Source organism: Mastigoproctus giganteus, chromosome 6 (assembly GCF_048544385.1).
Source record: "Mastigoproctus giganteus isolate SK-2022 chromosome 6, ASM4854438v1, whole genome shotgun sequence".
Taxonomy (NCBI): domain Eukaryota; kingdom Metazoa; phylum Arthropoda; class Arachnida; order Uropygi; family Thelyphonidae; genus Mastigoproctus; species Mastigoproctus giganteus.
Window position 1 is genome coordinate 51,099,221 of NC_143580.1, and position 144,179 is coordinate 51,243,399.

The following is a 144,179-nucleotide window of genomic DNA, read 5'->3' on the forward strand; positions in this document are numbered from 1 at the left end:
AGATTGGTTCAACCTTCGTAATTCTATAGGCAAATCACAGAGAAATTGTAATTAGGGAAGTTTTCTCTACAGTACAGGCTGAATAATATTAATCAATCCATTAATAAAAGGATTGATATTATTAAAAATAAACTAATTATATCTAAATATACTAACACGCCACATCTTCGTTAATAGCTGTTTATCTTTTATGCGTAAAAGCCGCAGTACCCGAGTGGTCAGGCAGGAGGGTGAATAAGTACACGTGCCTTGAGTGCCCGGGATTCAAAGCTCTGACTGCTAAATACCGTGTTGTTTCTTGTATTTTTTCTATTTTGTGAACTCCTCTGACCGTGTGGTCGTCCTGGAGTATAGACAGAATTTTTTTTATTTATTTATACTATCCCTGCAATACAACAGATAAAACATCACCTTCCTTAAAAGTTGAATTTACGTTATGATCAGTTACAAACCCAACAAGATACTTCAGTTAAAGTTAAGCACATTCAAAAAACATTTCTACGACCTGCTTTCCAGATATGCGCTCATTGGCTAAATTGACCTGTTAACAAATCACTATGACACTTCAGTAAACGTCAATCAAAGAATATTACATTTGTACCAATCTTCTCTACACCAACCTTCTTTCTTCTGGTCCTGTCTTCGAATTCAGCAACCCAGTTTTTGTTAGCACTGTATGATGGGCAATTATCGTGTAATATTATCTGTGGATTTGCTCCCTTTACAGTCCTTTAATAAAAAAAAAATATTTTTATTTTTTGAATGTGACTCTCTTCTTTTTGAGATATTATTGCAACCCAATCCCATTTCCGTGGACATGACTCTTTTTAACCTAAAATATAATATTTAAGATATTACTTTAAAATTTGTATTATATATATATATATATATATAAATGATTATGCTTGTTTTATTTTTAAATAATTATTTTTTTTAACGGATGATTCTTTAGACAAATTTACTTAACAAAATTTAAAAAAAAAAAAAATGATTGACATTTTCATTCACATAACGAGAAGAAATATCTCGAAGTATCATCTTCTATGGGACCTCATTATTTATCCTCCGTACACTTACAGAACTAAACAAAAATACTTTTTATTTGCTGGGGGAAGAGAAAGACTTTTCTTTCCACAGACCCTAAATAGGCAAATATCGAAAAGCAGGTAGCCAATGTGTTTTTCCAGGGATCTCCTCTTACCACTCCCAAACTTTCATTAGAACTTGCTTACATTTGACTTTGTAATTATTATTATTATTATTATTAGCTATATGGTGCAAGGAAGCCTGGAACTTTTGCTGCACCAACCTGAGTAACCCAAAGATAGAGTCAGAAGTAGAAGGGAATCACCAAGAAAGAGAAGAGTGATGATATCCAGCTCAGACCCCTGAGTATACCAAGCCCATAAAGCCCCTGGGGTAGTTATCAAACTATCTTTAAAATGTATCTCAAATTAAGTAAAATAAAACAAGTAAAAAATAAATATTGTCTACAAATTAACTCTGCTGTGTAAAAACGTTTACTTTTACTAGTGATAGATATACAGTAAAATGTCTGAAACTTTTGCTTATAATCTCGTATACAATACAAGTTCTTTGAACAAAGTCCCCCTAGCGGTGATAGTAGTAGCTATGCTAATGAAGTTGATAACTTCTGTTTACCGTAAATACTGTATGAGCAGCATTATAAAAATAAATAAATAAATAATTACAACAAATATGACGAGATCTTTATTAATTCTTTTATGTTACCTTCTGCAGGAATCATGAACATTTTCCATGCACACTGCATTCATTATTTTTGCCGTTTTAGCAGCGTCACAGTCAAATATTTATTTTCGTACTTATAGCTTTATGGTCTGGTTTTGAAATAAATTTGCCAAAAAAGATGTCAACTATAGTTATTTAAGTAAAATAAAAATTTAATGAGATTTTATAATCTAAAGAAAAAAAAATACAAACAAAAAATGAACAGTTTCACTTCAAATGATTTAAAATTAAATATAAAGGAATGAGGTTTCAATAGACTTCCATGAATAAATTATGAACATTAAATATTATAAAACACGATAAAAACTTTAAATAAAATAAATGAATAGATTTTAAAATTTTATTATTATTCAAATATTCTGATATTTTTAGTTTTTTTCTTATTTTTCATAGTACACCAACTGATGATCAATGACCTAGGGATATGTAAAGAAATTACGTCACTTATGACGTCATTTCCTTGTTTTTATGCCGGAAAAAGAAGAATACATTTTCTGTTATTGGTAACTTGCACGTATTTCTTTTGTTCCCAAGATTTATTTCTTTAAAATTCAGCTCAATCTCTGTGTACGTGTTTTCTCAATTCATTTAACAATAAGTCTTTGTTTAGTTTCAGTTCAAATTTAGACATACGCAATGAGTAATCAAGAATGTGTTTAATGTCTCTCGTGTTGATTGATAACTCCGCTTCCATCTTTATTGCCTTCTATTTTGTAATCACTTCAAACATGGCATTTAAGTTGTCACAGAACCATCCCCTTCCGGAGATACACAAAAGAAATGTTCAAAGGAGGAATGAATTTGTGTGACAGTCTACCGTTACGAACTAGGTGACAACAATAGGTGTCATTATACTTTATCCACTCACGAGCATACGTGTACAACATATTAACTAGCGTGCACGCTGGATAAATTGCATCATCAGAAAAAAACGAAGAAAATAAAAAATGATAATAATAAAGGCAACTGAACGCATCACGCAGTAGAAAGTTTTTAAAGAAAACCACAGTTTCTTAGCCTACTTTCCAAAAATGGAAAGTTAGGGTCAGGGCTATCGTTAGTGGCGCCCTAGGCAAAACCTTGTAAAGGTGCCTAATTCATATCGTATATTAACACGCATATATATGCAGTAGCGCATCCAGCAGCGCCTATTTTAGGCGACGTCTGTGACAAGTGCCTCACGTTCGCACCGCTGGTTGAAGAGATGGAATGGGGAGAATTTAAGTTAAAAAAGGAAAATTAGTAGGTTTTTTCATTTATTATTTTATTATAATTTTTTTCACCTTGAAACAAGATTAAAATAAGTTGCATTATTTAGAGGATCGATTTTCTAAAATATTATTTATTAATGTTCTGTTTCTACACCGAGATGCTCAGACGCCCTCGTGGGTAGCACAGTTGGTACGATCACCGTTGTCCCCACACCAGGTGGAAAAGATCTAAGTTCAAGTCCTGCCGATGACGTGAAGAATTTTCATGGGCATTTTTTCACAATGTGGCTGAGCTAGTCAGTCTCTTTGTTTCGAAATTTTGAATACTTAATCGTGTCCTAAAAGGGACGGAGAAACTATTATAGCGACCAGTTAGCTCCTGCAACGAGACCTCAGGGCATAGGTTTCGCAAGGTAGTGTTGTTGCTGCCCAAGAAGTAGGAAATCTTAATACGATTTCTTACCAATGGGCACTTTCAATTTACTTAAAATATCTCACTAATGTTGAGATTTCGGATCAAACTTTCGGGATCCTTATGAAGATAAAATTTAGACAGTGACTGACCTCTTCCTATTTGCTAACAAACTGCCTTTCACACAAATATATCCCCCCCCTTAGGTAGCGCAGTTGGGGAATTTTTATGGGCCTTTTTCACAACGTGGCCGAGTTAGTCGGTCTCAGGCATGGGCAGCATGATTATTCGTCTAGCAAATAGTAAATTAATTCTTGTAGTAGGGATTTATTCGCTAATGCTCCTAAATCCCTACTACAACAACTTAGTTGCAAAGATAAAGAACATGTCTGAAGAAATATAGAATAATATCTCCAATAATTTTTATAATATATAATATAAGTTAGTTTAAACGCCTAGCCCAACCTAATTAACGTACATGTGCTTAGGAGTTTTGGATATCCTTAGTATTCGATAGTTTTTGAACCCTCCAGAAGTTAGTTTGGCATGATTGTTAAAGAGCACGGGGCGGCTGCTTGTGAAACTCGCAGGGGGACAACTACAAATTATATAATTATAATTTATGATAGATTTTAATTTAGAGGGTCGATATCGAATTATAAATTTAAGATTGATCCTGGTCTCTGTCTGCGTGAAAAGTTATAACAAATCTTCTGTTGGAAAATGCATCATGCCGGTTAAATAATAATCACAGAAAACGTGTTATATTTCAGTTTTCATTAAAATCCAAGAATTAAGTAAAGTATATTACAAAAATGTTGGCTACATACTACGATCTGAGATACATGTTGCTGTTTGTTTAATTAAATCACGGAGGATCCATGAAATATGTATTTCAATTCAGTTTTTGTTAAAAAATCCAGGAGGAAATAAGGTAAGAGGAGTTTATCACACACAGAACACACGAATGTTCAATATCTAGCAATCATATGGGTTGGAGCCACTCAACTGACGTATATTTTTGGGCATGTATGCCAGCAACTTTTTGTTGTTGTTGTAGAGCCTTGATAATCCCAGATAATCGGAAATCGGATTATATGGAATGATAAAATTAAAAAAAAAAAATCATCATTTTATTTATTAGAGTTGATAAGAAAAACATTTTTGAACTAATCAGAGAAAATAAAAACATACTAAAAATAAGCACAAAATATGGATGTTCGCTAGTTAAAATAGTTTTATTTTTTTATGAAAAAAATTAATAACTCTTTTCTGGTTCCTTTTCTTCCTTTTTGGCTATTTCTAAATATAGAATCAAGTTCTTATTGTATTGGTCGAAGCTGACTCCAAAAACAATTACAATTTCATGTTTCTTTTAATCAAATTTATAGATATTTGAAAATCCAGTCTATAGATATTTTTATTACCTCCATTTTTAATGGAATTTTTTTCGATTTTTCTAAAATATATTTTTTTTCCATTTGTTCCAGGAACGCTACATTCCTCAGCCTTACAATTTCGGCTTTGACATTAAAGATGGGTACGGCAACGTCCAGTCAAGAGAAGAACGTGGAGATTCCCAAGGAAACAAAGTAGGGTCATACAGCTACATGGATGCGTTGGGGATTTACAGGAATGTCGAATATGTGGCGGATCACAACGGGTTCCGGGCTGTTTTGAAGACCAACGAGCCCGGGACAGCTAATCAGAACCCTGCCGATGTTCAAATATACGCTGAGGACTCCCCCTCGCATACCTACGTAAAACCTGCCGTTAGACGGAATCAGAGAAGCAAAGCGGAGCTACCAATACTCGGACCCATTTACGAACAGTCCAGTAAGCATCCATCATTGACCAATTATGAGGACAGGGTCGATGGGGGGACGACCTTGGCGCCGAGGAAAGTTGCGGCTAATGTGGCCAAGGCGGCTTATGTCCCAAAATCGCCGTCCGCTTTCTCCCCTCAAAGGAAACCGAAATATAGTCCCACTAGAAAAGCACAAGCGAAATACGCAAAGGACGGATATACTCCCGAAGTGTATATTCCTAAAGGGGTAAATTACGGGAAGGGTCACAGCCCGACTGATCTACCCACATACAGGGATAAATAATGGTCGCGTGCTTGGGAAAAAACAGCATTTATAACTGTAAAAATGATGTATTCGACAAGGAAATATCGCTCACTAGTACTCCGGTGGAGAACTACTGATGATTTAGTCCCCTAAGAGGTATTCCACCAGTTTCGTATTAATGTTGTTTGATGACAGCCATTCTGATAGTTTTAAAAAAGATGGTTGCACAGAGCCAAGTTTTAGTTCACAAGAATTACACTAGCTCCATCTAACGGCCGTGTATGGATTGAAATAAGTCGAAATCCTTTAAACGCCAATTTATAATTAATTTTGCGTTATTCTTAAGCATATACTTAATTTTGACATTAGTATAAATTCGTGTACTCGAAATTTTATAATTTATTATTTTTATTGAGTATTTTAAAAATGAACATTAATAATACGCTAATTCAATTTTTAATTATTTTAGCATTATGGTAAATGGCTATAGATTTTAGATTTAAAAAAAGCATTAAAGAATGAGATATATATTTAAAAAAAAACATTACATAAATTGTTAATGGGCAATTAGCATTGAAATGATTACATTAAAAATTTTTTCATATCAACTGGCAGAAATATAAATCGAGCCGAGTGCTGCCATCTAGCGGATATTAATTCGTTCATTATTAATATTCTGTTGCGTTGTCTACTATTAATGTAATCAGTGTTGGCTCATGATCACCAAGGGGTTTTAATAGATTTTGTGAAGAGTTTTAATAAACCTTCTTCTGGAGGGAGTGCGGACGTGCAGTGTTTTATCTAATATGCGTATTTTATATTTAAAAGTATTAATGGTAATGAGGGTTGAGGAATAGCCGTTCTATCCCTGTGATACAACACTAACTGCGATTACCATATATGTTTGCATTATATAAAATGTGAATTGCCATAAAAGGACTAGTCTGGTGGGGTGGGGGATACTGATGAACTTTTCTTATCCCTATTCTGAGCTGTTTTTAGTTTTTCTTTGGTAGAAAACTCAAATCGTCTATTGTAACATCCGCAGGCTGGAATTCACGATGTGTAGAATCGTCTACCACTTCGGTTAAGGCTGGCAGTTATAAGAGAAGAAACATCTTCTCCTATGGATTCAGAAATGATGTCGTTTTTTTCTCAACCAGCGTCTGTAAACTAGTGCCATCTAGTGGCAATAACAGAGATGAGGAACATATTATAGTTGATCTGATAATTTTGTAAATCTACGTAAGGCGTTTAAGAAGTTACATCAGGTTACTCATAAGTTAAATTCATTTAGAAAATCAGTTTTTTCCTAAGGCTATTGAAACTAATATGTTATTTATAAAAATAAAATAAATAATAACAATAAATTAAAGTAAAAAATATACGGATTCCAAACTATGTAATATCTGATCAATATTACAGCGCCATCTATTGTCTTCTAATATAACTAACAGTGTATTTTAAATAAACTATTAAGGCAATTAAATATTGTAATCGCGTTGTTTTTCACCATAAGATAAATTTTCAATTTCAGATCATAATCAAACCCATGAAAACGAAAATAATAAAAAATATATATATATAAATATAGTGTCTATTTTGTTTTATTTTTTTTATTTTATTCCAATCGTTGCTTAAGCGAACAGAATATTTTTAAATACAGAATGGAAGTAATCTCAATCTCTGGCATTTGCGTGGACTAAAATCCGAAGTTCTCCATCTGAGTGAAAGAAATAAATTTGTGAATTTTGTTAATAAGGGGGCGGGGAATCACATATTTGTTATATTTCTGTGCCAGGTTCTAGATGAACTCCCTAAAATAATATCACGGTAAACTTCGAGAAACATCCACAAGTATACTCTTTCTTCTTCACACAATATCAAAAATATGCATCTGTGATACGCTATTGTTAAGTTTTGTTATTGATTAGTTTTTGAATTTTATAGCTGTAACTGTTAATTTATATTCAGTACTGTTTATGTTGTAAAATTTGTTCACTTTTATCACATTTAAGTTTTAATAACCAAAACTGAAAAATAAATAAAGGATCACAGAATTTTATTAACATTTTTCATAAATCACTGCATAATACTCCATTTTAATTCCATAAATGATTTATGCTACTCATTAAAAGTTTAAGCTTCTTTGTGTTAATTTTTAAATGGTCTGTGTCCATACATTTTTCATATTAAGTATTAATGGTCACTAGTTGAAAATACTCTACTGTATGTTTAAAGATGCGTATGTAAAATGTTCTGTAAACCTTCTAGAAATGTTCTGTAAGCCTTTTAAAAATACGGGTGACACATTTTTGTAAAAAAAAAAAAAAAAATCAACAGGGGCTACCACTCAGCATTTGCCATATCAAAAGTGTGGAGGTTTGGTAATTTGTTACCTTTTTGTCTTAACCACCAACATCCACTAAAATCTTTGTATAGTTTCCTCTCTATTTATAATGTTCTAGCTTATTTCTGTTACAGATATTTCAATAACTTCATGGTTTGTAGAAACTAACCCATTTGATGAAATAAAACATTTTAATTTCGACTTTGTAGTATTTATTTTCGAATAAGTGTCAACAAAAATTACTGGTTTAAAGTTTTTTCCAATAAATATTTTATTGGGGAAAAATTCTGTATTTGCTTGAACATAACGTTGGATTCTTGAAAACATTATTCATTAACAAACAGAAAATTATTTATTACTTATTTTATCTACAGACTGTTGATTAGTATGTTTTAAATTTCTTATTTTAAGAATTATAGAAAAGTCAATATAAACGTTATAGACTCTGCCAATATAGGGCTATGTCACAAATTCCCGATTCTATAAAATTTTCGAAATAATTTTATATTTGAATGCTGGGATTTTTATAAACATCTTAATGGTTCAATTAAATCACCAATATATTTACGTTACATGTTTGTTTAATTGTGTGTAAGAAAATAATGGTGTAATTGTAGTATCGGGGACATGGAAAAGTGGCCAAAATGTAGGGGGGGGGGAAACGTGACAGTCTTGCATGAAGAACAACAAATTTAAGAAGTTTATGGAACAGTGACGTCTTGAAGTCTTATCTATCTATCTCAAGATCACACACTCTCGTGGCTTGTCAATTGGTGTGTGACTCAATAAGGCAGTTATGTTTACAAGCAAATCTCCTGTTTATAATCTACTGTCTGGACACGGGCATGTTCTAAAATTACATCTGAACTGATTCAACTGTACGCAACGTCAAATAAGAAAAGAGGTCACCTGGTTTTAGTGCATAGTAGATACCTAATTTGACACGCAGTGAAAATTGGCTTTTTTTTTTTTTTGGTTGGTTTTGGGCTGGCTTTCGTCTGATGACCTACGCCCATAAATAAGTGGTGCACTACATCTCCGAACTTCCCTTACTGGTACTTTCCCCTCTGTCTTTTTTATCCCCTTCAAAACTCCTTTCAGACGTGTCGGACTCAATGAAGCTAAATGTGTGGAATGCTAAAGACCTTCAATATCCTGGAATGCCCCTGTTTTGATGCAAGACTTAATTGGATGTCAATGCTATGATGGGACAAACATGAGATATAGGCCACTGTCATCCGAGTGCCTCTAATATTTCTTTTCTTTTTTTTTTTTTTTCATACATCAACTTGTAATTGTCTGTAATGGTAAAATAATGCAAATCTGCTGTCTAAAAATAATTTACAACGCTGTACAATAACTGAGAATATTTTATTTTTTATATATATTACTATTTTATCAATATTTAACTATTAACATAAATATTAATTTTTATATTATTAATTTATTAAAATTATCAATTTATTTGTTTATTAATTATTAATAATTAGGTTTTATAAGTATTTATTTATTTATAAGTATTAATTTATTTATTTATAATTCTTATTTACATATTGATATTTTGTTATTATTATTTTATTTTATTATGTTTATGTGCCTAATTTCGACATCTAAACTGATTATCTGTTGCATAAATTAATTTACAACAAAAATTCGTAGCATATCACAGAAGCGCCATCTTACGGCGAGAGAAAAAAACAATAAAGGACTCAAAACCTACGTATTATTATGCTTAATCCATATTTGGAAATATGTCGATAATGTAGTCAATCGTTTCGTGGTATTTTCTTCCACGAGTATAATTTTGAGTGCTTTATTATTTTTAAACAACGCAGTTTACCCAAGCATCAAGGAATATTCTAGAAAGTTCTTTGAATCATTATGCATTAACTAGCTAATAAAATCAATTAATAAATGTAATTATTGCTCATGCAAATTAAAACATTTTTATTTAAAAAAAATAAACAACGAAATTTTAATTTTATTTTTAAATTTAAAATTATTGTCTTTAAGATTCTTGCAATTATTCAGATACTTTTTTTTTGTAAGTATAAAAATGGGCTGTAATTAAATGTTCTAAAGACAGGCCATAGTTAATAGCTTAATTGGTCACATTGACAATGACGTCATACACACGCCGACTTCAAAATTTTAAGTTCAAATCACTAACTTTAATAGAGAGTTTGTAAGTGACCTGGAAATGAAGTTATTATTATTATTATTATATTATATTACTTCTCCCTGATGGGGGGGAATAATATACTAATATTATTATAAAATAATAATAATAATAAATCACAATAATAATAATAAAAGAAAAAAAAACATCGCGAAAGTCACTTCAGCGGACCTACCTCCTCCAAGGTCGAAGTACCGGTTGAGGCAGATAGATTATTATTATTAGTAGTAGTAGTAGTAGTAGTAGAGGCATGTGATGCAAGAAGCAAGCTTGATCACATGATGATGTCATGACACATGTCATGATATGCTTCAGAAACTTATGTAGTTGACTTTTTACTTTTCAGTGACTGTGGTGATTATAAAATCAGAAAAAAATATATATATTTATATTTTAATTGCTATACTTAAATATGTGATTGCATTTATCGACTATTCGATTTTTTGTTTATTCGTCCGTTTATTAAAAAAAGGTAAAATGTAAACTGTACAGTTCTTATAACAATAAAAATACACCAATGTTACTCGCAGCCATTTCTTAAGACTGCCTCATTGGCACAATGCAGTTACCTCCTTCGCCTCTTTCCATGGGTCCATCTGACGATTTAAATAAACACGAGACACTACATCGATTATTTTGGCAAAACGATCAGAGTTATTATACAAGAGGTCATGTGATCATTGTCCATTTACCGTGGTGATCAATTACTGGTAACCGTAAGGATATTTTTCAGGTACCGATCGGTAAACTAGATTTGGCTCGGAATATTCGTGCAGACTCCCTTCGTCGTACTTTAATGGGGCAGGATGGGCACTTATTTGAACTTTAGCTGGATTCTGATTGCCTGTACCAGGTTCGTTGGTTTTGATTTGGGCTCGAAATCCGTTATGATCTGCAACGTACTCTACTTGACGATAGACCCCATGCATGTCTGTGTATCCGTAGGATCCCTTCTTGGTACCAATTTCGTCTCCTTCTTCTCTTCGCCAATGAGTATTTCCATGATGGTCCTTGATGTCGTATCCAAAAGCATATGGATGAGGCTTTTTCTGCAAATAAATGAACTAAATAAGTAATATGGAGACCATAGTCAAAAGTTAACACACAAAAGTGACCAGAAGTGAAGTTGGTCTATCCTGAGGGCAGGTAGAGCGGTTTAATTCTCATAAGTATAATATTCAAAATGTGGACATTATGACTAATGGGGGAATGTATTCAAGGATTTCAATTATTATTAAAATTACAACAGAATAATCATTAAAGTGTAGGAGTTTGCCAATCTCTTAGAATGATACTATAGACAACATAACCAAGCATTAGCAGCCCATGTGTCGTTAAACTCAACAACAACAACCAACCAGGCAACAAAAACATAAAACCCTTTCCAAAATCATCGAATCCCGTGTTTCCAGGAAGCGGATATTTTATTCGTTAGCCACTTGGAAGGTCCAAGATTCGAAACCGCGTGCGAATATTACCACGGGGAGCTGAGTCAACTTTTGAAGTCTTTTCAAGGGAAGTTGAGTCATTTGATCTTAAAGGAGTTGTTATAGTTCTCTCTCTTCCATTTCTCCTGGGATTTTTTGATCCTAGACAAACCTGCCTTAGAGTAATCAAAAACTCCAGTTCCACTATTCAAAAACTCGCTGGCTAAAGGAAAACTTCGTGCAATCCAGCCCTAAACCTCTTCTCTCCACTAATTTGAATTTGTGACCCCTTCTGAAAATCTTTATAACAAAAAAACTGTCATGTTAAGACTTAACTTATATGCCCATGTGTATCAAGTCAATAAATTGTGTGTTCTCTGGTTGATTTGATTGCCTGTTTTGCTGGAAGAAAAAATTACTGGGAAAAATACCTTGCTGTCCAAGTCTAGAATTGACTAACTCAGCCACAGAGTGAAAAAAAGAAGACGCCTATAAAAGCTGCTGGTATCACTGAGAGGATTCGAAGCCTGGCCTTTCCCACCCGGTGCGGAGAGGGCGATGATTATAACCACACCAGAACAGACTAATCCTTTATAACAGTGAAAATTTCACCTTCATTCATTTCACTGTCCCATCTCAAAGCCTTATCGACTTCAATCAGGTCCCCTCTAAGGTCTGATTGCCAAGATATGTAGCCCACATTATCGAAGCCCTTCCATTAATCGCAACTCTCTGCCTCCTGCCCTGTAGCCATCATGCAATCCATCTCATAATCTTTCCGGTGTTCCCAACCCGTTTCAGCTTATGCAGTAACCTCTGATGAGGTACTGAGTCAAATTCCTTCCTAAAAGGCAAGAGGGCATTTATCCTGTATTTAATTATTAAAATCCCTTATAAACATTAATAAAATGTTTTATTCCTATAAAAATAAAAATATATATTCAAAAAAATCTTTTAAAATCTTATAAAAAAACTCTTGTAAAAAAAAAACGACTTACGTATGTGTCTATATATCCTTTGCCTCCACCTGTTCCCTCAATAATTCCATATCCACCTCCATCCCCTCCAACAAAATGTGTACCTTCCGAAACATAGTGATCTTCAGCAGATATGGCAACCAGCACAACAAAAACAACAAATATCTAAATGGAAACAATAACAAAATAAATGTCAGACATACTAAACTGTAGATGCATAAACATACATAAACTGTAAATATCTCATGTTCAAATATGGCAGACACAAAAAGAATAAACAAAACATGTATTGTATAACAAGGTCCGTCCGTCCGTCCTCATGTAATAACTCGTTTACTAATGAATGGATTTTCATGAAACTTTGCATTATGCAGTAATCAGACGAATGGAAATCAGAAAATTATTATTTTTCGTTCGTCCGTCCGCATGTAATAACTTGACTCGTGGATGAATTTTCATGTTTAAATTCACAGTCGGATTCACAATCGAAGAAAATAGGCATCGTTACAGCAGTCTTTTTGTAATAATTTTTATCAAAAGATGAAAAACATCTTATGAAATTGCGCATGTCTGTGACGTCACGGCAGTAAATTTTTAAGTACTGTAGTTCGATTTTTTTGGATGTTTCACGAAACTGCTGTAAACTTCTGTGAACAACACGCGCAGGGAGAAAACTGTTATTCAGAACGAGTGATGGAATAAGTTTTTGCCAGTGGCTATTACAGAAATTTCAGGAGAACGAAAGGTGACCTTGAAAATAGATTACAGTGACCTACATTCTAGAAATCAGAACATGACCGCTGAAAGAATGGTCCATCATAATTCCATGTCTTCAATTATTGAGCAGGAAGATCGTCATCTGGTTTCTTTCATAGCGTAAAGATGCTCTAAATATTCTGCAATTTCCAAAGAAAAAGAAGTTTCCTTAAACCAAAAAGTTACATTTAAGGAAAGATAATAGTTTGTAGAAGTCTGAACGAAATAAGACTTACGTCTCTTCCCCTTCTGGAGACATTACGAGTTTTTTATGGTTGAGTTCATATCGGAGAGGAAAAGATGAGGTTATTACTGTGTTAAGCAGGCTAATCTGATATATGGATCGATTAAGAAGATTACAGACCAAGTAATGCATGTCTAAATGTACAAAAATTACTGAGTCGGAATGAACATAAAAGGAAGATAAAGATAGAACGAAAACGTGATAGCAAAAATTGCAGATTATATCTAGAGGTTTGTATGGGCCTTTTTCACAACGTGGTTGAATTAGTTGGTCTCAGGCGAAGGTAGTATGGTTTTTTATCCCCAAACTTAGGTTTTTTATCCAGTAAACAGAAAATCGACCACAGAACACACGCAATTTACAGACAATATACATTGAGCAATATGGACTTAGTTGCTGATACTCCAAAAGCCCAATAACAACAACAACGTGTTCAGACATGTTTCTCCTTACATTGATAATATCTATGCAAGTACTAGTACTTATAGAAGTGCAGGATGGGGATGATTGTCTTTAAGGACAAAGAATGCGCGAATTTGGGAAAATCTTTCGATAGGGATAAAGGTAATCTCCAGAGTTGAGATTTTGAGAGGCTCCACTAAAGAAGAAAGATTCCGGTTCTGGTTCACAATCGAAGAGTTAGTTTTAGTTAAAGAACAGAAGTCAAATGCAAAATGGAGAGGTCCTTGAAGCCATCGACGGGATTCGAACTCAGATCTTTTCCACCGATGGTGGACGGTGATTTAGGTTTTGGAGTGGTGATTCGGGATTTGGGTTACGATACTATTGGACATGAAGTTCTCCGAGCAGTGTAGATAGGCTGCAAGGAAAGCCCATGAGTTCGATGATCTATATTTACTTGTAGTGGTAGGACGTTCATAATCCCATACAAGACAATTGTAAGACTACACTTCGAATAATGTGTCCAAGTATTGATCCTGCACCTAAAAAAAAAAAGACATCGAGCTTCTTGAAAAGATCAAAAGATGGGCAACCCGATTGATGAGATCTACAGAAGGGTTCCCATATGAGGAAAGATTTCGAATATGTGGGCTAGAGATCTTGGCAACTGGACACCTAAGAGAAGACCTTGTGGAAGTCTATAAATCTTTCAGAAAGAACAATAAAATGAATTTTATAAATGATTCCAGAACCAGGAGACAAATTTAAATAGCGGTTTATATAAGATTGTAGGAAGTTATCTTAGCCAACAGGTTGTTAAGCTCTGTGAGAGCATTGGCTGACAGCTTGATGAGATTCAGATTTGAGATGGATAGTTACCTACCGGGAGAGAGAAACACAAAGGTTGTTTATTTTACTTTATTATTAATTTTTTTTTTAGCCAATGGGGCAAAATTCGACCATTTAATTCTTCTATCTTTCATTATTTATATTAATTTCATTCTTAATAATAAGAAGAACACTAAAATATCTTAAATTTTTTAGCTTCTTTAAAGTGCTATATTTAATTATTTAAAAAATTAAAAATAACATTAAGATTAAACGAAATTTATAAGAAAATTTGAGAAACTGCAATGAATATGCAAAATAAGCTGATTTAACAGCAGTATGACCAGTTGTGGATTAACATTTCAGTAAGGCAGAGCAGATAGAGGATATTCAAAAGTAATGATGAAAATTTTACATTTTGTAAGCAATTTAAATAATCTCTTACGATTATGGTTTCTTGTAGTACCAACCCAAAGTTTGTTGACACTCAGGTGTGATGCTGGACGATGCCCAAGAGATGCCTTTTTTCAGAACAGCATCCAGGGCAACCACTTGGGCCGGCTCTTCTTTCCATGGACTTTAAGCAGACGTTGAGTTATTTATAAAACAATTATCCAAATTTGATTAACATAATGCAGATCTTCCGGAACCTCGATTATCGGAATCAGTCATGGAATCGACAGGTAATTTTGGAGCAGTGTGGCATTAAGCGCAGGTTACTGCTACGGATAAAAGGATGGTTGAGAGAAGACAGACAGGCAGTGGTCATTAATGGACACTGCTCTTCATTGACGATTGTTATTAGTGAATCCCCCCAGGGTTCGGTGCTGGGACTCAAGTCTTTTCCACCCGGTGTGGGGAGGACAGCGATTCTACCAACTGTGCTAACCGCGAGGGATATTGATGAAGGTATATCAAGCTTAATGTCTAAGTTTGTAGATGATACAAAGGTTGGCAGGGGGTTAGTGACAGTAATCAAACTGCTGCAACAAGATCTAAACAAATTAGGCTGATGGGCTGAGAATTGGCAACTGAAACATTGATGGTACTGCATATGGGTAGCAGTAATCGCGTATTAACTGTGTGGTACTACGCACACAATGGTAATACTTCTGAGCAATGCAGGCTGCCAGGACAGCTCATGGAGTTTTGTCTATAATTTACAGGAACTTTGCTAGAAGGGGCATGGAAGTGATTATCCCTTTGTCTAAGACAATGGCCCCATCTTGAGTACTGCATACAGGTCTGGATGCCTCTTTTCAATCAATATAAAGCTCTTTAAATCAATAGAACACACACCCTGAGCATGCTCTCTATGCTAGAATATCCTCTAAATAAAGGTGACTGGATGCAAACCAAATTTTGTACATTTAATTTCTTTTTCTTTTTGTTTTTTAATTTATTACGACACTATCATTACATCATACCAATCATTCATCAATTACTTTCTTTATATAACTTCAACCTTAAACTTATTTTTAAACTTATTTTATTTTGAAAATAAATGTCTTCGACATTTATTTTCAACTTATCTTTTATTTTTATTCTGTTTTTGTCAGCGCTCTTTGTCTCTCTAAGAAGACCACAATGTTAATCAAAACGGCAGTTTATCCTTTTCATGGCCTCTAAAAGATCTAACCGGTTCTGATGGAACGGGTGCAGAGAAGCGCAACGAGATTGGTGAAGGGAATGAAAGAGTGGTCTGGTTTCAGTTCTGCAAATTGCAATGTTTTGACACTACGCACCTGCGAGGTGATCTGTTGAAGTTTTTAAGGATTGAGCAAGCTCAATGCTGATGGCATTCTTCCTCTTGTCCAGACTACACACATAAGGGGGCATAAATTCATATTGAGGAAGGATGATTACAGCATAGATATGAGAAGATTTACCTTTAGCCAGCAGGTGGTTGACTGTTGGGGCAAACTTCCATCTGGTGTCATTTAGCTATTATCATACAAATACTGTATATTGTTTACTGAACTTCGGTTAAAATATTTTACCAATAAAGGAATTTAACTTAGACCTAGTAGAAAGACTGTATTTACTAAGAAGACTGGATTAGTAAGAGGACTGAATTCTAATAATATCAGATGGTTTATTATCTTTTATGACCGGTGACAACTATTTATGAGACATACAGTAAGTCAGTTTTTAGCTTATACTGTTTATACCGTAAATTATATATAACGTGGTGACGTTTGTTGATGGCAGGAATTCTGTTTGGGCGAACTTTTCCCTTGAAGAAAAATATTGATACCTTGGGAATCTGGTTTAGACACATAATTTCGTGACAAGGTCCTCCCCCTTTTTTATATTCTAGTTCGGTTCATTTGAACGGTTTTGAGTAAACATTTTAAGTGAGGTGGCGTTAAACGAGGTCTATGTGCGGTGGCGTTAAACGAGGTCATGTGAGGTGGCGTTAAACGAGGTCTGCTGTTTATAATAAATTATTGCATTTAAAGAATGTCTACGAAACCTATATATAGGGTTGCCCATCAATCAAGGGATATAATTGAACACTATAGTAAAGTAGTGAACATAATAGTTTGAAGACCGATTACAGGATAGAAAAACCAAAATGTCAGACGTTAAAGTTAAAATAAACAATAAGAAAGCGTAAAACATCTTAAGCCTGCACTCTACACTTCGTTCCTTCAGAAACAAACATACTACCCGATTACCCGAATTGATCATATCCCTATTAATTAGGATAAACAAGGTTCTTCTTACCAGTAGTATCTACCGATAAGTGCAATATGATTAAGAGATACAGATAGACAAAGAGAAATACAGAAAATAAAACAAAAAACCGTAGAAAGATACGAGAGAGAAAGAGAGACTGACTCAGTGCACTCATTGGAACAGGAAATGTGTATCGTTGAACGTAAGAACGCAACGTTCTTAAGGGGTTGCCATTGAGAATTCTCGCATACATTAAGTTGATACAATCTACTTCTAAAAACACCTACCTCCAGCATCGCTATTTTGTGGATGTGTGCACTCCTCGGTCCTTACCTGTCACTGTGAACTGTCTCGACGGCCGACGCCCCATTATATATGTACACATATAGATCGCCTCGTACCGTAACAGCTTCCGCCAAAAGTGGGCCACATGCTTCTGCCTCCCAATGTACGCTCCCCAAGGTTTGTTTCTCCTTCGGTTACTCCTGGGTAGCTTCTCGTGGACGCCTGAGAGACGTAGGTGCTCCTCTACCTCGTGTCTGCCAGGTGTTCGTATGGGGGGTTCACGGTCGGCACTCTTTCTGACTGCGTCGGGTGGTTCGCCGCTAAAGACGCTTGTCTAATGAGGGTAGGTAGTCGAGGTGAACGATTGCAAGATGAAAGGAGTCACTGTCTCGCAGAGCTGTTAATGAACGGGCAGGTTAAGAAGGCGATAATAAAAGCATTTGTAGAAAGTTCCAACGGGACACTTTTCTGAAAACCCTTAAGAACTAGACGCCCCTCAGCTACAGCAGCCGAGCTGCTTCTATGTTTAGACGCTTGATGAAGCTTAATCATATCTTTGTGATGATTCCTTATTTGGGACAGGAATAACATTTTGGACTTTCTCTGTATGGTCTGGTTTGTCTACTCTTATGAGCAGTCATGGAGAATGATTGCTTCTTACTCTCTTTTTCTCTATCACTCGTACAATTTTTTAGACTTTGGAGTAAACTTTTCTATTTCGGGATGAGGGTGGAATATAACTCCTTCTATCTGGGACCGCCACTGGAAACAAATATAAGCAATTTTATCGGCTATTTCTCGAATTTCTGTCACAAAAATGAGATGGACTATTTAATTGGAGAATGGAATAAGATATTTAATATGTTATGCAGTTATTCTTTACAGATTATGAGTACCCTATGATCCGATATTTATTATAAAGAAGTGTGGCCATTCTTAGCATCTTCACTTGACTATTTCTTTTTTAAATTCTGGGTACTCGACTATTTCTATACACAGTCTACCTCGTCTAACACCAGAATAGATTTTCTTTGTATTCTTAAGTAAAATTATTGGTTTTATTTTATGGGTTGTTGCTTGGTCGGAGGATGACATCAATTTCTTCAATGATCTTTTCAACGAAAACCGTCTACCAGCAATAAATGGTGCTACTGACTCCACAGGTGAGGGTTATTGGAATTTTTCCTTTTAATTCCTGTAGCCACACACAGAGTTGGCGTTGAATTAAAATGAAGGAAGCATAAGTAAAGAATTCGTTGAGCAACCTCATTGAGATCACTTGGTATGCCATCTGTGTTTCTTGAATGGTGTTCTATTAAACGATATAAGAAATTTTAATTACAGTTCGAAGTCCTTCATAAATTTCTGAGATTATGATCAGATGGTTTACGTTGGAATCTAAGTGAGGAAAGTTGATATATATATTAATTGAGTAGTTTCCTGTATTGGGGACTTGTACTTGTTTTTAAAGCGTTCATTATTTTGCCCTTGCCTGAATGACTACAAATCGGATACGATGTCAGATTAATATCAAATGCATGGTTCAGAAACGAAGTGGGACTATTTGTGAAATAGATACAGACAGTGGTGAACACCTCAGTGATCAGGAAACGTGTTCATGTTGTCATTAAAATCGATAATTCTGTTACTCAATAGGATAACGGGTCGTTTCTGTTAAACTGCAAAAAAAATAATATCTTTTAAAAATATACAACAACACATGAGCATTCTGGGGGTGAGGGAAAGGTAAATAAAGCAGTTGAATCAGCTTCTTCCATTAGGGTTGATTGATTGTTTGAGGATTGATTAGGCGCAACGGCATCTGTGGCCATAGTGCGCCCTTCCATTAGGGGATTGTGTCCTATATCGGCATTGTTAGAATGTATTGAGGAGTGTGTTAAAAAGGGAAAGTCGAGGGAAGGGATATAGTGGGTGCATTACAGGTCACTTCAACACTTTTATTTCAATATTTCAACAGATAGGTTGAAAATTGGTTTGCATATCGTTGGTCAAACAACAAAGACAAGATTCAAGTTGAAATCAAAAAATATTTTCCAAGATTATTTTTCTGACTAATGTCCTTAAGTCTCGATATATGAGTGCTTTCTTTTATGCTCACCTTGACCACTTTTTTTTTTTTTTTCATTATTATTTTTTTTTTCGTCCAGCAAACAGCAAATCGACTACCGAACACGCGCAATTTACAGACATTATACACCGTAGCATAGATAAGGTGTCAATTGTTCAGTAGGTAGTAAAATTCCGAGCGTGATGGGTAAAAGGAAGGATTTATCGGACTTTGATAAAGGATAGATTGTGGGTGCTTGACGAGCTGGTGCCTCGATTTCCCAAACGGTTGAACTGGTGGTGTGTTCGAGAGCCGCCGTAGTTAAAGTGTACCAGGACTGGCGTCAAAATGGTCAAACAACGACCCGACAGCAAAACTGCAAAGGTCAGCTAAAGATTGATGTTAGAGGTGAGCGCCGGGTCCTCAACCAATCAGCATCCATTTACTGTCCAACTCCAAACTCACAGAACCAGACTCACGGTACCGAGTCTGGTTCTGCGAGTTGAGGAATATATGAACATATTTTTTGTGCTGACCCCAACCAATAAAGGGATTGTAATCTATATTACAGAATAATATAGGTGATGGTGTTTGGGGTCAGCACAAAAAAATATGTTCATATATCCTTGTAATATGGAAATATAGCTGTCAAAAAGTATGATCCATCTAGATACATCATCATCTTCCTCCCACCACAAACAACCATCCCAGAATCATTTAATTAATTTTCAGTTTGAATGTTCCATAACTGTTTTGCAATACTTGAGCGATCTAGTGTCCATACGTTAGTTGGCAAAGAAAGAGAGATATTTTCCACATGAAGGAGAAATCGAGCATTTTTGCCCTCATGGGTAGCACAGTTGGTATAACCACCATCCTCCCAACACTGGATGGAATAGACTTAAGTTTGAGTCCCATCGATGACAAGAGGAATTCTTATGGGCCTTTTTCACAAAGTGCCTAAGTTAGTTGATCTTAGGCGAAGGTAGCATGCTTTTTTTTGGTAACTCCGGTTTTTTGTCTACCAAACAGCAAATCGACCGAAGAACACACGCAATTTAGAGATATATTATATACGATGGCCTAAGTTGCTGATGCGCCTAAAAGTAGCTCGCGTGTGATATACGCCATTGATCAAAGTGCTTATCTTCCATTATAAATCACTTTTATGTTATTCAGTGAAAGGAGTCCGTATCAGAAGTAATAAATCAAATTCAGTACCTTGTTGACGTCGAGCTCAAATAGTTCTATTGTTACCGTTCTACTTTTAGATAAGAAGGAAAGTTGAGTTAATTTATTTACTATCTCAACTTCATGGGTCTACGGGAATGTGTACCCGTTCCGTTCGTTTCTGTGGAACTGCCTTCCTAAGAAAAGCCACTGTGTGGACTCAAATATTGCACTTGACTCACTGGTGACCCTAACTGGTGATGCAAAAAATGATCTCAAAACTGTCTTGTACTTTAATCTTTTTATGCACCCAGCTCCATTTAGACTGCATAGAAAATTTTTAATTCCCACATCTGAACCAGTTTGCAAAGAGTTGCCATAGTACTGCATTACTATCAAAGAGATGGCTTCCTCAAAGGAACCATGGATGATAGGTTTAAAATTGTTTACTTGAGTTTCTAACAAGTTTAAATTGTCCTTATGGGTAGCACAGTTAGTAGAATTTCCGTCCTTCCCACACCGGTTGGAAAAGACCTGAGTTCTAGTCCCGTTGATGACGTGAAGAATTTTCTTCTCCTGAAAGTAGTGGAAGCCAAGTCACCCGGAATTTTTGGAGCAGAAAGCAGATACCTCAATCTTTACTGATGACTGAAGGAGACCGCCCGGAATCCATTGATCAGAAGTTAAAATGAAATCTATACAATCTACTGCAAAATTACGCATGGTAAAAAGACTTGTAAAGAGAATTACTTCATCAAGAAATAATTATCGAAAAACCAACTCCAATTATTGGGCCACATTTTTCTTTAAAGTTGAATCCCTCCATTGTAATTTGCGTTGTAAACTGCATAAGGATTCTTGAAGCAGTCCAACAGGGTTCTCTTCTCCTCCATAAATTTTATTTTAAAGGTGGAGATAGACAGATAGAGAGTAAGCATATCGAATGGTCAAAGCTATATCAAAATACCTGCGAATTTAAAACAGAATCCTTATGAAAAGTAGTTTCGTTTAAGATCTTGGTCATATTAGTGAAAACAAATTCCCAATGAATTAATTAAATGATCGATAACTTTCTTCTTCTTCCCCATACCTGTAGGAGATTTTCTCCATTGTTCTTATCACTTATCGCTCCATTTAGTGAAAGCTAACAAACATTTTTTTAATCTTAGGATTTGTTTTGGGCTAATAAATGCGGTTGGAGATTACCAACCACGATCATTTTCCCTTTTTGAAAAAAAGTCTTCTCACCCATCTGTCTTACTAATTCAGGATTAACACATTCTTTTCAAGCAACAAGAGGAAATGCCGAAATGCTCACTTCTCCCGTAGAAAGACCCGAAGCAACCTAAGTACACACACCCCTTTCTTAGCCGAGTGTCTCACTAAGGTAAGAAAATTCCTTGTCTGATCTCTACTGAAAACCAATAATTGCTGTGTCGGTGCCAGTTGTATCTGAGGTACGTTCTTTCAGTTTATTAATTTCGACTTTTCTAATTCCTTCCCTTCCGCATTATTTACTTATTCATTTTTTATTTCTTTAATAGTTCTATTCATACCACTTGCGGTATGATACCCAGTAGACAATTCGAATAAATGCAGGTAAGAAAAATGAAATGCCCGAATAATCCGATTTTTTTTTCAAATCGATTAATTCGCGACACCCCCAAAGAAACTGAGTGACTGCCATTGTACCCAATTGCTTCATTCCTAACTTTGAAGGTCGTGGCAGACCACGGTGCCGGGATACAATTTGGAAACCGCTGTAGTCTACCCTCTCAATGATGCATTTAACATTGTTTATGTGTTGCACAAGTGAAAAATTAAGTTTACTCTGATTGTTTTTTAACATATTGACATAATTATTTCTTTTCTTCTAATTCCTTATATTCCTTCAACATACTCCTCCGTGATCATAGATTGGACTAACACCAAGCTGGAGGATATCATGAGAAAGACAAGGACAATGGTGAGCAAGAGCCGCCAACACCACCCGGTCAGCCAAGAGTGACTGACAATAGTTCGGAAAGAAGGAGGAACGAGGTCTGATAGACCTCATTGGGAAACAGAAGATAGCGACAGCTAACCTGAAGGATTGTTTCCAGAAAAACACAGCAGCACTCTACCAGGCCATAAGGAAGATAGACAAGCGGCATATCCCACTTAACCTAAGCGAGGAATTCCCTCCCACCCAGATGGCACAAACGAAGCTAGAAAGACGGGCAAATAAGACACTCCATGGTAGACCACTACAGTGACCTCCATCAAAACTAAATAGATAAAATGGCTTCCAATGCTTGGCTAACGAGCGGAACGCTCTTCCCCGAGAGTGAAAGATTGATGCTCAACACCCAAGACAGGGTAATCAACACCAGGAACTATAGAAAATACATCGCCAAGGGGCCCGGAGTGTCAGATGACACATGTCGACGGTGCTACCTGGCCTCAGAAACTATCCAACACGTCACTGCAGGATGCAAGATGAACACCCAGATGGAGTACATTCGTAGACTTGACCAGATAGGCAGGATAATACATCAGAAGCTAGCGATGAAATACCAGTTGATCAAAGAAAGTGCATTTATCCTTGGCTGAAGTGACAACAGAACCATCTGATCTTGACAGAGGTGGGAGCAGAGATGGGCAAAAGTTGCGGCCAATAGCTTTGGCAAGAGACCAGAATTTTCGGCTAACATTAGGGCAAGAAGCAAGTTTTCTACTCTTAGCCTGTTCAAAAATCTAGTTTGGACTGATTAATAACTGCTTTACAATTGTTGCGAGCTTTGGTGTAGGCAGAAAATTAAACTGAAGAATTGGAAACAAGCCAATTACGATATGTAACATCCTTCTCTTGAACAGCCTTAGCACATTTATTGGAAAACCAAGGTTTAGATATAGGACGAGATTTTAAAGTGGAGTGTGGGATAAAGGATTCCATTCCTACAAGAATAATTTCACTGACATGATCTGAGCAAACGTTGACATCAGAAGTTTTGAAACAGTAATCCGACCAAAGAAAAGAAGAAAAGAAATCTCGCAGGTCATCCCATTTTGCATTCTTGTAATGCAAACAGTACGAGGTTGGGAATAGCCATGAGATAAAGGCTCCATTGCAGAAGAGACAATCGCTGCCGTAGCCGAGTGGTTAGCGTACGGGTGCATAAGTACACGTGGTTTGAGTGACCGGGTTCAAACCTGTGACTGCTAAACACGGTGCTGTTTCTTGTATTTTGTCTATCTTGTAAACTCCTCTGACCATTTGGTCGTCCCCGAGTATAAACAGAAAATTTATTTATTTTATTATTATCAAGTTGTGATCTGAGGTGCCTAAAGGACCACTCACTTGGACCGTGTACTTAGAAGGGTTGTTTGTGAGAAAAATAAGAGTGTATGGTTAGGATTGTCCGGTATTCTTGTAGGTAAATGAACAATCTGTGCAAGGTGATTAGTAATTGCAAAAGCCTCAGCATCTCGATCAGCTGGGTCGGTGTGACTAGAAAACGGAAGCCAGTTGGAGTTGTGAACATTAAAACCACCAAAGAAAATTACCTCACTGTTAGGAAAGTTGGACTGGAGAAAGTCAAGTTGCAAAGAAAGGAAGTCAAAGAGCTCCAAGTGATTAGTGGAGTTGGGAGAACGATAGAGACAACAGATGAATTTGACACAACGAGGTAGAGAGATTTTAAGCCAGAGAAGATCGAAAAAAGAAGATTCCAAATTATCAAGTCTCTGACAGGGAATATCGGAACGGACATATGCACAAGTACCACCTTTGAGGCGAAAGGAATCATGCAGCAAATAGTTTGGGCAACTGATATGAGCAGTAGTTGAATCAAAGAGTCAAAGATTCAACTACTGCTCATCAATTTCTGAGATGCTGTCAGAAAAAGTACATGGAGTTTGGCAGACTGCAAGTGGAAATGTACGTCGTTGAGATTAGAATTGAGACCACGTATATTTGTGAAATGAGCTAGGATGTGTTTGGGAGGTTTAGATATTTTCGCAGATAGGTTTATTCTATTAGTTTGACAATTCATGGTGTATTCAGTAGTAAGAAAACGTAGATCATCTTCATTTAGATCATATAAATGAAGATGATAAACTTTACATCTTTTGAGTCTTAAAATTCTTATACTCTACAATCCATCATTGTCTGTGGTTCTGGCAAAATCAAATCTACCACATCTAGCAGGAAGTGGAATGATCAAGTTTGAAGAAAAGTTTGAGTATTAGAAGTCTTTGTCTATCTCGCTGCATCTAATAACCAATTAGAGGCATCAACAGTCCCAGAATAAAAATCACGTGTAATCTCCAGGGTAATTGCTTCAAACAGTTTTCTCTCAAATATATCAATTCACCTGGGTTTACAGAAGCTATCTGCCTCTTACCATTTCTAGGTTGAATTACAGAACCATTTATTTCACGAATCTTATATTTTAAAAATTGTTTAATGACGAGACATATTAAATAATGTTCTGATTTTTCTAAAATTAGCTCGCGTGCGACACACGCAGTTGGTTAAAGAGCTAATCTTCCATTATAAATCACTTTTATGTTGTACAATGGAAGGAGTCCTTATCGAAGGAAATAAATCAAACTCAGTACCTTGTCGAGGTCAAGAGATCTATTGTTAACATTCTACTTTTAGATAAGAGGGAAAGTTGCGTTTATTTATTTTCCATGTCACCTTCATGGGTCTACGTGAACGTGCCAGTGTACCCGTTTCTTCCCTCTTTGTGGAACTGCTTTCCTGAGAAGAGGTGCTGTGTGGACCCATATGTTGCACTTGACATACTGGTGACCCTACTTGTCACAGAGAATCACAGTGCGTGTACTTCACGGTATAATGAATTTTATAACCATTTTTAGGAGCAGGAGAGTGTACGAGAATCGCGAAAAGTTTTAAAACGACAAAAATGTGAATTTAAATTTTCTCAAACTTTGATTTTTATTTTGAGAAAGCTATTCATTTAGACTGCGATTTAGCAACATTTTAAATTATTGTAGAGTATTTCTTTATAAGATATCATATAAAATTTTACTCTATACATACTGTTGATGTTGTATACTCAAAAAGTTTTTATAACCTCTGCGGCATTGCTGGGTTTCAAATACCTCTTGTCCTGACTATTTTGTCTCTGACTTATTCCCATTTCTCACATCTTTTCCCACATGCACTGCCTATCAGAATGTCTTTCCCACCGAACTAGGATGTCTATGATAAAGATTAATAGAAGTTATTTATTTAATGTATATATTTGAATATATCTGAATGTTGGAGCTCTCATTCACGTCTTTATCGGACGCGATAGAGAGCTAGTACTTGTTTCAGTGCGTATGCATAAACAAGTTGATAGGAAAAAATATCCCTTTAATTATGTAATCACACGAAACAGGCCCCAGGTTTTAACTGCTGTATTTTATAGTTAAGAAAAAAAAATAAATAAAAATATATTATTGCATATGCAATTATTTAGATCTTTCTTAAAAATCTTTCTGTCAAATGTATCAGGAAGAAAAGTTGCATTTTTTTCGCTCTATGATTTTCTACTATATAGTGGACCAATTTTGTTGCGGCTTCACTTTTGGGTTGAATTCCCCCGAAATCAAAGACGAAACAGTTTTTAATAATTTCTTGTGGAGGTAAAAAAAGACAAACCAAACAGACAAAGCATCTATTTTATACCTTGACTATCTTTATTTCTAAAACTCACCCCACCCGGGATGAGTTTCACCCCCCGGGTGGCAGCTTCGATGAAGCCAGGGTTCGTCCCAGTCAGAGAACCTTTCCCACTCTACGACCTAGCCCATCTTCTCCTGGTGATGAACGGCCTATGAGAGATCCCGGTTCCCGGGGATTCCCGTTGGCACTGACAACTGATCGGATAGATCCCTTCACACCACTCTTCACAAAAGCACTAATTCCAGTCCATTCATAATGATAAAGTTGCTGTCTTCAAAGTAGGTTCCAGAACAATGAAATATTTAATTATCAGTTTATTTAAGAAAAAATACACCTTATTTCGGTCCGTCTATTATTAATGTTACATATATATAGCTTTCAGTTTATAGATTAGATGTAGTATTCAAATCTAAAAGATTATACAGTAGTCTCGATAATCCGGATTAAATGGGACAAGGTCGAATGCCAGTTCGGATTACTCAAAGTTCCGATGATACAGAATGATAAAATAAATTTATTTCATAATTTTATTGAAATTAGCTTAATCTCTTTAAGCTAATTATATTATTTTATTCTCTTTAAAGAGAATAAAATAATATAATTAGCATAAGCAATCGAACAGAAAAGAAAAGAAAAAAACTTATTTTAGCTCTACAAGAAGGTTATATAATTGAAAAAGTGTTTAGAAATTCTGAAACACATTTTTTCAAATTAACAGAGTTCATAATAAAAAGCACTTCTCCTCTACCACTATCTTGGGATGAAAATACTTTTAAACATACCGTATTAGCAAATGATGCAAGGGAGCAAGCTTATACACCATCCGTCAAAAAAAAAAAAATAAATAAAAAATAACCCAACTCATCTAACCTTCCCCCTCTATCAGTTCGTCCAGTTCCTCCTTAAATTTATTCAAACTTCCCCAGCACTAGATGAAAGTTTGCTTTAACAATCAACTACCCGCTGTCTGAAGACAAATTTCGGCACATCTATCCTGTAACCATCGTTCAACTTCAATTTCAATGTCTGAAATCTGAGCAAGAGGAAGAATGCCATCGGCATTGAGCTTACTCAATCCACTCAAAGCTTTGAACACTGCAAATATATCTCCTCACAAGTGTCAGGTTTCCAGATGCTGCAATTTGCCGAGCTAAAGCCATTCCTGGTAAGAGCAACCTTTCTAACTGATCTACATACTTCCAAAAATTAGGCCTCCACACCTATAACCAGTACTGAAGTAGTGGCCTAACCATTGCCTTTTACAACGGGATAATCACCTCCTTATCCCATGTTGGAAAATTTCTTGCATATCATTAACAAAACCAAATGAGCTGACCTGCCTGCACTACTCACAAAGCTTGCTATCTGACTGTAGCAGTGGAAAATTAACTGTGGCAGTCCATTACCTTTTGTACCATGCCCAAATCAATGTGTCATGAATAGATATAAAAGCAACTGTGTTAAAGTAGATTAACGAAATACAATAGTTGAGAAATCTTTTTGCTTAGAGACTTTCAGCTGGGAGTCAACGAATGCTGCGATATTAGCAACCGATCTCTCCGTGCCACTGCAGGAAAACACAAAAAGCATTGAAGAAAACCTCTGTCCCTGACGTAACCACCGAATGGAAACACCATAATGCTACTACAATCGGAAAAATTTATGACAGAAATTGAAGCAGAGACCCGTAGATGCTGAGAATCACAGTTCTTGGCAGATGTATAATAGAATGGTTTGAGAAACACAACTTCAATCAACTGCTATTACCCACTCAGCCCAATCAGAAAATGTAATGTGGACATGTCTATATGTAAGGGCAGCTCCCAGAACATCTGTTCAACTCAGCCTGGTGTCTCTGTGAAGAACAGAATCAACTGTAAAAGGGCCAGAAATGTGATTGGTGTAGGTTTGTGTGAGTAGGGTGTTTGTTCTGTTGTGGCCGTTTGGCTACCCAGAAGCATCAGTCACTGGGACAGATGATTCTGGGTACTCGTCCATACCACGGGAAGGTGGGCCAGTCCCAGTAGAGCACGTACTGTCTCAAAGGAGACTCTGAGTCACCTAGTGTTTCCAAAAGATAGCCCAGGATACTCTAGGGCCCATTCCAGAGGAAAGGGGGGGGGGAAACCGTGGAGTTGGTTATGAAACAAAAAAAAATAAATGAATAAAAATAAAAAAAAACAAGGAGTGCTGGTTAAAAAAATAACAAAAAACATGGTGCTGGTTATGGGAAGAAAAAGAGTGGTGCCAGTTAACAACACAAAAAGAAAAAGGAGAATAAAAACTTATATTCTCTCTGAAATAAAATAGCAAATAAAAAGCTTTCTAAGAATTATTAAGACATTTAAAATTTTTGAAATTTAAGAGCCAAACTTGAATTAAATTTAAATAACATTATTAGCTGTATATAAATGTTGTATATTAATTCATGAAAAAACTTTTTATTTATTATTATACCTCTTCGGTGGTTGAAGATAATTTTTTTGGAAAGGTGGGGTGCCGTTCACCCCACTGCTTTAAATATAAAGAAAAAGATTTTCTTTTATTTATTCCTATACTTCTTCGGGCGGTTGGAGGCCAAATTTTTGGCTTTGGAAGGTGGGGTTGTCCTCCCACCGCTTTAATTATTATAAAGATTGTGATTATTTATTTATTTATTTGTCCTTCTCTCCAATGGTTGGAGGGCCCTTGAATACTTAACTTAATAGATTCATATCCATTATGTAAACACAGTTCAAAAAATACTTCAGTCCACTATAAGCCATCTCTTAGAAATTGAAATCAACCTTTTGACATTGGAATGAATTACATTCACCCAAATGGTTCGAAAATTATTGTTTCTCATGGTGCATTGCCAGTCAATGATTTCCATTCTTATAAGAGATTTTTTGCGGTAGCCCAAAATGAGGCAAAATTAACCCCAGTGGGGGGGGGGGGGCGCTCACATCTGGTGAGTATGGGCCTGGCACATCCAGCATCCTGAGTTGGATATCATTATTCTTCTTTTTCTTGGTGATTCCCTTCTATTTCTGACTCTCTCTCTCTCTCTCTCTCTCTCTCTCTGGGTAACTCAGGATTTGTTTTTTGTTTTTTTTAGCTGGTGCAGCAAAAGCCTCAGGCTTCCTTACACCATATAGCTAACGATGATAATAATCACTCTTTGTTAGTTCAAGTTGCCCACAGATTTTTGTCATACTCCTTAAAATTGTTTGCCATGTATCGTATCTCCTGCATTGCACTGCAGACAAACATTAAGAATAATACAGGAACTCCCCGACTTACGTATGGGTGCATTCCGATGAACTCTACGTAAGTCGGAACTTCCCCCATGCCCGTGCAGTACTCGCAACTGTGCTCGTTGAATTGATTGAATCAAATCATAGCATGGATAACAAAGAAATATAATTAATATTTGTTGGGGTAAATAAAAAGGGTTCTTAGCCTTTTAAAATTTATTTTATTAATAAGGTTTCGAAGTAATTGATTTGTTTAAAAAATGCAAATAGTACTACTAATAGAGGGCAAATAATAAAAGTTACTTTAAAAAAATGCCATATTCACTTAAAATAAAAGCGGATTATAATAATAATATATATGTTAAGAGGATAATTATCGTATTATCCACATACCTCCAGATATTTTTGACAGATTGTAGCAGGAAAAGTTTTGTATAGATTAGTGGGAAAACTGTTAGATTGTATCCAATAAGTTTCTGGGAGATAAGGTCAGGGAATGATACGGCGACCTGTCTTAGAATAAATATTTCATAATTAGCAGCCATTACCGGCATCTTTAACTGTGCTACTCTGTCGGGATCATATTTTTTACAGAGTTAATTTCCTCTAATGTCACACGATGCTTTGCTTTAATGTATGCTTCAATGAAAAGAGGAAAAAATGAACAAAAATTCAACAGCTTATCTAATTTTCTATCTCTGCGCAGATATAAAAAACATTTTCCCATATAGTTTAAAAAAAAAAGGGACCTTGAACTTCAAGGAAAACCATAAAAAAATTCTGGTCAACTCATTCGTGTTTACTGAGGAAAACCAGCGACTTGTAAAATATGAAAATTCAGATAATTTAAGGATTTGTACCTGGTGTAATACGATTGAATGGCGTTAAAAGGATAACTTTCAATGTTGGGGACACTAGAAAATTCCAGTCTATTGAAAGAATGTGAAAAAATGTGGAGCTTACCTGTCCCCAATACCCCCAGACTTAATATCGATTGCGGTAGGAGCCACTTAGCACAGGTAAAAAATCGTTACAGCAGCAGAAAATTATAAATGAAATTTGATAAATGAATGTTAAAATTACTTTAATGATAAATGTGGGGCTTTTAAAAGTAAAATTCTTTAAAATAAGGCGATGTCTTCTTAAGAAATTTCTATCTATTTTTAAATTTCAATTAGTTAACCCTAAAAGCAAGTAATTGCTGATGACCCAATGCTGTTAAAAACTGAAATATTATTATATTATTTATCTCTGATTGGGGATTCCACCTCGTGACGGGTATTGATACCAAGTACACATGGTAGTTGTTATTATTATTATTATTATTATTGTTGTTGTTGCTCTTATATTATTTCTCCCTGATTGGGGGATTCCACTCCGTGACGGGTACTGCTACCAAGTACTAAGGTGACTGTAATGTCTGGTGTTACTGTTGGTCGAGGAAATCTCTGACTAACCTACAGGTGTTCAGGATTGCAACTTTCTGGAGTTCCTTGTAGGTGTTCTCTGGGAGACCAATTGCTGCTAGGCTGCTATGTAGAGTCTTTGGCACCATACCGGTGGTTGACACAATGATCGGGATGGTCGATACTTCTTGCATATGCCACATCTACTTCACTTTATGTCTCAGGTTCGTGTACTTCCTAATTTTTTCCTCATGGATTTTCTGGACATTGCTAGTGTTGGGCACCACTATGTCAATCAGGTAGGTAACCTTTTCCATTTTGTCCACAAGAGTTATGTCCGGTCTGTTGTGCGGGATGGTCTTATCCGTTATTATGGTGCGGTCACTGTACAGTTTGTAGGTTCGGGTCTCTAGTACTGCCTGGGGTTCGTACTTGTAGTATGGTACACTTTCTTTTGTCAACTGGTATTTCCTCGCTAGCTTCTGATGTATTATCCTGGCTACCTGGTTGTGTCTATGAGTGTACTCAGTCTGGGTGATCACTTTGCACCCCGCGGTAACGGTAATGTGCTGGATCGTTTCTGAGGCCAGGTGGCATCATCGACATGTGTCATCTGACATTCCTGGCTCCTTCGCGATATACTTTCTATAATTTCTAATGTTGATTACCTGGTCTTGGATGGCCAGGATGAATCCTTCAGTCTGGTGGAAGAGCGTCTCGCTTGTGAGCCATGCATTGGAAGCAATGTTATTGATGTGATCTTGATGGAGGTCATTGTAGTGTCTGCCATGGAGTGTCTTCTTTGCCCATCTTTCTATCTTCGTTTCTTGAACCGTTTGGGCGGGAGGGGTTTCCTCGCTTAGGTTGAGTAGGGTATACCACTTATCTATCTTCCTTATGGCCTGATGGAGTGGTGCTGTGTTGTTCTCGAAGTAATTCTTCAGGATAACTATCGCTGTTTTCTGTTGTTCTGTCAGGTCTATCAGGCCCCTTCCTCCCTCTTTCCGAGGAATTGTTATTCTCTCCACTGCTGACTTCGAGTGGTGTTGGCGACTCTTGGTCAACATTGTCCTTGTCTTTCGCATGATATCTTCTAGCTCGGTGTTAGTCCAATCTATGACCCCGAATGTGTATGTTATTACAGGTGCTGCGTAGGTGTTTATGGCTTTAACTGTGTTCCCTCCGTTCAATTTTTCTTTCAGCAGGCTTCTGAGTCTCTGATGATATTTTTCGGTCAGGCACTTCTTGATTTCCTTGTGTTCCAACTGCCCAGCCTGCATCATCCCTAGGTATTTGTAGGTCTCTCCTTCTGTCATAGCTTCGATCTCTTTACCAGTCAGCAGCTGGTAGTTTCGGCCAACTAAATTTCCCTGGTGCAGTGTGTGGGTCTCATTTTTCTAGACCAAATTCCATCCTGATGTCCTTGCTGAATTCTTCGGTGATCCGGTGTAGTTGGACTTGCTTCTCGGTTGCCGCGTAGAGCTTGATGTCATCCATGTACATCAGGTGGGTGAGGGTGTACAGGTTCTTTCTTCCTTCTTTGAGGTTATATCCATACTTGCTGCTGTTGAGCTTCGTGGATAGCGGGTTGAGTGCTAGACAGAACCATAGTGGGCTCAGAGCATCTCCCTGAAAGATTCCTCTTCTAATGGGGATTGGCCTGGTTGTGGTATTCTCGACCTTAATGGTGGTACTCCATTTCGCCATTGTTGCTCCTAAGAAGTTTGTCACTATCGGATTGACCTTGTAGATGTTCAGGGTCTCTATTAGCCAGCTATGAGGTACGGAGTCGAAGGCTTTGCGGTAATCGATGTTGGCCGTATATAGGTTGCGGTGCTTCTTGAAGGCTTGCTCCATAACTGCGGCATCTATGATTAATTGCTCCTTGCATCCATTCTGCTGTTCGGCCATTATGTTCTCACTCACTAAGTGTTCTGATATCTTCTTAGTTATGCAGCTGGTCAGGATCTTGTACATCGTTGAGAGGCATGTGATTGGCCTGTATTTCGCCGGGTTTCTTGTATCTTCACCTTTAGGCTTCAGATATGTGACTCCTTCAGTGAGAAACTTCGGGATTGTCTCCGGGTGACTTATCATTCGAGTGAACTGCTCTGCTAGGTGCTTGTGTGTGTGCAGGTGAGCTTCTTGTACCAGTAGTTGTTGATATTATCAATTCCCGGGGTTTGTCAGTTGTGGGTGTTCGTGATCGAATGTTTTACTTCTTCTTCTCGAATCTCCCACTCTCTCATCTCTTGTATGTCCTTGGTTTTTTTTCCGTTCTACTTCTATCCAGGGTGCTTTGCTGTTATGTCTTACTTCACTGCTCCAGATATTTCCCCAGAGCTCTTCGATCGTCTTCTTCTCGGATGGTCCGTTTCCTGCTTTCTCATCATCATCATCTTCTTCTTCTTCTTCTTCTTCTTCTTCTTCTTCTTCTTCTTCTTATTATTATTATTATTATTATTATTATTATTATTATTATTATTATTATTATTATTATTAGCCAAATGAAGCGAAGAAGCGCGAGGCTTATGCTGCACCAGCCAAAAAATATTTCCGAGTTACCTACCCTGCGAGAGAGAGAGTCAAAAGTAGAAGGGAATCACCAAGAAAGAGAAGAATTATTAATATTATTAACATATTTTTATTTCCCCATCAGTGGGCAACCCTGGAACGGGCTGGTTCGGCTAGAGGGGTGTACATAATAAATATTCAAATTATATAATAAATATATAAACACATTGAGTTTAAAAAATATATGAATACACAAAGCTGACACGATACAACATTGAAGTTTCAAAACTGTGAAGGTGGTGCAGCCAATAGTTCTACGTTGTACAGTTCTTTCAGTGTGTCCTGTTTGTAGAGCTTCGAGCTGCAGAAAGCTGAGGCATCGATTCCGAGGGAGTTATATGGTCCGACCGTATTTTCCGGAAACACTGATCCTAGGTATTGCAGGTTTTGTAGTGAAGATCGTGGACAAGGTGTTGCATGGGACCGAGTTCGTTGGATAGTCCGAGAGTTTGTCGTCACTTCCCAGATGTCGGGTGAATCCATTCGGCCACAAAGGAGTTGAGCCAATGTGTGCAGGTTCCTCTCCTTGATGATGGTTTCCCATGGTTTCAGGTCGAGGTTTGCATAGAGCACGCTCCGAGAGATGGAAAAAGGGTGGCCCATCACCCTGTTTAACCACCCCAGGAGCCAATACTCTATCCCAAGGAATTTCTTGAGTTAAGCAGGAGAGGCCCCCTAACCAAAGCACAGATGCATAGAGTGGTACGGGGATAAAATTTCTTTGGACGTAATCCAAGATGAACTCTCAAGGCCTAATACCACCAGCTCCTGTTGGATTGCCCAGAGAGCAGCAAGCGTTTTCTGCCTGGCCATTTTGAGGTGGTCTTTGAAGGTTAGTCTGTCATCCCACTTCAACCCCGATTTGGAGTTGAAGTGGGATGGCAGAGCTGGGATGACTGACTTAGACCTCCAGGGACTGTAGACACCCCGGAGGTCTAAGTCAGTCTAAGTCAGGCGTTAATTTCTCCTCAGATAATAGAGAGGTTATTGCATTTGGTAGTCCTTAAATCATTGGTCCATTTTCTGTTGACTTTAATCCATAAAAGAAAGTCATTGGAAATGGACTAAACATATTTAGGCATTGAAGGATTTATGCCTGAACACTTGTACCCATGATAGCGAATCGACCTTAAAAGCTACCTGTATCAAAGTCAATGACTTCGAGCGTCCCCAGAAGAGAACAATTGAAGTGAACCCAATAGACTACGTTTTACATTAAGTTGCTGTAGACTGGTTAAAAATTCAAAATAAATTCAAACTAAATTCCAGCTTGATTTTCCATCACATATATCGATGATATATGTGATAACCTCCCCAAGAAATGTAGTCTACATTTATCCTGATCAACGGTTCGATCCAGACTACTATAAACGGAGCCTGGAGCAAAAAAAAAAAAAAAAAAAAAAAAACATGCTCTCTTTGTATCACATTTAGACACGTTACGTGATGGAAGAGCAAGTTTATCCTCGAACTGTTTGGTGGATGGGAGGAGGAGGAAATATTATTCAGAACACGAATTCTCCACACATCACTCCTATATTTCTGCAAATCCCAAAATATAGCACACTAGTGTTTAATGCAATTCACGACATCAAAGTCGTAGAGTAAAATGATAATACCTTTAGGCATGCTAAGTCGTAATCTCGTTTTACTCTTAGTTTCCTGATCGCAAAACAAGATTTCCGTCACGGGAAACACGGTCGGTTTACAAAATAGTAATCTTTCCGGTTTCTTTTTAGCCTCAAAGGAGGTTGTTTTGTTTTCTGGATACGTTAAAAAAACCTATCATCTTCCTTCCCCTCTCTTCCCCCATTTCTCTCTCTCGATGTATTTGTAATTTTCATCCTCTTTCATACTTTTTGTAATTCTTGAACGTCTTTCTCGAGCGTTTCGCTCTATTTCCCCCAAGTTATTGCGCTGTTTTTTCCTTCTACAGAACGGAAATTTTAATAGGGGCGGTGTCATTATGGTAACAAACTCGTGGCACTTGTAACCTGCGTCAACAAACCTCAGAATAGAGACAATGGAGGGTCTGTCTGTCGTAGCAATTGGGAATTTAAAACATCAGTCCTCCTGTCGAAAGATGAAAGGATGTGGCACATTAACTCAGTGAACCAGATAAGTAGTCAGTGGAATGTGACCGAATGTCATATGAATGAATTATGAAAATTCTTTGAATTAAAGACATAGAAATGGAAAAAAAAAAGAGTACAAAACATTTGCTATAAAAGTTTAAACGTTGAAAGAGACAGTGAAGGTTAACAGGGGGAAAAATAGAGGAATCATGGGAAAAGAGGAATAGAGCATGTAAATAGTTAAAAAGATTCAGTTAGAAAAGGAGAGGGAGGTTATTATCCTACATGAATAGCATCGTCATCAATTCAACAGTGAACTACTGTACCTGGAAATAGCAACATTGGAAAGTCAATGCATGTAAACGCCCCCACAGCGTGAATCGCATGTTTATGCTATAGCGCTGGCTAGACATCGCGATATACCCATGTGCCATCTGGCTCGAAAGTGAATCTCAAAGAGATACAAAAAATAACTACTCTTTTTTAAGCGTCCTCCCAGTTGGCACAGTGGTTATAATGACAGTTCTCCTCACATTGGGTGGAAAGAGACCTGGTTCGAATCCTGGACTCGAGTTTTTTCATCTACCAAAGCCGGCAAACTGACCAGAGAACACACGTAATTTACAGACATATTACACACGGGTAGATGAGCTAATTCTGGGGTGGCCCTAATGTGGCAGTTTCTTTCTCTTTTTTTTACCCATTTTAAGCGAAGAAAATAAATAATTTTTATTTTAATATATACAAAAGTTAAGTAAGATTAAGTGAAACGCAAGGTAGTATCCAAAAATCCTTTGTATTTTAAAAATAATTTCGGTTTAAAATGATACCAAAACTTAAATGTTAAATAAATAAATAAATTTTGCGCCGTTCTGTTGAAATCAGACTTTTATGCCAGAAGTTAAATGTTACCAATTCCATCCACCCAAATTCTTCTCTTCCTCATTAGGTACCCTTGAAAAATCGCCACATTTTCTTTTCTTTCATTCTCGAAGAATTCTAGATAGATTTGTTTCGACGAAAAGAGGTCAAGTAGAATTTAAATGTTCTAGTTTTTATGTGTAAAAAATTAAATCAAATAATTCAAGATTATGTCCAAAAATCATTCGCATTTCAATTAGCCTTCTCAGCTGGACAACCTAAGAAATCCGTTTTATCTGCATCTCCATACTCGGGGAATATTACATGCTTCTTAATGTACTGATTTCTTGCAAGGACCCGCCCATGTTGGTTTGAATAGTATTATACATATACTAAGTTTATCCAAGCTTTTTGTACGTGTGTGTCTTAAACAACAAGGAAATTTTTCTATCTCCTTTTACTTGTTTATGCTTATATGCACTTCTTACCTTGTTAATCTCACTAGTGGGGGCTTGTCAGCTGGTTCTTGCGACATCGTTGACATATTAAATAGGTTGCTGAACAGATCACTCACCCAATCGGCTATCAGGTCACTGTGTTATTTTTATATTTTGCGATGGAACTTATAGACAGCTCTCCCAAAATCTTAGAAAGGTCAATGAAGGTCATTTTATTCGAAAAGCAATAGTAACAGCAATAGTTGAATACTTTATGTGATTTTGAAAAGACAAGTCCACGAAACGGAAGTTGGTTATAACAGAGGGTCAAATTTTTATATTCATATATCGAGGTATTCTATAATGCCTTTTTTCTTTTTGTTGTTCTTTCTTATAGAAGGTTGGCGCGAGACTATCTGGTGCCCTAGGTGAGAGCTTGGATATGCGGCCCTAGGTAAGTTTTGTTAAACACATGTATGAACGAAACGTTGCTGTTTTAACTTCAAGGAAACGTATTATAAAATGGAAAATGAAGCCCACTCAGCTCCACTTTTGGCTCCTAAAATGATGGATTATACTACAATAGACGGTATTAAATATTTCTTATGGTGTAATGGAGTTATTTCATCGCCACCACTAGCATGATAGTATAATACATTCATTTTAGGATCAGATCGAAGAATAAAGTCTGAAATTCTTTATAATATTTGTATAACAGCTAGCAAGATAATTCTTTGAATTTTAACCAATATTCATAAGCGAAAATAACACTTTTATCCGAGACGCTGACACACAGAAATTTCTTGATGTATGTATTAAAATCCTGTAGAACTATTCTGCCAGGAAAACTGGGGCTTAAAATTTTCGTTTCGCCAAAATTGTTGCAAGTCAAAACAAAGGAAATATCCTCTTAATACCCACACCTTAAATATTTATCTGAGTAAGATAATATACACTGCCTGCCAAATTATTAGAAAAGCTGTTAATTTCTTTGGTCCTCTGTTAGCAGCGATCCTCATTGGACCTTCCTTACCTAAGTCTTTCACAAGCATTCCCAATGACTAATGTATTTCTGTGAGAGAATATAAATAATAAAATGATTCAGGTTTCCATTTTCCATATTCGGCAAGTGTTGTTGTCAATTAGAAAAGAGGCTGATGTCTCTTTCTAAGTGATCCTACACGTTCCACTGAATTCACATCTGGAAACAGTGCTGATTATGACTTCGAATAGATACTGTATCTCCCATGCCGCATCTACTCGAAGCACTCTTGCGACCACCAAAAATTGAACGCTGGCACGTAAGGCCTGGACAAATGGCACAATGCATTTTGTATTCATTGCTTGTCGTGGCTTCGTCCACAGCAATCTGTCGGTAGCAAATAGTAATATGAGATCAATCAGACAACGTCAAACAGTGTCATATTGGTCTGATCTACTCAGATTCGGGATCATAAAGTATAGTACAGTTGTATATGTTTGCCTTCTATCTAAAACAGACGGTATCCATGATTTAAAAAAGGCAGATTTTGCCTAAAAGAAGTCATCGTTCCCAGTGGATACCTTCATCTAGTCTGCCTTGTTGCATATAACTACGAGTTTTTCCAAGTCGATAGCCACTGATATGAATCCTTGAAATGATCTCAGTGATACATGCATCACCTCTGGAGCTACCCATAGGGTTTCTCATTCACGAATAACGGGTAACAAGACTATACCGGTGGAGATATATGCTTATTTAAATAATTACTATGTGACGTGCTAAAACTACATAGAGTGAAGAATTGACGCAAATTGGGACGATAAATTCTCTAATATTTTGATGGGGGCAGTCCATTTATAGAATGTTACCTGTAATAAATTACAGCTTTTACATCGTTGTTGACGATTTTTCAGCCCTCACAACACACAAATCGGCTCGTGATTTTTTTCCCCAAAAATTCTTCAAACAACAAACAGTTTTTCTTTACAATGGTTTTGACTTCGTTTTTCCTATAATAATTATTTTTTTCTTAAAGGTGGCTGCTGTATATCATTACAATACTCAACGATTTCATGCATTATTCCAACAACCGAATTGCAAAAAGTAACACTATCCTTATATATTATACTTAATGTGGTGTTATGCTTCAATTTATGTTCAATCAAATTATAGGTTAGTGGTTTCTATAACATATAATTGAAAATAATTCGAGACAAATTGCTACCTTGTATATACAATAGTAACTGATATCAAGAAGATAAAGTTAATTGGTGCTCTCTATGACAATTTATGAACTGCATCCCGAAGTACCCAAAACATGACAAGTAGCAAATGAGGTCATTGGGTGAAAGCGAAAAAAGGAGTTGTTTTAGGCTAATTAAAATAACAAAAAACCAAATCAGGTCATTGTTCCTAAATGTATAACATAATTGCTTTTGAAAACAAAACGCGTAATGCACTCATTCTTACAAAATAAATAAAAAAAACCTTTAAGATCGACATCCTAATTAAAGTGAAAGCAATATCATTAAGGAACTATCAACGTTTATTAAGAGCTAATGATTTCACTAGTTGGCCCTTATCTTGAAACACAGTCTCTTAATCTGTGACTAACAGGTTTCTTTTTAAACGCTCATTAGAATATGGTGGACTAGGTCATCCACCTTAATTTATTAGTATGATGACAATAATATTAGGTTGAAAATTAAAATGTTACGGTCATGTTCATTAGTCCATTCTGTTTTAAAGACGAAAACAATTTAAATGAATAAAATTCCAAAAATATGTATTTTATTTACTCTGGAAGCAGAATAAAAACATACAGAAGAGGGAAGAAAAAATATTTTCCTTAAAAATGAAAATCCAGTTGAAACACAGATAATCGTCAAATTATAATGAGTTTTTTTTTCTTTTTGTTGCAGGGACTTTGGCCATACCCTGCCGTACATATTATGCCTATAAATTTTCTTCTGTTTTGTCGTCTATTTGCCTATTTATGTGGTCTATTTGCCTATTTTGTGGTCTATTTATCCAAAAAAACCCGAATTTTGGATAAATAACCATGCCGCCCTCGCCTAAGACCGACTAACTCAGCCACATTGGAAAAAAGGGCCATAACAATTCCTCGCGCCCCCTACAGGATTCGAACTTAGGTCTTTTTCATCCCGGGGGAAGGTGAAACTGTAGTACCCACGAGGATGTAAATTAGGCGGATGTTAAACCCCTACAGAAAGACTGAGTGAGGCCAATCTTATAATTAATAAAAGGGAGAATCATTTCAAACACAGGTTATTGCAAAATTTATATAGGGCATTACAAAAAAGAGACTTGAAGCCTTCGAGATGTGGTGCTGGCACAGGATAGAAAAAATTAAATGGACTGAAAAGTGTCAAATGTGGAAGTATTGAGACGTGTCCAAGAACAAAGGAAAATTTTAGGTAGAATAAGATCAACTAGACTAAAATAGGTGGGCCACGTGATTCAACATGGTGATTTGTTTCTGGATGCAATTGAGGGTATTAAAGGGCCAGCGCTCTAAGGGGTAGACCAAAAAAGACCTTCATTGAGACGCTGCTGGATGAAGCAGGACTTCAAAACTTTGAGGAAGTAAAATAAACAGCACACGAGAGATAAAGATGCCGACAGCTCATCATACGAACTCACCAGTCACAAGACTGAGTTACTGATGATGATGAAGAATACAATAAAAAATTGCCTTATTAGGGCAACCTAAGTCCGAACTTATAAGCCCATGCGTATTATGTTCATAAATTGCATGTGTTCTACGGTCCATTTGCCTCTTTTGCAGCGTCTCTGTAGCCAGGTGGGAAGGAGCAACAGTGCATAGCACACGCTTGTTGATTAGACCGGGGTTCGAGCCCGTCACCACCAAATACGGAGGATGCGGAAAGGTCATGGAATGACCACCGCATATTCCCGGAGCAATATGGCCTTAGTTGCTAATGCTCCTAAAAACCAAATAACAACAACAACAAATAACAGCCTCTTTTGCTGGACAAAAAAACCCAAATTTCCAGAGGTTGGGGGGAGGTGACCTTGCTGTCCACGCCTGAGGTCGATTAACACAGCCACGGAGTGAAAAATATACCATAAAAGTTCCTCGCGCCATTGACGAGATTGGAACACTGGGTTTTTTTCCACACGGAATGGAGATGATGGTAATTATAATCACTGTGTTACCGCGCAGATCACAACAATACAACAGAGCTTCCTGAGTTTGATGGTGGAACCAATAATTCCGAACACGGTCACAGCAGTGCCTCGAGTTTTTAATGGATAACGCTTTCGACTAATAGTAATGGTATCAGATTTAACACGATATTATTTTTTTTAGGTTGACTGCGTATAGTGTTTTAGCTGTTTCTAAAGAGCACGAGCCCGAGAGCTGTCACGGTCATTGGACCGTGACAGCTCTCGTATAATCATACAGTATCATCTGCAGAGAAATTGAACATTCTGAATATCTTTGAATAGCAAGAGTAGAAAAGAAAACTGAAATACTGTATAATATTGAACCGATGGCGTTCAAATAGATATGCTATACAGCGGAGTGCAAACTTAAAAGTTCATTAAATTTCTGGAGATTTTTCCAGAAATTTCAGCGATTTTATCCCTTGGTGCCGTTAGACACTTAACACACTTTGTACTTTTTCGTGTTGGAGAACTTTCTGGTGGCCCCACGATTCATTTGGACGGCCAGTTGAGCAACACTAGCACGGCGATCGCTTCTGAACAACCGTTTCAGCCGACGTTCACCTCTGGGATCAATGGCGCATGCGGCTCCACAATTGGTACGTCGGGTCGTCAGAACTATCCCATTCGTCCAGTCTTGATACACTTTCACCACTGCAGCACGTGAGCATTTCACAAATCCGCTGTTTCGGAAATGCTGGCACCCCTGCCCTGATAGCCGATGACATGCCTTTTTACAGGTCTGATGGGTCGCGTGCTTTGCCCATGACAGAGGCTGTTACTGTGTTCACGGATGCTGAACATCAAGCCTCACATGCTTACGGTGTGGGAACTTGACACGTGCGCTGTATGATTCGTTAGGCGTGTGTGATATCTGCATTGGAGGTGGTCATAATATTGCGACTGGACTCGGTATATTTAGATTTAAAAGCTGGGGGTGCTGCAGTTCCGTAGTGCCTACCAACGAGCCGACCCTGCATGACACTGATCACGATGTGTGCAAAACCGACCTGTTATTTAAAATCAATCATGTCGATTCAGCCATGCTATTGAAGTGCTGAAATGTCCGAGTTTAGCAAAACTAAATGATAGTAATTAGTATTTACAGAACTTGTAATGGAGATTTGTTGTAAGGTTTAATATTGTACAGCCTTTCGGGCAGTGGTGTGATCAGACATGCAAAAATCACTTATTTTCACCATTTTTTTTTTCGAATTTCGGAATCATTTTCATAACATAATTCGAAGACCTAAAACCTTGTTGTAGCTGCTCTTGCATCTTTCGGTTCGCAGTGTTCCACGCAGATAATATCAGTATATAACTCTCATTTGCTGGCGATTAATTCTTTATTGCAATGTTGAATGCGACATTAATAGAATCTAGGAAATATGTTCTTTATGGTCAACAGCTAGAGATTCACAAAGGTCCTGGCTGCTGACTAAAATTTCTTAGCTGCATAAATCAAAAATTTGAATGTTCTAACAGACGGATACTAGTAGCACACAAAGACACTATGCCTACATATTATACGTCCAAAGTTATTCAGACACATAGAGGAAGTTGCAAAAAAGGGCTTTTCATTCATAAACCTAATATATACACGCAGCACAGCCACCTTTGGCCTGTATGGCAGCTGAAACCTTTTAGGCATACTTTCTACCAATTTCCGGTAGGTTTCAGCTCAATCTGTTCCGTCCCTGCTATTAAGCAACTGTCAGAACAGGTTGGGAAAAAGGCCTTTTTGGCCACAGCCTAATTCGATGTCCCAATTCATCCCACAAGTTTTCAATATAGAGCTGACCTCTTTTGAGTCATCCACTCAAACCTGTCAAAATATCATTTTCTAGAAACCAGTGTTGTATGATTCTCAGCGTATGGAATGGAACGACGTTGTGCTGACAGGAACAGAAACCATTTCGTAGTATTGCTACAATGTAGGTAGCTCATAATTCTCTAGAATATCCAAGATAGTCATGGACTTCATCATTGCAGATACTACTGCCTGCCAGTAGACCAATCCTGAACCAGACAAAGCAGCTGCACACTATCAAAAAAAAAAAAAAAAGAAAAGTCACATTAAGGCCACCCAAGAACTAAGTTATGCACCCATATGTATTATATTCATAAACAGCTTGAGTTCTCCTGTCGGTTTGACTATTTTATGGATGAAAAGCCTAAATTCTGAGGGAAAAACTTTGCTATCTACGCCTGAGGCCGACTAACGCAGCTAGAGTAAAAAAAAAGTCCATAAAAGTCGTCTCGTTATTGACGGGATTCAAGCACAGGCCTTTTATTCTTGTATGTAGACGCATTTTGTAGAATTCTAGAAGCATATACACTGTGCTCGCAAATAAATCTGATGAATATGAAGTACTGATTAAGTCATCAAATGCAGATTTGTAGGGATATCGGAGTCACTCAGACATAAGGGATGCAGAATTTGAATATGCGGAGTACAATGTGTACAAAAAGGACAGATAGGACATTTGGAGGAAGCGTTATGCTCTTAGTTAAGAAGCATATTAAATCTAAAGCAGTGCATAGTCGACATGGGTGGCCAGTACGATGTTGAGTCAGTTTGGTGTGAAATAAACACTGGGAAAAAGAAAATGGGAGTAGCAGTGTACAATAGGCCTAATGATTTAATGAGATGAACGAACAACTATACCGAGAAATACAGTGGGTCAGTAAATCGTAATGTTTTATAATGGGGGATTTGAACTTTCCATATATTGACCGGAACATATTAAAAAGACAACAAGGAGAAGCAATTATCTTGATCTGGTTATCAGCAGTGATTTTTCATGCAATAAGAATCTACAGATAAGAGGCCCACCTGATGGCATGATCACAATTTACTGATGTTAGAGTTACTTAAAGACACAATTACTGTCACGATTAAAATGAAAGGTTCTTGCTTTCGTAAGGGTGAATGCAGTAGTCTCTGACAGTTTTTAAATTCTACACAGTCGGACGAACTGATGATACTAACAGCATATGGGAAGCATTTAGAGAAGCAATCTTAGACATTACTAGGTTTTTCATATCAACTGAAAAATAATGTTACAGGCTTAGAGACCTAAATGGATATTGCATGAACTGAGGAGATTAATTCCAAGAGGAGAAAAATGTATGAGATGAATCCAATAGTAGATATAAATTAGTCTGTAATCAAGTTACAAAGGTGGGTAGGCAAGCTGAGACGGTTTAGGAGAAGTCCCTGGCAAACAATGCAAAGAAACGTTTCAGACTTTATCTATATTAAGAGGAAAGGAGTTCAATTACACTGGGCAACTTGATGTCTACGGCTTAATTGTTGATGATGCTGCTCAGTGTGCTGAAAAACTGAATAGATATTTTGCTTATACATTCACAAATAAGCAATTCTTTCGAGTGGGATGACAGAAGTTTATTAATCTCTTAACAGGTAACTAAATGATTTTGTGCTAACTGAGAGGAAAGTGGAAGAGAAATGGTTGAAAGTAAACATAAAAAAGGCACTTGAGTTGGATGGAATATAGCTACTTATAATTAAGGGAGGCATCAAGGTTGGTAAGAAGGCATCAAAAAGTAAAAAGTAAATTGCAGCCATTATCAACCCACTGCAGGATGGAAGCCTCCTCAACAATTCATGCTGAGGGAAATGGACCATAATCTGCAACGCTGGTCCAGTGCGGTTTGGCAGATCGTATTCAGCAGTCAGGGGCTTAAACCCCGGTCTACTCAAAGAGCGTATGCTACTGCACTCCCGCTCCTGACCACTCGGCTACGGAACCCATAGCTATAATTATGAGAGCGCCTTTGGATTCCAGGGAGGTCCTTATGGACTGGAAATATGGGAATGTATCCCCAATTCACAAAGGGGGATCAAAAGGTGACATGAGTAATTACAGGCCTGTTTGCTTAACTTCTGTTTCAGGGAAAATAATGGCTAAGACGAAATGCAGGACCAGCTAGACAGGAATGCAATTATATTGGTGTCACACATGGATTTGATTATAGGGCTAAGTGCGGCAATTTGCTTTATGCCAGCAGGTGGTTGATTGTTGGAATAAACTTTCATTTGTCGCTGTCGAAGTAGTAGTTTGCATAAATTCATGGAAGAACTAGACAGATGGAGGGATGGACAAGTGATATGGAATTTTTTTTTTTTTTATTGATGCTTTCTAAGCTTGTTTCTTTTTGGCATCATTTGCCACTATTAATACAATACTAATACTTTTCCACCCAGTGTGGAGAGTACAGTGATTATAATCACACAGTTACTAGTGCAGACAGCTGAACCCTATCTACACGCCACTAAACTTCAGTCGAAGCTATAAGCACCCCAAGAAGCATTTTGCTGGGCAATCTACCATCGAAACACGTCCACCAGAACGAAACATTGTGAACCGAAATTCATCACTCTGTACCACCTTCTGTTACTGTTCTAGAGTCCATGAACTTTGAAAACGACCCCACTATAAACTCAGTTTTGCATCGATGGCTGCGAGATGGGGCTCATATACAGCTACACCTCAAATCCAAACTGATACAGCTCGTAGCCCCCTAGGTATAGTTTACATACTTATGGTTGCTGCTGCTGTGGCCTGAATTTCTCCATGATGTTTTTAAAAACGAGATTTACCAGGCTCCTTTTCTTGCGTGTTTTAAGCGCCAAAGCAGCTAAGGCTACGACGCGTCAGCATATTCTATCTGCTACAGTTCATTTACATGCTACTGTTCTATTCGACTTGCCTTTTTGCTGGACCAAGTTCCAAGTTGCTGGGAGAGAAACCACGAAATCCTCGTCCCTGATCAAGCAACTTTGCAACGTTGGCAAAAAATATGATAAAATTCTTCTCATTCAATTTAAACCTAGGTCTTTTCCAGGTGAGATGGAAAGGCGGAGCAATCTATGCTGGCAGCAAGAGCATGTGTGAGGAAAAAACTACCCTCTTTGTGACTCATTGAGCCATAAAAGTGTAGTTTCAGAGTTTTTGAGGCTGTTAAGGCTTCTTTTTTGATAAGGTATCGCACAAACCCAAATATTCTCTGACTATAAACCCGAAGCTCCCAAACTCCACTGTGACTGATATTATTAAAAAATGGAAGATATGAATAATCATTCGACAATAAACTTCATAACACCTATAGCCCTGAAACGGTGCCGTCTGGGTGGTGGTATGCACTAAGAATAAGTAACAATACTCTTCTCCTTTGGTGAAGCGTTATTTATTCGAAGTAGTGCAATATCGTGGCAACTCGTTGTGAAGGTATTCACAATATGAGATATAACTTAAACGATGCCGCCTTTCCAAAAATTTGCTTTTTCAGAGTTTAGCTGTGTACTAATATGATGCATTTGCCCTAACTTGTACGTAGTATATAGGAGGGGCATAAATTCAAATTGAAGAAGGATGGCTACAAGAGAGATGTGTGGATGTTCGCCTTCAGCCAACGGGTGGTGGATTGTTATTGTTATTATTATTAGTCATATGGTGCAAAGAAGCCTGAGGATTATGCTGCACCAGCCAATAAAAAAAAATCCCGCATTCCCTTGAGAGAGAAAATCACCAAAAAAAAAAAAAAAAAACGGAAAGAGAATAATGATATTCAGCTCAGGACCCTGGGTGTGCCAAGCCCATACTCACAAGATGTGAGCCCCTGGGGTTGTTGTTGTGGAAGTACGTAGTTTGAATAATGCGGGAACGGTTTTTTTTTTTTTTTGGCTGATGCTTTATAAGCTTGCTTTCTTCAATCATTTACCACTACTATACTGATTAATAAATATTATAAACAATAAGGTGTTCAGTATTGAACTATGTTGAGACCTACTGATAACATTAATTCAAGAACTGAAGACATCCTGATACGTGTTGGAGGACAGTGTACAATAGACGTTTGTAAACATCATTAAATATTATGGGTTTTCAAATGTATGATTTATTATTATTATTATTATTATTACTATTTTAAATCTAAAAAAAAAAATAATATTTTCTTTGATAGGTGGCGGTTGTAGCCTTCTTGTAAACAACAATGGACGACAGTAATTTTTACGGACCGGTGTTGCCACCAGGTATGCTTTCGTTTTTTGATTCTGTTTATTAGTTTTTACGAAAACAACTACAATATTTATAAGCGTTGTGTATTAAACACTCCTCTGCAATATACAGGTATATCAATATGAAAGTTAATGCAGAACTATAATCTTGTAATCCTTTAATACTTGTACGCCCTGTGTTGTGATTTAATTATGTGGTAACTACATAATTATCTGTACGACCATTATTTCAAATTTATTGAAATAGAAGGAGTGGTCGTACAGAAATAGCAGTTACGGACGAAAACATTAGCAATATATAACTCTTCAATAGTTTTACACTAAAGTAGGGTTGTTAATGACAGTAATGATAGCTTGCTACTGCAACAGGATTTAGAAAACTTGGAAGATGGACTGAGAAGTGGCAACTGGAGTTTAACATTGACAAATGCAAAGTACTGCATATGGATAGAAGTAACCCCAGAGGAACATACCAACTGTGTGGCATGTTCCTCTTAGGGTGGTAGAAAATGAAAAAGACCTGGGAGTAATTGTGCAGTCAGATATGAAGTTTTCTGAGCAATGCAGACAGGCTGCCAGAGCAGGTCATGGGTTTTTGTCAATGATATACAGGAATTTTTCTAGCAGGGAAAAGGTGATTGTCCCTCTGTATAAGGCAATGGTCAGGCCACGCCTTGAGTACTGCATACAGGTCTGGAGGCCTCATTTTAGAAAGGATGTAGATTTGCTTGAGCGTGTGCAGAGAAGGGCAACAAGATTGGTGAGGGAAATGAAGGGATCCTCTTACCAAGAGAGGCTTAAGTTCTGCAAATTGCAGCAGCTGGAGACTAAGCATCTGCGAGGTGATCTGATTGAAGGGTATGAGGCCTTGAATGGGTTGAGCACACTGAATTCTGATGGGATTCTTCCACTTGTTCAGATTACGAACCTAAGGGGGCATAAATTCAAATGGAGGAAAGACAGCTGTAGAATAGTTGTGCGGAAATTTGCCTTTAGCCAGCGGGTGGTTAATTGCTGGAACAAATTTCCATCTGTCACTGTGGAAGTTGATAGGTTAAATAAATTTAAGGAGGAACTGGACAAACGTTTAAGAGGGAATGGTTGTGTGAATTTTTTTTTTTTTTTTTTGGCTGAAGCTACATAAGCTCACTTTCTTGCATCACATGCCATGATTACTACTACTACTTATTAAGCCATTATAAATAGTCTGCTTGAGGTGACTCTTGGTGTCTCTGGTCATGTGTTTTTTTTTTTTTTTTTTTTTTTTAATGCCTCAACTACTCAGGCCACAAGACACTTCAATTTTTGCTTGCCAGTTTCTATGACACTTTCATTTATGTATTTTTTGTTGTGCATTGTATCTGAACAAATTTGTTCTAGCGGGGCAATTTGCATGTTGTTCTGATCGAAAAACAAGAAATAAGTCACTAGGGAAACACTTTTTCCACCACGTGAGATGGTTAGTTTCAGTCCCTATTGAAGAGATCAATAATAATATTCCTAGTGTTAAATGAATTTTAACCGAAATCTCTCCAAACCACTATGCCGCTCTAGTGGGCAGCTCTAGAGCAGCATAGTGGTTTGGAGAGATTATGCTCATGATAAAAGTGTGAGAATTTAGCTTGACATTCTTAGACTCAAACATAAATCATATGAGAGCTGTTTCAGTAATAGATTTTTGGGTTGGTTCTGATTATACCTGAACTTGTTATATTAATGAAGAGTGAGTCCATGCAACATCATGTGTTGATATTTTACTGTGGCCTTCAAAACTTTTGTCTAATTTCAGACAGCGATTAGCTTTAGCTGTGTGTTTTTTTCTTTTTTTTGGCTTTGTTTTGCTTTTCACCGTGTTGAACTTCCAAAACTCATTCAAAGTAGAAAAATACTGTAAAGTAAAAGAGTTTTGTTCTGCTTTACAAGTCTTTTGAAGTTTTTGTCTCTTTGGAAAAATTACTTCCCCTTTATTCACTTCACAGTAATCTGGTACATCTATTCATTGATGAGCCAGAAAGGTTCAGAAATATCAAAACATTACCGAAGGATATGCCATTGTGAATGTTCACATCAATCATTGGTTTTGGCCTGTGCACATGGTCAGTTTGTGGATGCCTAGAAAAATAATCAGTATACTCACGTTAGAATGAGTTGTTCTTGTGCTGGTTGTTGCAGTTTGATTGTGTACAAAGATGAATTGTCTTATGTCTAGGAAAGTCTTGTGAGGAAGATTTTTTCCCAGTGTTTTCAGGTAAAAAATTTTAAAAAAAAAGCAATAAAAATTCCCTCAATTGATAACATTGCTTTTTTTTTTTTTTTTTTTTTCTCCGTTTGCACTTTTTGCTTTTATAATTTTTAGTTTTTGACAGGGCTGTGTTATCTAATAGGTATTGTAGAAAATAGTAGTACAGTAATACACCGACTTACACGAATCGGAGTTACGCGGTTCTTGATTTTTTCGTTTGGTGTATATCTAAAATTAGCTTACCAGTGATTTGGAAGTCAAATCATAAAGCTTGGGTGACAGCTTCCATTTTTGAGGACTGGTTTGGTCACCACTTCATACCCGAAGTCGGACGTTATTGCAAGTCTAAACAGATTCCATTTAAAGTGATGCTTCTTATTGACAATGCACCCGGTCACCCTCCTAATTAATTTCGACCCATGTGTGAAAGTTGTGTTTTTGCCTCCAAACACAACCAGCCTGCTTCAACCGATGGACCAGGGAGTCATCAAAACATTCAAGGCTTACTACACGAGGCGTTCGTTTGCACATCTGAATGAAGCTATGAGACAAAATAGTGAGATATCTGTTAAAGATTTTTGGAAACAATTCAATGTTTTAGATGCCATAAGAATCATTGAAGAATCTTGGGATGAAATTCACAAAAAAACATTGAATGGTGTCTGGAAGAAACTTTGTCCATTTTTTTTCAAAAACGAGAGGAAAACAACACCAGAAACTGATCATGTCGCTCATGTGATTGAAGAAGTTGTTAATCTTGCCAGGCAATTAGATTTGGAAGTCAATGGTGATGATGTCAACGAGCTGTTGGATTCACATAGTCAGGAGCTGACATGAATGAGCTCATAGAGATGTGTGAGCAAAACGTCACTGAAGTATCCGACACTTCAGACCCAGTTTCCCCAGAAAAGCACATGACAATTGCAAGTTTGACAGAAGGTCTCAGCTCAGTTGAAAAGGGCTTAAAAATTTTATAACACATAGACTCCAACGAAGAACGCGTTATAGCTACAAAGCAAGGAATAAAAAAAATGAAAAAAAGGCGCTGTGTCGTCAGACGAATTTGTTAGATTTTATGAAACCATCGACATAGAAATAACTTTTTTACGTAACTCAATTATTTTTTTAATACATATTTTGTATTAATATGTATAAAGAACTGCAATTTTATTAAATATTTTTCTTCTAAACTAGTGTTTTTGTTGGTCCTTGGTCCCAATTAAACAAAATTTATATGCAAAGTTCGTATATATGTATTTATATGCATACATGAATTCGACTTAAGCAATTTTCGTCGGACCCACCTATCACGGAACTTCGAGGTATTACTGTACATGGACCCCCGATGGTGTCTCTGTTCCAGAGACACCATCGTATCGTGAAAATATAATGTGAACCCAATAACATACTGTTTTTTTGATGATTCGTTCCAAGACCTCGGAAGTTGAAATTTTCGCTGTATAACTAAGCTATTTATCTCTCTAAAAGGTGATTTTTATAATGGAAATTGTACGTATTGATTAAAAAATTGATTAAAACTAATACAGGGTTGTTAAAATTAAAGTATCCTTATGTAGAGGACTCTGAAGCAAGTTCTAAGGCTCGTACTGAAGAGAAATTTGGACAACAGGTTCAATAAAGAATGCACTCGGCATTTATTGGGAAAAAAAAATTAGTTACAAAATTTGTCACTATATGGCACTGTGGCAATACAAATCATTTTAACAGCGCTACAGTTGTTCAGTGTGTCCTCCATTTTGGTCAACAACAGTTTCTATTCAAAGAACAGCATTTTCTACAGCAGAACGTAACATGTCAACTGGAATAGCCAGCACATAACATCTAATGCTATCCTTCAGATCTGCCAGAGTTTGACCTCCTTCCCGATACACCTGGTTCTTCAAAAAACCCCACAACCAGAAGTCGCACGGGTTGAGGTCCAGTGGTCGTAGTGGCCAAGATGTTTGGAAACAATGGCTGATGACCTGTTTGTCTGTAAAGTGTTGCCTTATCAAACTTTGACCACAACAGTGGATGTGGGGTGGTGCACCATCTTGCATGAATATGGTATCCTGAAGGCACCCACGTTGTTGCAGTTCTGGTATTGCAAAATTTGCCAAAATTTCATAATATTGCTGTACAGTCGGTGTTACCTGTTCAAATAAATATGGCTAATCATGAATGTGGCTGTAAATCCACACCACACTGTCACTTTTGGAGAATGCAATGGGACCTCTTGGTGGTGGTTGTTGTTGTTGTTTGGTTTTTAGGAGCATTAGCAATTAAGGCCATATTGCTCCGGTGATATGCGGTGGTCATTCCCTGACCTTTCCGCATCCTCCGTATTTGTTCGTCACAGGCTTGAACCCCGGTCTAATCAAGAAGCGTGTGCTATGCACTGCTGCTCTTGCCCACCTGGCTACGGAGGCGGACCTCTTGGATAACTCTAGGGTTTTCTGTTGCCCAAATGCGACAGTTGTGCGTATTCACTTGTCCATTTAAGCAGAAGTGGGCCTCATAACTCCAAAGGATGTTCCATGGCCAAGTGATATCCACTGTCATTCGTGCCAGAAACTGAAATGCATATGTGAAATGAATATCTGCATCACCATGCTTTAGCTGCTGTAGCATGTGCATCTTGTAAGGATAGTACCACAACACCTGATGCATTACTAGCCTTACAGTAGAATACAGCATGTCCACTTCATGAGAAACAGCTGACACACTTGCGCTACCACATGGAGATTGACTTGATAAATCCACGACAGCCATAGCCACATCTTTAACATGAGAAGAGTCCACTCGTTTTCGACCTCTACCTGGTTGAACACCAAGATGTCCTGTCACTTCAAATTTCGCAATCATTTTGCAGACAGCACATAGTCATAGGTCCACATGGGTCTTATGTGTTTCTGATGCTGCAATTCTCTGATAGCTGCATTGTTGCTGTTCTGATAGTACAGCTTCACTAATAGTGCCTTTTCCTGCAACGTTGTTGGCATTGCTGCTATAATGCAAGCAAACATCTACTGTGTATAGTGTGTTTAGGGTCTAACAGGGGTTTCCCCCCATCTCCGCAACACTGTATGATTTTGAAGAGACTGCTTTGTTTTTGTACAGTACAATACCACTAAGTAGTGATGCTATAACTTATAACTAAGATAGTTACGCGCCATACAGTGACAAATTTTGTAACTAATTTTTTTTCCAATAAGTGGCGATCGCATTCTTTATTGTACCTATTATCCAAATTTCTCTTCAGTATGAGCCTTAGAACTCACTCCAGAGCCCTCTGCATTTTAACAACCCTGTATATTGATTAAAGCACAACACAAAAAAATCATTTCAACTAAAGGATGCAAAAACAAAACAGAAGGTCAACTTGTTTGCAAACGCTGCTATTGGATGAGAGGAAGGACCACACGGTCCAATTGGAGACAGTCGTAAGCCATTGTAAATTGAAAAAAGTTGGCACCAGCTGATGGCTCATTAGTAGAATCAGCCGCTTTATGGAATTATATTTCAAAAAACCATTGACATCATTAAAATGCATTACACTTTCATCATTATCATATGTTCGGTTATAAGAATCAATTTTGAATCCCTTTGTGATGTTTTTCTAAATCACGCTTCTGGAGGTCACTACCACAAAACAATAAAAATAATTTGCAGTTTCCCGTTTATTGGCCTTTTCCATTAGTGCAATCTGTTATAAACGAGTAGTAAACTCCCTCTTATTGCATATGCTGCGATAATACCGATAGCTGGAATTCTGTCAGTTTTTACGTTATTATGGTGAAATGTGTTCCCCCTTCCATGAAATCTTCAATTATATGAAAAACATAAATACATTTTCAGAATATTCTCTTCATTCCTATTTTTCAAGCTTTGTAAACTTGTTACTCCATATCTCACTTGCATGTATCATGTTAGTTGAAATTTGTGCATGCCTTATTCTTTGTTATTGGTTGCTTATCTTTTTTACTGTTTTAAATTTTACAACCCAAAAAAAAAAGTCAGTGAACAGAAATATTAGTTAGTTAGTATGTACATATTACAGTATGTATTAATTAAGCTATGTACATAAGCGTAAATTTATTTTTAATTTGCTAACCTGTGGAAAATGTTTTTTAGATTTTCTCGTATCATTTAATTTTATTAATTGGTAAGGTAATAAAGTACAAATTTGGGATCTTTGCTTTTGGATAATATTCCTCCTGTTTTTACTTATTAGAATTGCCATTTAATAGAATTAAAATTCAATTCACAAACATGATCACGACTGGTGCATCACTGACATACTACATATTGTATACTGAATGGTATTTCATCATGAAGAGTCCATCATAAAGTGATTTGATTGTACAGTGAACCAACTGTACAGCAGGGGTCCATTGTAGTTTTGAACACAAAGAATCCAGATCTTGTAAAAAGTAATAACGAAAAAAAAAAAAAAAGAAAGAAAGAAACACTGCAACTTCATTGTTTATTCATACTTAAAGCTGCATTATAACTGAAGAAGAGTTAATATACTTGTGCAGCAAATTATTATTTTAATGGTATCAGAGCTGTTGCTTGCATCTATAAAAATTTTTTTTGTCTGTAGACCGAAACATGGAATAATAATGGATGATATCCCTACTCCCACTGCATAAGAGCTGCTACCCACAATCCAGATTGAAAAAAAAACCCATTCCCATTTCACTGATCCATTCATTCCAAATGCTTGCTTGTTCTGCCTTGAATTTATTTGAGCTATCAACTTCCACAACAGTGGGAAGTTTGTTCCAGCAATCAACTACCCGCTGGCTAAAGGCAAACTTCCGCACATCTATTCTACAACTTTCTTTCCTCAGTTTAAATCTGTGTCCCCTAAGTTTTATAATCTGAGCAAGAGGAAGAATCCTATCAGCATTGATCCTGCTCAATCCATTCAAGGCCTTATACATATCAATCAGATTTCCTCACGGGTGCCTAGTCTCCAGAAGCTGCAGTTTGCAGAACTTAAGCCTTTCTCCATAAGAGCACCCCTTTGTTCCCTTCACCAGTCTTGTTGCACTTCTCTGTGCTTGTTCTAGCAACTCTACATCTTTCCTAAAATGAGGCTTCCAGACCTGTACGCAGTACTCAAGGTGTGGCCTGACCATTCCCTTATACAAGGAGATAATCACCTCCTTATCCCTGCTTGCAAAATTCCTGTATATCATTGACAAGACCCCTTGACCTACTCTGTAAGCCTGTCTGCACTGCCCTGAAAACTTCATATCTGACTGCACAATTACCCCCAGGTCTCTTTCATTCTCCACTACCTTGAGTGTAACACCACATAGTACATTTCTCTGGAGTTACTGCTACCGATATGTAATACTTTGCATTTATAAATATTAAACTTCAGTTGCCACTTCTCAGCCCATCTACCCAGCTTTTCCAGATCCTGTTGCAGCAGCAGCATACTGTCATTACTGTTATTAACAACCCTGCCAAACTTTGTATCATCTGCAAACTTGGACATTAAGCTTGATACACCTTCATCAGTATTATTGATAAATATACAAAACAACAATGGGCCCAACACCAAATCCTGAGGGACACCACTAATAACATTAGTCCACATAGAGCAGTATCTATTGATCACCACTCTGTCTTCTCCCACTCAACCGTCCTTCTATCCATTGTAGCAACTTGCCCTTAATGCCTATTGCTCCAATTTGTACAGTAGTCTTCCATGTGCAACAGTATCAAAAGCTTTCCTGAAATCCATGTATATGATATCAAAATTATTTTTTGCATACTTTTCCTTTGTGACTGCATCATAGTATCCAATCAGATTGGTCAGACAAGACTTCCCCTTAACAAACCCATGCTGTGTCTGAATTATTACTGCTATCTTTTCTAAATGATTCTGCAATGATTCTTTAACCAGTGACTCCATTATTTTACCTGGAACAGAAGTCAAAGTAACAGGTCTGTAATTGCCCGTGTCACTCTTTGATTCCCCTTTATGAATTGGAGATACATTTGTGCATCTCCAGTCTGTGGGGACTTCCCGAGTCCAAGAATGCTCTCAATAATTATGGCAGGTGCCTTTCTTTTAATTATGTTTTAATCACAGAACAAACAAAGAATAAGTAAACAAGGTAATCACAGGAATCACTGTTCCATCAGACAAGAGTAAAATTGTTGCCTTGCATATTAAGCATATAAATTTCCATTTTTACCCTGGACAGCTGAGGATAGAAGAGGTAATTAACACAAACGCAAATTCATAACATGATTTGTGCTTGTATATGTTACCCAAGGATCTCAGCCAGCCCAGCAGAACCCTCTGATGCACCAGCAACAAAAAACCCTACCTATTTGAGTGTTAATAATAACAAGTTATGAAGTGTACAATGTATTACATTTCAATTGCATTGATTTTTCTTAAATTAAATGAATTTTAATTTTCTGTAATTAATTGAACTGAAAAGTAAATAACTAATAACTTGCTACCAATTAATTACTAGCTAATTAATTAATAATATATGAGTAATTAATTGAAACAAATGTTGAACCAACAGTTCAAGAAATGGAGAAAATGCATATAATGAAGAATGATAATAGTAAAGTAAATTTAAACTTAACAGAACTGATTAATATAATCAAATAAATGATTAAACATTGCATCAGACTGTGATATTAGAGAATATAGAATATGAAGAATTATAGATAGGTATATACTGTGTATATATATATATATCTATATATATATATAAAATGTAGAAAGTTGTGATCGGTATAATTAAAAATATAGGTAAAAAAAAAAGTAAAGTGCAGTCATTATCAACCCACTGCAGGATGGAAGCCTCCTCAACAATTCATGCTGAGGGAAATGGACCATAATCTGCCACGCTGGTCCAGTGCGGGTTGGCAGATCGACCGTATTCAGCAGTCAGGGGCTTGAACCCCGTTCTGCTCAAAGAGCATGTGCTACTGCACTCCCACTCCTGCCCACTCGGCTACGGAATTCATTATTTATACATTCAGTAAATTGATAATCATAAAAGCTCTTCAAAAAAATTATGGTTTTCACCAGTGCTTAAACTAAGAACTTTTCATTTCTGTGCATCTGCCATATTGCCATTCATTCCTCCAGTCAGTGCAGTGAAATTTGCCACAGCCCAACAAATCTTTCTAATAGAGCCAAATGTAAAATTTCATGCAAATCCAGCCACTGGAAGTTTTGTTTGACAGTTGAGAGGATGGATAGAGAGAGACAAGGATGAAGGCAATAGGCACTTTATGTACATGCACCTAAAAAATACAAAGTATACTACATGTTCATTGTTTAGCAATGTGTAGGTCAAGGAGGAGAGAAAAAGTAGAAACTGTGTAATGTGCAATTTTGGATAGACCTGCCATGTGAAACTCAAGATGAACAATGGTGCTAGGAAACATAAAATATTCCTTGTGGTGGGATAAACTACTAGCATTTATTACAGATAACCAGTTTGTGCTAAGAAAAAGGCAAATCAAGCAAACTGTACAAAAAATCTTCAATTCAGCAGTATTTCAATCCTGCAATAGTGGCACTGTACCTGTGAAGTAATATTTCAGTAATATTTCAACCCTGCAGTGGTGGCACTGCACCTGTGAAGTCTACTCAAAAATAATGAGCACGCATTAACTGTTGTTGGCAATAAAAATCTGATTTTCTGTGCCTTCCTAAATATAGACAAATTTTTACTGGGTATGGCTTTATTATTATTTATTATTATTATTATTTCCCCAGAGTTCTAGCTTTTTTTGCACCCAACAGATACAACACCACCATACTTATCACTGTTTTTTACTGACAATAGCGTATCTCTCTAATTTTGCTACAATATATTTCTCACATTCGTTGCTGGCTATTTGCATTATTTTTGTCATTGTTTTGAGTGATATTAGCATTAGTTGAGGCATATGATGCAAGAAAGCAAGCTTATAGACCATCAGCCAAAAAAAAACCTTCCCATTTCACCTATCCAGTCACTCCAAATGTTTTGTCTAGCTCAGCCTTAAATTTATTTAATCTTATCAACCTCCACAACAACAGATTGAAGTCAGTTCCAGCAATCAACTACCTGCTGGCTAAAGGCAAACTTCCGCACATCTATTCTGCAACTGTCTTTCCTCTTTTTGAATCTATGCCCCCCCCCAGGTTCTTAATCTCAGCAAGCGGAAGTATCCCATCAGCATTAGCCTGCTCAAACCATTCAAGGCCTTGTACACCTTAATCAGATCACCTCGCAGGCTTCTAGTCTCCAGATGCTGCAACTGACAGAATTTAAGCCTCGCCTGGTAAGAGAACTCCTTTCTTCCTCTCACCAATCTTGTTGTCTTTCTCTATACTCATTCTAGCAACTCTGTGTCCTTCCTAAAATGAGGAATTTTAGGAAGGATACAGAGAAGGATACTATCCTTCCTACAATATAACTGGATAGACTTAAGGTGTGGCCAGACCTTATATAAAGTATAATCACCTGTTTGTCTCTGCTAGCAAAATTCCTATATATCATTGACAAAACTCCATGACCTGTTCTCTCAGCCTGTCTGCACTGCTCAGAGAAATTCATATCTGACTGCACAGTTACCTCAAGGTCTCTTTCATTCTCCACCTCCCTGAGTGTAGTACCACACAGTTGGTACATTTCTCTTGGGTTACTGCTACCCATATGCAGTACTTCACATTTGTTAATATTAAACTTCAGTGGCCACTTCTCAGCCCATCTACCTAACTTTTCTAGATCCTGTTGCAGTGGCGTACTGTCTTTACTATCATTAAACCTGCCAACCTTTATATCATCTGCAAACTTGGACCTTAAGCCTGATTTACTTTCATCGGTATCATTAATAAATACACAAAACAGCAATGCACCCAGCACCGAACCCTGGGGGACTTGACTAATAACATTAGTCCATGTAGAGCAGTATCCATTTATTAACACACTCTACTGTCTCCCACTCAACTATCCCTTTATCCATTGCAGCAACTTGCTCTTAATGCCATACCGCTCCAATTTGTACAGCAGACTTCCACGTGCAACAGTATCAAAAGCTTTCCTGAAATCCAAGTATATGATATCAAAATTATTTTTTGCATCCAGTTTCTTGACCACATCATAGTATCCAATCAAATTGGTCAGACAAGAATTCCCCTTGACAAACCCATACTGTATCTGAACTATTACTGTAGTCTTGTCTAGGTGATCCTGCATCACTTCTTTAACCAGTGACTCCATTATTTTCCCAAGAACAGAAGTTAAACTTACAGGTCTATAATTATTTGCATCACCCTTTGAATCCCCTTTGTGAATTGGGGATACATTTGCACATCTCCATTCTATGCGGACCTCCCCTGAACCTAAGGATGCTCTTATAATAATGGCTAAGGGTTTACTTACTTCCCTCGCTTCCTCCTACAATATAACTGGATAGATTCCATCTGCCCCAGGTGCCTTTTTTATGTTTAACTTCAACAATTTCTCCTTCACTTTGCTCTACATTATTTCACAATCATTTAGCTCCCTGTTACAGTTTAGTAAACTTCTGTCCTCCCTTTCCTTACAGAATTCCTCATGTGTGAATGTAGATGCAAAATACTCATTCAGTTTGTCAGCTATCTGAGCAGGATCATCAACAGTCAAACCACCAATATCAAGTGGACCAATCTGATTCATTCCCTTCCTTCTAGAGTTTACATAAGTAAAGAAGTCTTTGTTGTTTTACTTTGCATCCTTTGCCAAGGATTTCTCATAATCAGCCTTTGCTTGCCTAACCTCCTTTGTGACTTGATTACAGACTACCTTATATCTGCCGTAGACTTCTGTGTCATCTGCTAATTTATATGCATCCCACACATTTTTCTTCTCTGCCACAAGCCTCATTAGTTTATCACATCCATTTAGGCCTAAATCTTGAACAGTATTTCTTAGTTGGTATGAAAAGCCTAGTAGCTTCCAAGGTTAATTCCCTTAAGACCTCCCATTTAGAATTCACTGTTTTTAATATCACCAGTTGATCCCACTGTATAGAATTCAAAAACTTCCTGAGGCCACTGTAGTCTCCTTTACGAAAACAAAAACCCTTTCCCTTACCCTTGACGGTAGTTACATCTTTAAGTAAATCCCACATCAGTAGACTGTGACCTAGTGGTTCCTTTTATCTGCAAATTTCTAATGCATGCATCATCACTGCTGATAATCAGATCAAGAGTCTACCCCCTCTAGTTGCCCCCTCAAACATGTTGCTGTAGAAAACAATCCTCCAATAAATCCACAAAAGCCTTGCTAGCGTGCCAGTGACCAATCCACAAGTTCCAGTCAATATCTGGAAAGTTAAAATCCCCCATTACAAGACATTCTAATTTACTGGCCCGCTATTTCTCTGCACAATTGTTCGTTGTACTCCTCAGAGTCATTAGGCCTATAACACACTCCCTCTCATTTTCCCTGTCTGTCCTTTCTGTACACGTTATACTCCCCAAATTCCAATTCTGCACTGCTTATATCTGTGTGATACCATGTCTCTGATATCCTAACAATGTCTGCCTTTGATGCCTTGATCAGCACTTCAAATTTATTTACTCTACTTTTAGCATTGGTATACATGCACCTGTTCCTTCTATTAGTTACCCTAACACAGTCCATGTATTTATTTGTTCCATGATGACTTCCAACAGCTGTTGAAGTCCCCAGCAACTTGCTCTCTAGGCTGCTACTCATTACAATAGAAACAGTGCAAGAATCACTTTCACCTCTGCATGCTGCTACCGTTAATCTTTTAGTCTGTGATTCCCCCAAGCTAGTAGTTTTCTGACCCACCTAACACTGCCTCAATAGCATCAGCAAATATTCTTGTACCCTTTCTATTTAAGTGTATCCCATCCCGGTAGAAGCAGTCTCTCCTGTTAGCAAGCACAGACCACACTGAAAAAAATTCTATCCCATGAGCCTTGCACAATCTCTCCAGAGCCAAATTAATTGACAAGACCCTCATCATATATGCCCTCCTATCGTGTCTGGGCAGAATTGCAGCCACTTTCAAATTCAACCCTAGCTCGTGGCTTTTTTTCAACATTGACGTTTTGTTGATGTTTATGTGAAATAATGATTTTGCAATATGTGATTTACTTTCACATTCACTTCAATCATTTATATTCAGACAGCTAGATTTTTCTAATATGATGTTGTGTTTTATTCTCTCCTTTATTATTATTATGTATGTATTTTTCAACATATGTATTACTTTTGGATGATTAGAAGAATATATTTTGGATGATTAGATAACTTGAAACCTTTTAGGCTATAATGCTTACAACATGATAGCTTAAAAGGCTTCTAGTTATCCGAATAATAATCATAAATTAGATAGACTTCTTTACAAAGTAAGGGAGATTATCTAATTTATAATTGTTTTCCAAAAATTAATAACTAGAAGATTACCCTTTTAGCTAAACCATTCATTTGGAAGTAGTTCAATATTAATGTAACTCATTGTTCAGGCAAAGTTTGTTTTGCTATGAGCATAAAAATGGTACAATGGATTGTCCATGGTAAAGAACTGTCCCAGGTATTTCATAGATATCAATAGTCTTATATGGGGTGTTTTTGAAAGATTAGTTGTTATTTTTTTCTTTATTAGTTTTCAGTAGTCATGATGAAAACCAAAAAAGCAATATTCACTTGGGATGGAAGTTAGCAACGTTCAAATTTCATGTGATTCACGGTGCACCAAATTTGAAATAAATTTTAAAAATATTGGAAATTGGAAGTAAATAATACTTTATAAAATGTTATATAGTTTTTAAATGTTTTTAAGATTATTATATTCCATTTATAAAATAATAAAAGAAATATATGCACATATGTATGTTGAAAGTTTCACAGGAGTAACAGTTTTTAAAATTGCAAAATGGAGGAAACTTGCAGTTTCATCTTTATATATTAAAAAATATTAATTCTGCATCAGAATTAATATACAGTATACAGGGTGATTCACTACCAGTGCGACAAACTTGCAGGAGGTGTAAGGGGCACAAAGACGAATCGGAATCACATAGCATTACAGGGTTCGAAATGCCTTCATCATGCGGTAGAGGACGTTGAACGGGAGGTTGCGTGAACAGCGATCCCGCTGGAAGTCAGCATTTGCAAACCGGTTCCCGAGGCAGTAGGATGGACAAGTATTCAAACGTTGAACTGGCCGACATGCACCTCACGTATGGAGTTGCAGACTGTGACGGGTGCGCTGCTCTGCGCTTGTACCAGGAACGTTTCCCGCACGGGCATGCTCCTCATCATACGATTTTCGCACGTGTGCACAGAAGGTTACGTGAGACTGGTTGTTTCACGAGAGGTACCATGAATCGAGAGCGAACGACGAGGACGCCAGACAATGAGGAGAATGTCCTACGTCTTGCAGAAGGCAATCCGAGTATGAGTACTCGAGCGATAGGCCAACGATTGGGTATTTCCCAATCCACTGTATGGAGGATACTGTCAAAAAACCAAATGAGTTCATACCATCTACGTGTCCAATCGTTGGAGCCTACGGATTATCCACTCCGGAGGACTTTTGCTACTTGGTTTCTTCAACAGAAATGGTTCGCAAATGCTGATTTCCAGCGGGATCACTGTTCACGCGACCTCCTGTTCAACGTCCTCTTCCGCATGACAAAGACATTTCGGACCCTGCAATGCTATGTGATTCCGATTCGTCTTTGTGCCTCCTACACCTCCTGCATGTTTGTCGCACTGATAGTGAATCACCCTGTATATATATATATATATATATATATTTTTTTTTTTTAAATAAAAGGTGTAAAAAACACATTTTCTTAAATATTTAATTTTTTTATTAAAAACTAAAAATTATAAAATAAGTATTGTAATCCATTAAGAAAAGATAAAATATTGGTAAACTCCAAGCAGAATTTAAAAAAACCCATGAACTTCCAGAAATTAAAAAGAAAGTTTGCACGTGTCAGGTGTAGCTCCACTGTTTTTGTAACAATTAGTGGCACCACCACTTCAGGATTAAAATCCACTCCCTCAGGGATTGAAAAGTACTCAATTTTAATGATTTACAGATTTTAGAGAAATATATCTAGCGCTTGCAGTTTTAGAGGAACACATTTCAATAAATATTAAGCACAAACAACTGAGTTTACATCTGTAAACCTTTATAATGAGTACCTTGTCATTTCACCATCTCTTGCACCTCCGTAGCCAGGTGGGCAGGAGCAGCAGTGCGTAGCACATGCTTCTTGATTAGACCGGGGTTCGAGCCTGTGATCACCAAATACGGAGGATGCGGGAAGGTCAGGGAATGACCATCGCATATTCCCGGAGCAATATGGCCTTAGTTGCTAATGCTCCTAAAAACCAAATAACAATAACAATTTCGTCTCTTCTTGAAGTCAACAAGATTTAAACTGCAAGAATAATGTAACAGCTTTAATTCTCACAACATAAGTAACTTGCTGTTGTAACGAGTTGCCCCGGTATTCTTCTTTCAACAGACAGCTTTAGCTGCATTACAACCTTGAAAAATGATTTCATATACCACATGGCAGCTCCTATTGAACAACTTCTTTATAACTGTATTGTCTGTATATATTCACTATAAACCATGTGCTGTCCAATGAGAAACCAGTTAGTCCTGAAATGGAATGTTGCAGCAGTCCCATCATTTAAACAAATGGCCAATTAACCTTTTGGAGAGAGGACATCTGTGCGAAAGTAGTAGTAGTAGTGGAAAATTATTCAAGGAAACAAGCTTACTTAACATCAGCCAAAAAAAAAAAAAAAAAAACCAGGCACTTCACCCATCCATATCTTCCAAGAATTTGGCTAGTTCTTCCTTGAATTTATTCAGACCATTCACTTCCACAACAGATGGAATCCTATTCCAACAATCAACCACCTGCTGGCTGAAGGCAAACTTCTGCATATCTATCCTGCAACCATCTTTCCTCAACTTAAATTTATGCCCCACCCATGTGTGTAGGGAGGCATAAATCCAGCAGATTTATATCCTTCCTAACTGAGACCTCCAGACCTGCATACAGTACTCAATATGGAGCCTAACCATGGCCTTATACAAAGGGATAATCACCTCCTTATCCCTGCTAACAAAGTTTCTGTATATCATTGACAAACCCCTCGTGAGCTGTCCTGGCAGCATGTCTGCACTGACAGAGATTTCATGTCTGACTGCACAATTACCCCAGGTCTTTATTCTCCACTACCCCGAGTGTAGTACCAACAGTTGATAAGTTACTCTGGGATTACTGCTACCCATATGCAGTATCTTGAATTTGTCAGTGTTAAATTTCAACTGCCATTTCTCAGCACATTGACTCAGTTTTCTTAGATCTTGTTGCAGTAGCTTACACTGATTACTCTCATTAACCACCCTGTCAACCTTTGTAATATCCACAAACTTTTACATTAAGCCTGATATACCTTCAACAGTATCATTAATAAATATTGATAACAGTTGTCCCGCAATGAACCCTGGGGGACTCCACCGATAACATTAGTCCACAAAGAGCAGTGCCCAGTGATAACCACCCTGTCTTCTTCCATTCAATCAACTCTTTATCCATAGCAGTAACTTCCCCCCAATTGCATATTGCTCCAGTTTATACAGCAGGCTTTTATGTGCAAAAGTATCAAAGGCTTCCTGAAATCCAAGTATATGATATCAAAATTATTTTTTGCATCTAGTTCCTTAGTCACCGCATCATAGTAACCTATCAGATTGGTTAGACAAGACAAATTAACAAATCGCCCCTTAACAAATCCATGCTGTGACTGCAGTATAATTGCATTCCTGTCTAGATGGTCCTGCATTAATTCTTTAACCAGTGACTTCATTATTTTCCCTGGAACACATGTTAAGCTAACAGTAGTGCAATACTAGGGCAACTCATTGCAAAGCAATTTTGCTCTGCCACGAGAATTATAACCATTGCATTACCTATGCCAGTAGCGCACAAAGTTATTTCACTCTGACCCCTTTATTAAATATAAAATTGACACGACCCCTCAGTGTACACCACAAATATGGTCATCCCACCTCAATATGGTGGGATGACCATATTTTTGGAGAAGAAAAATGGCATTTTATAAATTATGTACTAGAAAATTTTATTCAGTACTGAGAAAGGAATAAAAAAATTGTTTCCTTTTTAATTTACACATTAAGATACTGTAATTGTTTAATATTTTAATTGAATACAGCAAAAACAACAAATAAAATTTTTATTTTTCAATTAAGATTACAAAACAATATAAAATGAACAATTACAAAACAAAACAATTAATGAGAAGGATGAACCAGGATAACCGATAATATTTGGTCAAATATGGGGTGCAGTATTTTAATTTGCTAATCTCACTTCATCTTCTGGATCAAGCCTGGGATGCTGTTTTGTTTTTATAGCTGTTAATTTTGAGAAACCAACCTCACATAAATATGTAGTGCCGAAAGATAGCAATGGTATCACCGTTGTAGTACCGAAAGGTATCACCATTTTCGATAATTCTGGATGCTTGTCTCAAACAGAAAGTCAAAATTTTTCACAAGTTGTAGTCTTGAAACAAGCATGGGATGCTTCATTAGATGACAGGTCCTTAAGATCTTCCTTTTTCTGAATGGTAATTTCAGGTAATGAAGAAATTTCGAAAGCAAAGGGATCACGAATCCAATACAACTTTTTTTCTGGAGATTACATTAAACAGTTGGGAAAAATTCTTAATTATTGTTGTTAGGTGGGTGGCAATGATATCCCCAAATTAAAAAATGTCAATATTATTGCTATTAACAACATCAGAAAAACATGGAAACTTTTCAGTATTATTACACTCAAATTCAATTTTCCAAATATTAAGCTTCTTTTCTGAAAGCTTCTATTTTGTCACTGAGTATTTATTTGTTCCCTGTCTTTGAAGGCTTAAATTTAAATCTTTTAAGTTTTGCAAATATATCAACAAGTTAACTAAGTTTTCCAAGCCATTTTTGATTTGTAAACAATTGAGGAAGGTTCTGATTTTTATTCGATAAAAACAGTAAAACTTCATGTTTGAGGTCAAAAAGACGTCACAACATTTTTACCACTGGACAACTACCTCATTTTCGTTGTATATAAAAGAAATGTTTCATAATTGGATCTCATTTCATTGCAAAGTATAGTGAAGTCTGCTATTTAAGCTTCTACTTTTAATAAAGTTAGTCATTCTTACTGCATCTTTCAAAGCTTTGTGCAAATCAATTTGCATTTCCTTCACTTCTAATGCTTCCCATGTTATGTATAATACACTGATTGCAAACTATATTTGGAGCAATTTCCTTTACTTTACCTTTTAAACCTTTATTTTCTCCCATTAAAGCAGATTCAGAGGTGGTAGATGACTTTCATCAACCGGTGAAATACCACCACTTTGCTTATTGGAGGCTTGAAATGGTAAAACCCATGTTTAGTCTCTAGAGCAAAGTTTCCGGCATCCCCCTCCCCCTTTCTCCTTCAACCCATGCACGGTGCTAAGTACTATAGGTTTTGATACCTTTCGTGTTTGGGGTTTTCATAAAAAAAAAAAAAAAAAAGCTGCACTATCAGTACAAATTGCAACACAGTTGTTCCACGTTGGATTATTTGTTTGAAAGATAATATTTATAACAGGAAAAATTTTTTCCCCCGTCGTTCTTCCTTCCAAAGCTTTGGAAAATTCTCCAAAATATCTCCCATGTACCAGTATCTGACATATACAATAAATTGAGCAAAGTTTGAAATATCTGTGGATTCATCTTACCATATTGCAAAATTGACTTTCCCTCAATCGATTTAATAAATTGAATTTTATGTTGTCCGTGATAACTGTAATATGCTGCGAGATTGTGTCTCTGGATAGAGGAATGGTATTTAAATCGTTGCTGTACTTTTCTACATGCATAATTGAAATCATTTTTATTGCAGCAGGGAGAACAAGAGATTCAGCAATAGTATGTGATTTAAAAATTTTTTTTCCTATTATATGAAACTTCCAACAATGCTCTTAAAGTTTTACAAGGAACTGTTGTGCATTTCTTCGCAAAAGATTTCAGACTTTATATGGCATTGGCGTGTCTTTTGAAAAAGGATTCAGTTTTTTTAATTAGCTTGGATGTTTTGTATGTAAATGTCTTTAATTTAATATGTTTCATGCTTTTGTTAGCCAGTTTCTCGTAAGATATTATCCACACAGGATGTTGCACATAAACACTGTAAGTGAAGCCTTACTTCACTTACAGTCTTCTGAAGTATCTGTAGCAACATTATTGTCATCACTCCTCGACCATTTTGTTCTGGTTACCCAATTGTCCATGGTGAAATATATAATTTTTTCTTCTTACAAACAACAATAATAAAAATGAAACGTAATATAAAAAGTATCAGAAGAATGAAAAACAAATCAAAGTTGACATGAAAGTACCGAATTACAAAGCAGAATAATGCATGTGTACAACACATTTGCTATATAATATATATTTACTGCTACCTCATATTCGCCCCTCTGGCCTTTAGGCAATTTGAGAATTTGTGCTGTAGAAAGCACGAATTAAGAGCGGAGGGGATTACCATTCAGCAATTGAGTAGTACTGAAAAGTATTAATACATACTGAGAAGTTGCACTAATCAGCTGCTTTCTGTGTATCCATAGTCAGTGAGCAAATTAAGGCGTATTCGTGACACAGACAATAACTAACAACGCCAGCTGTGTCACACATATAAACACCCTAATAAAATTAAGAGTGGCAGTAGGGTTCATTCGCATCCTGGACTTCGTTCAAGTAGTAAGGTCTCTACACCTACAGTATTGAAAAAGTAATTGTAGCAGCAGGTTTTTTAACTTTTATATACACAAAAAATAATTTTATTTAAAAATTAGTGCAACCCCTTTAATTTATCCCGCAACCCCCAGAGGGGTTGTGCACCACTGACCTATGCAGTTGAAATCTTGTCTTCAAAGAACACATTAAAGAACAAGATATTCCTACAAGAATCTTATTAAGAGAAACGTGTCACCCTTTTTTTGCATGGATTCTTAATGACAAATGAGATTGCATTCTTAATATTTCTGTATTGTAAATGCTGATTTTTTGTAAAATATGCTGGATTTTACCAAATAAAAACCAAGTTTCATATCCATAAAATTGAATGACTAATAATAATAATGGTAGCTTGAATATCACTATTAGTGTAGTAATGGTGATACTCACATAGGAAGGGACCTGATAATTGTTGTGCATTAATTTTTGGTTCACGGTTAATGGCTGAAACTTTCAGTATTTTCCTAAATATAGAAAAGGTTTTATTTTAGCAATTTTGAAAGTGAACAGTTGTTTACTTTTGTATAAAGAACATGTCAGGTCCAATGCAACTATCTTTGCTTTCTGCTTCATACTGTTTGTGTTACTCCAGTCATTGATGAGTGCTATATTGAATTGCTTTGAGTAGTGTCTTCATGTTATGTCATATCTATAGATGAGCATTGGGAATGGATGGCTTTAAGTTCCCATTATGCAGAGAAAACAGCTCTCAAACTTTACTGTGAGGAGTTGACAAAGAGACTCCCATTCAAATGTAATGTATACTTAGCGTGTCCATAAGTCTCGGTTTTCCGGGATTTGTCCCACTTGATGTGAAACTGTCCTGGTGTCCCGAAAGTTTTTTCAGGACACTTGAATGTCCTGGTTTCTTGTTATGAACATTTTTGTACAAATTTATTTGTACACAATCAAAAAATAGTAGCAGAGTTCGTAGCATTGTTTTCAATTGCATCGTCAGTCACAGCCTATACATCTCCTGTCCATCGTCAGTCATCTCACTATAAACTTTATAAAGGTCAAAAAACTTATTTATCATCCATATAATTGAGGTGGTGGTGTCAGACATTGATTAGCAGACCTTCATTTCGCATGACTTTTACTTTCCTAAGTTATTTTTGATTCGGACGTGTGTTTTCTTTCTTTCTTTTCGGTGCTCATGGTTCGATCAGTTTATAAATAAAGATAAGTGAGTTTTTTGTAACAGTTTTTAAAAGTTTAACCTACATAATAATAAAAAAATGCCTAAACGTAAATGTGTTTTCAAAGAGGACTCCAGGAAAGAACGGAGTTTTATAAAAAAGGGAAGACATGAAAACGGTATGCAAGTTAAACTTCTTAAAATGAATTGTTTACCCAATGAGACATCAGAAACTATCACCAAATACATTCTTACTTCTATAAAGGAAAATAATATCCCCAAAGAAACGTGTATTGCATTTGGAGCTGACAATACAAATGTTGATTTTGGAGGGATCAACAGAAGAAGCCAATGCAACATATTTTCTCGGCTCCAAAATCTTCTTAATTCCAATATCAAAGATGTCGGATGTATAGTGCACATATTTCATAATTCTGTTCAATTGGGAGCAGGAAGACTAGCAGTTGACGTGGAATTGGTAGTTAAAAATATTTTCATACTTATACTGTTCGAACGGAACATTTAAAGGAATTTTATGTTACCGTTGGTGTAGAGTATAAAAAATTACTCTCTCGCTCCAAAACTCGTTGGTTGTCATTATTTCCTACAAGTGAACGCATTTTAAAAATTTCCAAAGGTTTAAAATCTTTTTTTTTTATCCGAAGAAAAGCCTCCCATTTTTATTCAGAAATTTTTTAATCATCCATTGGGAGAAACATATTTGTGGACTGCCCACAGCTTTCTCAGTTTCTTCAATAAGCAGATACTAAACATTGAAAAAAACAAATATAACTATTTTAGAGGTTAAAATAATTGTTGAAGAAACGATTAAGATGTTAGATAAAATAGAATATCTGATCAATTTCTGCCACTTGAGGCTAGAAAAATTATTCAGTGTGATATAGAAAACCAAAAAGTTCATAAGTTTAAAAACAAAATCATAAATTTTTATTCGGCGGTTAAAAATTATTTAGAAAATTGGTTGAAACCCCTAGAACAATTCCAGTTCTTAAACTGGATGCTAATGAAAAACATTCCAAAATGGGAGGATATATCAAATTCTATGGAATCATTTAAAAAAAAAACTGAAAGTAAGTTTAATGAAAATTTATTATATGATCAGTTTGGAGTTTAAAAAAAAATTGCCATAAACGAAATCGAAAATAATAAAGAGTGGAATACACTGAGTTGTGTTGAAAATTGAACAAGATTACTTAAAAAAAAAAATAAATATCTTGAACAAAAGAGATTATGTTCATATTTATTTGCAATTCCGGGCCACAACGCTGGCTGCAAGCGAATGTTTTCTTTAATGAAAATACAATGGACTGATGATCATAATAGGTTAGAGATAAATACAGTTAATGCAATTAACCGTACTTATGTGTAATTACCTATGTTTTTAATTTGAGGAACCTAAACTGCACAGATTTAAGAATAAAATTTTAAAATAACAAAGATCTGTTAAGTGCCGTGAAGAGTTCTGCTAAATATATTAATAAAAAATAGTTTTCATATTTATTGCATAAATTTTGTCATTCAAAGTTAAGAATTGTATTCTGTTTTTTGTTAATGCTACATTTTGAAAAGAAAAAAAGTTTTGTTTTTTTTTATTAAAACAAAATTCCGCACATTTTTTTCCAAGAGATGACCCCCCCCCCCCCCCTTTTCCCGGATAACAACGCCAGTGTTCTTATAATATGGACATGCTTATGTATACTTATAACAAATTCTCCAAAAAATCTATACATTGACATCATGGCAGTAGCAGGGCAGACTGTTTACTGCAAAAAATATTTCCAAAATGTGGTTTCTCTTTTTATTTTTATTATTATTAGCCATATGGAGCAAGGAAGCCTGAGGCTTATGCTGCGCCAGCCAAAAAAAATTTCTGAATTACCCTGAGAGAGAGAGAGAAGGGAATCACCAAGAAAGAGAAGAATGATAATATCCAGCTGAGGACCCTGAATGTGCCAAGCCCATACTCACCAGATGTGAGCCCCTTTTGATCGTGACACTTTGACACTGTTCTTAACCAAGTGTTACTGCTTTAGTCTCAAGGTGAGAAGTTCAGCTTTATCTTTGGAGAGACTAGATCTGTAATAAGGTCATTCAACTGTCTTAGATAACCAGTTCTGGCTCTGATGTTTCTTTGTCGGATGTGTACTAGCTGAAGACCTGAGGTCTCTGCCAACTGCACTTTAATCACATTACTTTTGTCTTCTAAAGAATTTGGTCCATACAACACAGGTATCAGAATTGGCATACTGTCAGCATAAGGGATTGGTCTCATTGTTGAATCCAGATTTAGATAAACAATCTTGTGCTTTTTCTTCACTGAGAATTAGCTATGTCCACTAGCAACTATACCAGCATGGTCTTTTGGCCCATTCCATATTGTGAGTATGGCAGACTGCACTGGCTTTTTGTCAGTGCTGTTGTGGTTTAGTTAAGAAAGAGCTGCAGATAGCAGAATTTGTTAGGGGTGATTTTTACACTTTTGAGCTATGGTGATGAACATGTAGAAATAATTCACTGGATCTTACCAGAAAAAAACAATTTATAATTAAATTGTTAAATAACAAGGATATATATATACATCATATAAGGGTATATGAATATGTTAATAATAAATAAATTATATTTATGTGGATAGGTATATGAGTAGTGAAAACAGATTTGGAATCATTGTCCAAAGATCTACTTTTTATACAGGGTGTCTCAAAAATACACGGCAAAACTTCAGGTACAAATTCCTCATATAAGAAGAACTCTTTATTGCATACAAAAGGCACACGTCATACACAATACCCTTCACGGCTACAAGCCAGGGGTTTACAGTAAAGACTAATACAATGTAATAAACAAGAATGAGATAGGAGAGAAAAAAAACAATATTATTGCTAATTATACAAGTGTAGGTTTAAACACTGGAAAAAAATATTTAGACAATAAAAATATTTTATATCAACATAGTTCCGGAAATTCTTGGTTCCCGAGTTATTAACTGGAATGTCTTATTTCCCTCAGGTGATTTCCTTCATCACAAGGTACATTCCATTTAATCAAACTACACCTAAGGGCCCCCTGAGCCGCAGCTCATCTGCCACTTACATCATAATTGTTACATTTGTTACAACCTTAACATTGGTCATTTTTAACTAACAATTACAATAGTCTAATTTGACTAAACAGAGCTAAAACAAGATAGAACAACCTTTAGCCTCGCGGTGGGGATGGCGTCTCCGCCCCCACCACGAGGAGGTAGGTTGCCCTATCTAGGAAACCATGTTTGACAATCCGTCAAACAAATAATAAATAAAATTGATCTAATACTTTATAAACATAACTCAAGATAACTCCACCATTCTTATACAACATCACATGAGTCCGATCCTTGTGTACCACAACTTCAGCGTCAACTATAAACGACGACCCCCGGTCACCGCCAGGAGAAGCCACACATCCGTCTTTAGGAAAACATCTCTTACTGCTTGCATTACATTTCAGTTCGACGTTTTAAAATGTCGACAGCACGCAGATAATCAGGACACGCCCGATCATTTGCGGCATGTGCAGAGGGCAATTTCCTTTTCAGACAATTAACACATTGCGGTGTATCCGCATGCTTACTGCAAGACTTAAATGTATGGCCTCTCCCAGCACAGTGACCGCAGAACTCGTCTGCTTTACAGTGCCGGGCCACATGGCCATACGCCATACATTTAAAACATTGCGTCGGATTCCACAGTTCACAGACTCGATGCGAACTCCACTTCAAGAACACTCTAGAACAATTTACCAATTGTCTTCTTATACGTGGGGAAACTTCCACCACGAAATTATATCCTGTAGAGTTTCTTGCTTTGTTCCTAGCCAAAACTTTTATTTCTGAAAGTACTTGATCTTTGCTAACACGCTCATCAGCCAAGTTCTTTCCCCAAAGTTCATTCTTTAAAATATCTTGACTGACCTCTGGGTCTACGTCAAAAATCACAAATCTCGGCAATCGTCGAAGGGTCTTCTCAACCTCCAACTCGAGATTCTGAACTTCTGGACAGTTTTTGATCTTGTTAACATCAGATTCCGATGCCGCCTCGATAATTACTCGCTTATCCCTTATCGGCCGAACCGACACGATCTTCACATCTATTAAAACAGGGGCAACTCGGCCCATTAGCTCAGTCTTAACTTGATCACTTGTCAGGTATTTATCCGATTTCGCCTTCAATATAATAGTGTTATTCTTGGACTGTGCCTTCTGGGAACCAACGACGTCTGCATACGTTTTTTGACTAGATACTTTTTCTTGTCTAAAAGTTTCTAACTTTGCCTTTAATATCTGATTCTCAAACATCAAAGTATGTACCACATCCGCCATCTTATCCCAGTAACTCATGACTATATCAACATCTTGGCCTGTTGATTCCGGAACAACTGCAATAAGGAGCCTCAGTTTGCTTCTCAGCATACTCAATTCTTCCAATCCAATAAGTTCAGAAGAAAGGTCTATATCCTGATCAGTCTGGGACTCCTTCTCTCGAAACTTCCGTCTAGGACTCGTCCTGACAAGAGTTCTTTGAGGTGATTCCTTCGGAATCTCTACCTCAGCCTCTTCTTCCAAAACTGCCTCAAGTTCTTCAACAAGAGGCACTGGAGCTTTCTTTTTAGCTTTTGGCATTATTATCAGCCAATAATATAATCTAGACAAAGAATTTTGCACACGAAATTTCAAACGAAAGCCTAAATAAGCTCGATCTGCCAGCTGGGGGACAATCACCCCAGCTGCCCAGCCCAGACCACTTGGAGGAGGAGCTTCTTCAAGTAGTTTGCCAGACAGGGATCCAAAAGAACCGCACTTATCAAGAGACCAAATCAGCACAATGATAATCAAATCTGACCAACTATCTGACAAAAACACTTGGCACCTGGGCCCATCAGGTGCCAAGGTATCCATTGCCACCTTTGTGAACATGGGACCTTTACACCTTGTGCTGCCAACAGAGGACGACCAAGATCTATGACTCCTGAAGTAGAGGGTGGACCAACTGCCTGGCCTCCACGCTCACTGATTTAAACTCACTAGATTTCTTCTTGTGGGGCCATTTAAAGTCATAGATGTATTCGACTCCGGTAGCTGATGTGGAAACTCTGTGCAATCGAATTGTGGTGGGTTGTGAGACAATAAGAAACATGCCAGGAATTTGGCATCGTCTTCGCGAGTCCATGAGACGTCGATGTGAGGCTTGCATTCAGGCAGAAGGTGGACATTTTGAACAATTACTATAAGGTGATGTGAACAGTTAAGTGTCATAGACAGACCTTCAAAACTCAGAAACCAAGCATTTCCGGAACTATGTTGATATAAAATATTTTTATTGTCTACGTATGAGGAACTCAATCCTGAAATTATGCCGTGTATTTTTGAGACACCCTATATATATATATATTTATTATTATTTTTTTTTTTACCAATGAAATATACTCATTGACCTGTGTTTTTATGTAAACATGGTTTCTTGTTTTGATTATTATTATTTATCTGTTTATTCCTTTATTCCTGTCAAGTAACAACAAAAAAATTAATATACCTGCATTCATAATTTTGAATTTTCGTGCACTTTATTAAGAGATTTTTGAAATGGAAAATGGAAGTGACTAGTAGTTTCATTTTTATTTTTTTATGATTATGTTTCTTTTTCATTTTCAATAGAATTAATAATAGTTTTGTTTCATTTAAAATAACATGTAAAAAAAAAAACATGTCTTTAAATTTCCATATTTTTATTAAAAAATAAAAATCACATTTAGTAAGAATTGTAATCCATTAGTAAAAGATAAAGCTCTGTTTTATTCCCAACAGGATTTTAAAAAAAAATTTCAGAAATAATAATAATAATAAAAAATTGAATACCTGTACCATGCAACTATATATATTTTGGACACAACTAGAGATCGACCCATTAAATCAGGGACACCAAATAACCAGTTCATAAATTGCTGACTATTGACCTAAAACATAGAAACCAATACCACTCTTCATATGGCCATTTTGAACTTTATTAGGTGAAGATATAGGCAAAACCAAAAGTTCAAATGAACATTCTTATGCATCTTTATAAATAAAGTGCAACCTTGATATAATGGGGCATTGGGCAACAGCTTTAATACACACATAAGTGAAGCACATTATAGCTGAAAAAAATTTTTACCCCAGTTTTTAACATAAATACACTTTATTTACACACAATAAAGTCAATACTTTATTGACTAATGTTTTATGATTATACAGACTAAAAGACAAAGTATTAAGTTATATCATTCCCTTTACATTCTACTAATACCTAATGCTATTTGGACTTAAATTTTATGCATCTGTTCTGAAATAGTTGTGTAATTTATTTTGCTGGGATTGACCATTTTTTCAGTACAGAATTCTTAATAATGGTCAGATGCAATAAATGAAGATGTTTGCTCTGATGTTCTAACCATGCCATCACCTCATTAATGCTTTCAAGCACTTTGTTAATTTCAGGTGTTTTTTCCTTACATGAGTCATCCGCATTATCTTCTAAGTCACTCCCTGTGTCCCCAGCATTCTGTTTTTCGATTGTCTTTCCACTGTTCACAGAGTTGCAATTTCTTCCTCACTCAGAAAATGCACAGCTGGAGCTTCCATACCACCTCAGTCCAAGCAGCCAGATCATTTGCTGCATGACTGCCACCATGTATATTAAAAGCAGCCTTTGCTTCTTGTTAAAATGCTGCTAATTCAAGGTTATTGAATCTTGAATTATTGAAGGCTCAGGCATGGATCAGGGCATTATCTGAAGGCTCAGATAATGCCCTGATCCATGGGCTGAATTAGTGCAGTTGTGTTCCTTGGCAGAAACAGAACTCTGATCTTGCCATCTTTCAGTTTCAGTATATCAGTCAAAGGATGAAATGAGCAATGATCCAATGGTAACAGAGCCTTTTCTTCAGGTTCAAAAAGCAAGTGGCATCTCACCAATGGTATTAACTCATTTTCAAACCATGAAGCAAAAATATCACTTGTCATCCAAGCGTTGGAGGTATTTTTATAAATCACAGGTAGAGATATTATGTTGATATGCTTAAAACACCAGGGTCTTTGACTTTTATTGATGTACAGTGGCTTTATCTTGTGATTTCAGTCTTGTTTGTGTACAGTAGCACAGTAATTCTCGCTTTGTCAGTTTTCATATCTGCTTTGTTGGGTGCCTTTTTAATATCAGTGACTTGTCAGGAAGAAGTTTATAGTACAGTACTGTTTCATCACAGTTATACAACTGTTCATTTGTGAATTCACCATCTTGAATAACATTAAGCAATAGAAGGGTTTCCTGAATTTCTGCGTAATGTCACCAAATGCAGATTCACCTATGATAATAACCTGGGATATCCCATGACGAGCCTTTTATCTCCAAAGCCACCCTTCAAAAGCTTTAAATGTTATCTCCATCAAGTAACTCGTGAAATTTAAGTTCCTTTGATTTCAAAATTAATCCATTTATTAGTACTCCTCCACTATGCTTCTGTGTAGAAACCACTCGTATAAGCATTAGTCCACATCACTATTTTCACGGAGTCTAGTTTTCTTCCTTTGGGGGCCTATTTCATCTTCTTTGAAGTCTGTGAATGAATGCAATTTTTCTTCCTCATTTATCCAACTGTAGATCATTCCTTCTGGAATTCCACACTCACAAAATATACTGCATTTTGTTTCCCCAGTCTTAACTCTTTCGATGATATTTAACTTTTCTTCAACTGTATAATTTTTTTTTATTGGTGGTCATTACTTCAGTCCTGTTGATTTACTAATTTTGCCGTGTATTTCTGATGCCCTAGAATTTAGTTTCCTGTCCAGCTAACATGTTTTTAGAAAACTAAATCAAACCAAACTGTCCGGCCTGTTATAGTGGCAAAGTGAAGTTGCGGGATTTCACCATAAATTGCTTATCAGTTCATGTATATTTTTGTTTAGTTTAGCCCTTAGCAGTTTTTGCTATCCAAAGTGTAACTTCACATCGAAGAAAAGGTGTCATGTGCTGTAGTTTACAAAAATTTACTCTGAGGTTAATGCAATGCACTTGATGAACAGTAGCTGTATTCCCCTCTAGAGGTAGCTGTTTATAATATATAGTGTTTTATTGCATCTCTAGCTGAGGGGAAAAACTGGATAGCTACAGTAATTAGTCTCTAACAAGTCCTGTTGTTTATAAAAAATTACTCTGCAACTGAATACTGAATATAATTACACCATATCAAAAGTGAATATACAGCCAATTTTTAGCTAATTACCCCTCTTGGAAATATGGTAGTAGAATGTACAGTGTATACACTATTCACTTTTTCCACTTCCCAACATGAAATTGCTAGTTCTTTGAACACACTTATTATTTTTTTATAACTTGTTTTTGGAGATGTGATCATACCATAGTATATCCAAAACCACAGTATGAAGAGGCGCATTATATCGAGGTTGCACTGTATGTCAAAGCGAATATACAGCCAATTTTCAGATAATCATCCCTCTTGGAAATATGGAAGTAGGATGTACAATAGATACAAGTACATTGGTGTTCAAAGAAAGTGCATCATCTAGGAATTTCAGATTTCTAACCCTTTTTTGTGATGGTATGTTACATTAATGACTAGCGTCACAAATAGAAATATAAACAATAGATATTTATTAATAGTTAAGGCAAAGCTAAGTAATATTTGACAGGTGCTCTCAGAATATTCCAAAATGAGCATTTGCAGCCTTTATACAACAGTTTTGGTAAACACGACAATTATGGCTGAAATGTTAACAGAATCCCTCAGTTTGCTTCAGTTTATCATTTTAAATGGAAAACAGAATGAAAAGTTCACCAGGTGCAACCTAATATTTAGTTGAACCGCCTCTAGCCCTGATGACAGCAGCACACTGTCGAGGCATTGACAAGATCAATTTCTGAAGATAATCAACTGATAGTTCTTGATTCCAAACACGAATTATGGTTTCCTGAAGTTCACAAAGGGTCTTTGGTTTCTTTCTAGCAACTGCAAATTCCACACGATGCCAACAGTTCTCTATAGGATTCATGTCCAGGCTGTTTCCTGTCCAGCTAACAGTTGTAATGGACTGTTCTTCCAACCATTTTTTTCACCTGTAATGAATGTAAATACATTACTGTCGAACCTCTAATGCAGAAATGAATCTAAAGTAACTACAGAAGTGCCTACTTACACTTTTCACCAGGTGACAAAGAGCAGAGTCGTCCTGAAAGATGCAGTTACTTGGTAGGTTGAAATGGTCTAATGGTTGACAGCAATTTGCCTTCCAATATAGCCAGATATCCATTGGCATTTACACAACCTTTTATAAACTGCAGGTGACCTACTGCACAATACGAAATGCACCCCCATATCATTTGCTTGGTAGTGAATTTCCCTGTAGCTACCACACAGTCTGGGTGGTATTCTTCACCATGTTTACGGCGAATCGTTTGTCTCCCATCAGAGCCATGCAGGATGAATTTCTTCTCATCCAAGAAAATAACTGACTTCCACTGCTCGGGGGAGTCCATTTGACATGCTCCTTACACCAAATTAATCGGGCTTTTTTCATTTTTTGTGTAAGGAGGGGCTTCTTCTTAGGACGATGACTACAAGTCCATTTTTGAATAGGCATCTTCTGACTGTTACTGCTGCACTTGCTACCACTCCTGTACATTCTTCCCATTCTCTTTTCAGCTCAGACGAAGAAGCTTTACTGTTTTTAAGGCATAAGCGCTTCAAAACGCAGTCCTGTTTTAGCATAGTGACTCGCTTGCACCCGGTTCTTTTTTTTCTATCAGCAGAACCAGTATTCTTGAGTTTGGAAAGAAATCTACTCATTGTCAACCGATTACACACTGTAAGCAATATGATGGGAAGAACATCCTTCCTCACGTAAAGCAACAATAGCACTCTTTCTTTGTGGCATCAACTGCACATAACTCGCCATCCTGACACAAGCAAGGAATGACTGCATCTGTTGCAGAGCGTGCTTATATAGCTTAAAGTAACAGCTGATGCAATATTACGTAATCCCCTACGTGTGTCAATCTTATCTGATTCAATCTGTAAGAAATATTGCCATATACTTAAGTTATTCGGACGACAGTTACAATTTTAAGGGGTGATGCACTTTCTTTGAACACCAGTGTATATGTATATATATATATATATATATATACGGTGTTCACTTTTTCCAGTTTTCAGTATGAAATTGCTAGTTCTTTGAACACGCTACTTTTTTTCCATAATTCATTTTAGGGGGTGTGATCATACCTGCAGTATATCCAAAACTGCAGTATGAAGAGGCGCATTATATCAAGGTTGCACTGTACTCAGGGTGAAACTATTTCAACTATTGGGTAAACTGCATACTAGAATAAGAGTTGTGATGAACCAAACATAAATAACTAAAAAACTAAAGGAATTTAGCATAGCAACAAAACAATAATCAAATAGTTAACTTGATTACTTGAAGAAAGAAAGCCATAAATAATAATAATAAAAAAAAAAAAAAACATAAACAGCCAAACATTCCATAAGTTAAACCACAAATCCACAAAATCTATTCTTATTCTTTGTTTATTCTAATATACAGTATAACCAGTGATAAATGGTTTGTTCCCTGAGTATTTATAAAGATGTATAAGCATGTCTGTTTGTTTAGTCTTTTTGTTTTGCCTATCACTTCACTGATCAGGACCTAATAAGGTTCAAAACAGCTGTGTTTCTGTTGAAGAGTTGGTTTCTGTGTTTTAGGTCAGTAGTCAGCATTTCGTAACATGGTTATATGGTGTTCCTGATCTAGCAAGTCTTGATCTGTAGGCTTTTCTAAAATATGTTTAGTTGGATAAAATTTTTGAAACAACAGTTAGTACAATTTTAAGTGCCATTCAACTGTGTTACAATCAGGGATGCAACTGCTGCCAGGTTAAACAAGTAGCAAATAAACAACAGAAAAACTCATAATAGAGTAATTTTCAAAAGCCAGTGATGGAAAATGTGTAATTATACAACTGAAATTCAGAATAGATAATAACGAAGCAGTGCACAAAAGAATAATAATAATAATAATAAAAAAATAATAAAAAAAAGTCAAGTGCCACCGGGACAAATGATTTTTCCATTTGAGTTATAATATAAGCGATAACAGCTGTTCTTCATGAGTACTATCTGTGTAACCTATTGAGATGTGAGCCTCTATCACAAAATTTGCAACATGCTGCAGAAGTTTTAGGAGATAGATAGATAGAATTAGCATTAGTGGAGACATATGATGCAAGAAAGCAAGCTTATATAGCATCAGCCAAAAAAAAAAACTTCCCAATCAGCCATTCATTTGCTCCAAACATTTGTCCAATTCTTTCTTGAATTTATTTAAGCTATCAACTTCCACAACAACACATGGAAGTTTGTTCCAACAATCAACTACCCGCTGGCTAAAGGCAAATTTCCATACATCTGTCTTTTCTCAATTTGAGTTTATGCCCCCTCAGATTCGTAATCTGAGCAAGAGAAAGAATCCCATCAACATTCAGTCTGCTCAATCCATTCATAACCTTATACACTTCAATCAGATCAACTCCTCCGTAGCCAGGTGGGCAGGAGCAGCAGTGCGTAGCACATGCTTCTTGATTAGACCGGGGTTTGAGCCCGTGACCACCAAATACGGAGGATGCGGAAAGGTCAGTGAATGACCACCACATATCCCCGGAGCAATATGGCCTTAGTTGCTAATGCTCCTAAAAACCAAATAACAACAAACAGATCAACTCACAGGTGCCTAGTCTCCAGACACTGCAATTTGAAGAACTTAAGCCTTTCTTGGTAAGAGAACCCCTTTGTTCCCCTCACCAATCTTGATGACTTTCTCTGTACTCATTCTAGCAATTCTACATCCTTCCTAAAATGAGGCCTCCAGACCTGTATGCAGTACTCAAGGTGTGGCCTGACCATTGCCTTATACAGAGGGACAATCATCTCCTTTTCCCTGCCAGCAAAATTCCTGTATATCATTGACAAGACCCCATGACGTACTCTGACACCCTGTCTGCACTGCCCAGAAAACTTCATATCTGACTAATATGCAGTACTTTGCATTTATCAATGTTAAACTTCAGTTGCCACTTCTCAGTTCAATCTGCCCAACTTTTCTAGATCCTGTTGCAGTAACATACTATCATTACTGTCATTAACAGCCTTGCCAACTTTTGTGTCATCTGCAAACTTCAACATTAAGCCTATTATACCTTCATCAATATGATTGATAAATATACAAAACAACGACCCCAACACCGAACCCTGGGGGACTCCACTAATAACATTGGTCCACGAAGAGCAGTGTCCATTGATTACCATTGTCTGTGTTCTTCCACTCAACCATCCTTTTATCCATTGTAGCAACTTTTACTTAATGGCGTACTGCTCCAATTTGTACAGTAGTCTTCCATGTGCAACAGTATCAAAAGCTTTCCTGAAATCCAAGTATATGATATCAAAATTATATTTTGCATCTAGTTCGTTTGTGACCACATCATAGTACCCAATCAAATTGATCAGACAAGACTCCCCCTTAACAAACCCATGCTGTGTGTAAATTATTATTGCTGTCTTGTCTATATGATCCTGCAATGCTTCTTTAACCAGTAACTCCATTATTTTCCCTGGAACAAAAGTTAAACTTACAGGTCTAATTACTCGTGTCACCCTTTGATCCCCATTTTTGTCCAAGGATGCTCTCATAATTATGGCTAAGGGTATGCTTACTTCCTTTGCCGTCTCCTCTGATATAACTGGATAGATCCCATCCACCCGAGGTGCCTTCCTTATGTTTAACTTCAACAATTTCTTCTCCGCTTTGCTCTCAGTTATTACAGAATCATTTAGCTTCCTGTTAGAGTTTAATAAACTCCTGTCTGCCACTTCCCTACAGAATTCCTCATGTGCGAATGAGATGCAAAATACTCATTCAGTTTGTCAGCTATCTGAGCAGGATCGACAACAGTGGAACCATTGATATCAAGTGGACCAATCTGATTCATCCCTTTCCTTCTAGAGTTGGTATAAGTAAAGGAGTCTTTGCTGTTTTTCTTGTCATTCTTTGCCAAAGATTTCTTATACAGGTAGTTCTCAACTTTTATGAGTTAATTTGTTCCTAGCGCGCGCTCGTAAAGCGGGAATTTATTTCACATAGAAATAAGGTTAAAAATAGGGGTTACGTTCTCATCAATGAAATTAGTTAGCTAATTAGTTTGTTTGAACAATGATTGATTTATCCAAAGAAATGAAAATGTAGCCTGTAAAATCAAGCAAATTATAATAATAGAGAAATTATTTTCGACTTACAAATGTTAAAGAATGTTTAAAGAATGTATTCTTCTTCATCATCGACTAAATGCACACTTGTTGATCACTCATTATTGGCTCAGCACTCGTTGGTTTGTTGCACAAGGAGTCGTCTTCAGAAATGTTTCAAGAGACATTTGTGTCCAAGATAATCTCTTTTAATTATAAATTTCACGATTGCATGCATAAGCATTTTTTAACGGCACACACAAATTGCAACTAACATGTTTCACGTGGAGTAAAAAGTTTACGAAGCTTAAAAAAAAAAGGAATGAAAAGAAGCTTCTGAAAATTTATTTATGTGTTTTATACGATTGAAGATTTCAGTAAAAGGCAAACACATTTCACCATAATAACGTAAAAACCCACACAATTCCAGCTATTTCGGTATTTTCTTAATGCAAGAAGATCGAGTTTACTACCCATTTATAATTGGTTACAGTAACAGAAAAGCCCAATAAACCAGAAAGTGCAAATTGTTTTTATTGTTTTATAGTCGTGATCTCCAGAAATGTGCTTTAGAAAAATATCACAAAGACGTTTAAAATTGATTCTTATAACGGAACATATGATAACAATGAAAGTGTATTCATTTTTTGATTTGAATTGGTAACTAATACAATTTACAAACCATGCTCACTACCTTTTATATGGCCTTAAGGTCACGCTTGTGACCTTAAAAATGACATTTTAGAGAGATAAATAGCTTAGTTATACAGCGAAAATTTCAACTTCCAAGATCTTGAAACAAATCAGCAAAAAACAATGTGTTATTGGGTTCACATTACGATAATTTAACGATACGATGGTGTCTCTGGAATGGATTAATATCGTAAAGCTGGGTACACTATATTGTATAGCTACGCACGTGGCTTGAAATGCATTATTTATGAATGTTTAACATTCATTTTTTTGCAATTAATGTTCATATTTTCGATTTTGTTGATGCTTGATACTTGGAGAAAAAAAACTCGGAAACCCGAGAACTGCCCGTAATCTGTCTTTGCTTGCGTAATCTCATTTGTGACTGACATGATAACAGACTACCATATGCTTCTGTGTCGCGTGATAATTTATATGCATCCCACGCATTTTTCTTCTCTGTCACAAGTCTCATTGGTATCTGACATCCATTTAGGCCTACACCTTGAACAGTATTTCTTAGTTGGTATGAAAAGCCTAGTAGTTTCCAAGATTAACTCCTTGAATGCTTCCCATTTAGAATTTGCCGTTGGTAACATCATTAGTTGGTCCCACTGTATAGAATTTAAAAACTGTCTGAGACCACTGTAGTCACCTTTACAAAAGCAAAACCCCTTCCCTTTACCCCTGTTGGTAGTTACATCTTTAAGTACATCTCACATCCGTATACTGATTTACTGCGACCTAGCGATTTCTTTGTGTGCAGAATCTTAATGCATAAATAATCACTGCTGATAATCAGATCAAGAGTATTACTCCCTCTGGTTGTCTCTTGAACATGCCGCTGTAGAAAACAATCATCGAATAAATCCAAAAAAGTCTGGCTAGTGTGCGGGTGACCAACTATATAGTTCACATGCAATTGCAGAAGGCAGCCTATTCTAACAATGCAATGTTCTTGATGAGATTGCTTTTGCAGCGACTGAGATACAATACACATTCACATTTGTTCACTAATAGAAGAGTATTTGCTATACATCTAAGCCTTTCATGGTTGATTGTTTCAAAGTTATTATAAAGCATGCATATGTTGTAACAGCTGACCCAATGTGATCCTCCAAAATGTTTAGTTTTTGATGTGAAAACATCTATGGTGGCACTGGAGTAAAACCAATTTGTAACGAAATTTTCTTACGGACATGATGCAAATGATGTCACTTCCTAAATGGGGCTAAATGATGCTAACTCTGTTACTAATGTTGATTCGGTGGAGTAAGTATCTGGCATGAGAATAAAACGTTGCAGCGTTCATATTAAGAGACAAATGACGTCACTTCCTAAATGACAATAACTCAATTGCTAACGTTGATTCGGTAGAGTAAGCAGCGGGTAGTAATATTATGCTTTGAAGCCACCAAAGAAGCCTCTCGTGTCGAAAAGGAATGAGTTCAAAAACATAGAGAACAAAAAAAATGCAGCCTTTAATAAAATCTGCTTCTCAAGATTTTGATCATCATCAACCTTCTAAGTAGTGTAAGTAAGTAAGCTTCAATTAAACTATTTAAAAATTTAAATGGTTTTGATTCAAGAATGCAAAGCTATAACAATCACTTGAACAAATAACAATCACTTCTTGCAGTAGTTTTTGGTTATGATGTCATACTAGGCTACAAATGGATTTTGCCAACTATTGAATTGTAAAAATACCAAATCTAATTTCAGTTAACAACTTATGAGTATTTCAAAGATGGCTGAAACTCCAGCTGAGCGAAATCGAGAGAAGCATGCAAGATTAAAAGCTTCAAAGCCACCGAAGAAGCTTCCCATGTCGACAAAAGAACAAGTTCAAAAACTTAAGAGAATGCAACAAAATGCATAGTTTAATAAAATCTGCTTCTCAAGATTTTGAGAAGCAGATTTTATTAAATTCTGAAAAATATATTTGGAGCCCGTTACTTCTAGAATTTCCAGCTGCAGATGTAACAAGTACGAAGGCTTGTAATACTTGTCAAGCATCTCTCAAAAATGATTCCATTCTAATATTTTCAAAGAGCAACGGTTTCCTGCCATTCCACCTCATCTGCCTCAATTGGATTTAGTGACAGAAGCTCATTTCTCTTCTTATACCATTCATGCAAATTAAAAGACTAAGACATGGTTTGGGACAAATTATAAATGTTCCTGTAAATGTTAATTTGTTGATCAATTATTTGCCTTGGAGAACAGATGACGATTATTACATTAACATGTAGGAGCATTCTTCGATGAAGACATGCAACACGATGATGCTCTTACATGTGATGAAATGAGTGAAGCTATACCTATTGAAGAAAGTTTAGTCGCTCAACAACAAACTCTTTTGTGGAGCAATGAATAGCTCCTGTTGAACGAAATGTTCCACAAAGTTTACTTTTTGATGAACATTCTGAAGAACTGTCCTTTCGTAGAATTTACATTGGTCAGTATTGAGTTTACAGATAATTTAAAAGTTACACCGTTTACGATGGCATCAAGTGAACTTCGTCATTCAGATTTTCATGGAGTGATGCCTTATCATCTTCTTTATATGGTCATGGAAATAATGAGACTAAAAACTCGAGATTTGCTAACAGTTGCTTTTAAATTTGTTGGAAAAGACATTAAGCTCACCAAAGAACAAATCCAATCTCGAGAATAGGTCAATAACTGCTTTGAAAAGAATTTAGTGTTTTTGAAATCTATTCCTAATTCGCCTTATTACTGGACACAAAGTAAAAGAGATCTGTTTGCTATGATTAGACAATTGGTAAACTTATGTTCTTCTTAACTTTGAATGCAAACAAAATCGGTTGGCCTAAATTGCTAAAAATTTTATACAAATTAAAACAATTGTTTGAATATCCTTGACGAGCAACAGAAGCTCTTTGTTTTATGGAAAAGACAATATTAGTTAATGACGATACTGTAACGTGTGAAATTCATTTTAATAAACTTGTGAATGTATTTTAACTTTACTTCAGTCTAAGCATTTCAGTCCATTTTGACAATATCACGTCGTCAGTTTTTTTCAATGGATCGAATTTCAACATCGTGGCAGTCCATTGCTCACATTATTTTGTGGCTTAATAATGTTCCTAAAGAACCTATGGGAAACAGAATGAATGCAATGATAGCTATGATAAATCAACTCTTGTCTGTTTCTACTGCAAAAACCTCTGGTAATATCAAACTCTGAACTGATAAACATAGTTTTACTTGTTTATGAGTTTGGAGTTGTGAAGCTCCATTTATGCCATCACGACCTACAAGGATTTTAATTTCCATGCCAAAAGCAGTCACTTAACGAGTCAAATATAATGCTGAATACAAGAAATTGTGGAAGAAGCTAGGGGACAATGAATATACTAGCATTGATCATTTCTTTAAAGAAAATCGCATTCATTCAGGATCATATTACATTGATTTACTTCGAACTGGTATTACTCGGCCAAAAGTCTTTCCTAGAGTACTGTGCCTAGCAACTCTACATCCTTGCTAAAGGATGTAGAGTTGCTAGAAAGAGTACAAAGAAGGGCAACAAGATTGGTGAGGGGAACAAAGGGGTGTTCTTACCAAGAAAGGCATAAGTTCTGTAAATTGCAGCGCATGGAGAGTAGGCACAAGCGAGGTGATCTGATTGAGGTATAAGGCCTTGAATGGGTTGAACAAGCTGAATTCTGTGGGATTCTTCCTCTTGCTCAGATTAAGAACCTGAGGGGGGCACAGTTTCAAATTAAAGAAAGACAGTTGTAGAATAGATGTGTGGAAATTTGCATTTAGCCAGCAGGTAGTTGATTGGGGGAACAGACTTCCATCTTTTGTTGTGGAAGTTGATAGCCTAAATAAATTTAAGGCTGAGCTGGACAGGCAATTTGGAATGAATGGAGGGGTGAAATGGGAGGGTTTTTTTTTTTCTTTCTTTCTTTTTTGCTGATGCTGCATACGCTTGCTTTCTTGCATCCTATGCCCCTACTAATGCTAATGCTAATTTTGCTAGCAGGGACAGGGAGGTGATTATCCCGTTATACAAGGCAATGGTCAGGCCACTATTGAGTACTGTGTACAGGTCTGGAGGCGTCATTTTAGGAAGGATGTAGTATTGCTAGAACGAGTACAAAGAAGGGCAACAAGATTGGTGAGGGGGAACAAAGGGGTGCTCTTACCAAGAAAGGCTTAAGTTCTGCAAATTGCAGCACCTGGAGAGTAAGCACCTGCGAGGTGATCTGATTGAGGTGTATAAGGCCTTGAATTGGTTGAGCAAGCTGAATGCTGATGGGATTCTTTCTCTTGCTCAGATTAAGAACCTGGGAGGGCACAGTTTAAAATTGAGGAAAGACAGATGTAGAATAGATAGCCAGTGGGTAGTTGATTGGTGGAACAGACTTCCATCTTTTGTTGTGGAAGTTGATAGCCTAAATAAATTTAAAGCTGAGCTGGACAGACATTTGGAACAAATGGAGGGGTTTTTTTTTTTTTGGCTGATGCTGCATAAGCTTGCTTTCTTACATCGTATGCCTCTGCTAATGCTAAAAGCAGACACTCAACAAGTCAAATATAATGCTGAATACAAGAAATTGTAGAAGAATCTAGGGGACAATGAATATACTAGCATCGATCACTTCTTTAAAGAAATCGCATTCATTCAGAATCATATTACATTGATTTACTTCGAGCTGGTATTACTCAGCCAAAAGTCTTTCTGAAACTAGAACCTCATCAAAAATGGCATAACCCCTTCAATCCTTTTGTGTTTAGCATTTTAAAGTCTAACCTGAACATTCAATTCATTATGAAAGAATATTCTTGTGCTGCTTATGTTGTCGAATATTTAAATAAGACCAGTCACGGCATTAGTAATTTACAACGTAAAATTATTGAAATTATGAACGATTATCCGAGTTTGGCATCATTGAAATTACAAGAAAATTAGACATTGACATGCTGAACTCTGTCGAAATTACTAGTCAAGAGACTGCTTGGTATTTGCTTCGTCAACTGATGTCTGAGAATTCTGTTGTTGTAACTTATATACCTACTGTGTAACTTATCGAGCAACAGCGTAGTAGAAAATCAAATGAAGAAATGGAACAAGAAAACATAAGTGACATTCTACCGACATTTGGAAAGAGAATTGGTTTGATAAGTACGAGAAAAGGATGATGAGAAACAAGTTCAAATGGGCTGGAATTGGTAATGACGACATCTTCGACCTAACACTGGTAAGTAGCAGGCTCATGCCCTCTACTTACTCTACTGAATCAATGTTAGTGACTGCATTGACGTCATTTAGGAAGTGACATAATTTACATCATTTCTGTTTCACATTTTTGTCAAAGATGTTTTCACATAAAATATCTTTCGTGCATACAGGATACATACAGGCCTTTTTTTTTTTTGCTCTTCATTTCCTGGCTAGGAAGGAAGGAAGGAAGGAAGGAAGGTGAACAGCACAAGTAATTTGTTTTGGAGCATTCTGTGAATCAGTCAGGTGAACTTTCATCTGAATGGTAATGTCAGCCAGAATTCTTGGGTACCAGGTGCATCACATCCATATGTTGTCAGGGTATGACTGGTACACGATACCACAAACTCCATACCCAATTTCAAACTAGAAGCTGTTTCGACATAGTACTTTTTGCACAAGATAGGGCACCACTGCATATTAATTTCCAGTTTGTTTCCAGCTGTTTTTGTTCATCTCAGTTACCAGCCTCATTCCATATATTTAATTATCAGATGCATAACCAGACATGCTAGGAGAATTTCATAGGAAATGTCATGAGTGATGATCAACAGTGTGGTTCTACAATTTCATGTTGACATCACATCAAACAGTTTGATGAGCATTAATGTCTGAAATGGGCATCATTTGTGATCTGTATAGGCCTGTTTTATAGTTGTTCACTCCTGCACAATATATACTGCCATTCTCTCCCACCCCATAGAACTTTATAGAAGTAAAGACTTATGGAGGTATGAAATGGATCGGATTATTGGCCATTCTAAATTTCACTTCCGTGGAGTCATCTGTTTTTCTGTCTGTAGGACTTCAAAGTGTCATTCAGTTTAATTAAGACCACTCTGCTTCAGTGATTTTCAACATTTGAGTAAAGAAACACCTCAGAATTGGTAAAACTTGTGAGAACACCATATATATACATATGTACAACTTTTTAACCCTTCAGTCATTGCATCTACTGTCTTCTAACACATTTAAAACTGTTGCTTGTGATTGGTGTTTGCACCAGGGATGTGACTTTGTATCTATTACCCTACCCTAATTCATAGTTTCTGTGTGATTTAGGATCGCTGTTGTTTAGTAGTCGAAGTAATATGGCTTCAAATTGATGGGGAGGACAATAGTTATGTGTGCGACCAATCTCATTACAATTCCAGTTTCCATTTTAGAGTGTGGCATTCTTCACTCAGCAGTTATATAATATACTCATGCAATTATTTTATTCCAATCTTATTATTTCCATATCAGTTTTGATTATAGAATATAATATTCCTGTAATACAATATAAATGCACAAGGCATAATATGATACAAGTAACACCGATATTTTATAGTTATATAAATATAATAATATTCCTGTGTAACCATATTATTTTATTTACATTAAATAGACGTTGCCCTGTCGCATTGTAAAAGAATTAGTGTAAGTGATTTTAGTGTTGAGAGTGAAACAGTTGCTAGAATGTATCATTGAATGTACAGATTATGAATTAAATAGGATTATTGGCTGGAAAGTGGATCAGTTACCCTGGTTCAGTACATTGAGTGGGGGCAGATCTCTGGACTACTGCCATGAGTTACAGAAAAAGGAATTGGAGGGGGGAAAGCATGTTCATTGAGGCTGTCCTAGAGACCTGTGCTGGTGTATGCACTCCCAGAACTAAATTCTGAAGATGGAGACCATGAATATAGTGAGACCATTGGATATAGTGACCATGATTTTGCACACCCAGACAACACTAGAAAAAGTTTTTTAGTGGTTCCCCAAATCATGCTTGTGATGTATGTGTAAACTGTTTGAACAGTCACAGCTAATTTGAAATAATTTATATCCTCACTGATGAAAAAAAGTAAATTGAAAGATCCTATATATCGTTCAATGATTAAATATTTTGTAAATCTTTTTTTAAACCTTTACTGTCCTGAACATGGCCTGTAATTAGGGAAACCATACTTCCCGGCTTCGCCAGGACTGTCCTGGATTTTAGACTATTGTCCCGGCAAGTTTAGTATATGTCCTGGTTAAAAATATTTTTATTTCAACTAAATTTTTTATTGGTCTGTTTTTCTATTCCATAGAGATTAATTAACACTAACTTCCTAAGGAATTTATGGCTTCTGAGTTACTTAATAATAGAATTATACACAAATGTAGAATCTTATGCAAACAATAAATATGGAATAAATAAATTGTTATGCTATACTAAATCTCAAACACAGCAGTTTGAGATTTAATATAGCATAACAATTATACGACTAGACAGAGAACCAGCTAAACCATGTGACAGCCTGCGGGTGCCTGGCAGTCTGCAAACTTTTCTCTAGCTACCCTCAGAACAAATATTTTTCATTAAAAAGTATCTCTTATTTAAAAATCCACTGGAGAAGGCTTAACTTAACTATAATAATTAATAAAATTATTATTTTCAGCCATGTCAATGAAAAAATGAAAATGCACTTTTAATGAACAGCTATGTGCAGTTTACTTGCATATAATTAAAAAGATGTGAACACTAACATCCCAGTTTTGTCCCATATTTCCTTCTTTTAAACAGTTGCATTGTCCCGGTTTTGTCTCGACTTTACACAAAAAGTATACTACCCTACCTGTAATAATAATAGTATTTTATAATGTAACACTTAAACAAAAATTAGCATCTTTCTAAGTTTCTTATTTAATTTACACATACCGTTTCTGTATTTTTTCTGTAATAAATTGCAATGAAATTATTGTTTTTAGAGAATAGTTGACAATCTAAGAACTTCAACCTGCATAGAGAGAAATCTCTTTAATTTCTTGAAGGAATACAAACTGGTGCAGCATAAGCCTCAGGCTTTCTTGCACCATATGGCTAATAATAATATTACCAAAAGAACAATTTATTTATTATTTTTCAAGAGAGATCTTTCTTTAAAATTCATAATCTCAGTAGGCTACACTTTTTGAAAACTAACACTTTATTCCTTGTTCTATGTGAGTCTGACAGAATCTCAGTTATTGGTTGATTCAACTGCTGCTCATCTCAGTTGCCCAAAATATTCGCTGTATGATTCCTTTCGCTTCAAAGGTGGTACTTCTGTATATGTCCGTTCCGATATTCTCTGTGAGAGACTTGGTAATTTGGAATCTCCTCTTCTCAGTCTTCTCTGGCTTAAAATCTCTCTACCTCATTGTGTCAAATTCATCTGTTGCCTCTACCCTTCTCCCAACTCCACTAATCACTAGGGGCACCTCCATAGCCAGGTGGGAAGGAGCAGCAGTGCATAGCACACGCTTCTTGATTAGACCGGGGTTCGAGCCCGTCACCACCAAATACAGAGGATGCGGAAAGGTCAGGGAATGACCACCGCATATCCTGGAGCAGTATGGCCTTAGTTGCTAATGCTCCTAAAAAAAAAAAAAACCAAAGCTACCACTAATCACTTGGAGCTCTTTGACTTCCTCTCTTTGCAACTTGACTTTTTCCAGTCCAACTTCCCTAACAGTGAGGTAATTTTCCTTGGTGATTTTAATGTTCACAACTCCAGCTGGCTTCCGTTTTCTTGTCACATCGACCCAGCTGGTCGAGATGCTGAGGCTTTTGCAATTACTAATGACCTTGCACATATTGTTTATTTACCTACAAGAATACCGGACAATCGTAAACATACAGCCAACACACTTGATCTTTTTCTCGCCAACATCCCTTCTAAGTACACAGTCGAAGTGAGTGGTCCTGTAGGCATCTCAGATCACAACTTAGTGATTGTCTCTTCTCCAATGGTGCCTTAATCTCATGGCTATTCCCAACCTCATATTGTTTGGCATTACGAGAATGCAAAAAGAGATGACCTGCGAGATTTCTTTTCTTCTTTTCCTTGGTCAGATTACTGTTTCAAAACTTCTGATGTCAATGTTTGCTCAGATCGTGGCAGTGAAATTATTCTTGCAGGAATGGAATCCTTTATTCCACATGCCACCTTAAGATCTCGTCCTTTATCTAAACCATGGTTTTCCAATAAATGTGCTAAGGCAGTTCAGGAGAAGAACGTTGCATATCATAATTGGCTTGTTTCCAATTCTTCAGTTTCATTTTCTGCCTACACCAAAGCTCACGACAAGTGTAAAGCAGTTATTAATCAGTCTAAACTAGATTTTGAACAGACTAAGAGTAGAAAACTTGCTTCTTGCCCTAATGGTAGCCGAGCATTCTGGTCTCTTGCCAAAGCTATTGGCCGCAACTTTTGCCCATCTCTGCTCCCACCTCTGTCAAAACCCGATGGTTCTATTGTCACTTCAGCCAAGGATAAAGCTGACATGCTAGCATCCCATTTTTCTTCGTTAATACATGGGATGCTAGCTGACATGGTAGCATCCCATGTATTAACGATCTTGGTAAAACACCTCCCACCATTCCCAACACGCTGCATTCAGTGCCTCCTGTGGTCTCTGTAAAAAGGATGTCAGAAGGATTTTGACGAATCTTGAGGCTAAGAAAGCTCCAGGTCCTGATGGTATTTCTCCACTTGTTCTCAAAACCTGTGCTCCTGAACTTACTCCTGTTCTTTGCCGCCTTTTTTCACTTTCTTATTCCAAAGGCATTTTTACTTCTGCTTGGAAATTTGCTCATATCCAGCCAGTTCCTAAAAGGGGTGACAAATCCCTCCCATCCAGTTATCATCCTATTGCAGTTACTTCTACTCTTTTTAAAGTAATGGAGAAATTAATTAATCGCCAACTCTTAAACTACCTAGAAACCTTCTGTCTGATCAACGATCACCAGTATGGATTCCGTCAGTGTCGATCCACTGGTGATATTCTGGCTTATGTTACCCACTTATGGACAAATTCAGTGGAAATGTTCGGTGAAACACAAGCAGTTGCTCTTGACATCTCAAAGGCTTTCGATCGTGTTTGGCATGAAGGTCTTCTAAACAAGCTTCCATCTTATGGTTTGCCAACTATTTTTTGTAATTGGTTATCTAGTGTTCTCTCTGATTGCTCACTGAGGGGGATGGTAGATGGCTCTCTGTCTTCTAACTTCTCCACTAGTGCTGGTGTCCCCCAAAGTTCAGTTCTTTTCCTCTTGTATATTAATGGCCTTCTTCCATTGACTGGAAATCCTATCCATAGTTTTGCCGATGATAGCACATTGCATTCCACTTTCTATTTTGAGAAACCTTTCCCTGAAAATTACAGTCTACAGAAGTTCAAGTCTAATGTCAATAAATATCTTCTTTCTTCTTCTCAAACTCCAACCCAAGCATGGTACTAAATACTATAGGTTCTAATACCTCTGGTGTTTGGGGGTTTCATAAAAAAAAAGTGAAATACCAACATTTTCTATCATTGTTGAGCATCAGATGACTTAATTATTCAGACAGCACTTTTTCTTCTAGAAACTTAAGAGGCTGTACATCATATATCATGTTTCTGAATAGATTACAAAGAATCCCTATTATGAGATTAAAAAGATAGGAAAAATCACCAAGGTTAGAAAATTAGTTTTAAATTGGAGGACAGTATTCGTCCACAAAACTAATCATGTTACCAAAAGCCACGTGACTACTGAAGGGGGTTAAATGTAAACTTATTTCTTAAATGAAGACAAAGAAACCTTTGTCTTCATTTGTTTTTAGTATAGGTATATCAAGTATATTTTCATTTTAAAGTTTGTCAGTATACAGAAATATAGCTAATTTTTGGTAGAATGTTTTGCACTAGTTGAAAAAGCACTGCCTTATTTTAATAAAATCAGTAGCCAACAGTTGACTGTCTCCAAAAATGTTGATTGTGAATTAGCTTATTTAATTTCATTTTACTGGTCAAATTTTTAGCTGACAATTAAAAGAATTCATAATTTTTCATTTTGTTTCCCTAGGGTACTTAAACTAACCATCAAATAACATTGGTTTTTGTACAGTTCAGATGTAATTATCTGAACTTTGTATCAGCTTATTATGAGAAACATTTATTTCAGAAGTACAATTATTTATGTAGTTCATCTTCACTGAATGCAACACTATATTATCAAAAATTGGTAGTGTTATTTGTAAAGAATTTTGTGATGATTAATCAGTTGCATATAACTGGCTGAAATGTAATAGATGGATATTGGCATAGTCAAGAATTTATTTTCCTTTATATATAGGCTTCAAGAAGGAAGATTCCCCCACAGATGATTCTGTTATTGGTCCAAGTCTACCTGTTTCCTTAAAGCGAAAGTCTAGATGGGATGAAGATGATTCAGAAGACCAGGATGAAAGACCAAGGGAAAAATTATCTGATTTAAAGAATGAAGTAATAGGACCAGCACTTCCTCCACACATGCAAATATCATCTGAAAAGGAAGACCTTAGCTCTCATAACTTCATTGGTCCTGTTTTACCCCCTGGGTTTAAAAAATTACCCACAAAGAAAGAAGAGACAGCTGAAAAAATTAGTGCACAATGTGGATCTGATGATGATGATGATGATATAATTGGTCCATTGCCCAGTGAGGCAGTTGATAAAGATGCTGATATTGATGTTTCTGCTGATTTTGAAAGAAGAGCAAAAAAAATGAAAATGCATTTAGAAAACAAAGTGAGTTTAATTTCTATCAAATTCTTGATATTTAATTAGTATTAGAACTATATTGATCATATAGGGCAAGGGAGCAAGGCTTATGTATAGATTTTTAAACTCCTCCAATAGGTAATGATTCAGCTTGCCTTTGAATTTCCTCAAACTGTTGGCCTTGACTCTCCATAGGGACAGTCCATTCCAGTTGATTAAAACTTGCTATCTAAAAAAAGAAAAAATTATCTGCAATACAGTCTATAACTTTTATCCCTTAGTTTAAATTTGTCCCCTCAATCTAGTACCATTTAATACTACAAAAATTTCACCTTCATTCCTTTTCACTATATCCTCTCAGAGACACATAAAACCTTAATAAAATTGATCCTCTCTAAGTGGACATGGTCAACTCAGCAACAGTAAACTCAGTAACAAAAATTATTTTGAAAAGAAAATTATATACATGTTTTCATTTAGGTTATTATAAATTTATTAATGGAAATTTGTTAAGTGAAATATATTAGTGCGATATGTTATTTATTAAGAACACACATGTTTATTAGAAGAGAATTTATTGCATAGTTAAGTATACATCTTTGAATTTTTTTAACAATTCTAAAACTTTAATAAGAGCACCGGCCAATCCAGAATCTTGTGAGGCAATAATGTACCTGAGGAGTATTCACATTATGAGTACAGTCCAACAAATTTTGAGCATTTTCTTCTAGCACATTCGGGAAGTCTGACCCAGAGTGCATCCTGGTATTTGGTAGGGAATATCACTTAATGTGGAGTGAGCATATGAAGGAATTATTTATGGACAGCACAACACTTTTTTGTTCTCTCCTCTTTTTTTTTTTTTTTTTTTCAAATTTTTGTCACACTAGATGATCACGTCTATTGCATTTGTTCCCCAAGAAGACATTATTCATACAATTACCAGTGTAGAAAATTATTTACCAGAAGAGTTTGAATCAATTTTAGAATGGTTTTACCGATACATATATAGAACATCTCAGAAACAGTGATACCAGCTGCACCAACATTTCCCTCTAATATTTGGTCCATATACCAATGAACATTAAGTGAAAGCGATAGGAAAACAATTTTGCTGAAGCTTGCCATCGCAAACTATGGTTAGCATTTGGTAGTAGTATTGCTCACCCTACTTTGTGGATTTTTATAGATAAATTAAGGAAAATTCAAATAACTTACAATATAGATTTTGAAAGAATTATTGCCAGCCATGAACATCCACAGAAACGAACATGCTGTGAAGAAGCTGACCGCAGAATTTTAAATAAGATCATAACTATAATCAGAAAAATATCATAGAATATCTTTGTGGTATATCCTACAACTACAATGTGGATTTAAATAAGTAAAATATTTGTAGTTTTATAGTTTATTCTCCAGTATTACTAACAAAATTCAAAGATGTAACGAGGTGTGACAATAATGTTTCGAGAATAATTCATTTAAAAATTTTATTTTGAAAATTATACAGATGTGAGGCCATCTCCTTCAGACTGTACACACACATTCCAGCATAGGATCTATTGATCATAACATTTCTGGTATCTGTTTTAATACCCATGTTACATTACTCTGAATTGCAGAAACTGACTGAAAATGCGTTCCTTTCGTAACTCCTTTTAGTCGAGAAAATAAAAAGAAGTCACAAGGAGACAAATCAGGTGAATACAGAGGGTGCTGCAACTTTGTGATTGATTTTGAAGTTAAAAACTCTTTCACTACAGTGGCGGAATGTGCAGGAGAATTTTCATGATGCAAAATCCACGACAAAGCAATTTCGGGTCGAACCCTTGACTTGCTTGTAAAGCCTTTCCAAAACTTGAAGGTAAAATTGCCAATTGACAGTTTCATTATATGGAACTAACTCTTTGTGGACGATTGGTTTTGACTTTGACATTCTCGCTTTTTTGGGTCTTGGCAAGACCCAAAACAAAATTTGCTTACACCCTGAAACAAAAAGACAAAGTCAACAAATAAAGGGAGCTTTATTTGTTGACTTTGTCTTTTTGTTTCGGGGTGTAAGCAAATACCCAGCTTTCATCCCCTGTAATCACGCGAGAAAGCAAATCTGGAACATCTTCAATGCTTTCCAAAATCTCTTGAGAATGTTGCAACCGAATTTCTTTCTGCTCATGAGAGAGGTTTTTCGGTACTAGCTTTGCACACACTTTCCCCATCAACAAATTTTCAGTCAAAATTAATCTAACACTTTCCCGAACAAGATCACGTACACGAACAATGTTTTCGTCATGTAGAGTCATGGAAGGACTCCCTGAATGCTCAGCATCTTTGACGGATTCATATCCTTCTTGAAACTGTTTTGCCCATTTGAAAATGCATAGTTTCGACATGGTATCATTTCCATAAACTCTAGTCAACTTTTCATAAATATCTGTTGACAATTCACCACTTTTCACCAAAAATTTTATCGCAACTCTGCTATAAATTGCATTCCATTTTTTACGTAACATGGAACTGAAACAACTGACGATGTTTACCCTTTGCAAAGTGCCTGCCTGGCAACCCAAAGGTCGCGGGTTCGAATCCCGCCTCGGGCTTGGATCAAAGTACTGCAAAAAAAACCTTGGGAGGTGCATTATGGCCACAGAAGCCGATGCGCCAACAACTACCAAAAAAAAAAAAAAAAAAAATATTACCCTTTGCATGCATGTAAAGGAGGTTCAGGCTACACAGTAAGAGGACAACAGTTTAGTGTTGCCACTTTGACAGAAACAAAATTATTCTTGAAACTTTGTCACACCTTGTATACTTAACTATGCAATAAATTCTCTTCTAATAAACGTGTGTTCTTAATAAATAACATATTGCACTAATATATTTGACTTAACAAATTTCCATTAATAAATTTATAATAACCCTAAATGAAAACATGTATATAATTTTCTTTTCAAAATAATTTTTGTCGCTGAGTTTACTTGTCACCGAGTTGACCGTTACCTAGTTAACAGGTTTTATTGTTCACATATTGGATGTCTTTCTGTGTATGGTTTGGTCAATGCTACCAGGCATTTTGCCTGTCTTTAGGCCTTTTTTTTTTTTTTTTTAACTGTGAAATATCAAAGACTGCACTTGGAATACTATATATGGATATAGTATTCCAAGTGCAGTCTTTGACAAGACAATCTGAGCAGGGCCTGCACTAGGGAGTGCACAAGTGAAGCACTTGTCACACTTGCCACACCGTTTATAAAATATGTTTTACATTTAACATTCAATATCAAATTTATACTTTCTCTTTATATCCCAAATACAAAATATCTTTGCTTATTTATTGTACTGTTAGGTTTTCACTATCTACAATTATACAAATATATAACAGCAATAGGTACAGTAATCCATAATCCCTTAATAACGTTGAGTGCAAAAATACATGCCGGTGTACTGTTAGTCAGACCATAAAATTTTGGTAATCACCCTTGTAATACTGAGTGTAGGCATTGATTATTCAATCAAAAGTGTAGGTATGAAAGCTTAAAATTTACTTACAGTAAACATTCACACCCCACCCTCTTGCATTTAAGAACAGTTATTTAAGAAAGAAAATTATTTATTCCTTTCATCTCCTTTAAGTGCATCTGTTGAACTGCGAAGAAGCGAATATATTTTTATCAATGTGCAAAGTGTGATTAACCATCTTCTTTGATTTAAAGGTAAGGCCTTTACTTTTCTGTGTCGTAATAGTGAAAAATCTTAAATAATTTTAAACTTGTTCTGGAGGACATTTTAGATTACTGCGCTTTACTTACATGTAGTATTTGCGTATTTTTGTAAAAATTAAGTGCTAAATAATATTACATTTTAGTTTGTTTGTTTATTCAAAAACAAGCAGAATGAAAAAACAGTCGAAAGCTAAGGATCGCTTTATATTGAGGAAAATTTCTACAACAAATAAACTTCTTGTGAAACTGAAGTTCCCCCTTCATCTTCAACTTCTCCATTACGTACTTGCGAGAATAAAGAAAACAAATCTCCAATATGTTGTGTGCAAGATGTTGAAAAAGATGTATCGGTAATTATTAATAGTGTTACTACTAAAATTTCTAATGATCCATTGTTGTGGCCAAATGTTTTAAATGATAATTTTAGACAACTTATTGTAAAAAATGGACCTGTGAAAGTGTCTGATTCAGATTTTAAGTTCCCTCAAAGTGATGATCAGCATTTTCAACAAATTTTTATAACAGAGTCTTTAGTAATAATGGAGTGATTGAAAGAACTTGGCTTGTTTACTCCATAACAAATGACGCAGTTTGTTTTTGTTGTGAACTGTTTTCCTCTGACAGATGCGCTTGGCCAAGCAAAGGCTTTTCAACGTGGAAAAATCTAGGTCTCACATTAGAAATGTATCAAAATAATATGGAACATAGCAAATCTTTTAAAATTTGGAAAGAGTTAATGTTGTGTCTTACAACAGAAAAAAACTGTAGATTGTGAAAGCCAAAGATTAATTTATGCTGAAAGAAGGCATTGGTGTGGTGTTTTAGAGAGACTAATTAGTGTTGTGTCATTTTTGGCATGTCAATCCCTAGCATTTCGAAGAAATTCAGATAAATAATTCCATCATGATAATAGGAACTTTTTAAAATTAGTGGATACTATGGGAAAATTTTATAGCATGATGTCAGAACAGTTACTAAAAATAAAAGACAATACCACATGTACTCATTATCTTAGTAAAGACATACAAAATGAACTAATTAATTTATTGGCTAAATCGGTGCAGACTAAAATCTTAAAAATGGTATTAGAAGCCAAATATTACTCAATTATTTTAGATTGCACTCCCGATAAAAGTCATACCAAGCAAAATAACTCTTATTATTAGAGTTATTTTAAATAAAGAAAGCAATAAATTTGAAATTAGGGATAATTTTTTGGGTTTTATACCGGAATCTGATACCACAGGTTTAGGACTGGTGGGAGCGATATTAAAACAATTAGAAATTTTTGGTTTACCTTTGGGGGATACAATAACGGGGCAAACATGAAAAGTAAAAATTCAAGTTTACAGCAGCAAATATTAAATTTAAATCCACATGCATTTTTTATTTCTTGTGCAAATCATTAATTAAATTTAGTGATTAATGATACTGTATTGGTCTCAGTAGAAGGAATGGCTTAATTTAATATCATCCAAGAGCTTTATGTATATTTTTCCGGTTCTGATTCTAAGTGGGACCACATTACTAAAATATGTTCCATCAGTAACTTTAAAACCTCTTTTTTATACAGGTATAAGTAAAATTTTAATGCGATTATCACATTTGGAAACAAAGACAGCAATTCATCATTATGCAAATATTTGAGAATAATCAATATCAGTGGGAAGAGATAGGAAAGGAGAAAGGTCGAGTCACATAAGACACTTTTGAGCCACTGCGATATCATATGGATGGTATATATGATGTGCTGTTGGAGTTGTCAGAAAATAATGAAAAAGACACTATCTCATCATTTATCAAAGTTACTAGCAAGAAAAATAACTTTCGAATTTATGTGTTCAGTTGTGATATGGTATCCTAAAAAAACTTAATGTGGTTTGCAAGATTTTGCAGAACCCAATGTTTAAAACTTATGGAATGTTTAAGACTCCTTAAAGAAGCTAAAGATTTTTTAGTAGGAAAACATTCTGATGCAGGGTTTGAAGAACTGATACAAATTTCTAGCAAACTTGCAAATGCTTTAAACGTAGAAGCCACTTTGAAAGATATTGTACTTCTAAGAGTTTGAAAAAAAAAAAAATTTCAATTATGAATGTATTTGGGACCCCACACTCATATTTAAGATTGAATTTTACTTCTCTGTTCTAGATAAAGCAATAGCTTTTATTGAAGAACAAGTCAGGTTATTGAAAGATCATTGTAGCAAGTTTCACTGATTGTATAATTTTAAAGCATTAGGAGGAATGTCAAAAGATGATTTAAGCAAACACTGCATAGATTTACAATTGTCTCTTACAGATAGTGAGAATAAAGATATTAATGAGATAGCTTTTTGAACAATTGTTAGATCTATCTCTTCCCACTGATATTCATTACCATTTAGATGTTCTCAAATATTTGCATAATAATGAATCTTTGTTTCCAAATGTGATAATCGTATTAAAATTTTACTTTACTGTGGCTTTGGGAGAAAGGAGTTTCTCAGAATTAAAGATAATTAAAAACTACATCAGAACTACAATGACACAAGATCGTTTAGTAGCGCTAGCGGTATTTTTTATGGAAAAAAAGCATTTATTATTCTGAACTTTTAAGTTGTTAGTAATTAGTAATTTTCTCCAGGTTAACTTCACAAACCGAAAGATGCGCTACTGGATATATATGCGTGTTAAGACACAATATGAATAAGGCACCATTACAAGGTTTTGCCTCAGGTGCCACAAACTCTAGTGCCGACCCTGAATCTGACGCTCCTTTCTTGTCACATATCTATACTGCACAGAGAAGTATATAGAGATTAGCCCTCCCCCCCCCCCCCCAATAATTTAATTTTTTCACTAGATAGAATCATTTGTTTTTCCTCAAGGTATAATCGTTCGTTTTCATAAAGTTATTACTTGTTATTTCTCTTGGGCAGATTGGATATTGAAAATCATGGATATTTATTGACTGGAATCAGTGATTCGTTTAAATTACTTACTCACTGGCCACTGGTAAATGATGGCTTATTTCAAGGTGGCTTGATGATTAAGTTGTCCAGAAGACTTGTTTTGCCCATTATTAGTATGTATGATAAAGCAAGTTAACTTTGAATATTATATGAAAGCATATCTTTATTATATCTTAAAAAAATATTATATCTTTAATTATCATTAGCATGTTATCTTTAATTATCATTAAAGATAGCTAAACATAATGAAGATTTAGAAACTAAAAATCCAAATTTCTACATCTTCATATAAATTCTCTCTTTTTTTAATATGTTACTGCTTTCTCTTGTTTTGATACATTATTCTGTTCAGTCCTCTAAAGAATTGATGCTAAATTATTTTATGCATGAGCTAATATCATAGAATATCATAAAATAAATGTTAGAAATGAATGAATAAATTTCAGCTTATGAGATCTGCTTAAAGTATGCTTTTAAATGTAGGAGTTTGTCAATTTTATTTACATTTATACAATAGTGCAAATGCAGATATTCACAACAGTTCATATCTGACACTATCAAACAGACAAGTATATGCTGCACATATAAATTTTTCAATTCACATAATTTTTAATTTTCATAGTCAGTTTGTGTGACAGTTAAAGTTAAATGAAGTGATTCACACCACTTCTTTACCAACGCAGTACATATTTTCAGTCCATATGGTAGCTGGGACTCCATGATAAAAGATAATTGCTATGGTATGTGTAATATATAAATAATTGCTAAGAGGATTCTCAGTACAAGTACCCTGTTCAGTACTTTTTAATTAGTCTCTCGAAAACAGACTGTTAAGTAAATCTGTGCTGTCACAGAGCTTTTTCCATAAGTGATATAACTGGTTGCCATGACCAGCACTTCTGCTAATTTTAAGCACAGTCTCCCTGTATAATAGTATTAAATGTAATTAACTGTTAAACCATTACTCATTATTATCATGTGAAATGTAACATTAGCAGATGTGCAGGTACAAAAGACCAGAAGCTTATATCGTTTATAACTCCCATTGAAATTTTGCTGTATATCTTGCAGTATAAGAAAATAAAAATTCTAACCTGAAAAGGTTATAGCAAACCATTAGTTTAGGTGCAGGAATATGATCAAAAACTTATAAGCACAATTGCCAACAGCAGAGATACTCCCTTGAAATTGTGTTTCTTAGAAAAATGTATATTGGGGAGTGCATAGCCATACTGTTTTGCTAAAAATGAAGGATAATTGAATGCATTTTGTGGTGTTCTGTTTTTGGCCTGTAACATTGTTGAATGCCCATGGTAATTTAATATGCAATGGCTATAGTCATAATATGATAGCTGGATGAAACTGTTGTGAGAGTTTTTGCATTTAACACAGCCTCACATTATCAACACCAGGAGAATACAATTACAAGAGATTTACTTCAGTACATGTCCTTCCATAATATAAGCTTTCTTTTTACGTATCTATTTCTTCCTTGTCATCAACTAAAGGTGAGTATTCTATCGAAAACTTTTTATCGTTGTCTTAATACCTTTCAGTTTCCATATATCACCACATTAATAAACCAAAGTTATTTCTATATTCCTCTGGACATTTGACTTAATTTAATTTCATCGCATTTTTAAAATGCTTTTAACAAATGTGCACTCTTCAAGTTTAAACAGATTAGAAGATGAATATCATAAAATAGATTTTATTGTAATTTACATATAAAATTGAAATTAATATACATTAAGACCATTAACAGCCTTAATGCATTTTATACTTCCATGTATCTTGTCTGTAATCAACATGATAATAGAATATCATATTTATATTTCTAACTTTCCCCACCCAGTCTACAGGTTTAGAAGCTAATCTCCAACAAAGAGAAGAATGGATGACAGAACTGCCTCCTGAGGTTGGCCGTCAAATTGGAATCACAGCTCGAGGTTTTAATCAGAATGTTCCAGCTAAGCGAGATACAAGTTGGACAGAAACACCAGCTGATCGTGCTAAAAAGCAGGTGTGTTATGATTTCTGTTTAAGGGAGTATTATTTAATTTTTTTACTTAAAATCTAAAATTCCATCACAAAATTTGGATATTTTAATAGCAAAACATTTTTACTTAGAAGTAAAACAACCAACTGTACAGTGAAGGACTATTTTGAATTCTTCTCACCAGTAGAAAATTGACATTATAACATTAAGCTCTGTTGGATTCTGGTTGGTATTGTTACTTTAATAATATAGTTTAATATTCAGTTTTAACATTCATCAATTTCAAAGTTATTTGGACTTAGTTGGAAAGGAGAAGATATATGGTGTGTCATCATTAAAGAATAATTAAAGGAAGAAAACACTATTGCACCATGCAACTTTTGGATTCAGATATATGTTGGATGGAGAAGACCCATCATGCTGGCCACTTCTTCTCAGTAGTTGAAAACTACTCCTTTTTCTGTATTTCAATCTTCAGTCTTTTAATGACAGAAATGAAAACATTGATAAATCTATGGCTAGAGCACTACAGTAAAATTCAATTATACTCAATTATTATACAATTATACTGTTTTAATGAAAATTTCACTATCATCAAAATATTGAAGAGTCCCAGCTGGCTACCCTTATTAATAATGCTTTCTAAATCTTGTTTGACTGAAATAATTCTCTGAAAAATGAAGGGTGAAAAATTCGGTGCAGTGAATTATTTTTAAAGTCAAGTTAGATTGAAGGGGAAAAAATGAGTTTTAAAAGATTTGGCAAAATAATTCAGCTTCATATAGTTACTTTTTTTTTTTCTTTTTTTTTTCTTTTTTTTTTTCTCCTGGTGGGAGCACTCAAATTGAAAAAAAATTATTCACTTATTTTTCAATAAAAATAAAATAAACTCTAGAAGTATTAATCAAATTTAACTCAGTTCAGCTTGAGTATACATTTTTAAATTGCACTGAAGTTAGATTTTCATATTAATTTGTGGAAAAAATGTTAAATATTAAAAAGTCAAAATAATTGACCTCTTAGTATGTGCAAAGTTGCAATAAGTTACATTTGCTATACCATATTTCTGAAAGTGTGAGTAGTTAAAATTTTATGATACATTACTTTTTATTATATAGTATCGGTGTAAATACACCATAGTTAACCCATATATTTGAACTACGTATGTAGCGTAGAGGGCATCGTTTTAATTGTATCTCATAATGTGGTTGCGTTCACAATGAGATAGCTGCTATTGCATTACTTCAAATAAATAACGCTTCTCTAGTAGAGAAAATACAATTAAAACGATGCCCTCTACGCTACATACGTAGTTCAAATATATGGGTTAACTGTGGTGTATTTACACCGATACTATATAGTTAATTATCAAAACCCATAAGGATTATGCCCTGTGCATTTAATTTTCCAAATACATTACTTTTTTATAAATACAATTATGCTCTTAAAACTATGATCTCTGAACAAACTTATACCTTTGTAGTACATGTTTTATTTCTTAATGATTTTAAGATATTTAAGAAAAATAAAGTTGAAATTTACTTTATATATCAGAAAAGTGTAGGAGTGCAGGATTTATTTGAACAAATACAAATAAGTTATTTTAAAATAGTTTTCAGTGATATTCATTATAATAAATTTCCAGTATAGTGAAATGATTCATGCACCCCAGATAATTTTGTTGTAACAAGATTTTACTGTATTTCATTATGTGATTAACCTGACTGTCCTGTACAGAATACATTCTAAGCGATAACCAAGAAATACACAAATACTTGCAATTTGCAAACTCCTGTTTAGTTGCAATTTCCTCTATCCTCTCAAGTACAAACATTTTGTTTATTTAAAAGCTTCCCTGTTATAAAAGCTGTCAAGTGATGACCAGAATGGGCACTGCATGGTTGTTAGTACTCACTAGAAGGATGCTGTTACCCGATTGGCCAATAATTGATGGTGCAGGATACTGAAAAACCTCCCAGATTTGTGAATAAAAGTTAGTGGTTAGGAAACTCAACAGGACATCCTTATGGTTGTTTCCTGGTTCTCAACCCAAACTCAGTTTCATTAAGTTTACACTTTTGTCAACAAAAGTGTAAATTCAAAGCAGAACTCCATATTAGCTAATAATGTAACACACATTTTTAATATAGTAAACTTGTGAAATCGATTGTAACACAGTTTTAGAATTGGATGTGGTTAATTGGAGGCCTTTTTTTTTTTTTTTTTTTTTTACAATCATGGACAAGTTTGAATTATCAGCATAACAGAAGATAATTTATATGTCAATATATTAATAAAATGTGACATGATCTCACAGTAATAAGCTGCAATTCATTCATCATTTATTTCTTATGTTTCTAAAATTGCATTTACATTATATTGACAATTCCAACTTTCTCATGATTGTAATTGTTGTAAATAGGGTGATATATTATATATGCTGCATTAATTTATTTCTCTGTTTTTATTTTTTATTTAATATATGAAATTAATAGAATAAATTGGGGGAAAAAATCAGTTTATCAGTATCAGTGAAATCACTGTTAATACATCAAATGGCATTAACCAACTGTCCTGTTAAACACTTACACAGTCGGTCATCAGCTGTCATGACAATAATGCTCCTCTTATTAATGTCAGCATCTATAAATATGCATTGTTCTGCTTAAATTGTGAGTTGGCAAAACAAAAATTCAGGTTTGCTGTTGCCAAGTGAGGTAAGTTTCTTTTAAACTTTCAATTCTTTGGTAGCAGATAGTAGTTATACAAGAATAAGTTATTTAAATTTTCAATATTTTCACTTTAATCATGCTTTGTCTTCTGTATTTTAAAATTCATATTTTAAATTTTCTGTAGCATCAAGAACAGCCACCTCAGAAAATGCCAGATTTGGAGCTGCGTGCTAAGGCAGAAAAGGACTATGACACCTATGAAAAACTAGAGGAATACACTGTAAGCATATTTGACTGATTACTTTCACATAAGGGGAAAAAAAAACAAAAAAAACACACCAGTATTTTTTTTTTTTTTTTTTTTTTATGAAAACCCCAAACACGAAAGGTATCAAAACCTATAGTACTTAGTACCGTGCATGGGTTGAAGGAGAAGTATGGGGGGGGGGGATGCCGGAAACTTTGCTCTAGAGACTAAACATGGGTTCTACCACTTCAAGCCTCCAATAAGCAAAGTGGTGGTATTGCACCGGTCGATGAGAGTCATCTACCACCTATAATATGCTAATGGCAGAAACTTTCAAGCCATGAAAATGATTATTATTTTTTTTTTTTTTTTTAATGTTGTACTATTTTATAAGAAATTAAATTTTGTACAGAATAATTTATTGTTGTAGCTATTATATTCTTTGTATTGCCACAACATATTCGTTCTTCTGCTGGATAGCCTGTATGCTCCATTCCAGGCCCTGAGAGAAAGTTTTGTTTGGCTGATTGGCTGTAGCTTGTCTATTTAGAATATTCTATGATCTTTGCAGGTTGGCAGGGGAGTGTATATTGATGTTGGCAACTCAACAATGCCTGTGCTGTGTTAGATGCTGAGAAAATGCCACATCAAAGCCCACCACCCAAGTTGTCTCTGCAGGGATGATGGTAGGAGTCGGAATAATGTTCATGCAGAGTGGTGTGCTTTCTTTCATACCTTCCAATATCACATTACCTGCATATGGAAGATCCTTCGACTCCTATATCAATTCCAAACTTTGCTTTCATTATATAGCTACTAAATAAAACTAAATGCTACTAGCCATAATATTTTAAGCGTTTAAGATTATCTATATAATATCAGTGTAGATGCACCATAGACAACTCTTAAAGAAAAAAACTACGATAGTAGTGTAAAGAGCATCATTTCATCTGTATCTGATATTGTGCTCATCCTTCACAACTAGTTACCATGTATTGCACTACCTCAAATAAGTAACACTTCACTAATAGAGAAGACTATTGTTACTTATTCTCAGTGGGCACCACCACCCAGGCAGCACCATACACCTTTTCACATCTCTCATATTGTGGGATTAACTTCACAACTGGGTTGTCACGTTTGCAATACCAGGATATCTTCCCACCCACTGATGAAAGGCTAACAAGCCTTGAAATGGTGCTGTCTGGGTGGTGTCTGGTTATTCTCTGTGGGCACCAGCCCACCGAGAATAAGTAACAATAGTCTTCTCTATCAGTGAAGTGTTACTTATTCGAGGTAGTACAATACATGGCAACTAGTTGTGAAGGATGAGCACAATATCAGATAGAGATGAAATGATGCCCTTTACACTACTATCGTGGTTTTTTCTCTTTAAGAGTTGTCTATGGTGTATTTACACTGATATTATATAGATTATATAGCTACATACAAAATGATATTTTAGTTGTACTAACAGTATGTTAGTTGCATTGTATTTTGAGAAATACAGTAAGTTTTTGAGAACATACAAAACAAATTCATGTATAAGATTACTTTCAGTAGTTTATTTGGTAGAAAAGAGCAAACTTTCTAATTCATGTTTATGAGCAAGTTGTGGGATTTCATATCAATGTATGCATTGAAATAGTATACTATACTGCTTTCTCTGTCTCGGGGATGTCCTGTTTCCCCTATTGACACTGACAAGGCTTGGGGTTTCTTAATTTAGAAACAACATTATTTTTCATATGTCAACCTAATACACTTTTAATTTGAATAGCATCACCAAAAGAAGCAAATTCTCTGTTCGTTTAAAACCACCAAGCCATCACTGAGACAAACAGTGAATGCCCTCACTTAGCAATTTTGTGTTGAATGGTGAATGTTTCAAGACTAAACAAGCAGCAAAGATGTATATTGTAATGAAACTTCCAGTTGAATGTGTAATGAAAGTTACAACTATATTTTTCTTTGAATACTGTGCTGTATTGCCTTATGTAGCAAATTAGTCAAAAATAGAATACGTTGTGTAGTGTACTATTATTGCCATATTGTCATTGCTCACGTTGAAATAAAACCCAGCACCTTTGCTAATTTTCTGAATAAGGCTAATGCAGTCTATTAGGAGTTAAGTTAGTCATCTGTATTCAGTTAGAAATTTCATTGAATTGAGTCTAAATGAACAACCACTTGACTATTCATTTAGACTCAGTGCATTATTTGCCATTTGGCACAAGTTTCCTAACTGAGGCCATCAGCCACCTGATGAAGGACCAGTAAATGCTGAAACAGTTGTCATGATGGTACTTTGGAGTTTTTAATTGAATAGTGAATTTGCTTCTTTTGACAATACTATTCAAAATAAAAATGATACCGGTAATCTTAGGCTTGTACATGGATGGTGATGTGATTTCTAAAAGGTGCATTAGCCTACCCTCATCACTGTCAGTGGAGAGAGAAGTGCATTGCCAGACAGAGGCAGTAAACAGGATGTAGTGTAGTGTACTGTTCTCATATGTTTATAAGACTTATATAATAATATGGCATGATATAATCTTGGGTACATGTTTTTTTTTTTATTATTATTTATTTGATTTTTCTGTTTGCTGTTTTTTGAAGAGCTAGTTAGGTGGATTACTTTTAAGACAGAGCATTTCTAGTAATTCAGTTGTTCTCACCATTGTAATCTGATTTTTCTCCTATCTTGGATAGGATAGAATAATTTTATTGCTTTTTATTGCATTTTGAAAAAGTTCTATGTTTAATTTCCATTGTCAAAAGTTAAGAAATATTTTTTGCAGGGATAGGAGTAACTTTTGTGGACATTTTTTTTTTTTTTTTTTTTTTTTTTTTCCCACACTGTGACTTGGTTAGTTTGTCTTAACAATGTTTTTCTTCCAGAAACTTTGGCTTTATGTTTGTGAAACCAAACCATACATGCAAAACCATAGAATACATGCAATTTTCAGATAGCATACCAACATCTCGTGATTTTAGTTCTCATCAGAATAATAAACAACACATACTCTCACTTTTTGCTCATTTCTTTTATAATTTATTATAGTGTCAATAGTTACCAGACCTATAAGTCATCTGCATAAAAACATGCAGATGAAAAATATACAAAGTGATGGCAAATAATAACCACCAATATTCCAACTTGTGGAATAAACCTCTTTCTGTTTTTCTTGTAATTACATTTTTACCTTAATTGAAAATAGCTGTCCTGTTACCTTGCAGGTAGACCAATTGCCTGAATATTTATAGTTTTGTAATTGACTTTTGCTTGCTTTCTTACAACATCATATACTCATTAAGGACTTGGAGGGTTTAGGCACATAGCAGCTTAGATCACATTGCTTCAATGTATATTATATTTGTACAAGTGAGTAGTGTTCATGGGTAGATCTATATGTTGTGTGGACAAAAAAACCCAGAATAACTCACAGGGAGAAACCCTACTCCTACCTGAGATCAGCTAACTGCAGCTGCCAATTGAAGAAGCCTTTAGAAATTCTTCAGTCACTGACAGGACTCAAACCAAGACCTCTCCAATTGAGTGACAAGTGAAGGCCCATTGAGGACTTGATCTTGATTTGTCTCTGCCCATAAAGAGTAAAGATGGTCAAGTGCTGATCATACAAGGAAGAAATTTTTGCTAGTGTTTAATCTCTCTCTCTTTATTTGGTATAATACATACATTACATCATCGAAACACCAACTCATGTATGCAGAAACCTAGAATAAATAAATTTACATAATTATGTAACAATCAACAAATAGAATTACCATTAAGATACGTGAGCGTATGCCCGTAGGGTACACGATCTATATTATTATTCACAATGGTAAATAATAATATAGATACTAATGTGAAAATTGACACATGAACGTTTCTTGATTAGACTACAAGAACATAACAGGTCATATAGGAAATAAATTTTAAAAAATTGTTTTAGATCAACCAGATGCAGTGTCCTGAACAAATTTTCGGTAACAAAAATATCTGTCATGTGAAGTTTAATTAGTTTCATAGCATAAATACTGGACTCATGAAAGAATATTTCATTTTAGGAAGATGCAAAGAGAACATGCATTGAAGATGAGGATTTGAATGAGGAATTTTCCATGAAATGAAAGCAGTAGAAGCAAAATTATGAACCAATTTTAAATAAAATTTCAGAAATAAAATATTATTTGAAGAAATTAAAATTTCAGTGCTTCTGTGTTTCCTGAAGTAAATAAATTATATTTGAATTAGTCTGATTAAATCTAAAAGATATTGCTGGAAGTGGGGCCAAATATTGCCATGGTAATCAACAGTAGGTAAGATTAGTTTACTTGAAATGGGTCAGAATAGTGGTGTTACTATTGATAGTTGAAGTGGTGTGCTTAATAAGGCTGGAAACCCAGAATGTTTTAGAAACAATAGTATTTATTATGAGCAAATGGATAAAGGTCAGTGACTCTCATGGATAGCACATTAGTTATGATTGCTGTTCTATGCCTTCTGGAAAGGCCTGTGTATGAATCCTGTCAGTATGGGAGGAATTTTTCTGGACTTTTTTTCACTTTGTGCCAAAATTAGCAATGTCTCAGATGAGCATTGCACAGTTTCCCCAACTCCCACCCCCACATTCATGAAACTGTGGCTTTTAATCTAGCAAAACACAGAAATTGACCATTGAATACACACAGTTTATTGACACAAATTAGTAAGTACGGTGCATGATAGTACATATCCTTAGTTGCTTTTGTACAGAAAGAAACAAACAACAGCTATGGCACTGTGCATGTATTATAGAATGTGGGTGGGGAAGAGAAGCTTCTTGAAGAAAAAAAGTGTCCTTACATGAGACTGACTAACCCTGTCATGAAATTAACAAAGTAAAAGTTCCTTCCATCATGTGAATCAAATCTAGACCTGTTGCATACAGTGTGTGGAAGAGTGGTGATAACAGACAGCCACCTTGCTAGCCAGTCAAGAGGGCTTCACAAAAGGATAACTGGAGCTTGGGGGAGAGGATCACACATCTTGATCCTCCTTTAATTTTCCCATTGTATCCATCATAAATGCATTTTGTGTCTGCAAATTGTCCATATTCTTTGGACCCAAGAGTCCTAATAATGTGGACAGTTTGCAGCCATCATGCAACTATCACCACCATAGACTGACTAACTTGGCCTTTCAAAAATAATTCAGTTTTCTCAACCCAAAAGAACGTAACTAGCAAGATATACCTTTATGGATGTCTAAGTGTACAAAATAATTTTGAACTTTAAACACCATAAACATAGTTGAAAGTATAAATACTAATCATAACAACTGTGTTCTCTACGTACTCTATTTTTTAATAAAAATATTTTTAAACACAAAATTTTACTTCAGAACATACAGTAAAAAATGTTGAAAATCATCACAATGCACTTGTTTTCTTGTTGCCACATGGAATTGCAAATTTCAAAACAAACACAATTATTTACTATGGGATGGAGTCACTAGCACTGAGGAATTGCTGAAGCATTATGATTTTATTGACTTGCTGATTAACAGTACATAATGAAACATTAGATAGAAGTGCTTGTAGTCTGCAACATTTGATCTCTTATGCTTGTCTATAAATGGTTAATAAATCTTCATTAGCAGTTTTTATTTGCTAATACCTACTGATATCTATTCTGTTATTTAATAAACAGTACATAAATAATAAACTAAGGTTTTTCTTAGAAATCAGATTCTGGAATAATTTTCTTTTATCATTATTTATCAAAAAAAGACAAATTTATTCTACAAAAATGTCATTAAAAGAATTTATAACTGGAAATATGTCTGATTTATTTATAGTGAACACCCACCCTGTATCAAATCATAAACGAAATGTACTATTCTTAAATAGCATGATAATGAAAGCTGTCATAATTTATATATCATAAGTTATTTAGAAAACTCTGACTTTCAAAAAAAAAAGTATGTGTAACTAACTATCCACAATTTGTTTTTATATAGAAATCAAAACGTTCTGAGTCCTTGTTAGATATGCATAGAAAGAAAAGAAAGGAAAAAGCGGTAAGCATATTTCTTTTTTCTTGGGGATTATTATAAGAAATTTACAAATTCAGACTGATCTATAATAACTGGAAGAATTTTATTTGAATGTGCCTAGTTTTAACTTTGGGGAATTTGTGAAAATGCATGGAAAGTTTCTCCAGATTTTAAAATCATTTTTGTTGCAGATAAAAGCTAATTGAAAGGATTAATCTGAGATATCAAGTGGACTTTTTACTGTTAACCTGACATAAAACTGAGAAGTTCCATTTGGAAGTACAATAAACCCTTGCTTTAATGGACTTCAGAAAAACAACTATTTTCACAATAAAGCAAAATGCTAGGAAGATTGGATTTTCCTCAACATTACCCTTTCATCAGCTGCTGAGTGTGTCAACAATAGGGAGTTATCTGCACAATTAATGAGGGTACTTAAGGACTCTTTAGACTGAATAAACTTCAGCCAGCAATATAGCACAGCAAAATTTCAAGCTCTTCTACTCCACACAATAAATGCTGTAAAATAAGTATTACAACAGTTTATTTACTTCCTAATATAGTACTTTTTCGTTACATTCTAGCAACTTTGGTGGGAATACATTTGTTCCCAACTTTGGTGTAATGTATTTCTTTTGAGTTTCACAGACAGTCTGGTTTAGCAAACAGGCATATAGTCATTGATATGATTGTTTTGATATTTCTTTTTGGCTAATCTGGCCATTTCATCTTTTATTTTTGGATATATAGAATAATGGCTCTCACACGTTATTGACTGTTATACACTGTGCCCAAAAACTATTTGGATATCAATAATGTTAAAGAAGAGAAAATTGATTTTTATTAAAGAGATTAATGATAAGTGGACCAACTCTTCTTTGACATGATAATATCAGCCATCTATCTCTAAATCCAGTGCAGTTGCCATGACAGCATCTGATGTGAGCCATCCTGGACTTAACCTGATTGGGTTGTTTTTTTTCTTTCAAAGGTTCTGTGGTTTAGAATCAGGATTTTGGGACAGTCAGGCTAATTATGGAACCTTACTTTTCTCAGAAAAAATGCCTTCAAAGTTTGTCCAGAGAAAGCAATTTCTTCATTTTCTTTGTGCAAGCATAGCTCTGTGAGATAGACATTACTGTGCTCAAACATAAAAGGTCCGTTTATTCCAGCACAGAATTCACAGAGATAAATACCACGGAGTTATTCAGAATGTTAGTATATAGCAAACAACATTAATGCAGGGCTTCTCTTTTGTAGCCCTTTGGTGAATGCACTTTGATGGGAAAGGTTGATCAAAATTATCTTGAATAATTATTTTTAATATAAATGGCATGTCACAGATCTTAACAGCTGATTTGATTTGATTTGTTATCTTTCACTCTTGAAAATTAAAACTATTTAAAGTGGGAATGACAGAGCAATTGTGCATGTTTGTATGCTAATCATTTACATTTCTCTAAGAATGTATCTTATCAGAATGAGTTATGAAGAGGGACCTTTTTTTTTAAGCTAAAACTGATAAACTGTCTCCAATTTACCATTTGACAATGCTTTTCATCCCTTGCATCATCCTGTTGAGAATAAGATTGTACAAAAAAAGCATCACTTGAAGATGTTATTGCTGATTTACTGATATGAAAAAATCTCAGTATTAATTTCTTTCACTTTATGAGGGAAGAAAGATTGATATTGGTATGGCTCTTTTTGTATTTAGGTGTGCTACATATAAATTTATTCAAGACAAGATCTTTTTTACAGTTTTTATCATTCAAAGATTAAAAAAACTCAATTTTTTTTTCATATGCCCTAGGCGCAGTTCCTACCATACCTGTTGGATAATATGGTTCTTCATTAATGTCTTTGGCACTACAATTAACAGTTTCACTGTAAACCACATGAAGTAGCCCCCCTATACATGACAAAGTAGGATCCCACATTCTTCCTAAACTCAGCACCTCCATAGCCAGGTGGGAAGGAGCAGCAGTGCGTAGCACACGCTTCTTGATTAGACCGGGGTTCAAGCCCGTCACCACCAAATACGGAGGATGCGGAAAGGTCAGGGAGTGACCACCGCAATCCTGGAGCAATATGGCCTTAGTTGCTAATGCTCCTAAAAACCAAATAACAAACAAGCAATCTTCCTAAACTGTATCCATCACTGAAAAATTGTAAACAAAATGGAACTCAATCAGCTTTTCCTAAAGCTTGAAAAATGTAGTAGAAACAGTTTATGCTTTACAAATATTTGTGACCCTTTTTAACCTTTGCTTGAACATTTGTTTTTCTTTAAAACTATATCCTGCAATGATACCCGCACTGTAGCCAGAAAAGTGTACATTGAATGAAGAGTTATATCTCAAATTAATTTATTTTGCTTTTGTTACTCCATGAAACCTCATCTGTTCATTTTTGATCATTAAATTGATATTAATTTTACTCAGCAATAATGTAATAAAAGTGATCAGTGTCTTGTAAAAGAAGACTATCTTCTTATACAAGCTAATAGCAAAGCAGTTTTTGTGCATCTTGTAATGCAGTTTATTGTTGAAGAATTAGGCATAAAGATTGATAAAGATATATCAGTGTAAGATGCCTTTTGTTGCCTTTCAGAATCTTTTAATAAATAAAAGGGTTTTTTTTTGTGTTTTTTTTAACAAACTTGAGTAATTAAAGAAACGTTCATACGATGGCCTGTGCTTACGACAAACTTTAAAAGTTCAGTGCCTCATCTTTCGTACCGCTTGAAAGTAATGTTAGAACAGTCTTCTTCATTCCTGTTTCGTTTAATAATATTCTTTCCCTTTTCCTATCCCAGTGATTTTTATTGCAGTAATCCATTGCTTTGCTGGTATTATAGCACCATTCAGTACATCCAAATAATAATCAGCAAAAGCTATCTGTTTCCAATTGCTACCTGCCTGTAATAGTAGGACCTAATAATATGCCGATAAGCCTGAGTTAGAAAGTTTCATGCAATAAAAAAAGTAGCAATTTATTGAAATTTAGTAGCATACTGGCAGAATAACAGCTAGCCCAACAGATATAACAGACTGAACAAATATATGCACAAAATATATACATAAGATGGGGGGGGGAACTAACAGATGGTATGAATTAAGTCAAGGCTAAAAAAATGCAAATGAAGGAAGACAGAATAGGAATAGTACCCCAGTCCTGAAGGAAGACATAGAATAGAAATAGTAACCCCAGTCCTTCTTGAATACTCTAATAATTCATGAGGCATAAAAATTTAGAATATGATAACGTACAGAGAGATAGCGAAGGTACTTGGGCATAAAAAAAAAGGTATAAAGTGCAGCCATTATCAACCCACTGCAGGATGGAAGCCTCCTCAACAATTCATGCTGAGGGAAATGGACCATAATCTGCCACGCTGGTCCAGTGCAGGTTGCCAGATCGACCGTATTCAGCAGTCAAGGGCTTGAACCCCGGTCTACTCAAAGAGCGTGTGCTACTGCACTCCCGCTCCTGACCACTCGGCTACAGATACCGTTGGTACTTGGGCATACTCGGAGCATAACTGCCTTACCTATGAGCTGGGATCCTGGTATTTCAGTAAGCCATAGAGCAATTATTTTTGAGGCTCCTGTTTTGTTTATAGCATAGGGTATACACATTTTCTTTCAGTATTAACTAGCCTGTTTTCCAATTTTTTTCTTTCTTTTTTTATATATACAGGGTCCAGTCACATTATTATAACCACCTACCTAGTATCCAGAATATGCACCTTTCGCAGCATGCAACACAGCCAGCTGCCATGGGAGGGACTCAATAAGTCTGTGGAAGGTTGCTACGGGTATCTGTGATCATGCAGACTGCCATGCACCCCAGAGTTCCTTTAGATTTCTTGGTGGAGGATCCATCGATCTGATGTGTCAATCGAGGTGTTCTCATAGATTTTCAATTGGGTTATAATCTGGAGAATTCAGTGGCCAAGGGAGTAGCTTGAAGTCTTCGTCGTGCTCCTCAAACCACTCACGGACAATTCTGGTGACATGGCATGGTGCATTGTCTTGCTGATAGATACCATCGCCCTCAGGGAACACGGTCAACATGTATGGGTGTACCTGATCAGTGACGATCGATAGGTAACCATTTGTGTTCAGAGTGCCCTCCAGAGGTATCAGCAGACCCAAGCCATGCAATGAAAACATTCCCCAGATCATAACACCGCCCCCACCAGCCTGCCTTCTGTCAACAATCGTGGCCGGGTGTCTGTTCTCGGAGGTTTCACGCCTAATACGCCACCATCCATCCACCTGGTGGAGCAGAAACTGTGACTCATTGGAGAAGGCCACTCGGCCGGGATTCAGTGTCGGTATTGCTGTGCAAACTGACGGCGTTGTTTGTGATGAACGGCCGTCAGCATGGGTGCTGTCACCAAGCATCTCTGGAACCCAATGCATTACAGAGTTCGCTGCACTGTCATGTTGGAGACCTTTCTGGTAGTCCCACAGTTCATTTGGACAGCCAGTTGAGCAACAGTAGCGCACTGATTGGTCCTATCTAACCAAACGTTTCAGCCGACGTTCACCTCTGCGATCAACGGTGCATGTGGCTCCACAATTGGCATGTCAGTCGTCAAAACTGTCCCATTTGCCTAGTCTTGATACACTTTCACCACTGCAGCATGTGAGCATTTCACAAAGTCCACTGTTTCGGAAATGCTGGCAACCCTGGCTTGATAGCCAATGGTCATGCCTTTTTCCAGGTCTGATACGTTGCGTGCTTTGCCCATGACAGAGGCTGGTACTGTGTTCACGGATGCCGAACATCAAGCCTTATATGCTTGCGGTGTGTGAACTTGACACATGCGCTGTATGATTCGCTAGGCGTGTGTGATGTCTGCATTGGGGGTTGTCATGATATTGTGACTGGACTCTGTATATATATATATACAAGTATATCTGTAATTCTCCACATTCTGTACTCTGTAATATCACAGTCTTATGTAATGTTTAATTGTTTATTTTATGACAATCAGTTCTGTTAAGTTTAAAGTTTCTTTACATATTATCATTCTTCATATAACAACATTTGTTTTTCAGCTATTGATACACATCATGTTTTGTTTAACTCTTACTGGTTGAATTTACCATGCAGATGAGTGAGAAAAAGCTTGCTTATTATATTTATTATGGGGTAATTGTGGGAAAAATGGGAATTGCAATGTGTTTTTTTGTTTTATTTTGCTGAATGTATAAAAATAATTTTAAATCATCATTAAATCATGTTACATATGATATATATATATATGCATATATTATATTTTATGTAGAAAGAAGCTGCTGCTAAACAACAAGAGAGGCGTCCATTTGATCGTGATACTGACCTTGCCATACGGAAAGTTGATTCAGCAGAAACAAATGCACTTGTTAATCGTTCTCGCCTTCTTAATTCACGCTTTTCCCATGGGTCTAATAAATTCCTCTAGTGTTACTTTATATGATATGATCAACATATCAGAACACTCCATGTATATTATTAACTGTAGTAATGTACTGTAATAATGTGTAAATGTATGTATATATTGTATATATATATATATCTATTAATGGGCATCTGATATTGCCTGATCAAGATGTTATCTCAGTTGAGAAATTCTCATTCCTTTACCTATAAGACAACACATACTTTTTGCATAGAGATGATATTCTCTAAACAAACTTCTTGACTGTTAACTTGTTGCAGTTTATGTCAGGATTAATGTTTGACTTGACTTCTTTCTCTCAATTATTTTAAAGCCTTCCATTTGTAGCATGTAATCTCTACATCAGCAAAGTTTTCTTTTTTTGAACCTATTTACAATACAGATCACATTTGTAAAAAGGAGTATGTAGATTTTTAAGAAGTCAGTCAGAGGGGGAGATTCCTTTGAGTTTACTTTCATTATATTTGAGTGCTTATCATGCAATTAAGAAAAATGAAGTATGTGTAAAAAATGTATATTATTGTGCAAGACCATTAGCATTTTCTTTATTCCTCTGTTTGAATTAATTGAGCTCTGAGTGATAATATTGACTCTCATACACACACAGAGTCAACTTCACTTTTGCAGTTCTCTTGTGACTAGTAGCATGATTATGACTATTGTTCTCTTCTGCACCTGGGCTTCCTGGTTTTTGACCATAAAGGCATCACAATGTACCCAGTCCGCTCATCTGCAGACTGCAAAACTATAAGCTTGATCACTTCTGTCATTAAGACTGTTATTCCATTTATCTATTGGTATCTACATGTTATTTAAAAGGCACTAGATTTTATCCATTCCTGTATTAAAGGAGGCACTAGATTTTATCCATTCCTGTATTAAAGGAGAGTTACATTAAATCACTCTCTGGGCACCAAAATCCCCTGGTATGGATTTTAATTTCCATAAAATTGCTGTTTTGGGGTTTATGTTTCTTGGCTGAATTCAACATCTGGCAGAAAATATTAAAAATAAAAATGGTCATGGAATCTCTTAAGGGCCACAATGTCTTAACTGGTGGTTTGCAAATGATAATTTGGACATCCCTGAAAAGAGTGCATTTGAAAGCAGTGACGTGTACTTCTTTAGTAGTGACATAGCCTACCCATTTAAGTTTTTTCTCCCTGTTTATTTAAAAGATGTAACTGATCTGATGACTGTTTTGATAATATTGTTGCCTCATAGAGTGAATAAACACAAGATGCACTGAAAAAAGCTGTTTTTAATGAAATCAAATTTGTTTCTGTTACTTGATTTCAGTTTTGATTACAAGAATACATTCTGCTCTCACTGCAGAGCGAGGACCAATAATTCAACCTTATGACTTGGTCTTGTGTTTAACTTAGAGACAAATACCATTATCCACAGTTCTGCCTAAGTTGCTAATATCTTTTTAAATTGTACAGCTTTGCCTGAAAAGTTGAAATGACTTAGACTTGACTGGATAGACTTTGAGACTAGCATTTAAGTGCTAGGATAGCTGTTTCAAAACTTACTGACTTCTTATCAGATGGTAGGTGGACTCTTTTAGCAAATGTATGCCAAACAATGAATAGTGTATTTTGGGTAAGTGAATATCCAAGCAGTGAATGGATGTAACACTTCCATTTATAAGCATAAGACTCAGGAGCATTTCACTTGGTCCCTCATGAGAGGTTACTTTATAAGCTTCAACAAGTTGGGATTACTGGTAAGAATCTAAGATGGGTGGCTGCAGGGCAGAAGGAAGAGGATTGTGATTAATGGTTATTCTCCAGATTGGTGTGATGGCAGGAGTAGGGTCCCTCAAGGATAGGTTCTTGGACCACTGTTGTTTCTCATTTTCATAAATGACATCGATGAAGGGATAGAAGGCGTGGTGTCAAAATTTGCAGCTGACATAAAGATTTGCAGAATTGTTAATGATCAGTGCCAAGCAGTGCCCCTTCATGATGACTTGAACAGACTTCAAAGATGGACAGAGAAGTGGTAGCTATGTTTTAATGCTGCTGTCTTACACTTGGGGAATTAAAGATAAAAGGTAAACTGCAGCCATTATCAACCCACTGCAGAATGGAAGCCTCCTGAGCAATTCATGCTGAGGGAAATGGACCATAATCTGCCACGCTGGTCCAGTGCGGGTTGGCAAATCGACCATATTTAGCAGTCAGGGACTTGAACCCCGGTCTACTCAAAGAGCGTGTGCTACTGCACTCCCACTCCTGACCACTCGGCTACAGAGGGGAATAGCAACCCACAAATAAATTATACACTTGGTGGAGTTGAATTAAAAACAATTGAGGAGGAAAGGGATCTGGGAGTTACAATATGAGCAGATATGAAGTGTTCTGAATGGTGTAAACAGGCAGCCAGGAAAGCCCATGATGTCCTATTGGTGATTTATCAAACGCTATCCTGTAGAGATAGGAAGGTAATAATCCCACTGTATAAGGCAGAAAAATGACATTGAGCTTCTTGAAAGGGTCCAAAGACTGGCAACTGAAATGGTGAGATCGGCAGAAGGACAACCATATCAGGAAAGACTCCAATTATGTGAGCTACAGAACTTGGCAACCAGGCACCTCAGAGGTGACCTGAATGAGGTTTATGTGGCTCTGATAGGAATTAGTAGAATGAACGAAGGTGGAATTTTCACTGTTCTAAAGAATTCTAGAACTAGGAGTCATAAATTCAAATTACAGGGCTTGAGGTTTAGATTAGATTGTAGGAAGTTTTCTTTTAGCCAGCAAATCGTTGATTTACTGGAACAAGTTGCCCTCACAGGTATTTGAGGCTGACAGTTTGAATAAATTCAAAGGTCAACTGGATACTTACTTGTGTGAGGGGGGATGCATATACAGTCCATCCCCGACATATGTAAGAGATACATTCCAGGACTTCTTACATAAGTCGAGTTTTACATAACTCGGGATTGACTAATAAAATATTGCTATTATAGCCCTGATATGCCAAAAAATTACAAAAACCATATAAATACCCTTAGAAGAATGAAGAAAAATAGTTATATATCATAACAATTAAAACTTTATCTGTGGACAGTGGTGAAGTAGCCGGAGTGGCACATAAGAAAAGAAAACATAAAAGGAAGCAAAAGTGCATGTTATTATACTGTAAAAACTGTTATGTATTTCATACCCTGTGTAAGCTTTATAAGGGCTGCTAAGGGAATCAAAACCAAAGTGTACATATTTAAGAAAATTGGTCTAAACCATACAGTGAATCATTCTACACACTTCAGGTATTGAACTGAAGCATTAATAAGGCATATTTATCACAGTCCATATGTAATAAGCTGTTGTAGACTGAGTAAAGATCGGGGAGGTAGTACATAATATGAACTCTTTGATCTTCATTTGTTTCGTATGCTTTTTTTCCCCTTCATAAATTTCGTGATAAGCCATCTTGAACTTTTCTATTTTCAAGAAACATTCGGTGCTTTCATCTATTCCATCAAACATAGTGAGACCTTCCTGAATTTTACGAAATGCTTCTGCCATTTCCTTTAATTTGAACTGCTTTGTGGATTGCTCCGATTCTTCAACAGATTCGGCTCTCCCTTGCTTCTCAACTTTTTGCACGTTCAACTGGGCTAGGTCTTCTGTTGTTAAATCTTCACCTCATTCTTCCACAGGCTCGTCTATATCTTCGTCCTCCAGGACCAGCTGCAACTCCTTGGCTAAGTTTACAATTTATTTGGCAATAGTAGACATCAGCTCGTCTTGTTGAAGCCTTCATTGTTAAGCTCGGCGGAATGTTTTAGAAATTTTTTCCAAACTCTGCTCATACAAGTTGTTGTCACATCAATTTAGTCCCTTGAAATGTTGTGTATTTCATCAAGGATGGGATGTTACACATCTTCCAAAATTGCTTCAGATCCATTTTCTCTTGCTCTGTTGCATTTACAGCCTCAGAAAATGTTGTCCGTATGTAATAAGCTTTGACTGCCTGGATAACTCCCTGATCCATTGGTTAAATCGAAGCTGTTGTATTTGGAGGGAAGTATACCACCTTGATGTTGTCGTGCAGATCATCTAGATATTTAGGATGACTGGGAGCATTGTCAGAGAGCACTAATATCTTAAAAGGCACTGACATTTGTAAGCAATATTTTTCAACTTCAGGGACAAACTCATTTAGAAACTATTCTTCAAACCTGGTTATTGTCACCCAGGCCAATACCATTTACCAAGATTCTAGTTATGCCGCAGATTATTATCCAACATAGTTTGTATGGGAACAAAAATTAAAGAACTTATACTTATTGTTCTTCATTCGACTTCACTCTTAAAAATTATACAGAAAGTATCTTTACGATTTTACCAAAAATATATACTTAAGTCCGAAGTTACATAACTCAGGCTTACATAAGTTCAGGACTAACTGTAATTTGTGTTACAAAGAAGCCAGCAAAGGCCTCTGGCTTCTTTGCACTATATCGTGAATACTATTACTATATGTACCCCTAGAATTGGGCCATGTTTTCTATACATAGTGCTAGTGGATTTCTTTTTATGCAATAGTTAATAAATTCACATGCATTATTCATGAACACAAGTTGTGCATACAAAGTTTGATTTGATTAAATTATAACAGATTCATCTTTTATACATTATTATTGTTATATAATTATTATATTATATAAATAATTTCATTTTTATAATATAATTATAATATAGATATATTTATATTATTTATATATATTTAAGTTGCCACTACACAGTTTAAAAAGATATTAGCAACATAGGCAATTTTTTATTGGTTTTAACTACTGTGTTGAAATACCACTGCAGTCATAGTAGCATCATACATTAATTTTTTCAGTAGCAAATTTTGACAAGATTAAAATCTGAAACATTTTGTACTTTCCCAAGTAATAAATATGTAATATGAGTTGTTGTTGTTTCTGAGGGGTCTCACTGGTCCAGTTTCACCACTGCCCGGTTAAATTTTGCAAACAACGGGAAGCATTGCATTTATTATGTTCCAAAGTTTTTTGTTTATTTTAACAATGAACTTTGATAATAATTTTAATATTTGATCACATGGATATCCTGCTGCAGGTTGTTATGTGCTTCATTAGATTCTTGCTGATAACTTCAGTGAAATTATTTATCGTTATGCTGATTATAGAACAGACATTAATAATTGGATTATTAATGATTTCAAGGTTTGGGCCCAAGTCTTTGAGGTTGGAGTTGTGGGATGCATTAAGAATTTATTACTTTAGTGTATACTACATGTACTGTACATTTTTACACATACTACTGTGCTGTGTTTTGTTTAATAAAAACTTTTAAAAGATACACACTTTATTATGTACCTTTTATTGAAATTACCATAGATAATAAAACGAATCCTGACCTCTCATAAAATAGATGAAAAACCGCTCTGTTAGAAGAGATTTCTGTTATATGAGAAAATATTGATCTCGTTTACATTAGATAACCAATGTCTGACTACTTGGTTTTAAAAATAATTTAGCGTACTGATGAAAATATAGGTATAAATTTAAGGATTTTGAATATAACAGCACTTCATGAAGACATCCGATTTGCATTGCTTTTTTTAAAGCAATATTATATATTAATTATTATTGATGTCATTGCAAACAACTCATTTCTGTCCTTTTTATTTCAATTGAAAATCAAATAGACTTGTTTCTTTGCTGCAGTAAGTTCCTTGGACTGCATGTTTATTGCAAGTTCTGCACTAAAATCTTGCTACATTACTCATCTCATATGTAATGTTAAATTTGTTGTCATTACTCTTTTTATAAAGAATTAATTTAACCAATCGAAAGAATTTTTATACTTTGAACTGCCAGTTATTTGTTTGTTTCATGGTTATTTGAATTATCTGATAATTTTTTTTGAAATATCAAATTAGTAATTTGATCGTTCAGTACATTGAGGTTGAAATTATTTCCATTGAAATTATTTATTTCTTAGTAAATGGTTCTTAGAAGAAACTTATTTTTATAAATCTTGATTAGTTGTGAAGAAAAAAACGCTTGACTTGACTTTTGTTTATGTAATTATTTTAATCTATGCAAAGTGATTCATCATGATACTTAAAAGTTAAAACCAGTATTGATGAAATAGTGATACTGCATGCAGTGAATTTACTGTATAATAGTAATATAATTACATAGAAAAATTAATATTACTTTTTAAGATATGGTATGTAAGTACATGCAGACTCTATATATCAAATATATGATTATCAACTTCATTAAAACAGTCTTATCTGTAGTTAGCTGTGACCATTACAAACTTTATCAGCCATAGTGTTAATGCTGTGTTATGCACTTGTGTGAATTAAGTTATTTAATACCAGATTCTATCACTGCACCAAAGGTTCAGCATAATAGCTTTTATTACTGAGAAATAAGGGTATAATTAAAAATATTCAGAAATTTTTTGTGGTATAAATGTGTTTGTCTTGATTTTCTTAGGAATTCAATATGATTTTGATAAAAATAGATAGTTATGAAGCTGTTATGTAGAATATGTGACCCATGGTTTTTTTTTTTTTTGATAGGATGCAAATTCAGTTGATGTTTCTAGAAATAATTCCTTGTTATTAATTGGAATTTTATAATTTATAATTAGAATACTCTAGAGAAACTTCTCTTTTTTTTTTGAGTGCAGAGATAATTTTTATTTAACAAAAATAAAAAAAAAAAAGATTAAAGGTTTTAATTCAGAATCAGTCTGATTAAATACCTTGTTTTTGGTGATATGTATCTGCATAACATTTTAATCGATAAAACTTGTCCATACAAGTATATTGTGCCATATATATAAAAGGCCTGACAATTAAATTCCATGGGAGAGTCAGTTTAAAAAAAGCTGTGTTAGAATGAAAAAAAAAAAAAGCTTTTAATATTTTAAAAGTAATTGTCTTGAACAGTTACACACTCATGTCCTCTCTACCATCAAATTGTCATCCTTTCAGCATCACTTTGATTTTTGGAAATCAGATGTTGTAGGGAGATAAATCAGGGGGAAAGGGGGTGGCTTAACTTCACAATTCCATGCTTTACCAAAAAAAAACTATTCGATAATGACAAAATCTGGTTAAACATTGTGCTGCAATAGGAATAAGTTCTTTTTCTTGAAAGAGAATTTGACAAATTCTTTTAACTAGTTGATCCAAAACTTGTGCATATTACTTCCCTTCTACTGTCTTGGCTGATGGAACAAATTCCATGTGAAGGGTTCAATTGCTGTCTAAAAAAGTGATTAATATTCACCATGGTTTTTCAAAGTGATTTTTTTTCTGCATTTGAAGAGCATTGATCATTATTCTTTGCTGTTTTTTTTTTTTTTTTTGTAGATATTTTTAACACTGTCTCTTCTAGTGAAATTGAGCAAAGAAGGATCATCATCAATGACTCTGAAGACTCTTCATATGATTGAAGTCTGAGCAGCTGTTGTTCATCACTCAAACAATACGGAATGATCTTAGTACATTCCTGTGTTTCTGTTATTTTGCAACCTCCAGAAATGTGCTTTAAAAAATTTTTCACAAATGCTTTCAAAATTGATTCTTATAACACAACAGCAATAAACGGTGAAAGTGTAAAGTGTATTTAGGGTCAGATGGCACCAGGGGGTTCCCCCATCTCCACGTAGTTTCCATTGTGGTGTGATATAGTTCGCTGTAAAGGCCACAGATTTAAGTGTGTGGATCTTGGAATGTGTGGTGTCATGTACCGTTGTTCTTCTGGCCATTTAGCTGCCAGACCTCTGCTGAGGCCCGCACTTCACCCTGTGGAGGCAGACCAGGTACCTAATAGTTTGCATTTACTCTGGCAGGTCCTGCCACCTAATTTCCTGAGATTTCAGTGGCCAGGACCTAAAAAAAAAAAGAAAAAAAAGTAAATCTATATATACATATAGTGATTATTTAATAATCAATTGCGTGGGGAGAGCGCTTGAACTCTGAGAGGCCAAAATGTGAGCAAAAAGTAATTTGTACAAAGTTAGATTTTGACATGTGGGGCGTACACTAACGTGAAGATATAGAGGGGAGGGAGACTGAAGAGGGGAGAAAGGCAGAAAGATGGGATCAATAGAATAAATGGAGAAGTGTGCATGTTAATGATTTCAACTGGTTATTTGAAATTTGACTAAAGCGGCTGATTCTATTAACCAGTGATCATATTAACGATCGCCTACTTATTTCACTTTGATTTTCTCTCAGCCAATAGCAGCGTTTGTAAATGTGTTGGGCATGTGGTTTTTTTTTTTTTTTTTTTTTTTGTATCCTTTTGTTGAAGTGATTTATGTCATGCTTACTTTCCATAAATTTACTGTATTGAATTTTTTTAATGCGCAGCATTGTGTAAACTGTTAATATGGTTCCCCTAAAAAGTGCAGTAAGAAAAAAATTTCAATTAAAATCAACAAGAAATAGTGAAAAAACATGATGATGGTACTAAAATTAGTTCATTGGTATGTGAATATGGTTTTTCCTAGTCAACCATTTCTACCGTAGTGAAACAAAAAGAAAACCTTAAAGTTAGTGATGAATTTAACACAGTCCAAAAAGGAAGAGAACTGATTGTAGAAATGGAAAGGCTTTTGTTGCTGTGGATAAAGGAAAAACAAATGAAGGGTGATACAGTTGCGAACGTGCAAAGCAGATTTTTGAGGATTTAAAGACTAAAACACCAACTAGTGATACACGATATGAGGACTTTAAAGCCAGCAAAGGTTAGTTCGTTTTAGAAAAAGGTCCAATATTAAAAGAGCCATAAGTCGGAGGGGCAGTGCTGATCAGGAAACAGCTGAAAACTTTTAAGGTGGAGTTTCAAGAGCTCATTGAGGGGGGTTACTTTTCTCAACAAGTCTTTAATACAGACGTTTCGTCTCTTTTGGAAAACAATGCTGAGGCAAACACGCATCAAAAGAGGCTTCGTTGCCTGGGCATAAGCCTATGAGGGACAGGCTTACTCTGCTATTGGGATCCAATGCCTCTGGTGATTTTAAAGTTAAGCCAGTATTGGTTTACCACTTAGAAATTCTAAGAGTGTTTAAACAGCAAAAGGTCATCAAAAGCAGGTTGGGTGCCTTCTGGCAGTGTAACAAGAAGGCCTGAGTAACGACACCTCTTCAATGAATGGGTATTTGAAGTATTTTGTTCTGTCAAAATTTACTTAGAAAAGAAAAAACTTCCTTTAAAGGCACTGTTAATTTTGGATAATGTTCCAGTCCATGATCCAGATCTCTGGAGGAGCAATTTGACTTTGTTACTGTCAAATTCTCCCACCCCTCTACTTCACCTGATGGATCAGCAAGTGATCGCCAACTTTAAAAATATTTACGCAAAGAAGATGCTTGCCAAGTGCTTTGAAGGGACCTCAGGAGAAAGCTATCACCTTAAAGAAATTCTGGAAGACCAGGTAACATCTTAGACTAAAAATGATTGTCAGTTCTTGGAATGAAATCTCAGCTCAGTGACTCAATGTAACCTGGAAGAGCTTGTGGCTTTCAGTCATCCATGATTTTGAAGCTGAAGGTGTTCTGGAGCAGAAAATTATCACTTTCGCCGAGTTGAGATTGACGGGGATTGAGGACTATGGAAGGGAGTTGACAACAGAGCTCCAGGAATTAGAGCAGATGGACAAGTATGACAGTGGAGATGAGGATGACCATGTAAATTAAGGATGTTTGGTGCGTGGGACATTGTGAAGAGGACTAAAAAAAAAACCCAGATATTGAAACCACTGAATTGATGACCTGTAAATTTGAAGATCAGGTGTTAAGTTATTTCAAGAACCCTTCAGAGAAAGTGCCACAAGCAAACCACTTTGGACAGTTTTTATACCATAAGCAGCGATCAGAAAGAACACCAGAGCTAAGTTTGTCCTGATATCTTGATGGTAAAAGATTCTCTACCGCCACCATTGAAACGGCTTTTCCAGTGTAAGTTAAATGAAAATTACCACTCTTGTTTTTTTAATGTTTATGATTATTATTTTAAACAATTTTGGGTGGAAGAGGAATAAGTAAAAATGTGGCATCAGCATTTTTTATCTTTTATTTTTTTAAATAAAAGGTGCATGGCATACAACTGGAAAATACAGTACCCAGTATTCTATATAAAACTAATACAAATTCTATTATAAAAACAAATTCTATTATATTTTAGAGAGATAACTTAGTTATATAGCAAAAATTTCAACTTCCAAGGACTTGGAACGAATTATCAAAAACCAGTGTTATTGGGTTCATTTTATGATATTTTCACGATACGATGGTGTCTCTGGAACGAATTAATATGGTAAGGCGGGTTCGACTGTATAGTGGGTTTGGCACTTGTCCCTTGTTTGAAGAGGTCTGAGTTCTATTCTTATATATTACAAATTTTTAAAGGCAATGGACCAGAATGCAGTTAGCTGATCTCAGGTGGTTGGAGCAGGGTTTTCTCCATCACTAAATCTGAGGTTTTCTTCCTATGAACTTATTACAATAGACAAAACAATGGTACTGTGCCTGTAAGAGCAATATGGTTAAACTCACTGGTGTGGCTAAAAATCGTTGCAGGTAGCAAAAGGCTGTCAATGATGCATGAAATTTTTATGGGCTTTATTCACAACATGGCTGAGTTCCTTGGTCTGAATCAAGGGGGTGTGTGGTTTATTCTCCAGGAAACTTCGTTGCTTCCGGGAGAATAAGTTGGAAGTAATTTTGGAAGCAACTAGGCTTTTTGTTCCAACTAAGAAATACTGCTGTAGGTTTAGGCCCAAATGGATGGCATATGAACTAATGAGACTCGTGGCCTAGAAGAAAAATGCATGGGATGCACATAAATTGTCAGACGACAGAGAAGCATAGGGTAGATACAAGCTAGTCTGTAACCAAGTCACAAAGGAGGTTAGGCAAGCGAAGGCAGATTATGAAAAATCTTTGGCGAAGAAAAACAGCAAAGACTTCTTTACTTATATGAACTCTAAAAGGTAGGGGATAAATCAGATTGGTCTACTTGATATCAATAGGTTGACTGTAGATGATCATTCTCAGATAGCTGCCGAACTAAATGAGTATTTTGCATCTACATTCACACGAGGAGTTATTCAAGGAGGAGAGGGCCAGATGTTTATCAAACTCTAACAGGGAGTTGAATGATTTTGTAATAACAGAGCAAAGCGGAGAAATTGCTGAAGTTTAACATAAAAAAGGCACCTGGGGTAGATGGGATCTATCCAGTTATATTAAAGGAGGGGGCAAAGGAAGCAAACTAACCCTTGGCCATAATTATGAGAGCATCCTTGGACTCGGGGGAAGTCCCCACGGACTGGAGATGCGCAAATGTATATCTAAATCACTAAGCGGGATCAAAGGGTGACAAGTAATTACAGACCTGTTAGTGTGACTTCTGTTCCAGGGAAAATAATGGCGTCACTGGTTAAAGAAGCATTACAGGATCATCTAGACAAGAGAGCAGCAATAATTCAGGCACAGCATGGTTTTGTCAAGGGAAAGTCTTGTCTGACTAATTTTATTGGATCCTATGACGTGGTCACAAAAGAACTGGATGCAAAAAAGAATTTTGATATCATATACTTGGATTTCAGGAAAGATTTTGATACTGTTGCACATTTAAGACTGCTCTACAAATTGAAGCAGTATAGCATTAAGGGCAAGTTGCTACAATGGATAGAAGGATGTTCGAATGGGAGAAGACAGAGAGTGATAATCAATGGATACTGCTCTACGTGGACTAATGTTACTAGCGGTGTCCCTCAGGGTTCAGTGTTGGGCTCATTGCTGTTTTGTATATTTATCAATGATATTGATGAAGTTATATCAAGCTTAATATCCAAGTTTGCAGATGATAAAACGGTTGGCAGGGTTGTTCATAACAGTACGCTGCTGCAACAGGATCTGGAAAAGTTGGGTAGATGAGCTGAGAAGTGGCAACTGAAGTTTAACATTGACAAATGCAAAGTAGTGAATATGGGTAGCAATAACTCCAGATAAATGTACCAACTAGGTGGTGTTACACTCAGGGTAGTGGGGAATGAAAGAGACCTGAGGTAATTGTGCAGTCAGATATGAAGTTTTCTGAACAATGCAGACAGGCTGCCAGAGGTCATGGGGGTCTTGTCAATGATTTATAGGAATTTTGCGAGCAGGGATAAGGAGGTGATTATCCCCTTGTATAAGGCGATGGTCAGGCCACACCTTGAGTACTGCGTAGAGGTCTGGAAGCCTCATTTTAGGAAAGTGTAGAGTTGCTAGAACGAATACAGAGAAGGGCAACAAGACTGGTGAAGGGATCAAAGGGGTGCTCTTATGAAGAAAGGCTTAAGTTCTGCAAATTGCAGCTTCTGGAGACTAGGCACCTGTGAGGCGATCTGATTGAGGTGTATAAGGCCTTGAATGGATTGAGCAGGCTCAATGCTGATGGGATTCTTCCTCTCACTCAGATTACAAACCTGAGGAGGCATAGATTCAAACTGAGGAAAGACAGTTGTAGAATATATGTGCGGAAGTTTGCCTTTAGCCAGTGTGTAGTTGATTGCTGGAACAAACTTCCATCTGTTGTTGTGGAAGTTAATAGCTTAAATAAATTCAAGGCAGAACTAGACAAACATTTAGCACGAATGAATCGATGAAATGGAAAGGGTTTTTTTTTTTTTTTTGCTGATGGACTATAAGCTTGATTTCTGGCATCATGTACCTCTTCTAATGCTAATGTTTCATCTATCAAAAGAGGACAAAATTTCAGACAAAATATACCAATGCCTCACAGCCTTAATGTCCAAGTTTGTGATATCACTCAACTTATAAAACGTGAATGATTTTTTGTTTGTGATAATACATCTCTTTTTTTTTTTTTTTTTTTAGGAGCATTAGCAACTAAGGCCATATTGCTCCGGGATATGCGGTGGTCATTCCCTCGACCTTTCCACATCCTCCGTATTTGGTGGTGACGGGCTCGAACTCCGGTCTAATCAAGAAGCGTGTGCTACGCACTGCTGCTCCTTCCCACCTGGCTACGGAGGCGCCATACATCTCTTATTGCTCACTTAAACCTGTTGGGGATATCATAATATTTATCTTGTGGTTAATGCATATTCAAAAGAGTATAAACGAGCCCACTGAAAATTCTTAGCAACAGGGATTTCCACTTACAACCACACTACTCAAAGCTATGATATATATTGAAGATTTTTCGTATTTTTTTATATTGCAGTTATCGTTTTTCCAATCAAGAAAATTATCTTGTTTCTCTTTTCAAACCTTTAAATAATAGCGTGTTCCTCATTTCCAAATATGCTAATCCAATTTCCTATCAATCTAGTATCAGAATGGCTAGATGATGTGTAGAATTAGATTTTTTTTCCAGCCAACGAAAAATTTCTGCAATTATTTATCCTTTCATATCTACCCCTCTGAACTTTACCAAACACTCCTTATGGATAACCTTTAGGAGGTTCAGTTTTCTGCTACTCGTAAGATTTTGTCTCTGCTATTAGAATATTCCTCCATTGTTCATCCAAATGTCTCAGGTAAACATGAAATATAACAGTCTCTCCAGGACACCTACACACTTCAATATGATTCCACTAGGATGTCTGGTTTTGTTTGTGAAAAAACTGAATTTTTTAATAACTGCCAAAATTTGCATTCTGCATATCTCAAGCTGTTCATTTGGTTACTGATTCCCACTCCACTCTTCAACAATCCATGGAAGCTCTCTGTCCTTTTTAGATGCAGCCAGACGAATATATTTTACGATGCAGTCCAAATTTGCTAAACTGAATAAAACTCTATATAATAGTCTTTCATACAAAACTACCAAAAATTTTATTGAGTCAAGGTACATGATGTGTTGTTTCTTGCATAGAACTATTTTCTGACTTCTTTGCATTAATTAACGGTATTAAACTTATTCCCAAACTTGCTATGTTCCATTAAGGATACTGTTCCTGTTGAGATGGTCCTGTATTGTATTCTTGACCACCAAAAGTCCATGATTTCCCCATCACAGAAGCTACAGTTCCTGGTACTTAGGGTTCATCACTTCTTTTGCACGTGTTCTATAGATTGAGAAGACATTACAACTTTTCCAGTTCAAGGGAATTGTCCCTAAGTCTAATGGTTCTCAACACTATATATTCACATGCAGCATTATTTAGTATATCGGTGTATGTGCTTTAGTCATCCTAAGTTTCGACTTTTCTGTTGGACTTTCGGAGATCATTCTAATTCTTTGTCAGCTACGGATCACGTTATTTCAAAATTTATGTTAACTAAATATTGGGTAGTACACATCGAAGTCATTGGCCTTTGAACTTTCCACTTCAAGTGAGGGAATTCTGATTTACTTTATTTTTAGTATTCACATACAAGCAGAGAGTTGAGCGATTTTTATCGCAGAAACTCTGGTATTTTCATTCGTATAAACAGGATCGTTCTCTGGAGCCTAATATGAGAGTTTTTTTTTTTTTTTGATAGGTCAGACACTACACACTGCTGATTACCAGCAATCTCATTGCTTGTGCTGAGCTTACTGGTAATCTTTAACACGTTTACATGAAGACTAGCTTGCATTAACTTGTTCACCTGCCCTAATTAATGACCTGAATAGGAGTTCCTAGGAAGAATCCTGTCTCAGTGTAAAAATTTTTTAGATCATTGGAAAATATGAATGAAAGAGTCGCTCCAAAATTCCATCACCCAATACTATGCACAATTGTATATGTCAAATTGCTAGCAGTACTTAAATCCTGATATTGTTTTGTGTGTCATAAAAATGGGTCAGCTATTCCCATCCTCATCTTTAAACTTGGGTTTCTAGACAAAATCACACGATAACATATACTCATTTACTGGGGGATAGCTCTGACTTTTTACCTTAAGTAGTAGAGCATATCTAAAATAGCGCTGCTTGTGCATCAAAGAAAGTTTTCTTTCTTGGCGTTACTTTTCCATTTCTGACTATAAACAGATCTACACTAGCATTGTCTGGAGTGATATTCCCAAAGTTTCTCTGAAACTGCTAGAGCTGTTATACTATTCAAAGAGAGATGTTAGGTTAATTCAAAATCCTCGCTTGTAGACTTATTCCACTCCTTTTCGTGGTCTCGGGAAGTCGATGCCACTGTGGGTGCAACCGGCTTAGAATAAATATTTTTTGAGTTGTTAAATTACTATGCAATAATTAAATAAATTTAATTTATTTTTTGATTAATAATGCAATAGAAATTAATAAAAGCATTTCTGAAAATTTTCCATATATGATCAGACAAACTGGCTGTAAGTGCGATGAAACAGGATGCCTTCAATATTATGAGAATCTATTGAATTGATTATCGAATATGTTGTTTTGATTTTTGCTTTTGGATTGACAACGCTAAAGGAGTTGTTTTATAATTATTTAGTTTTTTTAGATAGGTTCCATTCATAATTGAGTAGACTTTAATTTTATCAATCATCAATGAGATCGATGAGATTCGTTTACTATTCTTGACCACGAAATAGTCCATGATAACGAAGAATTCGATAATTTGTCGTGTTGTGTATTCGCATTATTTCATTTTTCTGAAGCAATTTCGATACATGAATCTGAGCACAAAAAACGTAATGGGTTAAAATGTACTTCATTTTTTATACTTTACGAATACAATTAATGATGATGGTTTACGAATATAAGCAAGAAAGAAGGAAAATAACAGTGGAGAGGTAGTGAAGGGCACAAAGCATGTATTTTAAGCTGTAACTGCAAGTTATGTGGCGTCACCCATCTGGATATTTTATTCCGGATAAGTGACGCTACATATTGTGACATGGGCATATTTTATTTTATTTTATTTATAGTAGCTCTCACTGTATCCTACGCGCCATAGAAGCATCTTCTACAGAAAACTAAATGATTATCGTTTAGTTAGGTTTTTGTGAAGATGATAATTTATATTATGTTGATATTTGGTTTACAGTTAATGATACCAGTTGTTGCAATGAGCTTTGTAATACCAGCTTTAAAACAATATAAGCTAATTTTTTTTATTGCAATTCAAAAAAAAATCTACAATCATTAACCGTATTTAACAGCCACATAACCCCCAATCACAGTTAACTCAAACGCGTGTGTTACTGCTCAACTACAAATTAACCTTTTACCATGCCATTTCTATAAAAGTAGTGCAATAGAAAGGCAATTCGTAGTGAAGTAAAATTTTTGCTGTACCGTGAAGTGACCTTTACACCTATTAGGCAGTTTAAACCTTGACATACACTAAAACACAAAAGAGAAATAGAAATCCTCTTACTTTTCATAATTTTGAAAACACCAAAATAATATTAGTAATTTAAGATTTTCGAAATGTGGAGTCCTTGAATTTTTGGCCGCTTTTTTATTGTGAAGATCACAACTGTGTCCTGCCAAACCATATGGAAAAGTCCTCGGCGAACCGGTCTAGACAGGAAGAACATCTATGGCCGTTTTCCATCCCCACTAAGTAGGACTCAGGCGAGAGTTGCACTGTATATTTGTATTAATACTAGTATTTCAAAGAAGCTTTTGCTGCACTGGCCAAAAAATACAAACAGATATTCTTCAGGAAAGTCTGGTTTTCAGCCAGCAGACCACTGTAGAATACACCTAATTTGCAGACACAATGCGTCGACTCTCTATGACAACAGAAAGGGCCCTCGTGAATAGTACATTTGGCAGAAGCGGCGTCCTCCCTACACCGGGTGAAAAAAACCTGAGTTCGAGTACCGTCGATGACGTGAGGATTTTGTGGGCCTTTTTCACAACGTGGCTGAGTCAGTTGGTTTCAGGAAAGGGTAGTATGGTTTTTTCACCCGGAAACTCGGGTTTTTTTTTCCAACAAACACAAAATCGACCTCAGAACCCCAGCAATTTACAGACAATACAGATGGAGCAATATGGCCTTAGTCTCCAATGCCATGAAAATCCTACTACAATAAAAACAACGACAACAGAAAATTTTTTTTGTTGACAGAAGAATTTTTCTGCAATGAATTTTCTAACGAAACTTCTTCCTCTGCAGGTACTTAGCATAGGTAGAAGTGACATTAAGTTGCAAGCAAGAATATGGCATTTTTTAAGCTTTTATGTACTACAAGCTGTATAATTAGCAATTTAACGTATACTCCACATACTCTACATTTACATGCAGTTAAATGTAGCGCACGATTTAAAGTGATTAAGTGCTGTGACCACTTAAAATAGATTTCCAATGAGTGAAACATATTTACAATGAAACTACTTTTTTAGCTCATTTTCTGGACAAACACTATCAACACAGTGCATATGGACTCTTTGAATACATTGTGAACTCTACAAACCACCAAAACCAAAAATCACCAAGTTTCCCCAAAATTGAATTAATGGGACATTCTCATTCACGAGTCAGATTCACTCATCACAGCACCCTGAATAAAACAGTAAATCCTTTTTTTTTTTTTTGAAGGTGAAGTTTACCCTATCAGTCAATCATGGATATTTTCACACGTTGAGGGAGACGCCCCATCCTCGCGAAGTCCCTCTTCACCCATTATACAATCATCAACCATGCTTTCATGCCCTATAGATTGCACACTCTGCCCGCCACAGATGCCATAGGTTTGTATGGGAACCGGAAATGGAAGAGAGAAAATTTGGAGGCCAATTTGGATGTCTGCACAGATGGCGTAAACCATTTAGCCACATTTTTATCCTTAGTATATTTATTATCCTTGATGAATAAATGAGTTACTTGCCCCTTTTCATTCTGTTCCCATCTATTTTGCTAAACTACAGTAAGGTACAAGAAGTTTTTCTTTTCAAGCTTAAAATGATCAGCAGGATTACTTGTTCTACCAATGATAGTAGCCGATAAACCTTTCTTTAGTTTGTGAATCATTCCAATATACACCACATGCATGTCCGCTGGTAGGGTCCTCCAGCCGAAACCCGAAGGGCTTTGTTAGACACAGTTCTGGACATACAATTGATTGCAAACATTGCTCATTGAATTAAAAGTAGCTTAGCCTGGATACTCACTTGTTCAAATCTATGCGTCCAATCTCCTGAAGCAAAAGAAATTATTGGCAAAAATATAGCCTTATAATATAACCTCAAAGTGTGTTTCTAAAGTCTCCATTCAGTTCTCGATACTCTAATTAGAACAGCAGCAAAATTTATAATCTTTTCATTTGAATTGTTGACGTGGATCTGGAAACTAAAACGCTTATCAATAACCAAGCCTAAATATTTTATATGTTGAACAAAAGGAATCTGTTTGTCATTTATTAAAAGCTTTGATGACCTGTTTGGATCCAAATTATTTTTAAATACCATAAGCCTTTAGTTGTGAAACTTTCAGTTTATTTATATTTGCTCATTCGGATAAGTCATCTTTAACAATGTAAACTCTGCGCAGAGGTACCCAGAACAGATCCTCGAACCCTATGTGCGATATTTTAGGGTTGCGGTTGATCCAACTTTTCTTTTCTTTTTTTTGCACAACAGCACCATTGCACTCAGAACTCACGTGGTGGAGAAACATCTTGAAACAAGATATCGGACGATTGCCATGGCTAACATAATCACTAGACTTAAATCCGATGGAACGCCTGAGACGCCTTTAGGCGTCGCACACCGACAGCTAACGTCTGCAGTGGTGGAAGAATGGGATTTCTTTCTACAGAATCTTATGGACACCCTTATATCAAGCTTAGTTCAGGCCTGTTTAGCCATTGGAAGGGATCATATGCCGTACTGATGTGGTGTGACCATATTTTCAAGCATCTTGTATCAACTTCTGTGATGTGACCTTATTTGTTAATTCTTATACAACCCTTATAAGTGTTCCTTATACCTATCCGAAGTTTCTTCCTTACCCCTCATTTTATTGTTATTATGCGGTTCACCACCATACCCTTTCTTTCATCGCAAGCTGCAGGAGTTAGATCATGTTTTCTACGTGTTATTCTCATTTTGTCGAGCAGTGTAGTTTTCAATCACTTTGAAAACTATTCGAAATGAGCAGATCATATTCATTCACAATATTACATATCTCCAACTGTGCGATGTAGGTGATCTCTCATTTTTATCCACCCCTGCAATTCCATATTTGGTTCGCTTTCTGTCGCATGTACTTATTACCTTCACCTGGAAGCAATTAAATAGAGCAGGTGGTTACAGTTGGTGTTGTGAATATGATATGAACATATACTTTCATTTACGTCGCTCTCGAATGTCCCAATCTTTCGGTTACCAGATGTTGTAGTCGATTTTCCAATATGGAACCTTTGTTAAAAATGGTTTTACATTTTTCACCAATACAGTAAAAGTATACTTTATACTTCCCGCTGGCCATCTCAGGGCGACAACCAGTGATAGCCCAACACTCAATGTAATTTATTTATTTTTTTATGCAACCTTCTCATTTTTCTCCTTTCCTTTAGACTTCCCTCAATTCAGGCACCTGGTGTAGTTGCACTATAGGATGATACGCCACTGCAACAAACACAATATCATTGCGACAACCTTTAACACCTCTTGCCGCTATGCACGATGGGATTTCTTATGATGGAAGGGCACATAGCCCTTAATTTAGGCTAGAAAAAAAAGGGTTAGAAAAGCATGAATTAATACCAGTATATTTACAATTTATTACATATATTTTTACAAATACACATTAATGTTCTCCTTCTAAAAACCAAAGGATTTGTTCATCTTTTTTGTTAGATGAAAACAGTTCTTGGAATTCATCGAGAGTTATATTTTCAGGTTTACTTTTCAGGTTCTCGAAAACAAACTTTTGAATTAATTTTCTTATACAAATGCACTTTCATATTGAGGCACTGTTTATAGAGAAACCAATTTTCAGTACAGTATTAAACAGGCTCAATTACACAATTGCTCAAATACATAAAGCTTCCTGTGTACACATATGACATCAAATAAGAGCACTGTAACGTCCTCATCTATGCCTGAACGTTCTGGTTTCGTAACCCGCCACATAAGCTAATACTGAATATGCTTACCGCTTTCTTTACAGTTTACTGCCCATTGTGTATTAAAATGTCACTATGAAATTTTTTAAATGAAAGAGCAGAAACGATTAAATAAAAAATTGTACAGGTTTTTTTTATGTGTAGTCAGATAGAGGTGCAAAACTAGAGGATCAACTTATACGCAGAATATACAAAGCCTGAATTTTCAAGGCCAACACGAATTGTCTCGGTCTTGCACTGCAAGTGAACAGTCATCCATAATTCTCAAATTCTTTCAGAACTGAAGTTCTGAACCAAGCTTCTCCTTAAATTGTAAAATTCTTAATTTTAAGGAATGCATCCAAAAATTTACTTGTTGCTATCAGCCTGTTAGTACAAATTGTATAAACTGTAACATTTATCTCAACTGTTTGCTCCATATTTTTTACCGTGAAATTTGACATTTCTTAAAATATGTTCATATTTTGTAAATAATGATTATGTCATTATTTTGTAAAATTTAATGTGTTGAACTGCAGTTCACATCTTGGAGTAATTGGACATTAATTATCGGACTGGACATTTATTAAATTTAATGATTAATTCCTTTTTTTTTCTTTCTTTTTTTGAACATGCCATAATTTATTTTGTATAATTATTCGCGTATTTTGTACCTGTACAATTTAGTAAATTTTCTGTATAATTTCTTTTGTTATAAACAGTTGAGTGGTACTTTGCTTAACTATTTCGGGTTAACTATCTCTAAATGGTTCCACTATTTTTAAAGAAAATCTAACTCTACTCAAACTGAATTCCTAATTTAACCTAAAATGGTTTCTTTCATGTTTACTTTTGTTTTTCCACCTACAGGCATGGCCACATCAGACACACTACTACTATTACACGTGTACTGCAAGTGAACAGCGCCAATGATATTACCCGACACAGTCGTTTGGATAATATCATGCATTGGATATAAATAACAACACTCTTCCTTAGAGAGGAGCACTGTTTATTTGGAGTGTAGGATAGATGTAGTTCTTTGGCATCTCGCATAGTAGCAGCACTACGTGAGATGCGAAACTAGAGGGTCGACTAATATGGAGAATATACAAAGCTCGAATTTTCAAGGCCAACACGAGTTGTCTCGGTCTTTCACTGCAATTGAACATTCATTCATAATTCCCAAATTCTTTTAGAACCTTAGGACAAGACGTGTACATATGTTTCATCGATTTTGAAAAAGCTTTTGACAGTATACAACATAAAAGCCTCATGAACATGTTACAACAGATTGGACTTGATGGTAAGGACATAAGCATTATCAAGAATCTTTATTGGAAACAGAGGGCAGTAATCAGAGTGGGGGACACTGCGAGAGGCAGGAGACCGAGATCAATAGAGGAGTCAGACAGGGCTATATGCTCTCACCACTACTTTTCAACATATACTCCGAATATATATATATATATGGGAAGCTTCAGAAGCTGTGAAAAAGGGCATAAAAGTAAACAGCCACATAATAAATAATATTCGTTATGCTGACGATACAGTATTAATGACAAGTAGCAACAAAGAACGGCAAGAAATGTTAGAATGAGTAAATACAGCATGTGAAGATCAAGGCTTGCATATCAACATAGAAAAAACAAAATTGATGATTCTCAGTAGGACTGGAATCGATAGGACAAATCTTGTTCAAAATGGCAAGAGTATTGAAAGAGTTAAAAGGTTCAAATACCTCGGCTGTTGGCTAAATGAAAGTTTAGACCCTGATGAAGAATCAAGATCAGAATTGAGATCGCAAGATCCGCTTTCATGAAATACAAATCACTAGTTTCGGGGGAAAAAACTTGCACTAGAAACTCGCATGAAGTTTCTTAGGTACTGTGTGTGTGGCCAATACTTCTGTATGGAGTGGAAACTTGGACACTCAGGGCTTCAGCGGTAAAGAGAGTGGAGTCCTTTGAGATGTGGGTATATATAAGAATGCCGAGGATCCCCTGGACGAAGTGGATGACAAATGAAAGAGAGCTACAAAAATATAGGACATAATTGGCAATTGATGAGCATCGTGAAATGATGAAAGGTAAAATACCTGGGATATTCATGAGAGGAAGAAAGTACGAGTTATTGAGGGTGATTCTGGAGAGGAAGATGGAACGGAAGAGAAAAGCTGGCCGTAGGAAAATCTCATGGATGGATAACATCAAGAAATGGACGGACTGGGGTTCGAAGAGCTTGTCAGATGGGCTGAAGATAGGAGTTCAAAAAAGTGATTGCCGACCTCTGAACACAAGAGATGGCATCGAAAGAAGAAGTAGGATAGAGGCAACTCTTGACGATTTGCTTCACGATATTAGAAGTTTGATGCAGTTTTTAGAGAAAAAAAAAACGCAACGTGCAAAACACATCCCACTCAAAACTTTCACAAGAAGTTGCTTTGGTCTTGCACTGTCTAAAGTAGTTAACTGAAGTAGTTCTGACGTGCAAGACTGCCCAGGTTGCAGTGTTGTTGCACATTGCTATCAACAATTCAAATGGGGAAGAATCTCAGTGAGTGATGAAGACATCCCAGCAACTGCTGTAAGAGAAGAGAATGTTGCAAAAATCGAGACATTAATTCTGGAAGATCGCCGTATTAGTGTCAAAAAACTAGTTTCAGAGTTCTAAATTAGTGTGGGGTATGTGGAAAACATCATCCATCAACAGTTGAATATGAGTAAAGTGTCAGGTGGATGGGTGTCCTGACTTCTGATCCCTTACCAGAAGAAGGAAAGGGCACAATGTGCACATGAAATGTTCTCGTTGTTGGCCCAGGAAAAACTGAAATATTTCCGCTGAAATATTTTTTCTTTTTATATTTTCTCTTAAATTAAACATATACTATTCATTTCTGTTCCTAATATATATTTTTGCGTTGACATTTCTGATGAGATGACGTACGTTCGTTTTTTATTTCTTCTTCTTCATTTTTTCTTTTGAATCCTTCATCCGTGGATTCTCTTCTTCCTCTAATACAGAGAAACTTCTAATTCGAGTCCGTTCCTGGAGAACCTCTCCATGCCCTGCTGCTTAACTGCTTACGTGCCTTTTTAAATTGCCCATTCTCACTATCTTTATGATTTCAAAGGTTTCCGCTCCGCTTGACTGCAAAACTTAATCTTACCTACCCTCTCATAACCGCTTTCTTTATTTCCTGAAGTGCACCGTTGCCAAAATTTTTTTCTCTAAAAGAAATATTTGTAAAACTATGTGTCTTAAAAGTGTTCCGAGTGAAAATCTGTCATTGCAGAGATCCTTTTCTTTTACATTTTTTATGAAACATTTGGATTGTAAACTACTATACCGACTAGAGGAATTCTTAAAGACTTTTTCAATTGTGGCAGGGGGAGTAGGTTTCTTCTATGGCAGGGGGAGTAGGTTTCTTCCCCATGAGTCATTCTAGATTTCTACCGTGAACACATACTTCTATAGACACCAGAAAATAATACAATATTGTCTATAAGAATCCAAGCGAAAATGTGTGACATTTATAAGAGGCTCGCAGGACTATTTAATGTTTTTGCGGCCAGCAAGATCTAAACTGCACAGACAATGCAATAGTCTTAATTCTCACAACAAAACAAATATGCCTTTCAACGAGTTGTCCTGGCATTGCACTACTTTCAAACTGATGGCCTAGGGAAAGGTTCATTTTTTAAAAAATGAGGCAAAATGTTGTGACAGCCTTTCAGGACTAATTGGTTCTTGTCAGATAGTCCATGGTTACTTGTCGCAACACGCAGAAAAATTAGCTGTAAAGTTGTTCGATGTGAGCTGCTATGCAGTATATGAAATCAGAACTTCAATGTTCTAATATAGCTAAATCTATCTGTTTTGTCTGAGTGTTGTCGCTAGAGATAACTAGCTATCTTATGAGGAATGGTCAGTCCTAGCAGTCTCAACTTTTAAATAAGTGGTCAGTTAACCTTTTAGCGAGGCTATCTATTTGAAAGTAGGGCAATACCATGCCAATTAGTTTCAAAGGCAGTTAGTTCTGCTATGATATCACTGATGCAAAACATCAATGAAGTTTAAATCCTACTGCAAAAGCAGATAAAAGGACAATGTGGTGCTGCGAACATCTTATAATTTCTCTGAAGCTTTATAGTTTTAGGAACTGGTGACCAGGTTAACACTCGACCAGGTTTTAGGAACCGGGGACTAGATGAAAAAATGCATGTCTCAGTAAATCTATGGGTCTTCCACAACAGCGAATTAATGACCTGCACAAACAACTGATTCAATTTCACGCAACCAAGGTATTTTTTTTGTGGCGATTATAATCATACAGCTCGTCAGATGCATGACAAAGTAGGGAGGAAAACAACAGAAATAGTAAAAGCATTCTGAGTTGGCAAACATCAAATATTTGGACACCAAAGTTCATGGTGTCCGGTAAAAATCTAAAGTACAAAAAGAAAGTTTTATGCTTGATATAAATGTCGGTATATATATCTATAAATATCGGTATATATCAAATGAAAATCAAACATTGTGATGCAGTGTTTTCGAAAGAGTTTGCGAGTCTCCAAGTGATTAATTAATAACAGAGTACAAACGTTACCAGAATTGTAATTCACCAGAACACAGGTGTTATCAAAAATAGTAACACTGCGTCACCAAGAAGCAAGAAACCACCTACTGCGCAATTGCGATCAAGCCAATAGTAACAAACAAGATGAAACCTGACAAAAGTGCCATCTATCGGTATCATCCAGAACTGATTTTGTACTGTTACTTGTCACAGAGTAGTAAGACATGTTACTACTCTATGGTTACTTGTAAAAGCACAAATAATAGCTAGAACGTTTTATTTAGGCCATTTATTTTACTTTGATAATTTCTGACTTTTCATTAAATCAAAATAACGTGGATAATTTCTGTAATGGCTATTTTGAATTTTACTTATTTTTTAAATAAAATCTAAATATCGCTACAGACTGAATGTCACACCCGACATGAGAATCAGTTGTCTACAATCACTTCCAAATTTGTGAGACAAAAAAAAAAAAAAAAAAAACAACTCCACTCTTTACATTAGCCTATGAGGTACGATTCATTGTATACTCAGATAGTGGCAGTTTATTATTCTTTTTTTTTTTTTTTGACAGTCTGAAAAACGTAGATTTTAAACATATAATAAATCAGTTCTCAGATATAAATTTTTAATTTTGGAAACTGATCGTCCGGACCCAATATCCGTGGTTATTTTTTGAAGCCAAAAGGGGTCCGCGAACAAAAAAAGTTTGGGAAGCACTGCTTTAGAACGTCCAGAGTGGCAGCATGCATTTTGCTAATAGGTTACAAATTTACATCGACGTGTTCGAAAAGTGGAAAAAGAAATGACGTGGCGTTTTTGAGAAAGAAAACAATTTAATTATCTTTTAGATGAAGATAAGTCTATGCTTGGTAGCGGTCAGAGAATATTAATTAATATTCAATTTTTACGAGCAAGGGTGTTCCTAGGTCCCAGGGGCTCACATCTGGTGAGTATGGGCTTGGCACACCCAGGGTCCACAGCTGGATATCATCATTCTTCTCTTTCTTGGTGATTCCCTTCTACGTCTCTCTATCTGGGTAATTCAGATTTTTTTTTTTTTTTTTTGGCTGGTGCAGCATAAGCCTTGGGCTTCCTTGCACCATATGGCTAATAATAATAAATAATAATATGTGGCGCCCAGGTGCCAATCACAATTTTATGCCTGGATGCTAATTGAAATTTGGCGCCCTCTTTAAAATTTTCTTAATATGTGTATGCAAGTTTCAGGTGCCTGGGTGCAGTACACCCCTTGCTCCCCTTGTATACAAGGTTTGGCAATAAAATTGGTGGCCTTGTGTTGTTGCAGTAATGTTCAATAAGTTTGAAAATAAATAGAAGTGATATGTTGTAGTTCAAACTTCCTCCAACAGATAGTGGTAGACAGATTGCAAGTAACAATCATGTTTCTTTAGTAACCATTAACGTTCTCCCACAATATTGCAATAGAGCAACGAATGAATGCTTTTAAGTGGGAACATCTACAACAGAAACTTACGAAACATTAAGTCTTACCGATGTGTTTGAATGGTATAAGTGGTTCAAAGATGGACATGAGGATGTTCAAGATGGCCCAAGAAGTGGGCATTCATCAACCTCTTGAAATGAGGATGAAGTTGCAAAAGTTTGGGAAATTGTGTGTCAAGAGATCATCATTTGATGGCTGAGCTGGATATGAATTAGGAGACAATTCGTTATATTCTGCATAATGATGTAGGGAAAGAAAGATCTGTGCAAAGTTTCTGCCACACAGCCTCACTGACAAGTAAAAAGCAATAAAGCATATCATCATGCAATAACTTCATTCAGACTTGTCAAGACAATCCTAATTTTCTTGCTTGTATTGTCACTGGAGATGAGTGTTGGGTGTTTCATTACAACCCAGAGATGAAATGTCAGACCAAAAATCATTACCAATCCCCAAAAAGTTTTATTTATCCAGGATTAAGACAATGCTGATCATGTTTTTTGCCAAACAGAGTGAATCACACAGTTTGTTGAAACTTAATTTTTACTCTGAGGAGCAATTCTGCAAGCTACAT

The 144,179-nt window shown here is 36.0% G+C and overlaps 1 protein-coding gene across 1 annotated transcript; it reads left to right on the plus strand.

Annotated features, from left to right (window-relative positions):
- The first annotated feature begins 37,281 nt into the window (after nt 1-37,281).
- Nucleotides 37,282-117,607, plus strand: LOC150084246 (GPALPP motifs-containing protein 1). The gene is made up of 7 exons (XM_090376162.1): nt 37,282-37,319; nt 47,391-47,455; nt 94,055-94,488; nt 102,989-103,156; nt 105,989-106,084; nt 112,059-112,118; nt 117,397-117,607. The coding sequence occupies exons 1-7, from the start codon at nt 37,282-37,284 to the stop codon at nt 117,550-117,552; spliced, it is 1,017 nt and encodes a 338-aa protein (XP_090232288.1). The 3' UTR covers nt 117,553-117,607.
- The last annotated feature ends 26,572 nt before the right edge of the window (nt 117,608-144,179 follow it).

Coding starts and splice junctions, on each gene's coding strand:
- LOC150084246 (XM_090376162.1), top strand. CDS start 37,282: ATGGAACTTATAGACAGCTCTCCCAAAATCTTAGAAAG. Junction 47,456..94,054: donor CACTCCTCTGCAATATACAG/GTATATCAATAT, acceptor CTTTATATATAG/GCTTCAAGAAGGAAGATTCC. Junction 106,085..112,058: donor AAAAACTAGAGGAATACACT/GTAAGCATATTT, acceptor GTTTTTATATAG/AAATCAAAACGTTCTGAGTC.